This window comes from Nematostella vectensis, chromosome 5 (genome assembly GCF_932526225.1).
Source record: "Nematostella vectensis chromosome 5, jaNemVect1.1, whole genome shotgun sequence".
Taxonomy (NCBI): Eukaryota; Metazoa; Cnidaria; class Anthozoa; order Actiniaria; family Edwardsiidae; genus Nematostella; species Nematostella vectensis.
Window position 1 is genome coordinate 3,360,073 of NC_064038.1, and position 121,059 is coordinate 3,481,131.

General features: G+C 40.9%; 12 protein-coding genes and 2 long non-coding RNA genes across 22 annotated transcripts; 8 read left to right on the top strand and 6 right to left on the bottom strand.

Annotated features, from left to right (window-relative positions):
• Positions 1–288: 288 nt before the first annotated feature.
• LOC5501794 lies at positions 289–3,586 on the top strand. Its single transcript, XM_001623004.3, has 5 exons — positions 289–941; positions 1,368–1,450; positions 1,986–2,294; positions 2,386–2,544; positions 2,909–3,586. Exons 1-5 carry the CDS (start codon positions 641–643, stop codon positions 3,164–3,166), a joined length of 1,110 nt encoding a protein of 369 aa, XP_001623054.1. The 5' UTR covers positions 289–640; the 3' UTR covers positions 3,167–3,586.
• Positions 3,587–3,872: 286 nt separating this feature from the next.
• LOC116608994 lies at positions 3,873–6,627 on the bottom strand. 2 transcript variants are annotated; one of them, XM_032370085.2, is made up of 3 exons: positions 6,425–6,627; positions 5,409–5,553; positions 3,873–4,216 (listed from the first exon to the last, which is right to left on the bottom strand). In XM_032370085.2, the coding sequence occupies exons 1-3, from the start codon at positions 6,511–6,513 to the stop codon at positions 3,977–3,979; spliced, it is 474 nt and encodes a 157-aa protein (XP_032225976.1). In that variant the 5' UTR covers positions 6,514–6,627; the 3' UTR covers positions 3,873–3,976. The 2 variants fall into 2 exon arrangements, with proteins under 2 accessions (XP_032225976.1, XP_032225975.1); XM_032370084.2 differs by having other exon boundaries at positions 3,873–4,327; positions 6,425–6,623.
• A 54-nt stretch (positions 6,628–6,681) lies between these two features.
• Positions 6,682–18,681, top strand: LOC116608993. The gene is made up of 11 exons (XM_032370083.2): positions 6,682–6,813; positions 7,085–7,156; positions 8,080–9,803; positions 10,579–10,890; positions 11,180–11,837; positions 16,602–16,670; positions 16,995–17,057; positions 17,141–17,215; positions 17,299–17,361; positions 17,620–17,694; positions 17,981–18,681. The coding sequence occupies exons 3-11, from the start codon at positions 8,097–8,099 to the stop codon at positions 18,040–18,042; spliced, it is 3,084 nt and encodes a 1,027-aa protein (XP_032225974.2). The 5' UTR covers positions 6,682–6,813; positions 7,085–7,156; positions 8,080–8,096; the 3' UTR covers positions 18,043–18,681.
• On the bottom strand, positions 11,833–17,347 carry LOC5501793 (two pore potassium channel protein sup-9). Of its 2 annotated transcripts, XM_001622999.3 has the most exons (5): positions 15,641–17,347; positions 14,705–14,766; positions 13,966–14,322; positions 13,232–13,580; positions 11,833–13,047 (listed from the first exon to the last, which is right to left on the bottom strand). In XM_001622999.3, exons 3-5 carry the CDS (start codon positions 14,258–14,260, stop codon positions 12,756–12,758), a joined length of 936 nt encoding a protein of 311 aa, XP_001623049.1. In that variant the 5' UTR covers positions 14,261–14,322; positions 14,705–14,766; positions 15,641–17,347; the 3' UTR covers positions 11,833–12,755. The 2 variants fall into 2 exon arrangements, with proteins under 2 accessions (XP_001623049.1, XP_048583403.1); XM_048727446.1 differs by having other exon boundaries at positions 14,705–17,347.
• A 537-nt stretch (positions 18,682–19,218) lies between the features above and the next one.
• On the bottom strand, positions 19,219–25,289 carry LOC5501792. Its single transcript, XM_001622998.3, has 7 exons — positions 24,951–25,289; positions 24,613–24,763; positions 22,389–22,493; positions 21,514–21,575; positions 21,376–21,445; positions 20,666–21,065; positions 19,219–20,218 (listed from the first exon to the last, which is right to left on the bottom strand). Exons 1-7 carry the CDS (start codon positions 25,110–25,112, stop codon positions 20,008–20,010), a joined length of 1,161 nt encoding a protein of 386 aa, XP_001623048.1. The 5' UTR covers positions 25,113–25,289; the 3' UTR covers positions 19,219–20,007.
• Positions 25,290–30,551: 5,262 nt separating this feature from the next.
• LOC5501787 lies at positions 30,552–32,502 on the top strand. The gene is made up of 5 exons (XM_032370095.2): positions 30,552–30,789; positions 30,864–30,940; positions 31,011–31,216; positions 31,307–31,654; positions 31,786–32,502. The coding sequence occupies exons 1-4, from the start codon at positions 30,578–30,580 to the stop codon at positions 31,652–31,654; spliced, it is 843 nt and encodes a 280-aa protein (XP_032225986.2). The 5' UTR covers positions 30,552–30,577; the 3' UTR covers positions 31,786–32,502.
• On the bottom strand, positions 31,275–32,764 carry LOC116609001. The gene is made up of 2 exons (XR_004292822.2): positions 32,588–32,764; positions 31,275–31,932 (listed from the first exon to the last, which is right to left on the bottom strand). It is a non-coding gene; the product is annotated as an uncharacterized LOC116609001 (long non-coding RNA).
• Positions 32,765–33,043: 279 nt separating this feature from the next.
• LOC116608999 lies at positions 33,044–38,876 on the top strand. 2 transcript variants are annotated; one of them, XM_032370093.2, is made up of 3 exons: positions 33,044–33,464; positions 34,566–36,194; positions 37,068–38,876. In XM_032370093.2, exons 1-3 carry the CDS (start codon positions 33,191–33,193, stop codon positions 37,640–37,642), a joined length of 2,478 nt encoding a protein of 825 aa, XP_032225984.2. In that variant the 5' UTR covers positions 33,044–33,190; the 3' UTR covers positions 37,643–38,876. The 2 variants fall into 2 exon arrangements, with proteins under 2 accessions (XP_032225984.2, XP_048583925.1); XM_048727968.1 differs by lacking the exon at positions 33,044–33,464 and adding an exon at positions 34,068–34,189.
• Positions 38,877–44,434: 5,558 nt separating this feature from the next.
• On the bottom strand, positions 44,435–76,018 carry LOC5501789 (importin-11). Of its 2 annotated transcripts, none has more exons than XM_048727967.1 (36): positions 75,454–76,018; positions 74,832–74,932; positions 74,316–74,388; positions 74,030–74,116; positions 73,468–73,581; positions 73,125–73,205; positions 72,995–73,043; positions 72,498–72,556; positions 72,245–72,293; positions 71,573–71,643; positions 69,914–70,013; positions 69,539–69,631; positions 68,282–68,316; positions 67,863–67,946; positions 67,252–67,288; positions 67,116–67,156; positions 66,272–66,362; positions 65,381–65,428; positions 64,773–64,878; positions 63,727–63,856; positions 63,286–63,319; positions 62,859–62,899; positions 62,328–62,393; positions 61,783–61,833; positions 61,338–61,526; positions 60,819–60,859; positions 60,049–60,125; positions 59,417–59,496; positions 57,952–58,032; positions 55,906–56,001; positions 55,434–55,547; positions 55,014–55,058; positions 54,860–54,936; positions 47,657–47,746; positions 46,469–46,544; positions 44,435–45,282 (listed from the first exon to the last, which is right to left on the bottom strand). In XM_048727967.1, the coding sequence occupies exons 1-36, from the start codon at positions 75,595–75,597 to the stop codon at positions 45,118–45,120; spliced, it is 2,916 nt and encodes a 971-aa protein (XP_048583924.1). In that variant the 5' UTR covers positions 75,598–76,018; the 3' UTR covers positions 44,435–45,117. The 2 variants fall into 2 exon arrangements, with proteins under 2 accessions (XP_048583924.1, XP_048583922.1); XM_048727965.1 differs by having other exon boundaries at positions 46,460–46,544.
• LOC116608996 lies at positions 48,238–54,542 on the top strand. Its single transcript, XM_032370086.2, has 2 exons — positions 48,238–51,842; positions 52,591–54,542. The coding sequence occupies exons 1-2, from the start codon at positions 49,030–49,032 to the stop codon at positions 53,996–53,998; spliced, it is 4,221 nt and encodes a 1,406-aa protein (XP_032225977.2). The 5' UTR covers positions 48,238–49,029; the 3' UTR covers positions 53,999–54,542.
• A 225-nt stretch (positions 76,019–76,243) lies between the features above and the next one.
• LOC116608997 (stimulated by retinoic acid gene 6 protein-like) lies at positions 76,244–84,344 on the top strand. Its single transcript, XM_048727972.1, has 11 exons — positions 76,244–76,555; positions 77,128–77,188; positions 78,045–78,136; positions 78,501–78,670; positions 79,298–79,418; positions 79,597–79,651; positions 80,207–80,347; positions 80,687–80,760; positions 82,511–82,575; positions 83,866–84,007; positions 84,322–84,344. Exons 1-10 carry the CDS (start codon positions 76,284–76,286, stop codon positions 83,925–83,927), a joined length of 1,113 nt encoding a protein of 370 aa, XP_048583929.1. The 5' UTR covers positions 76,244–76,283; the 3' UTR covers positions 83,928–84,007; positions 84,322–84,344.
• A 55-nt stretch (positions 84,345–84,399) lies between these two features.
• LOC5501788 (stimulated by retinoic acid gene 6 protein-like) lies at positions 84,400–104,467 on the top strand. Of its 4 annotated transcripts, XM_048727969.1 has the most exons (24): positions 84,400–84,448; positions 84,520–84,640; positions 85,051–85,152; positions 85,725–85,888; positions 86,496–86,624; positions 91,263–91,402; positions 92,125–92,185; positions 92,381–92,472; positions 93,361–93,530; positions 94,028–94,148; positions 94,782–94,836; positions 96,733–96,873; positions 97,554–97,559; positions 97,706–97,785; positions 98,189–98,292; positions 98,717–98,778; positions 99,320–99,461; positions 99,773–99,933; positions 100,029–100,077; positions 100,594–100,714; positions 100,958–101,059; positions 101,635–101,798; positions 102,194–102,334; positions 103,530–104,467. In XM_048727969.1, exons 8-24 carry the CDS (start codon positions 92,444–92,446, stop codon positions 103,796–103,798), a joined length of 1,917 nt encoding a protein of 638 aa, XP_048583926.1. In that variant the 5' UTR covers positions 84,400–84,448; positions 84,520–84,640; positions 85,051–85,152; positions 85,725–85,888; positions 86,496–86,624; positions 91,263–91,402; positions 92,125–92,185; positions 92,381–92,443; the 3' UTR covers positions 103,799–104,467. The 4 variants fall into 4 exon arrangements, with proteins under 4 accessions (XP_048583926.1, XP_032225978.1, XP_032225979.1 ...); XM_032370087.1 differs by lacking the exons at positions 84,400–84,448; positions 84,520–84,640; positions 85,051–85,152; positions 85,725–85,888; positions 86,496–86,624 and having other exon boundaries at positions 91,105–91,402; XM_032370088.1 differs by lacking the exons at positions 84,400–84,448; positions 84,520–84,640; positions 85,051–85,152; positions 85,725–85,888; positions 86,496–86,624 and having other exon boundaries at positions 91,105–91,402; positions 97,557–97,559.
• On the bottom strand, positions 88,515–90,052 carry LOC116608998. The gene is made up of 2 exons (XR_004292820.2): positions 89,308–90,052; positions 88,515–89,142 (listed from the first exon to the last, which is right to left on the bottom strand). It is a non-coding gene; the product is annotated as an uncharacterized LOC116608998 (long non-coding RNA).
• A 1,802-nt stretch (positions 104,468–106,269) lies between the features above and the next one.
• On the top strand, positions 106,270–118,612 carry LOC5517745 (stimulated by retinoic acid gene 6 protein-like). Of its 2 annotated transcripts, none has more exons than XM_048727970.1 (18): positions 106,270–106,590; positions 108,259–108,319; positions 108,772–108,863; positions 109,245–109,414; positions 109,655–109,775; positions 110,052–110,106; positions 111,059–111,199; positions 112,316–112,395; positions 112,838–112,905; positions 113,201–113,262; positions 113,684–113,825; positions 113,983–114,140; positions 114,604–114,652; positions 114,910–115,030; positions 115,119–115,220; positions 115,454–115,617; positions 115,958–116,092; positions 118,216–118,612. In XM_048727970.1, the coding sequence occupies exons 1-18, from the start codon at positions 106,331–106,333 to the stop codon at positions 118,488–118,490; spliced, it is 2,256 nt and encodes a 751-aa protein (XP_048583927.1). In that variant the 5' UTR covers positions 106,270–106,330; the 3' UTR covers positions 118,491–118,612. The 2 variants fall into 2 exon arrangements, with proteins under 2 accessions (XP_048583927.1, XP_048583928.1); XM_048727971.1 differs by lacking the exon at positions 118,216–118,612 and adding an exon at positions 116,538–117,474.
• Positions 118,613–121,059: the final 2,447 nt, after the last annotated feature.

Consider the following 121,059-nt stretch of genomic DNA (forward strand, 5'->3'; position numbering starts at 1 on the left):
GATCTGAACTTTGCCATGAAAACAGTAATCGAGTTATAAATGTGACCGTTTCGAAAAGTAAACTTTAAAGGTGATTAACAGCGCAACCTTGATTGACATTTGCACCCGTGCAAGGCGCTAAAGTAATCCCCCAGGCCCACGAAACTCGCCTGACGAATATAAATAAAACTACAGATAGAAAATGAATGCAGTATCTGCTCATCTATCTAATCCGAAATGTGTAGCACTTTGACTGTAATGTTTGTCCTGTTTACGTAAGTATTTGTCAGTCCCGTGTTGAATACTAATGTCATTTGTCAATAGAATGTGGACTTCACTACGTCAAAAGATTATAGTCCATTTTCGCTTTTCTTCGTACGCGCAAGACGCGCATGAACTTTGCCCGCATTACATCATCGACGGTACAATTTTCACATGCAACAAGACATTTGATTGGCTTATCGTACGACGGAAACTACCGAAATTCTTTCAAGTCTTATGATTGGTTGACAAAAGTACTGCCTCGGTACAAAGTTCGAGAGAAGCATAAAAATAAATACGTTTCGCGACTACCATCAGACTTCAAGAAGTCCCTTGCCTGCTAGTGTAACGCATCACTCTAAAGCGATTTTAAGTCAACAGCAACATTAAGATTACCGAAATGGCCGCAGCCGATGTTCAGATGCCCCAAAAAGTTGAAAATGGCGTTGAGACGCCAGCTGAAGACGCGAAGTCTTTCACGTCTCGGCTTTATGAGCTGCCCGTAGTAATGGCGGCGATGGAACAACTTTCACAGATTTACGGCAACGTGAAAGAGCGAAACGCTGTTACCAAGAAAGTGTGCGAGGCTGGAGAGTCGACTCTTTCTGTAGCGACGGCAGCGTCAAAACCATTGATCCAGAAGGCTACCAACACAGCCTTTACTTTGGCCAAACCAGTCATTGGAGAAGTGAACGACCCAGGTATGACGAAATGGTCTCACTTTTTACGACGACGTGAAATTATGATGGTGTTTGCCTGAACAACACAACTATCGAATGTTGTTTGTTATCCATCCATTTGCTTGATATTTTATTTTCACTTTTTTACACAGTTATCACTATTTTCACCTTTTTTTTACACTATTACCAGTCTTTCGATAAATAGCTCGAAAGATTTCTTCACAGTTTCTGTCAAATTTTCTTGTTTCGTAGCTGATTTCTTGAATATTAATGATGTCTTCTAAAATGACACTAAATATAAGTAAACGTAAAATATTGAAATCGAAAGTGATTGTTTAAAACGCAGGTTAAGACCACTATATAAAAACCAACCAAGTAAATCAACAAATGATTATCTTCCCTCCTAATGTCTCCCCATTGTCTCATGCATGTATCTTTTGTTTTCAGTTTCAACAATTGACAATGTTGCAAGTGAGACTTTGGCCAAGGTTGAGGAGAAATTCCCCGTCATCACCAAGACCCCTACTGAGGTAAGCCACTGACTAAACAAAGAATAATCTGTAGAATTGGGGGCAGGGTAGACTGTTATCAGCAAAGAAGCCAGAAAGACCAACTTTCACACTTATGAACACAAAACCTTCTCTTTCTAGCATCAACAATACCATGAAACAACAAGCTAGTGTTAATTTGTATTATCATTTTACCAGTGCATTATTATTTTGTATTTTTAACCTTGGAACTTAGAGTTCATGTCTCCTCCCCTTGGAATCAATTGTTGGTTAAGTGTTGACTTCTTTTGATTGGCATATAAATAGGCATAGATCTTTTTGAAAAATACACAAGCTTGTATTGGAATTTTTCCAGTCTTCATTAAAAGCTGCAAATTATTTGGACTTTATCAGATAACACTAGTCAATGAGGATTTGTCAGCAATCAATCATTTCATTATAAATGAAGCTGATGAGTTTGTCTTTAGTTGCCTTCTCAGGGTTGATAATGAATTAAAAAAAAAATGTTGTGCAAGTGAGTTTTAAATTGTTTTTGTGTTCACATTTTAAATGACAGATTGCAGAGATGACTAAGATGGCCGTCACTGGCCGTGCCTACAGTGCTTACGATAACATCCAGAACATGTCTGTGACCAAGATGCTGACAAGCAAGGCCAGCGATGTTGTCTCATTCACCGAGCTGATGGCTGAGATTGCTCTGCCTACCGATGGGAATTGTGAAGAGGATATCAAAGAGTTGGAGACTGCAGATAAGGATAGTGACAAGGGTGTTGTTGTCAGGGCGACCCACCTGGGCAAGAGGGTGACAAGACGTGGCAAGCGCACGCTGATGCAGTACAAACCTGTTCAGATGACAATTGATGCCGTAAGTTATGTTGTGTTAAAAGGGGGTGCTCATTATTGTTTGAATTAGATAGTGGTGTGGTGATATTAATTTTATAATTATTATACTTAAGGTAAACTGTGCCCAGGAACGCCTGACCGGAATTGTAGAAAAATCAACTGAGACGTCAAAGAAAGTCTACGAGGCCTACCTGTATTTCCCTGAGACTGCTACGAAGATCTCTGGAGAAGTTGTTGTCTCTGCCAAGGAATTTGTCTTTGCTTTTGCAAATGTAAGTTTTGGTAAAACACCAATGTAACTGAAGGAATACTGTAGCAGAGTATAACTTTAACTTGGATAACCCTGATACAGTAAATCAAACTGAATTCAACTTTCTTGGATACTAATTTTGGGTGATAATACAGACCCAGATAACCTGAATAGTTTTTCTTTCCCTGAAGGGTCAAAATTACCAGGATTTCACTGTATTTATAAAAAAAATTACATTTCTGACAATGCTAAGGTTTGATAAAACCTATTGGTTTCGATCAAAAGTATAATACTTAGTAGACCATTAAAGGATCTATTATCAAATATATTAACAGTGTTGATCACAATTTCTGTGTGCTGATTACACCTTGCTGTGTTCTCTTCAGGCCCATCCAGTGAAAGACCTCCCAGCAGCTGTCCTCAACCTTACCAAGACCACCATGGAACCCATCGCCAGTGTCAAGGACAAGGCTCTTGCCTATGTGTTCGTCCCTAGCAACGTGATCGCTGAGTATGTCCTATCTTCTCGCCCTGTTCAGTGGATCATCCCCCATATCGTCTCCGAGGAAGATCTCAGCAAACTTGAGATCAGTATGGAGGAAATTGAGGATGAGCCAGCCTCTGAGGAGGAGGTCAAGCAGTAAATGCATCCATATTAATATTTTGTAAAATATTGATTAACTTCAGATAAAATCTCATATTGTTTATCAGTAAATTTAATACATTACAATGCATTGATTACATGTTGATCTTGAAAAGTGTGTGATGCAGGTTGAAATGATTTTGATACAGCTACTGTGTGCCAATGTTAACTGAAACTAAACCAGAAATAAAGTGAATATCTAGAATGAGTTGTAGTGGGCCTAAGAAAAAGACATTGTACAAATAATGATACAAAGACTAACAAGTTAACAAGTTTCTAGCCTGCAGTGATGAACATTCATGAATGAAAAAAAAATCTGTTTAATTGTACTTTTATTTAATTATTGTTTAAATGATAGGGTGTTGTTCTCATAATATTTCATTGGATTTGCTTCTCAACAATAAAAACAATGTGAACCAGACTGTTACAGAAACTGTGCTTTGGGGGAGCTGCGCAACTGTTTTGATCCTTACTGGGTGTTAGCATTGTCTTTATTCACTATCAAACCACTGAAAGGGCGTGCCTTTGTTCTCCTGTCAGGGGATCCTAGGGAAATAAATTTTTACACTGGATGCAAACTCACACACCAAGCACTTGCTGCTGTGTTGAGTGTTCACTACAGTGAACAGTCTAATGTGACATCAACCCCTTTCCTCAAAAAAAACAAAATTTCCAAATTAAGTCTCCCTGCACACAAACAAGAGGAATTGAATCATGAGTATGGCTTTACTTAGTTCAAATAAAACAAATTATTTTATAATATTTTTTTCTCTTATAATAAATAGAGATATCTGCATTAATTTTTTCAAAACTAAGCAGCTTTTCTTCCATACTTGATCTCGGCAGTTCTATCCAAAGCTTTTTTAAGTTCCACATCTGATCTCCACTGTAGAACTGGCAGCAATCCTACTCTCATAAAAAGAAGTAAGCCGAAGTGAAATTCGCAAAAGAAGAACTCATTACCCATGTCAAGGACTTGAAACACCAGCCCATCACCTTTAGGGGGTTTCTGAGGTGGCAGATTCCCTTCAAAAATCAAATGACTTCCAATCTGAATCACAAAGGAGAGGGCTATCAACATAGCAGAGCCAAACAGTGTCCCAGACGATTGGACATACAGTGCAAAGTAGCAGACCACAGAGTACATGATAGAGTAGCCAAACTGTAAAGAGAAAAAAGCTCTTTGAGGCTTAATGATGCAGTACGTGTGCCCTGTGTAGGGGCGGATATGAGATTTAATGATGCAGTATGTGTGCCCTGTGTAGGGGCGGATATGAGACTTTATGATGCAGTTCGTGTGCCCTGTGTAGGGGTGGATATGAGACTTAATGATGCAGTATGTGTGCCCTGTGTAGCGACGAAATATGAGACTTTATGATGCAGTACGTGTGCCCTGTGTAGGGGCAGATCCTGGAGTTCTGAAGCAAGGGTTTCAGGAAAGGGGAGGAGGGCCGGATTCATTATTCTTTCATGGATTTCCTTATATTTCTTGTTATTTTTAAGCCAAATGTATTAAGATAGGGGGTCATGCTTGGCCCACCCTAGATCTGCTGTGTTCACTAGAACATGGTTAGAATAACACTGCTTCTGAGCTAGTGGCGAGAAGGCCTTCAAACAATATTATTAGAAGGGGCCAGGGCCTTTCTCCTGTTGTTCATGTGTTGATTCACAAACACAACCAATAATTTTTGGGGGTTAAGAGGACAGTTTCCCAGAAAGCAGAGGCCTCTTTTCTCTTTATTTTGCTGGGAGCCCAGCGAAATACAGAGAAAAGAGGCCTCTGCTAGCAGGGAAGAGGACAGTGGAATGGAATTTCTTTTTTAAATATGAAAATGTACTTACTACTAGTAACAAATTCTGGTGGAAAGGACCTTATGACACTGTTTTCTATTTAGGTTTTAACAATAATTAGCAATAATTAGGCAAAGGCTGTAATTTGCAATATCTTTGACACCCTCCTAATTTTCCAAGGAATAGCCTACATATCCTTATGAATACATAAGCTCACCAGTAGATAGCTAGGCAGTACATAGCTCTCAACCCAACTTGAACAGAAATCTTGTGAAATCGGTTGAAATACGTGCAGGTGAATACAGAGCATGTTTAAACATTCTCACAAAAATAAGGCTTGTGATGAGGTCCAAAATCTTGTGACACCCGCCAAATGAAGGTGAGTTGACAGCTATGATTATGCACTAGGCCTGTCACCTTGACCAGCATCCCCCTTTCCATTTAATACTTACACCGACAGGTGGCTCTGTTACTATGACAATAGCAAGTTTACAAAGGATCATCAGTAGTTGGATCCAAAATGGTAAAAAGAGTTGACCAATCACAAGCGTGCCCCAGGCTGTCCCCCAAGAGACAACAGCATGCACAGCCACATTCCTTTATTAACAGCAAAACAGTAATTGGTTAGAAACCACTGAGGATGGGGTGGGTGTGTGTTTGGGGGAGGGAGGGGGAAACACAACCCAAAATTTAAATACCCCACTCAATAACACAAATAATACAACCTAAACTCTTCAAACCAATGAAAATTTACGGTGGAGGCTTTAGTAAATAATAGCTTACATCTGCTAATTTAATGTATCATGACAATCATCTAATAAGCTGCCCCCCCCCCCCCCCCATCCAATGTATAAGGCTTAGTTAACCAAATTTCTTATAAGAAATCCCCCTTGTATGGGTAAGCTAAGGGCGAACAGAAAAAAAATACGATAAAGGGGGCCCATAAAGTTTTAAAAGGTGTCCTGAGTCAAAATCTTCCCCTCCCCCCACATCTCAGGAAATGTAGACCCCCTTCTAAATGGATAGACCCTGATAATGACAGTCTGATGTCTGTCTCAATAACTGCCTGCCCTTCCAGATCATACATTTGAGTCAATTTTCTAAAGGGCAAAATAAAAAGTTCCATAGCTCGTTGAACTTTAAAATACTGCTTCAAAACCTCTTCTTCTTCTTCTAGTTGTGTGACTTTACAAGTCGATCCTTGTCATAAACAAACTAGGACAAAGCCCTCCACTTTAATGCCTTCCATATCAAATACGTATATGAATGTTTTCACAGCGAAAACAGAAGTTAACTTAATTAATTGTTCACATTTTTTGCTCGATAGAATTTCACAAAACAAAATTTTATAAGCAACACACAAAATCAAGAATAAAAAAACCTACAGAAAGGGTCGAAGGAACGACACGGCTACTTTAAATTACACAAAATATGTGCACGTTGCTTGATCCGTATTTTAGGAACTTACCAGAATTTTTTATGTCCCAATCTTTTGGTGGCTGTCTGTTTTGGACTGTCAATAAAATAATCCAATCCATAACCAAATGTCCCCGTCATCTTTGGAACTGTCGCGAAATATCCACACGCCTGTCTATATAAAAGGTTCTTGTTCAGTATATTTCCAAAGTCATGTGACGTGTTCGTTTGTCATCACACAAAGTTTCGTTGTTTTATTGGATTTTTGTCGTATTTCACTCCGGATGTAGATTTTTACTTCCGGTTGATCGCTCGTTCCATTCCCCAGCCTGGCTCGCACCTTTCGGAGCAGACGATGCATGAAGACAAAGAAAAGATGGCTTCTTTTGTTCGATTGAATGAGAAAATCATGCTCAACATCGTAACTCACACAGCGTGAAGGTCAGTATTTACTGCTTATTAAATAAGTTGTAAATCTGTGAATGTGGCTATTACTTCAAAATGAAATATGAATTGGACTTTTCATACAGCGATTGGTTTTAATTTTTAGCAGGAAATTTTTATCCTTTACTGCTTGATTGTTTGCCTAAAAACATGTAATATTAACCTATGTGAGGAGTGTGGACCGCTAATTTGAGTATCCGTGTCATTTCTAATAAGAGACTTGGCTATCCTATGTATCAGTAATTTGTGTGTATTTCAAATCGAATAGTAAACTAGAGATCAAAGAGGAACAAATAGCAAAGGATTTGACCCAAACATTACGCGACAAGAGAGCAAATATGTAAGTACAAATAAAATGTTACCAGAATATCATTAGCAGTGTTTGTATAAATTGTATAGTTGCATGACTAGAATAATTTTGTTTATATTTTTTTATGGGATAGATATTTAAATGAATGAAGGATTTTTGTTTATTTTTTTTATGAAAAATAAATGAAAGGAGAAAATGGAAAAAAAATATTTTGTGTTCAAAGTGAAAAGACGAAAGAACAACCTTATAGCACATCCTATTCTTAAAGCATATGGTTGTTTATGAGTTCCATGGATAAGGGCAGCCTTGTCTTTGGCATTCATTTTTTCCTGTGCTGTTTTGGGTTTCCTGTAGTCCATGATGGTGAAGTTGTGTAAATGCCCTTCTCTGGACTGTCTCTCCCAAGTCAATCCTGCCTCATGGCTCATCCTGACCAGAATATCAGGGATCAGCCTGGGATAAGGATAATTTCACCTATGCTCTATATTAAACTATGACCAAAAGTAGCAGATCTTTGGGGAGGGTTCAGAAGGCTTAAACCTCCTATTGGGCATTACACATTCCTATAGGGAATGTGTAATGTGTTTAAAAAATGCCCATACAGAATTTAACACTGTGTTTATTTGAGCAATTACAGCATGGAACTGAGTGAACGAAACAAAAGTTGAAACAAGCCATTGAAATTCACCTTGATTCACTGTTTAATCCATGCATCATGCTAATTTGATCTTTGTCTTTAAACCCTTGCTAACTCAAAGTAAGTTATGTTTCCCTTCAGAGTTTGAGTAGTTCTATTATATTTTTCGAAAAGCAGGATATTATTATCAAAAAAAGACTGATTCTTCAAAACCTGGAGATTTCCCTTGCAAAACTTGGGAGGGTTTCTGGCCTTCAATTTTGATGTTTTTCTTGTTGTTTCGTTAGGTGATTTTTTTTATCATTATTTTTTTTAGATTGTCGCTCATTCCGCATGATGTCAGATCGCCATGACAATAAGGCGAAGTCACTATTTAGCGACTCTTTACCAAAAAGCCTGGACTCAAATGATGAGATAAGCACCTGGTTCAGTGATGTTGACACAATGTGTGAAGCAAGCTCGACAACACTAAGTGGCAGTGGCTTTGAGTTCCCAGAGTGTAAGATGTCAACAGCTGATATCACAAGTGTTGATGATGTTGGATATGTTGATAAAGATAATGATAGCGACAATGGCGATATTGACCAAGTTCTACCAAGCAGTTTTCCAGAAAAGCTCAGCAAAAATGATGACAAACAGAAAACGGATAAAGTCAAGGAAAGCTTGGCCCTAGGAGTGCTCTCTTGTGATTCAACTCTCTCCCCATTGAACCCAGAACAAGCTGTTGAACCAGGCATAGCTAACAATCAGAAATATGCCATAGCAACTTATAACCTAGACGGCCGATTGATAGTAACTCTTCCTGATATCTACAAGGTATTGCGAGAGAGTTGTGGCACCTGCTCGGCTCTACGGGGCTTGATCAACAAGTTGGCAATAGTGACATCTAGATTTCAGCCACTGCACATGACCCGGATGAAGCACTTGGGAGCTGTGAGCCTTGAGGCCAAGTGCTGCTCATTCATGTCTGTTGCCGATTTCAAGCGTATTCTTGAAAAATACAAAGAAGAAAACTTGATATCAAATCCTGAAAGTATAGTATTTCTCCCTCATGTAAATGTTAATGTGCCTTCAGTGTCTGTGGGATCTCTTGGAGAAGATAAGTTTCTTGACGATGCACTGCCTCTTCCTAACTCCTCCCCAGTTGCTATGGCAACAGATGACTTACACACATTTACTATCAAGGATCAAGTTGTTGTCTGCACAGTTGAACTTCAGAAGATATTTGAAGCCCTGTTTGGACAATCGGTTTCTATGTCATTAGTAAAACTAGGTGTTATCCAAAAAAAGTTCACTCCCTTGCAGCTGGACCAGGTGATGGACTTCGTTGATGTTGATGAGTCGGATGTTCAAAGTGCCTCCTTTTACATCTCTAAGAAGGATGCAGAGAGGGTTTTTCAGTATGCTGAGGCACTAGCTGGGGTGGAGATTATGGTGCGATGGATGGAGCCACTGAAGCTTTCAGAAGATAACTCACTACATGAATTTCACCAGCAGATAATGGAAAGGGCTACAACACTTGAGAGAACAACAAATAGTGAAGAGAAACATAAAATAAATGTGCCAGTTGATGATGATGATGACGATGATGATGTCTTTGGCAGGTCAGACAAGGATGATGACAATGATGGGGATGGGGATGGTGATTGTGATGTGGATGGCATTGAAGAAAGTGAAGTAGAACCTGGTTCAACTTCCTCAATAACAGGGTCCTCTAAATATCCTCCAGTCTCACCTAATCCTGCAAAACCTAGCAATATTTTGTTTGAAGGACCTTCATCTTCAACTGTCTTTAAGTCTCTATCACCTACTGATCAAATGTCTAATTCTCCCAGCCAGAGCAGCCCGGGATCTAGTGTGAGCGACTTATCGTGCTCCTCAGACCCTAATGTAATTCGCACATATGTTATAGAGGGACAGGAAGTTGTGTGTATTCCTGATATCCATAAAATAGTCATACACCTGTACGGACAAAGTGTGCAGGTTGGCTACTATCTTCAGAGACTGCAGATCTTCACTCAAAGGTTCTCAACCATGCAGGTATCTAAAGCTGTTGATAAATATTTGATCATGTTAAAAATGCAGGAAAACTTTTTAAAAAGAACTTAGTATTCAACAATATGTAAGTTTTCACGTGACTTTTTGTTGTAATTCAAGCCCAAATAAACACAGAAATGACCACACCCGTCATGCCAGAGAACAATGAAAAAATAAAATATTTAAAAGAAAATAAAATCTGCCTTTAAAAAAATATATACAGATGATGTTTTTTCTACGTTATTCGTAAGCGATAATAAAGTTTTTAAATAAGCTTGTTGATTTTATTTTGCTGCTGACAGCCTGAGGCCGCAATAGTTTACCACCCAAGAAGTCACGTGATCTCTTAGCGCAAGTCCCGTATTGGATAGGTTATTAGGTGAACGGGTTATAGTTCTGCGCAAAATAGCGTTGCCACAAAAAAAGTTTTATAAAAGTTAGCCAATTTGTATACGAGGATCACAATTTAGCTTGACACAAACGCCATTACCTGGATCATTTTAACATCCCCTAATCGGCTAATGTTCACTGAAGCAATTCTTTGCCTCACTCTTTGGCGAGTTAGTTTTACATCAATCAGATAGCAATGGTTTTAATTGGTTCGCTTCACAAATCTCTCAAAGTGGCTATGATAGCGTATGCCACACTGTAAAGTCCCTCTGATTGTACGAGACGACCCCTCATGTTCAGGTGTCGAACTCTGAGGGCCATCTGCCCGTGTCGCCTTACGATGTTTTTTATAGCCAGTATACAGATGATGTTTTTTCTACGTTATCAGGTGAAAAGGCTTAAGGCTCTCAATGCGCTCAACTCCAAGGCAACACTCTGCACCTACATTACCAAGTCTGATGCCATCAGACTCCTTAAGATGTACGACGTGTTTAACACTGATAGTAGGCTTCAGCTCATTCAGTGGGCGGACGCTGTGGGACTGGAGGGGTATGAGAGCAACGCCCTACCTTCTAGGGAGGAGGCAGTCGCCCCGCCTGACCCTGCCACACCCCCTCAGGAGGAGAACATCGAACCGGTGAAAATCTCCACCTTTTTGATCAATGGTGAGGTTGTGGTATCTGTTCCCGACGCACACAAGGTAAATGAATTATAAACAATAACTAATAGTACTTTTTGCACATAATACTTCCCTTGGTTACCTAAGAGGATAAAAGAGACACACACGCACGGAACCTTCCTAGATTCGACCCCTAGACTTTAAGAAGACTAAAGAGGGTCAAGGCTTTTTTATTTGGTTTCTGTTAATGTGAAAACCAGTAGCTTTCTCTACTTCAATTTTCATAGATCGAGGTACGATCTATGAGGTACTTTTTTTTTTATATGATTGCTTAACTTAATTAGTATTCAAACTATAATTTCTTTCTCAGGTGGTACAAGTCCTGAATGGACAGAGCGTCCAAGTCCGCTACAACATGGATAAACTCGGCATTGTCAAGCGCAAGTACTCCTATTCCCAAGTCTACCAGCTGCGTGCAATAAGCGACCTGAAGAGGCCGAGTATGTGTACATTTATAACCAAGGCGGACGCCGATAAACTCCTTATGCATTACCTCACACCGGAGAACGCGTCAAGACTCGGGTACATTGAGTGGCTTCCGCCTCTGAAGCTGAACGACCTGAATGTCCCTGAACCAAGCACAGGGAACCCACACGAGGATCAGCTCAAAAGCGACGGAGGAGCAAAATGCGCGGAGAATATATCATCTGATCAGCAGGAGTCAATGGCTTTGCATACAAAGCCGAAAAGTTTGAGCTCTAGTGATTTACCAACCATGGTGGTAACACATTCTGCAACGCGTGACAGCGTGACGGTCTCAACGCCAATCCTTGCGAATGTATCAAAAGTTGGTACCGGGACCCACAACAAACCAAAGTCGTGTGAGACTGGGGAGAGCATGACGGCAATGTCCCCTGGGATACATATGCCTATGGATACGAGGAGGGTGAACAGCTCGTCGCATGGTTCCCAGATCACCCCGACCCTAATTACACAGGGTTGCCGAAATATTGGCACCGAAGATCAAGGTAAGAAGTTTGCTTTTTACTTTCATCCCAAACAAACGCATTTATAATAAATAAATTTTATAGTGCCTATTCATTTCTGTTCTAGTGACAACAGTCTACGGTCCAAATATTAAATAAGCACTCTTTCAAATATTTTTAATATTGTTCGTGTGTTCTCGGTCCTTGGATATCACGCATCTTACACGTGATCGTATTTTTTATAGTTAATGCGTTCACGCTGGCGTTCACGGAACATGGAGATCACGCGTCTCGCACGTGATCTTACTGTATAGCTCATGTGTTCTTGGTCCATTGAAATCTTACATCTTGCGCATGATCATATCTGTTTAGTTAATGCGTTCTCCGTCCATGTACGTCACGCGTCTTGCACGTGATGATATTTTTATAGTTCATGTGTTCTCGGTCCATGTAGGTCACGCATCTTGCACGTGATCTTATCTGTCTAGTTCATGCGTTCTCGGTCCATGTAGGTCACGCGTCTTGCACGTGATCATATCTGTTTAGTTAATGCGTTCTCCGTCCATGTACGTCACGCGTCTTGCACGTGATGATATTTTTATAGTTCATGTGTTCTCGGTCCATGTAGGTCACGCATCTTGCACGTGATCTTATCTGTCTAGTTCATGCGTTCTCGGTCCATTTAGGTCACGCGTCTTGCACGTGATCATATCTGTTTAGTTAATGCGTTTTCGGTCCATGTAGTTCACGCGTCTTGCACGTGGTCATATCTGTTAAGCTAATGCGTTCACGCTGGCGTTCACGGACCATGGAGATCACGCGTCTTGCACGTGATCATATCCGTATAGCTCATGTGTTCTTGGTCCATTGAAATCTCACATCTTCCACGTGACCATATCTGCTTAGCTCATGTGTTCTCGGGCCATAGAGATCACATGTCTTGCACGTGATCATATCTGTTTAGTTCACGTCACTTCTTGCGTTCTCGTTCCATGGAGACCCACATGCCCGGCACGTCTTCACGGCGCTTATGTTCTCTATAACCTCGCTCTTATCTTGAAAACATCTTTCCCCAATACTCAACGAGTGCGAGAGCTCAATCGCAACGCTAAACGCGCTAGTCATGATTGACAGCCCTACGAGCATGTAGATTACCACCGCTATCGACATCACGCGATAAGTTAGGTCCCAGTCTCCCTGGTCTCTCTCTATGATGTAGTCCCCAAAGCCGATTGTGGTAAACGTTATGAACCTGAAAAAAAATTCTTGTGTTATGAAACTCGCCTTAAAGTATGTCAATCATGACATTGACTTCTTTATTATTGTCTACAATAAAAAAATTACAAGAGAACATTGAATTATCAAGGAAAAGTATGATAATGCAGAAATAGAACGCAAGGTTTATGGACCTACTGATACTCCAGTATTATTCTTACCAGTAATAAAAGCTCTCCTCGTATGACCAAGGAGTCAGCGTCTTCGTGATAAGAATTCCAATCTGAATAAACATGACCAAAACAAGCAATATTCCCGTCATCCTCTTCAGGGGCGCCGCCCACTTCGAGTTCTCACCTCCCCCCTCAGGGCTTGTCTCCCCTCCCCCCTCAGGGCTTGTTGCTCTGGGGAGCATCGTCTTGTCTAGGAATATAATGAACTTATCCATCGCTGTAGTGAAAAGCTCTCCAAATGAGCTCAATGTCATAAGCATCAGCGGTATTCCAAACAAGGCTATGAGCATTGTCAATGCGCGGCTGAGAGTTGATGTTGGGGTGAGGTCGCCGTAACCTGAAAGATAACAAGATGTTACCTAAGTACTTTTAAGAAGGCTCTGTATCATTTTTGTCAATTAATCTATGCTTGTTACCTATATTGAATACACCTACATAAAAAACTTCAGTTGCAAACGGCTATTGGCTCACAGCTAATGGCAGTTCCAAGACCGGAAGATGCTTTTGTGTGCTAATTATTCGCAAACGAAAAGGTTATAAATGGGCCAGAGCCTTTAATTGGTTATCGCCTGACATTGTCATATTCCCCTGCATACGGACTTGCTAAAATAAGAACAAAATAGAATGCCACTTGATCATAATGTCTTAATACTAAAATAGACTGTCCCAGAGCAAGCTAAATTCTAGCCCTACTTGACTTAGCTCGCGTTGAACTAGCTTACCAACAGTCGTGCACAAGGCCACCATAAACCTTATCGCATTTCGAAAGTATGACCACTTGGCCTTGTTGTTAGGCGACAGTGTCGCATGTGCAATGCTGGTGAAATTCTCAAATTCTTGTGACGTCATGTTGTACTTCGCCCTCATGTGGTCAAACAGGTTTGACAGGTTTTGCTGCTTCTCTTGCTTGATGTCCTGATGAGGGCGCTCCACTAGATACATGACTGTGCCGAATAGGAACATGTAGGCCAGGCACAGGAGGAGTCGAATTAACACTCGCTTGACCAGAGAAAACATCCCGCATCCACTGGATATCAGCACATGTTTAAACTGTCTTGGTCTGCCGCCATTTTGTCATCCTAGCAAAATACCAAATAAGTGTGAGAAGGCATCCATTCCCATCGCCTGTTATAGGGAAGCTATTGCGGTATTTTCAACTTATTTCGTAAATGAAGCATTAAATTTTGTTTTAAGATGGTAATTTCGAGATATGTTCTTAGACTTTGTCTATAAGTATTGAGAGACAGTAATATGGTATGGCTGAATATAGCTCTTTGAAAACACTTTTGGAGGGGGTGGTGGTGGTTTACGTCATCAATGTCTTATCCTGTTTTTTTTTAATTCAAGTTGTACTTTCAAAGCGATTGTTTATAGGCGCCTTTCCCATCAATATAAGTTACGCGTGTATTCCGTACAAAATAAACCACAGCTTATAAAACTGTTCTTCTTCATGGTACTTACTCTGGTACTTACTGCACAGTCCAATAGCAGAATACAACACACTTCAGTTATTGAGTTTCCTCCTAGACTCATGCAAACAATAAAAACGAGTGTATATTAATATAATATGTCATTTCTTGTAATCTGTCTAGCGATTTCTTCGTGTGATGGTTTCTCTTACGAGCTCGGCAAATAGTTCTCTTCCTAATTTTCTTGATTTTCTTATATTTACAAAAACGTTTATAGGTTTTTTCCCACTTACCTTGACTGCTGTTTGATTTCCTGTTACAAAACTATTTTTCAAGAACCTCTAAATTACTTGTTTCATTTAGTGTATGTTCGCTTTGTAAACTCGAAGAGTTTCCTAGCGCAAAAATAGGCAAACAATTTTTTTAGTTTAGTGCGAAATAGAACATAAAATAACGACATCAAGTCTGAATAGCATTCCTGCTTTCAGAAACTTTTATTTTCTATTTTCCATGCGTCCCTTGTACATGTTACCAAAACACATCACAAGTTGAAATTACCTGCTATGAGTTTTAGTGTTATGTTACCAATCTTGTTTTGTGAACTTTTTCCTCACAAAAAGGGTTTCCAATATTTTTTTAATGGAACCTAGTAAAAGGTTACCGAAATGCATTCGCTGTGTCATTTTAATCATATAAAGATAAATAAAGATTAAAAGAAGTTCAATGATTTAAGATGAAGTTCAATGATTAAAATCGAAAAATATGCTGCACACAAACTGAAATCCTGCAAGAACACTACATGTTCATCGCCATTCCTTGCAGGTTTTTCAGCTTATCGTTGTTATAAGTTATAATTAAACCAAAGCGTGAAATTAAGCGCGCTGCACAATATTTTTCACAGGGGATGTCAATATTCTTGTCACATTTGTCAGAGACATGTACATAATAAACCACAGCTTATAAAACTGTTCTTCTTCATGGTACTTACTCTTTTTAATATCTATTGCTCCACGAAGTGTTACTGAACTTGTTTTATGCGTTTATATATTTAACCTGGGCCCTGTTCTGGCAGCAAACTCGTTCAGCCCATAAGGCAGGTGTTATTATGAATTGCCTGCGTTGTTTAAATTACCTGTATTTTAGAATCAATCACCTTATAAAAAAATAACAATTTTCAATCTCGTGTAGAGCGCGTGAGAATGCGTCCTTATATCATTTAAAAAGGATACCATAATAAAATACATAGGTAATGTTTCTGTGTTTCCTTTGTTTGGCAACAAACAATCATAAAAAGTGAAAACATTAAATTTGATGGATTGCCTAATATGACGACGTGAGTTATTTTTTAATTACGCTAAAGCCTGATTTGTTGTTTTATTTTTAAAATTGGATTTGTGATGTTGAGGAAAATTTGTAACACCACACACGTTCACCCAATCACAATGTTTTACTCACTGGCATTAGTCATTAGACACACTGTATTTCATTTTATATGAAAGTAGGAAGTATATTTAATTGGGCTTTTTCCAACTTTTTTAACATTGTACAAATTTGTCATTTGTTTGGCTAGACCTAGACCTAGACCTTTTTTGTCATTTGGTCACCTTTTGAGTGCATATTGGAAAAATATATCTTAATTGTTCTAAAAGCAGGAAGGGCACCCTTTTTCTGCCACATGATTCACATTTGAGCGAGCTATTAGCGAGCTAGCTAGTTAGAAACGGTATTATATTCAAGCAATGCTGTACTTGGCAAGGTATCCAGAACGTCTGTCAACTCACGTCGGTCCGTGCCATTCACTTGAGCATGGTTTTCACCGAGGTTGATAACACCTTTGTTTCGTTCCATCCGCTCAACCTTTTTATTTTGCAAGAAGTACTAGTGAAACCACAAAGGTCTATAACAAAGTATCCGCTATATAGAAGTCTTATCTTCCGACCTTCTTTCAGATTCACCCCGAGGACAAAAAAGAGCAAGCGATGACGACTTGGCGGACCCGGAGAGGAAACGGCTTAAAGGTAAATACCTTCTGCAGTTCGACGCGCGCTACCGTGGCCAACTTGGCAATTTTGTGAAGTTAAACATGAGGATGCGACAAATGCGCTATCTGATGCGACGCGCGCTACCGTGGCCACCTTAGGCAGTTATTATGCAAGAAACGTGTAATCCGAATGACATCAACGTCACTAGTTAGAGAAGTTTGTGTGGGAATACCAATATTCAAGTCAAGGAATTTTTATTGAAGCAAAAGACGACAAAGATGTTTTATTCTCTTCTCAAGAGCACCTTGGTAATGAATTGACTATTTTATTTTATTTTTTTCCTTTTGTCTTTTTCCTCAGCCGAGAAAGACGAGATTGCAGCAACGTTGCAGCGAAAGGAGACGGAGATGAAAATACTACACGGTAATTGTGATTGGACAGTTTGTTAGACTTCGATTGTTATTGGCTGCTCATGTATGATTGGCATGTGTTTTGCACTTACGCAGATGCGTACCAGCAGCAAGTGGCGCATGAGCGACAGGAACGACGCAAAGTAGAACAAGAATCCGCCGAGCTCAGAGGTGATCTGTCTGTCTGTCCTTCCGGCCGATTGTCTGTTTATTCTGTTCATCCGTCTTTACATTTCGTTTTTTATTTGCTGCAGCTTCAAATGAAGAACTTTTGAAGAATCTTCAGAGAAAAGAATCTGAAATGAAAATATTACACGGTAAGCTAAAACCTTTGTCTGTAATGGCAATCAGGCCAAATCATATCATATCCTTAAGGGTACCATATTCACAATCTTCATTTCCCTATTTTATGTTGTTTCAAGCGATATTTTTTACCACCATGAAAATGTGACGGGCTACTATTTTTAATTTATAACTGAGAGGGGGAGGGGGGTTTGGCTGTTGGGCGAAGAAAAATGAAATTTCAAACCATCGAAGGCCCACAATAATCCTTGGCGTACTTTTCTACCGCTTAGATTCATACCAGTATCAAATACGCAAAGAGAGGGAGACGCGCGAGGCGCTCGAGAGCGAGATCACTGAACTCAAAGGTGAGGGGCAGTGTCACGTGGGTTTGTCATGCTTGAAAAGCCAGCGTACTTTGCGGGCGCTCCAAAAGGTCACCCCGCGGGTTTGTCAGCATTATTGTCATAATAGGTCATAAATTAGTTGGGAGAGTGACCATTTGCATCCAAGTTTCCTGTTCCATCATTATTCTGAATGGTAGTTGGTAATTGGTTAACACCAAATGAAACCTGGTTATTCGCTTTCTTGAAATTTCATCGTAATGATTAAAAAATGAGTAATGATTTAAAATTTATGTTTATCTGTTAACAGGCTCTGCAGCGTTCGCGAGTGGAGTGTGTTACACCTCGAACATTAAGCAGGAAAAACCTTAAAGGCAAATGGATTATTAGATATGCATACTCTTATGATGAAGAACATCCAACAGGAAATGATCGCCTACCGAGGGCTATCAGTAAAGGGACGTAGTGTAATTGTTGATTAGTGTTCGTTGAATATCACGAGAAGGATGTTACTGTTACTGTTACTATTCATCTCAACACTTCCTTCAGACCCAGCTTTCGAATACTTAAAAAGTTGTGAGAACTAGCTATGGCGGACAGAAGGGGGAAAACATTAAGATTCAGAGAGAGATATTTAGGATCTCAGATCTTGAGAAGATAGAAGATGATCACTGCCGATTATAGCTGTTCCGCAGTGGGGGTGAAGAGGGACTCATTTTCAGAGAGACTTCGTAGCCTTATAATAATAGCGTGGGAGACTATAGGAGAATTTTTAGAAGGTGTTGTTGTTTTCAGGCGTTTCAGTAACGAATCTGGGAGAAAGGTGGGGGAGAGTAAGAATAAAAGAATCGATTTTTTTCGATTAAGACTGTATATTATAAATTAAGAATATTTTATATATATTCAAAGAAAACATTGATGTATTTTACTTCTTTCTGATAAAAACTATTTTAAACAACTATGTAAAACATAATATATACATCTCGTAATAATAAAGATGGTTTAATGCTATTAATGTTGACTTGTCCTGTTGATTTGCCTATCTATACATCTCGTGGTAATAAAGATGGTTTAATGCCATTAATGTTGATTTTCCTTACTCCTATCTATGCATCTAAACAGCAACTGTGAGGGGGAGGGTGGAGTTAAATTTTATGAATTGCCTTACTCCAATTTATGGGGGGTGCGTCTTGTTTTAGTCTTCATCAATCCTTTACTTCTGTGTGTGTCTCCAGGTCTTGATTAGTTTAAATGCCTTATTTACCATAAATTATTATTTATTATTCAAGCCGTATTCATGCAAATTAACCAAGAAGGTCGATTCTTTTATCTTTATCTGCAGGCATTTGCGAATACGGCACATGGATGATACGACGAGCCTTACTGTCTCAATATAAGAAGGGCCTGCGGAAAGGGAGGGACCAACTAATAATAATCATGGCGTCTTTGGCCCCTTTGAGTTTTGTAGTCCTGCCCATAACACCACCCCTAACCCCCTCTTTCTTCTTTTCTAATAACGAAGAAAAGAAACGTAATACATGACACAAGTTAGAGTGTAGGGAAATATTTATTTTAAACAGTTTTTGTGAATATATTATCATGACATTACTTTTTACAGTAGATTCTACCAAACAAATATGGAAAAAGGAAATATTTTCACTTTTTGTAGATAATCTGATAAATAACACGTAAAGTTACCTCATGCGTTTTGTACAAATCTTTCAAAAGAGTTCACATCGAACAGTTATATCAACCTGATACATAAGCTTCACAGTCGACCAACAACGATAATGAACATATAGTCTATCAAACCAATCTCAGTGGTTTGCGAATTGATATAAAACATGGCATTTAGTATGTGAACTGATTTTAACCCCATAACGCAAGTAAGCGCACTTTTTTCAGAGGCAAAAACAAATGCTACTTCCAAATTGTTGATCTCATTGCTGTTACGATGAAGGCGCACTAAAGCCTGAGGGCAGCCAATGTTAGGATAATAGATCGAGTGTGGCCATGCGACGCGCGCTACCGTGGCCAGTTTGACAGTTAAAGGAAATAAGCCAACAAGGATGTGAGAAACGTGTTATCTGATAAGACACGCGCTTGGTGGACAACCTCCTAGTTATGATGTTCGTGTCAATTGTTTTGGTGGCCACTTTAGCGCACGTCACAATCTAAGCTAAGCCATAGCATTCACTTGTTCTCCGCGCATTCAGGTATTTTGTGGCACGAGAACCTTTGGCGCAGGGACATACATCATCGCATTTGTCTCCAGCAAACAAAACTAAAGTAACACAAGGCGAGAACCCAATGCGAGTGATGAGACTCGTACCTAGGCTACGCGCGGTACTTGACAGGCTGAATGCCCTTGCGCTCTGAGACCCAGTCCGGCGCGATGATAAAGTACCCACGATCCCTTGCGCTCGTGTTTGTAAAGAAGGAATTCTCGTGGATGTAGTCGTAGTCGTAGGCGGGATGCTCATGCGGGGGGTCCACACGCGGTCGCAGGAGGTGACGCAAAGTGGCCTCTCCCAGGCCAGGCTCTTGCCTAGGGAGAATGTAAACGAGGTACAAAATTAGAATGGAACGAGAGCAAGAGGGTGGGGGGGGGGGGGGGGGCAAGAGGGTGGGGGGGAGGGCAAGAGGGTGGGGGGGAGGGCAAGAGGAAGTGTGCCCTTTTCTAGCTTCGTTGGGGAACAGAAAAAAATGTGGAAATACTAGGGATAGGGGACAATAAAAACCTGGCTCATGCCCTCAATGGTAAATCTAAAAACGAAACACACCCCGCAATGTGCTGAGATAAGAGGATAAATGATAAAAGACTGAGAAATCAATGGACTTCGGGAAGTCTATACATTAAGACTCATATCAGTTAAAGAGTATTGTTTGGTTTTTAAGACTGGAGAGTCCGATCAAAGCAATTACTTATGTTATGTTAAGTACTTTTGAGTGAATAATTAAAAAAGGTCAAGCCTGCTGGTGAAACCTGTCTTACCGGTTGAGGTACTCCAAAAGCATCTTTACTCTGTAGTAATCACAGCGGTCACATGTGCCATCAGTGTGGTGCACGTGATCAAAGTGACCTCGATCATGCGCATTTCGATGATCCTCAGTCTTTGGTGCCCAGGTCTGCTCGGCTGACTCATTCGCAAAGTCTTCTGGTCTGAATGAAGCCACCGTCTTGGGCCGTGGTGGTAGATGGAGTTTATCGGTGGGTCTTTGCGAGTGCGCGCTCTTTGCTCTCTGCTTGTAAAACAGCTCGTTAACGAACTTAGGTTGGCTGGATTGCTGTGTGCTGCCGCGCCGACCATGCTGCGGAGTGCTGGGGCGAGGTGGAGAGCTTTTGTCGGTTGCCTTGGTTACATGTTTCATAAAGTTGTAGACCACCGCTTTTTCTATGAACATAAATGTCAAATTTTAGGGTTGTGTTGTCCAGTAAGTTAGGCACAATTAAATCGCGCTATGTCATGGCGGGTGTTGGTGAGTGCTGCTACTTGAAGAGAACAGAGACTGCTGGAAAATAAGGAATGACATCCAATCACCTGAAAAGTTTTAAAAATTTAATCGTTTTTTCCATATTTGTTTGACTGGGTTTTTTTATCATACCCGTTTGACTTGTTTCCTTATCATAATTGTTTGACTGGTTTATTTGTTATACTCGTTTGACTGGTCGATTTATCATACTCGTTTGACTGGTTTACCTACCATACTCGTTTGACTGATTTAGCCAATGGGACATCCCAGGTAAAACACGGGATGGCGTCTTTTTTGTTTTCTAAAATGCAAGAAAAATCTTGATTATTCTAAGAAGGTGACAACAAAAACAACAAAAAATATGTTTACCTCTGTCTGTGGAGGTCTTGGTACGATCTCAACTTTCTTGCTAGACATTCCGAACGTTCGGTCTGTTTGAAATTACCAATAATCACAATCATCCTGTTATCATTACCATTCATCATCGCCATCTTTATTGTAATCCTAATCATCATCATCACCATTGTCATCAGCATCACCAGCAACATCATCTTTACAATTGACCCTACTGTCATTACAGCGCTACCAAGAAAACCGTGAACACCGACAAATATATATGGAATGCTTCTTTCTACCAATCACTCGCGAGATATTCAAACAGTCAACTAGAAACACGTCTCAAGCCTCAGTGTCTGAATTCTCGCGTCTGGGTCTGATTCATTAGAAGACAATTTTAATTGTTAAAACATTCCACACATAATTTAGGTGTTCACGGTTTTACTGGTTTTACTGGTTGCGCTGTAACACCATTTTTCATCGCCACTTAACTATTCGCATGCGTCATCAGTGCTCCTCAAAATATTGGGAGGAGGGGGGGGGGGGCAGAACAGAAACCTTAGGAAAATACTGGGGGGGGCAATGCTACGCCCCTACTGGTCATTTCTTTATAATTTTTGAAAATATTTGCATCACTCACGCTGAGATCATCGCCAACAATAAACGCCAACAACCAATATGCCATCCAGGGCACGATCAGGCACCTAGCCGGGGTTTGCCATGTGTGGATGCGCAGGTATCAATAGAATATGCAAAAAGCCTAAAATTTGACGATTCCTATGGAAAAGACCGACACTTTTTAGGGGCCGCGGGGCAAGGGGTGCGCGCGATCACACCCAGCAAAACATCATTCAACAAGATAAAGGCATAAACGTCTTTGTTTTTCATCAGTGTGGGCAGCATCATACCTCGGTCTCTTTTAGTAGCTGAGGTCTCTCCCTTCCAGGCCTTCTCGACCATCTCCAGACTCGGTTTCATGTATTGTGATAACACCTCCCTGTACACAGCAGAACCTACAAGAAAAATACAAGAAAAATACAAGAAAAATACAAGAAAAATACAAGAAAAATAAAAACTCCGCTGTCAATAGAGTCAAATACCGGCGCGCGTCGAATTGCATTGCACTGCATCTGAGAGATCAAATAAAATGATACGCGTCATGGCCTAATGCAGGCCCGAGGGGGGTGCAGGGGGTGCGAACAACCCCCCCCCCCCCCCCCCCCATCCACACACACAACGGCCGAAGGTCCACTTTCGGTTCTCAATAGATGTGCTATTTGTAGACAAAACTATAAAGCATCAGCTAGATCAGTCTGGTATGTAGCCAATACGGCAATAAACATGCCCTGACAATACTGCAAAGGCATAAAAAATCCTTCTTTTTCGGGGGTGTTCAGATTTTTATCAAAGAACTCCCCACCTCCGGGAAGAATTAGTTCGGATTCCCCCCACCCCCCCCCCCCCCCCAAAAAAAAAAGATCCATAATTTCCAATAATTACGGCGTTTATTTGACGTTTTTTCCATACTTACTACATACATACTTACTTGTTAGTGGCATTAATGCCGCTAACGAGTAAGTTGTTCAAACCATTTTCAATGAAGGAATTTCTAGCGACAGACAGGAAAGATCGAGACATTAGGGTCGGATCTGGGTTTTCTTCCGCTAAAGAAGTTTGCCCAAATGGCAATTGATGGGAGGGGTTGGGGGAGGGGTTGGGGGAGGGGTTGGGGGAGGGGTTGGGAAAGGGGTGTTGTTGTTTTCGATTTATTTATTTAGCTTTCTGACTCCCACAGACACGAATTCCTATCGTCCAAAAGGCAGTTTCGATTATAAAATGAGCATTCGTGTAAACAAGGGGACTTTTTGTTATACCAAAATTGATGTCTAAAGTAAAGTGAAATAAAAAAATCATTATCCTCCTTGAAGAATTCAGATATACACGCAGTGAGAACGGAACTTAAAATTTGCGTGATATTTTTTAGGAATCTTACTGTTTGTTAGTTTCCCTTTGTGACTGACACAAAGGACGGCTTCACGGGAGACTATCTGTTTGCGTGAGAATAATATTCTCGACTGCGTTGCAAAGGCGTCACTAGGCAACAACGGACTAAATGGTTATTGTGAGTCAATAAGACATTTTTTTCAAGAGTATTATTAGCATTAATTCATCTTGCTGTACTTATTGTGTCATTTACAGTTCGCTTTTGTAACGAGTACACAATGCAGTATTATCCCAGAGAAAAATATGAAAATTAGTGCAAGAATAGATTTCCTAGATTAGCGAGTTGTTGAAAAGTATTAGATGTAAGCATTTTGCCTATATCACAAAGGCAGGGGATTAAACGTTCATAAACAGACGCCTGAATGTCGAAAAATGAAAAAGCGATATTTTTCTTCTTCGCATTTCGTCAAGCGTTCTGATTAAAAATATCTGTCTTGGGTTTATCTTTTTTATCAAATTAGTTCCCGGATCTTATTTAGTTTATAAAAGAATCTTTCAAGTTATTTAAACAATTACCTAACATAAAGGGAAGCGTCAATTCTAGTATGTTTTGAGCTTGGAAAAAACATCCGAACTCGTGTCCGTTCTATCTGTCTGAGCTGAGCTGATGTCTTTTTTTCATAATAAAAGATGTATTTCGCCTTTCTATAGTAAAGAAAACAGTGGTAGGATAAAGATAACACCATTGTGTTGGACAATCAAATTAGGTTTTAGTCTAGCAACCGAAGTATATCAAGTGAGTTGTTTAGCGATTCATTAACCTACGCTCAAGTCACTGCAATTATGCATAATCTGTAGTTTTGAGTCAAATTCTGAGTTTTTCTACCAAACTAATAAATAAAGGAAACTAGTCATTTTTCAAATCAAAGAACAAGAAAAAAAAATCATTTAAGAGTAATTAACTTTGATAAGAAAAAAAAAAGATGTCACTTTTTTTCTTACTCTGACACAATTGTTCCTATTGTATCTGATCAATTTGCGATAACGGATGCCCTGTTACAGTCAATTAGCGCTTCAAACTGACCCGATAAATAATAAATTTAAATCCTTTACTCATTAAAAATTGATGTGTGAGCTATTTTAAATTAACTTGACTTCAGCGCATTTAGAATTCAGTTAGATTTATACCTGTTGTAGAGGAAGAGGCACTTTGGGGCATTTTGTAGTGTAACTCGGATATCTTTTTCCCTGTTGCTGCGGCCAGTGACCTCTCGTATTCTTCTTTGAAGTTCATGTAATCACCAGTTTGCGATGCGCGCATAGAAGAACGACTTGGCTCCTATGGAAACATTTCAATCAACTCAGATTAATAAAGTTTTAGCACAAAGATTTTACGCTCTTAGCCCAAAGTGTTGACGCGCTAACTTTTACACAACAGTTGAGAGCAGTACTAGATACCAAAACACACACGTAACAACAGAGGAGTAGCTTATGTCTAGCTATTGAGGAATAAAATAGTTACAGACCTTTGGTAGTCGAGGGTGATGTGAGCTTCCCGTACCCCGAGCCTTCATCAGGTGTACCTGAAATCCCGGCCTTTTGCTGGAAAAGTCTGTTTGATAGATAGATTTTCCCTTGGTGTTCTTGCAGGGAACTAAATTCGGAGGAAGTTCGACCCACTGAGGCATTTTGGAAACGTTGGAATTCAAGCCCTTGGTTAATAAATCAAGCGAATTGTAAAGTCAATTCGTAAGACATGAATCAATGCATTTGTTATCTTAGATTGTAACAGCCGTGTTATAGTTACTTCTCGATTTGATGCCCGATATTCACTCGTGCAACCCGTCCAAGCTGTAAACGAAATAGTCGTCAGGGCAATGTGAAGAGGTAACGTGATTGGCTGATGGCACAATGCGTGACAGGTATTATTGATTAGCACTTGAGTGGGCTCCTGAAAAGTGAACAATAAATACTTTTGAGCTCTGGTAAACCTTTTGTTTATATTATAATGCTTTTTTGGTTGAAGGCAGCTAAACAAGAGACCATGATTCTCTTAATCCTAAAGAATAGGCTACTCGCATCGGACGCTTGACCGGCTTCCCATAAAGTAACCTGAGTATCAGGCCCTCCTATGTTTCTATCGCGCCGGCGAGAAACAAGACAAGGGCCTGATAAAAGTACTGTTAAAATCGCATGTTCTCATGCCGAATTCCGGCATGGCTCCTGATTGGTAAAAACTATATCAGCTATATATAGTACCCTAACCCGTCGACTGCTCGTTCTGAGTATTCTGCTTTTGACCCTGCGTTAGAATCAAAGAAATCGTTTTCTATAACATCAAAAATATATATTTTTCCTCTCCTCATTTTTTCGGAAAAATTAAAATTCCTCCTGATACTCAGGTTAGATGTTCAAATGTCTTGCCAAGGCTGATCATTGCGTGTGTTTATTTCTCATTGGTATCATTTTTTGAAGCGAAGTCCTACTAGTTATACCTAAGGCGCTGAAAATATTGATTTCGTAGAAGCTACTTAATACTACGGACATCTTTAGTAGTAGTTATCAAATTTTTAGACAGACCAGGCGCCGAATATTCAAGAAATTTGTCTGTAAGAGCACGACGAATGCTTGGGATTGTTTGCGGCACTTCCCGCGGGTTGTTGATCGAGTGAGCTTAGACGAAAAAGCCTGTAGTAAATTGATGATGTGAATATCCTGTAGTAATTTAGTGAATCTCCTGAGCTGTGAACTATCTTTGCGTTTCAAATCATTTAGCATAATGTTACCCTAACCGGGGTTCGTCGTTACTAAATTATTACCCTTGCATATAACACCAATGTAGTTTTGATTTACATAAATGCTGTTTATAATTTGATTTGGGTATTTAATTGTGCCACCACGCGAGTCATTGGAAAATTGACAGCCGACGTATCTTGACAGTGGCCTGAAAAGGGGCGGCAGGCGTCGCGTCTAGTGTGTCAGGCGTACTTTTATTTTTCCTCTCCAACTTTTGAAAATAAAATCGCCTGATACACAGGCTACCCATAAAGATGAATTTTGTTTTCTTACTATAAAATACCTTGATCTCTCTCATTGAATGACATCATTTTTGTCGATTTCAATAAAGAACAGCATAGGCCCGGGGGGGGGGGGGGGTGTCTTCAAAGTAAAAGTGATAGAGATCCTCGTAGGAAAATTCGAAAAATACCCCCAAAAAATACCTGCACGACCAAAAATTGCTACCCTAAACAATACCTCAGGAGCCTTAAAAATACCAGTTCTAATAGGAAAGTTTTTTTTCCTCGGATACCCCCTAAAAAATACCTGAGGCCCGATTTTGACCCCTAAAAATACAATGAGCATCCCTATCAAGTTGACATGGTAAGAACCCCCCCCCCCCCCCCCCCCCCCGGAGCATAGGTGTAACTCAAATTGAGACAATATTGTATTCATTGTTCTGGTACGAGATCGCGACAGTTTGGGCTTTTTGATTCTATTCAAATTGAGACAAGTTACATTAGAATATCGAGCAGTTTTCATCAATGTAAATGTATTTTGGTGCTTCCTTTAGATAAGTCTATTTCCCTAAAAAACCTTTATACCATCATTGTCATTTTATTTTTATTTTTACATTTTCAATAAAATTTAGAGAATTGTTTGAACTTTGTGTGTGTTGTTGATCTTGAAAATATGTATACGCTCAAATTTCAATAGTCTGGATATTCTATAGCCCTCTCATTTGAATTCGAAAAAAAATGTTGTTGTTTACTTGGCACTTACGTAAATGAAATAATACATTTCAATAAAATTATATTGTTAATATGACTCACTTTGGGTGTTAAAATAGATTAACCCCTTAGTGATCAGCCCCATCTACTTTCATGGAGCACACCTTGAATCCCCCCCCCCCCCCTCCCCGACCTCAATATATGATGTTTTGTACCTTTCTTGCCCCAATCAGTGTTGTGATGTGGCATTAACAATAAAAACCAAGAGTCTTTATATATTTTATTATTATATCCAAAGTGGGCAGTAGAATCTTTGTCAAACATGTCACAACACAGTGCCCAAACAAAGTTGCAGATCTCAGGTATCCCAGTCAACCCTGCGCGCAGGGTTTAGTTTAATAAATGTGAACTTTAAAAGCACACTAGCATACACACATTGGCACCAGTCGGGCCAAGACGGGATGCTAGCACAGTCTATTACCCGTGCAGTTCGGCAACCATGGACAGCTGTTTCGTCCTTATTAGGACTCGTCAGCATGGCATAGCCGGTTTGCCTCAGTTAAACTTCATCGGCAAAAAAACTGCAGGGCGACTTCGACTCGAACGAAGTGCTTTAAACCACAGCTTAGATCCATGTGGGATCTAGAGCTGCGACCGGGCTAGCGTGATGCCAATTGTGCGGATCACGCATGCGACCTTTGCTAGTCTAAAACTCCGTCGGATAGCCAAACTATCCTTGCGAGTATGTATACATAAATGTGGACTTTAAAAGCACACTAGCATACGCACACATTGGCACCAGTCGGGCCAAGACGGGACGCTAGCACAGTCTATTACCCGTGCAGTTCGGCAACCATGGACAGCTGTTTCGTCCTTATTTTTGGGAAAAACACACTGACGCTTGAAGTACTTGCGAAAAAGAAGAGTTTGCAAGAAAAGGAGGGAGACCAAAAAAGTTAAAGCGAGGTGGTGGAAACACAAGAAAAGCGCAGCGACGGACCTCCTTTGTAGACTCTGTTGCGGCGTTACAAGATCAAATAGCCGATGTGACAAAAGAGATTGCAAGTCGACGGATTGACAATTTTTCAGAACGGTTTGAGTTGAACGAAGTCCGAAAAGACAACTTCTATTGTCCAATTTGCGGCAAGCTATTGGACAAACCGGTCGAGACAATCTGTACGCATAATGCTTGTGGCGCGTGCCTTACGCAAGCCCTTGCCGTAAACTCTTCGTGCCTGGTTTGTAGAACAAGCCTCAGTTCCGGGGACGACATCAAAAAGTTGGTCTGATAGAAAGTCAAAGTGCAAAGGATGCGGAAAGGAAGTACAATATCAGCATTGTGGGGAACATGAATGTCGACCAAGCGAAGGCAGCGCCCCCCAAACGTCGCCCAACAGCAGCCATCCCAGACAATCAGCGAGGCCCTAAAAGACCTGAGAGATGAGAAAATGAATAGGGAGGTCGCCGAACTGGGGACTGCAGTGGTGCGAGAACTTTTGAAGCGCTCATCTGATCAAACCGTCTCACTACCATGCCGCGGAAAGGTAAATACCCCCCCCCCCCCCCAAAAAAAAAACACATTAAATTTGACCATTTCTTCTTGTCAAAATAAGATTATTAGTGTTTTTGATCCACAGTCATTGGTGTTAAAACACACGCCAAATTCCCAAAAGCCAAATGACGAGGTTTCTGCCCGGCATTTGAGAAGAAGGGTCTCTCATTTACAGAAGGTCGGTGGGAGGCTAAGCGCGGGTGGGGAGAGGGACATCCATCACCTGCGACAAAAGGAGAAGAATGAGGGCGAGGTAGTTCTAAAGAAAGCCCTTGGCAAGGAACTCATCTTGCAGATTCCAGAGGGAGAGGCCTTGGCCATGAAAGCTGACCTCCGCCTACCTTGGTTTGCCCTTGGAAAGCTTAGGCGGTAGGTTTTTATTTATAAAAATCCTAATTAATCCTTTGTTAGTAACGAAATAATTGGTCGATATAGCAACAGATCCTAAAGTATTTGTTTCGCTACGACAGGTGGTTTAGTAACTGGGGCATTAAAATGGACAGCGAAAAAAAACAAAGATCACAAAAAGAAGAGCTAATTGGTGATGACGTTGTAGCCGAGTTTCTACCACTTAAGCACACTAAGCAGGGAAACAGGAATGCTCCACGAGTTTCTACCACTTGAGCACACTAAGAAGGGAAACAGGAATGCTCCACGAGTTTCTACCACTTGAGCACACTAAGAAGGGAAACAGGAATGCTCCACGAGTTTCTACCACTTGAGCACACTAAGAAGGGAAACAGGAATGCTCCACGAGTTTCTACCACTTGAGCACACTAAGAAGGAAACAGGAATGCTACACGAGTTTCTACCACTTGAGCACACTAAGAAGGGAAACAGGAATGCTCCACGAGTTTCTACCACTTGAGCACACTAATAAGGGAAACAGGAATGCTCCACGAGTTTCTACCACTTGAGCACACTAAGAAGGGAAACAGGAATGCTCCACGAGTTTCTACCACTTGAGCAAACTAAGAAGGGAAACAGGAATGCTCCACGAGTTTCTACCACTTGAGCACACTAATAAGGGAAACAGGAATGCTCCACGAGTTTCTACCACTTGAGCACACTAATAAGGGAAACAGGAATGCCCCACGAGTTTCTACCACTTGAGCACACTAAGAAGGGAAACAGGAATGCTCCACGAGTTTCTACCACTTGAGCACACTAAGAAGGGAAACAGGAATGCTCCACGAGTTTCTACCACTTGAGCACACTAATAAGGGAAACAGGAATGCTCCACGAGTTTCTACCACTTGAGCACACTAAGAAGGGAAACAGGAATGCTCCACGAGTTTCTACCACTTGAGCAAACTAAGAAGGGAAACAGGAATGCTCCACGAGTTTCTACCACTTGAGCACACTAATAAGGGAAACAGGAATGCTCCACGAGTTTCTACCACTTGAGCACACTAATAAGGGAAACAGGAATGCCCCACGAGTTTCTACCACTTGAGCACACTAAGAAGGGAAACAGGAATGCTCCACGAGTTTCTACCACTTGAGCACACTAAGAAGGGAAACAGGAATGCTCCACGAGTTTCTAACACTTGAGCACACTAAGAAGGAAAACAGGGATGTTACAGTGGTGAAGCAAACGGCATGTGCCTACGTGGAGGATCTTGGGAAAAAAATAACATCATATCTGGATGAAAGTGAAAAGTAAGATATATCTCTAAAATAAACATATTCCATTATCTTCCTATATGACCAAAATGTTTTAATTTATAAAAAAAAATTGAAAAAGTTACATTCATTATTAAAAACAGGGCCGGAGTGCTGACATGGCAGACTCGTAACCAGTCGCTATTTGCTGTTGCGCGGACATCCACAGGAATCCTGAAGCGAAGAAGGAAAAAATAACGACTGGCAGATGACAGATCAAAGATGGCGGACGAAATCGGCGAGCAAATGTTACGAATTTTCACAGACAAAGAAGGACCTATCCATACTGCATTTCTTGCCTGTAAAATTCCATGTGCACATGACAACTGCAGAAATAGCCTACTACAAGGATACAAGAAACAACCTCTGTGTGGTTTCTTCCGACTACAAAGAGCAGCTGAATTTGTTGGAAAAGTGGCAGTAAGTCATTAACTATGCAAAAATGGATTTCAATCAAAACAAATACAATAACATTACCCTGTTTTTAACTCTAGGGACAAAAATGTCGTCTTGTTTGCTTTTGGTGACTATGAGTATATCTGCCGTATGCTTGGAATATCTGGTGCAAGCGGTAAGAAAAGCCAATAAGCTGATTTATGATAGATAAACTAGTTTAGTGACCTGTGTTATTTATTAAAAAGGACGATACCCATGTGTCTGGTGCTTGATACACAACCAAGACATGCGGAAACCACCCGAGGAGCGTGACCCCATACAGCCCAGAACACCCGAGCACATGGAAGAACAGCTGCAGAATTTCCTTAACGAAGGAAATGGGGACCTGAAAAAGGCTAAAGACTACTTCAATGTCATCCACGAGCCTTTGTTGGACATCCCAAGTGATAGGGTGCAGATAACATTATTTGTCCAATCTCATTGTTCAAAGTAGAAAAATTGCATTTTGCTCACACCCTATACTTTTTTTATTTATTCACAGATATGTGTGCCTGGCCTACACATAAGCATTGGACTCTTTCTGAAGTTTTATAACCTTTTCATGACTGAATGCGAGAGCCTTGACATATTGATTGCTAAGCATAAGGCCAAGACATCTGGTAAGCCAACAGGTGACACAGATTTTGATCAATATGTTAAGACTCTGCATTCAGCTGAAAGACACCGTGAAAAGGCCAGGAAACTGAGGGAGCAGGCCAAGCAAGCACAGGAGCACATCACGTTCAAAATCACCAATGATGGCTTACAGTGTGACGAGGAATATGTTCACCCCTACCTCACTGGCCTGGTAAAGTTAGTAGGGAATCTCTCAAAAAGGGCAGAAAATTAGGTAGGTTTGAATATAATTTTTAGCTTGATTTATCCAAAATGAATTTGACGAGGCTATGCAGACAAAGGGAGTATGCATTCCTAAACACATGACTCCTGTTCATTCAATCAGATTAAATATTTTTCTTCCAGGAAAAGCTGGCAAATGCAACAGGAAAGATCCACCATGAGCTTCAGGCACTGCACCGTACGCACAGCCAAACAAAGCCGGCTACGAATCGCCTCAAAGCCATCATCCAAGATCACTACGTGATCGTTGCACCGGCAGGAACGCTATTCCTGAGAAGAAAAGCAATGAAGTTAGATAGAATTAAAGGCCGATATCATTGTAATATATTTGTATAAGTACTTATAGCTCTCGGTTGAATCAGGCAGACTCCATTATTTTAGCAAACGAAATACGAAAACATAATATTCATACTAATTATTGTAGAAGCTTGCAAATTATATAAGTTACTTAATCTTATATCGTTGAGGTTTATCCGAAACCATAGCATATGATAGTAAGCGACTAACTTTATGTAGATAGATAGATAGATAGATAGATAGATAGATAGATAGATAGATAGATAATGTGATTAACCCTATTGCAGCGAAAGCTGAATTACAGGGCAGCCAGTATATATATAATACATCCTTACATTTACATAACTTGTTGATAACGATAAGTACAGAAATTGTTGAGCCTATTCGTACGGCCGCAGATGGGGACAACAGACGCCGTACCGGACCGTAAACCATACCCATGGTGCGTTGCTACAGGAATAGGAATTAAGCGTTTAAGGGGGCCTCCGCGTTTGTAAAACCAATTTTAAAGCCACAATCAATAAAAACAGCTGAAGCCTCTAATGGCGGTGCGATACACAACCAACAAAACATGCCAAGACGGAAAAGATCGTAGAATGTTTAATAATCATTCGCGGCACGAACTTACCTCGTGATTCCATTCATGAGAGCTAATACTTCGACCAGTTACCCTCACATTTCCTTGGAAAACTCCGACAAGACAGCAAAATGAAGCCATTCCTAGCTAAATGGGTAATATTTTTTATCGAGGGGGAATTCGATTGCCATCATTATAGGTCTATTTTCTCGAGAATTTTAGCAAAAGACCGCTTACGTACTGTTCGCGGGCGACTAAATGTCCTCACCGACGATGGCGTGGGGGTTGGGGGGGGGGGGGTGGTTGTACCGAGAACCCAGCCCGTGCCCCCGCCCAACCTTAGACGCACACGCACCCTTTCACTTTGTGAACTCTATCAACTTTCAGACTATTTAGCCTGTGTGGCGGCACTCAAGGGGAGAAGAAAGGTGTTAGTGGGCGAGAGAAAAAAAATCGGAGCGTTCCTCCCTGGCCTCTTCGATTTTTTTCTCTCTCGTCCACGGACCCCTTCCTCCCCTCTAGCGCCGCTATATTGCTCTGACGTCACGTGCTTCTAAGAATTGAGGGGGGGCGGCCTCTCGAGCGCGAAGCCGATCATCTCTTCCACGGAAGAAACCAAAACATGGAGTAAAATACAGTTTGATTTCGTATGTAATGGAGGAAAAACACCGACAAATACTTAAGAAGAACTTTGTAGTGTTAAGACGTGAATTGCCGACAAAGCAAGTTGCAGCTTGTTTGTTTTCTCGGTCAATTTTGGACGAAGAAGATATAAATCTCATTTCAGCATGCAGAACTCCCGAAGAGAAAGCAGAAACTTTGCTAGATGTCCTACCTCGCAAAGGACCTAAAGCTTTTCAGGAATTCTATGAAGCCCTCAACAAGTGCTGCTCACATTTGGCTGATCTCATTTCACCCATGCTTTCCGGTAAGTTTGTATATAAAGAAACGTGTAAGTATACAAAGCTCCCCGCTTGATTGCCTAGGCGGTCATTGTTGTTCTTTCTATGCCTGAGGTTTTACCGATTTTTCGTTGCTCTTTTATGTGTTAGTTTTATCAGTAACTGACAGTAAAACTCTATTGCATTAATCTTTAGCTGAGTTTACCTCGGGGAATCGACGTGTGAATATAATTTTCTTTTCGTACACAAAACAAAGTTGTAAGTACGACTGAATCCACCATGTTGATAAGAATGAAGTCGTTGAATTAATGCGTCGCGTTTTAATGTCATTAATGTCTTGCACAGTTTATGATTTTCGTTTGATAAAACCTGACGTGATATTTCTACGTTGATATAGAAGTAATTAATAATAAAGCAAATCGCATGCTTCAGACTTTGCCATCACACGACTTCTAACTGGGGCTTTCCCTAATTCCGAACTAAGTTAGTCCCTGGGGTTGTAGTATTATTCCCATATCCGGCTGTTCTTATAAGAGAAAATTGAATTAAAATTACTTTAGGGGTTTAAAATAGATTATTTTGTAATGGACTTTTGAATAAACGTTCTCGCAAAAATTACGAATTGGCATTCTGAGCAATTACTATTTCACACCACTTTTTATCTTAGTCAAACAAATCCCTAATTAATCAATGCTCTCAGTTAATGTGGCCTAGATCATATGTCAAATTGAGTTGTGATTTCAATCCACAGGTGATTGGTTATTTCAATAAGTTGGGTATTTTTCAAGATGTTTTTGGGTGGTCAATTGTTGCTGGAAAATACATGCTATTATTTTTGGCTTTTCTGGCGGTTACTACTACCCCGGCACTACAGACCTTATACACCATATTGGGAGCAAATATAATTATAAATCACATTTAAATAGGTGTCATGACATCATTTTGTCAATTAACTGCAGATAAGTAAACAAACAGGCAGACATTTTGTACTTTAAATGTGAATCGATAGGTGATAGTAATTATATTTCCTCCCAAAATATTTATTTATTGCATTTTGTGAACAGGAAATTGTTGAGTATCTGTGACATATCTAATAACAGAAACCTTTTGTTCATCTTAATTTTCAGATGGGTCATTGCTTGGAAAAGGCAACTACCAAGCTGCCTCTCTTCCAGAGGAAATCCCTAATTTTGTTGGCCGTGATGATCTAGTTAAAAAGATTGTCAAGCTCAAGGAAGAAAAATGGAAGTTAATACTTCTAGTGGCCCCGCCCTTCAATGGCAAGTCAAGCACGGTAATCATGAGCGGGCACATGCTTCAGAAGAAAGGTTATCCTGTCCTTTACTTTCATCTCAATGCTGCATCCTGTCTTTATGAAGCTGCTATTATGATTCTGTCCTCTCTTGGTCAAACCATCACTGACAAACCAGTACATCAAGTAAAACAGTTATTGAAATCCCTTGATGAAGGGACCACTGTTATTTTTGACAATACAGAGGAGCTACAAGGAGAAATAGAAGAGAAAGCATTCTTAGGATTTCTGAAATATCTTGGACAGTATACTAAAGTTTGTACTATAGTAGCAACTAGAAAACCTGTCCACAATATGCCGGTCTTATTCCCATTTAAAGCTATATCAAAACCACTAAAGCCGCTCGAGAAGCATGATGCAGTTCAACTACTACATGCACTAGAACCCAGGCTTGATCCCTTACAAGCTGACAGCCTTTATAAATGCTGTCAGGGGGTTCCCTGGCTTCTGAAATTCATTGCATCTCTTCTGAAGAATAGTGATTTAGCAGCTGTAGAGCCTTTGATAAGAGAGTTGAGGACAAATCCAGAAGTTCTACAAGAAGATAATAGTCCAGATTTGAAGCAGTACTTCTCATACTTGAAGATCTTTATGAATCACTTACCAAGAGATCTGAAAGAGGCCTTGATCAGGTTTGCAGTATTTCCTAGTAGTTTTACATCACAGAATGCTCGATTCCTTTTCAAAGAAAATACAACAGACTTGGGCTACACTGCCCTTCTTTCAAGACTTGTGGACTACTCTCTGTTGAGTCTTGACACACAGAGATCAGTCTACGAATTGCACCCACAGGTACAGGCTTACTGCAGGACTCATAACGGTGATGCAGATGTATCTTATTGCTACTCTATGGCAAATACCTTGTTCATACAACATTTCCTGAGGCTTCTTCAAGATCTCCACATTCAGTTCATCAGTGAAGAGAGCAAACTAGCCATGGACTGTTACTCAGAGAATAAACTAAACATCGACTATGCCCTGAAGCTCTCAGCCACTCACCAATACCTGCGCCACTTTGGGATCGATATATCTACCGAGGTGGTGAACTTTCTTGCAAAGGTCCTTAATATTAAGGAGTTTGAGAAAATTTATTGGGCTTTTGAAAACACTGCATGCTCTTTGAAGGATTTCCAGAGGCAAAGTGATTGCCTTACTTCGATTGGATTCAAACTTGTTTGTTATCATGGTAAGAGGAACTGCAGAGAGGCTCTAAAAGAATTGTCTAAAGCTGAGGCACTGCAGGCATTGCTTTGTGAGAGGGTCGGCAGGGAAGAGGTAGCACATTGCAAGAGCAAACTTGGCCTGTGTCTGGCATGGAGTGGTGATGTGGAAAAAGGGATCAGAATGATTGCACATGGGATCCAGATGCGGAAGAGAGTTTATCAAGCACAACCCGGAAACATCCAACAAATGCTGATAGGAGGTGGCTTCTGTGACCTTGCTAGTGAGTGTTCCTCGGGAGCGTATCTTATTTATTTATTATATTTTTTTCTTGGGGGGGGGGGGGGGTGGGGTAATTAAAACCTCATACTTGACATCCCAGCATAGCTAAGGGAGGGTTCTAAGGAGGGACATTTTCATTTACTTTTTATTGGGGGTGGGGGGTGGGGTAAGCAATGAACACTAATGTTCCAAAGAAGGAAAGAAAATCAGGGATAACAACCTAATGTACTAACTTCCACCAGCTATACTGATGCGGAAGGCACAACAGAGCTAGGGTCCACAACAAGTGCCCCCTTGTGTGTGTTGTTAGTAAGCACTGTCACTAAAGGTGGTCACTGCCACAGGGTTTAATGCGTCCCAGGTGGTTCTTTTATATCCCTTTGATATTCAAGTTAGTGTAGTGCAGCTTGAACGGATGGGGTGTCCAGTTTAGTGTCCTTATTCAAGATGGCTGGAAACACAGGAGAAATAAGTCCCTAGTGACACAAATCAAGGAATGAACAGGGAACAATGTCCAGTCAGTGCCAGGATTAGCCTGTGTACAGCCGCTAAACTATTCCATTGCTGAGTAAGTTTAGCGGCTGTACACAGGCTTAGCCAGGATTCAAACCTGGGCAACAGCAGAGCCAATGCTGTGCTACTGGTACTTTCAAATCAGTAATGCATACCGTACCATCATACCTCATACTTCTCAGCCCAAAATCAGATGGGGACAGGTTACATCCCTGCACCTCTGAACTTTGGATTGCGTTTATTGAATTGAATGTTTGGTTTAGTGGAAATGTAATGATCAATATTATTATTTGTTTCCATTCTTTTACCCCCTCCCTTCCCTCATTGTTTCAAGATGTGAAACTCTATGTTTATCTCTCAGTGGCCCTGAGCAGTGCTGGTCGCCACAAGTCTGCTGCAACAATCTGGTCCAGCAAATGCCTTCCAATATACAGCAGCATTATGGGTGAACACCCATTCACAGCGACATTACTCCAATACATCGGTGATGCATACCATCAACTTAAAGAGGGTGACCTGGCTATTGACTACAAGCGCAAGTCCCTGGCAATGAGAAGAAAGCTATTGGGTGTTAATCACCCGGACACTGCTCGCTCACATGCCTGCCTGGCACTGACACTCAGCGCCATCCAGCAGGATAAAGAGGCCCTGGATCATCTTCGCGCCTCGATGCAGATACAGATTAAAGTATTAGCATCCCCCGAGGACATCTCCTTATCGCAGCAGGAAATATGGAAAGTCAGTCAAAACATGAGACAGGAGCTATGTGTCGGGTTTCAGGAGTGCAGCCTTGGCAACTGTGATGGTTCTAGCAACCGTAACACACTCCATGTGAAGCATGCCAATCAGAGGCTTGGCAGCCATGGCAACCATTCTTGTAACTGTTGCCATGGTGACCATTGTCATACTTCTTATGAAAGGACTCCATCTTTATAGATATTTTATGGTTATTGGTACTGAACACCTTGTGCTTTATATGTTACTCTTAAGTGCTTATGGTTATGATACAAGTTTGTTTGCCAGGGGCGGATTTAGGGATGAGCCAAACGGGCCCCACCCTCCTATTTTCAGATATTTGGTTTAAAAATAACAAAAAATATAAGGAAATACAAAGAAGAACATTGAACCCTGCTCCCCTTTCCTGAAACCTTGCTTGCCCCCCACCCCCCCCCCCCCCCCCTTTTGAACTCCTGGACCCGCCCCTGTTCAAAGTACACAGAATAGTATGCTCATACATAATGTTCCTGCTGTGCCAAATCGAATTTTTTTAATTGAGCTACACCAGTCATGCTGCATGGCAAAAGCACAACATAAATTCGAATGTCGAGCTGTTGATGTGCCGAAGCAAAATACCATTTGTTTTATTTTGCGCAATGGAAACTTCACATCGAGTCAACCTATTGAGCGTGACTCATTCAACTCCTACATATAGACATATTTGGCATGGCAGGAGCGCAACATATGAATTGGGTCTTATATATAAGCAAAATATATATTATCAAAAAAATTTTATCTTATTTTTTGTATTGCAAATGACAAGACCCTAACCGCTACGAAAATTATTTGCACCCAAATGTTTGTATGTCAAGCAGTGGAAACATAAAAGTCATTTATTGGTTTAGACAGTTGAAAGACTGTGCTATCCCCAAAGCACAAATAGATTATAGTTTCTTGACAATTGCAATACAAGTGATTTGACGGTAAATTTTCCAGTTTTTTTTATGAACTGATGTTACTTACATAATTTTAAAAAAATGTATTGTGTCGAGCTTTTTCCAAGCTTTGCTCATAGAGCTACAATATTGTTTAAATAAGTAATTTTAAAAGTAGTTAGATTGCATATTTTAGTTGCAGGACAGTTAGAGAAAGAAAGGAAAAAACACGTCGAAACATGTATCATCAGAGCTGTGTCTACCGCACCTATTGCAAAGTGCTAAGGCAAAGTCCAAGTGGAGATGTGGATCCTGCTTTTTTAGGCTGATATTCAGAGTATAAAAACTTTACTTCGTAAAGATTTTGGAATGAACAGACACAATGAAAGCAATAAAAAACCCATATCCCTACCCCCGTAGATCCGCTACTGCACACTTGTGTGTGAGACGCGCCATCCGTTCCCTTTCTTAACATATAAGCTGTTTTTAAAAAGTCATTAAACTGCTCGTTGATCGAGTTTGCAGATTCTTAGCTAGCTATGGACATACGAGGTTTCAGTTCTGTTTTGTGGAATTGGCATCTAGAACAGAGAGGTGTCATCAATAAGTATATTTTGCTTCTACCCAAACTGCCTTTCATTGTGGGCGCGTAGGGTTCAGCGACCGACAACCCATATTGAAATAGTAGTTGATTCCTCTACAACATACCAAAAATCCTAAAACATCCCGAGTTTTTTTTTAAAACGTGATGTATTCCGGTAAAGTCACGACACAGTCATTTTTAAGAAAACAAATGGGGACACCGGACTCCACACGTTTGATTCCGCGAGCGCTCTTTTTTGCCGTGGTCGGGTTCAAACGCGACGTGAAAAGCATGAAATAACAACGTTGAACGCCGAATACGTGGGTCACATCACTTTGCAATCGAAAGTCAACTTCGACTTACATAGACCCCATAGAACGCCCGTGGGAAGTCGATCCCATAGAACGCCCGTGGGGAGTTGACCCCATAGAACGCCCGTGGGCAGTCGATCCCAAAGAATGCCCGTGTGTAGTTGGCCCATAGAACGCCCGTGGGTAGTTGACCCCATAGAATGCCCGTGGGAAGTCGATCCCAAACAATGCCCGTGGGAAGTCGATCCCATAGAATGCCCGTGGGTAGTTGACCGCGTTGCATAGAACGCCCGTGAGAAGTTGAGCCCATAAAACGCCCGTGGGAAGTCGATCCCATAGAACGCCCGTGGGTAGTTGACCCCATAGAACGCCCGTGGGCAGTCGATCCCAAAGAATGCCCGTGTGTATTTGGCCCATAGAACGCCCGTGGGTAGTTGACCCCATAGAATGCCCGTGGGAAGTCGATCCCAAACAATGCCCGTGGGAAGTCGATCCCATAGAATGCCCGTGGGTAGTTGACCGCGTTGCATAGAACGCCCGTGAGAAGTTGAGCCCATAAAACGCCCGTGGGAAGTCGATCCCATAGAACGCCCGTGGGTAGTTGACCCCATAGAACGCCCGTGGGCAGTCGATCCCAAAGAATGCCCGTGTGTATTTGGCCCATAGAACGCCCGTGGGTAGTAGGCCCCATAGAATGCCCGTGAGTAGTAGGCCCCATAGAACGCCCGTGAGTAGTAGGCCAGATAGAATGCCCACTTTATTTGAAAAAAAATTTTTTCGCGCCATAAACAACCGCGCGCCTCTGAATTGGCGTACGCAAATCACGCATAATTATCTCAGTTACGATTTGTACAGTCACAAATAAACTTCCCTTGCGTAAAGACAATAAATACTTCCGTGATTTCTCGCATTTTGACAATGACTTGTTTAAAAGCGATCTTGGGTTAATTGGTTTTCAACAATTTGTAACTGACGATGTTAATGATAGTATTAATAAAGTAATCAGTGCGCTGCAATCTCTAACGGATAAACATGCACCGTTACGTAAACGAACCAATAAACAAATTAAACAGCAAGCAAAACCATGGCTTACTAAGGCAGTACTTAATTCGATAAAACAAAGGCAAAAACTTTTCATAACGCACTTTCTCAGTAACGATTCGAGTAAAGTTAGATTTTATAAAAACTACAACAACAAATTAAATCGTGTAAAAGAGGCTGCCAAAAAAGTGTACTTTGAGAATCAATTTAAATTGAATAGTGGCAACCTCAAAACAACTTGGAAATTAATAGGTTTACTGATAAACCGGAAAAATAGTACCAGTCTACCGCCAATTGCGAAATTAATCTATAACAACAAGTGTTATACTGACAAAGCCAGTATTGCACACCACTTAAATACGCATTTAATTAATGTAGGTCAAGACCTCGCGAACAAGATTCCACATAGTACCCAACAGCCAAAACAGTACATAAAACGTACTTTTCGTGATAGCTTTAGTTTTCGCGCCATTCTTGTCCACGAAGTGTACGACTTGCTATATGGATTGGACCTTAAAGTATCGTCAATTGGCGTACCAAGGCGCTGTATTAAACTTGCGTCTAGTCACATTAGTGACAGTTTAACCACCATACTTAATCAATTATTGCAGCAGGGTGTGGTACCTGATATACTCAAAATATCTAAAATCACCCCTGTGGACAAGGGTGGTGAAATCACGGATCCGTTTAATTTTCGACCAATTTCAACTCTGTCAACTTTCACTCAAGTACTTGAGAAGCTTGTTTATCAACAAATCATTAACTATGTAGAAAAACAGAACATACTTTACGAATGTCAATTGGGATTTCGGAAAGGTTACTCAACTTCATTGGCTATAACCGAAATAATAAACACTCTTAGAAAAGCGATCGACAATAATATGTATACCTGTGGTGTATTTTTAGATTTCTCGAAGGCTTTCGATACAGTTAACCATGGCATTTTACTAGATAAATTAGAGGCCTATGGGATAAGGGGATTGACACTCAAGTGGTTTACTAATTACCTTACAGACAGAAAACAATATGTTGACTTGGGTGGGGCCAGGTCTTCTGAGCTGACAATGCTTTGTGGTATTCCTCAAGGAAGTACACTAGGTCCGCTTCTATTCCTAATCTACATAAACGATCTGCCACATTCCTCTGACAAGCTAAGTTTCAAAATATTCGCAGATGACACCAATGTTTTCGCCTCTTCCAGCGATCTTATAGCACTAGAGAATTTGATGAATACGGAGCTTGCCAAGGTGGAAAACAGGTGCCACGTTAATAAGGTTTCTATAAATATGACAAAAACAAATTACATGATAATCAAATCATCGAGAAAAAAAAGATACTCCTATTAATATTCGATTTAGAAATTCAGATGGATCTGATCAATTGTTGGAACGTAAGAAGTACATTAAATACCTAGGAGTAATGATAGACGAGCATCTTACATGGAAAAATCACATTTCTTTTATTCGCTCCCGCATTTCCAGAAACATAGGAATAATATCTAAATTAAGGCACTATCTTTCTATCCAACAATTGAAGCAAATCTATTATAATCTGGTCTATCCACATATTTCATATGGCATATTAGCATGGGGTAGCACTTTCAAAACGAACTTGAAAAGTTTGCAAACAAAACAAAATCATTTTGTCAGATTAATTTTTTTGCCCGCACTTATGGGAAAGACACTGCAAGTGCCAAACCATTGCTAAACTTACTAGATATTCTGACTGTAGATAATGTTTTCAAATTACATGCCCTAAAATTCATACACTCGTGGCACAAAAGTCTTCTTCCTGATATTTTTTATTACACTTTTCAATATGCCAGCAGCTTACATAGTTACAACACTAGGTACGCAGCAAATCAAAATCTATACAAACCCAAAATACAAACAAATATAGGTAAGCAATCAATTTCTTTTGTCGGTTCTGATATTTGGAGAGATCTTCCATTTTCTCTCAAGGACTCAGGCACCTTTTCTTTTCCAAAACTCGCCAAACATCATCTACTGTCTGTGCAATGTCAATCTAGCCTATAAACTTTGTAAATATCGTTTTTTTCTCTAATAATTTCCATAGTAACTTGATGATAAGATTAGCTTCCTTCCTAGGGTGGGTGGGGATTGGTGGGGGGGGGGGGGGGGCAGTAATTTATTCTTTTTTTTTCTCTCTCTCTCTTTTTTCTGCTCAAAACTGATTTTTTATGGATAAGGGAAGCTGACTCGATAACTGACTAGTTTATTTAGCTTCCCTGCTCGAACTTGTTCTTATTTATTTTACTTGCAACAAATTATAGATCTCTATCCTTTAGTATATACCTATGTAAAAAAACAGAATTATGACCAAAAAAAAAATAAAGATGATGATGATGATGTGACGTCACGGACATGGTGCCTCGACCGTGCGCCCAGCCGTCAGTGAAGGAGCAGAGCGCGACGAAACCACGGCTGGAAACCGAGACTAATAGACCGCAGTGCCCCACAGACCACAATTCTGATTAAGTATATGAGGATCTAAGCTAGTGTTCCACAGGTAGCAACTTGAACTTCAGCAGGTCTGTCAGAGTCTAGAGTTAGTGTCCCCCAGATAGTACTTGAGCCTCAGTGGGTCTATGAGAGTCTAGTTAGTGTCCCCCAGATAGTACTTGAACCTCAGTGGGTCTATGAGAGTCTAGTTAGTGTCCCCCAGATAGTACTTGAACCTCAGTGGGTCAATGACAGTCTAGTTAGTGTCCCCCATATAGTACTTGAACCTCAGTGGGTCTATGAGAGTTTAGTTAGTGTCCCCCAGTCTAGTTAAACTAAACTAAGTTAGTGTCCCCCAGGTAGTACTTGAACCTCAGTGGGTCTATGAGAGTCTAGTTAGTGTCCCCCAAATAGTACTTGAACCTCAGTGGGTCTATGAGAGTTTAGTTAATGTCCCCCAGATAGTACTTGCACCTCAGTGGGTCTATGAGAGTCTAGTTAGTTAATGTCCCCCATATAGTACTTGAACCTCAGTGGGTCTATGAGAATCTAGTTAGTGTCCCCCATATAGTACTTGAACCTCAGTGGGTCTATGACAGTCTAGTTAGTGCCCCCCATATAGTACTTGCACCTCAGTGGGTCTATGAGAGTCTAGTTAGTGTCCTCCAGGTAGTACTTGAACCTCAGTGGGTCTATGAGAGTCTAGTTAGTGTCCCCCAAATAGTACTTGAACCTCAGTGGGTCTATGAGAGTTTAGTTAGTGTCCCCCAGGTAGTACTTGCACCTCAGTGGGTCTATGAGAGTCTAGTTAGTGTCCCCCAGGTAGTACTTGCACCTCAGTGGGTCTATGAGAGTCTAGTTAGTGTCCCCCATATAGTACTTGCACCTCAGTGGGTCTATGAGAGTCTAGAGCACGGTATGGAGTTTAGTGCATCTAAGTGCAAAGTGGTGCACATGTCAAAGAAGCGTTCTACCAAGCGTCCTCCGTACCCTTACCAACTATGCGGTCGCACCCTGGATCCAGTAGCGCAGGTGACTGACCTCGGCGTTACAATTACTAACGATCTGTCTTGGGGTCCTCACATCGAGCCTATGTGCGCAAAAGCAAACAGGGTGCTTGGACTAGTGAAGCGGGTCTGTTCTGACATCCTCGACCCAACTACAAGACAGCTGCTGTACTGCACCCTTGTTAGGCCCCACCTGGAGTATGCTTCTTGCATTTGGTCGCCTTCGACAGGCAAGCACAAAGCTCTGATTGAGAACGTCCAGCGTCGAGCATCCAAGTTTATTTTGAACTATCCCGCCGATGTTTCATACACAGAAAGGCTGAAAACTCTTAAGCTCCTCCCATTAGAATATCGAAGAGACATAACCGATCTAGTTCTGTTATTTAAAATAAAAAATGGTGACGTGAGCATTAGTTTAGCTAGCCTTCTCTCTCCAGCCACGTCCGGATACAATACTTGAAATTACCATCCTAACAATTACCGCCTTTTTTTCCACTCACAACCAAAATTATTACAGGAATTCGTATTTCCCTAGAACTGTCAAACTTTGGAATAGCCTTCCTTCACTTATGAAATCTTGCACTACGCTTTCGTCTTTCAGGTATCAGCTGACAACTCACTATTTAGAGAAACTTGCCTTTTACCAACCTCCATAATTTCATAGATCTTAAATTTATGTAATTCAAATTTTATTTTCGTTTTAGAATTCTTATTGTTCGTAATTTGTTGGGAAAGAATTTCAATTGGGGCTTACGCCCTGTTTTCTTCTCCCGTCACATTGTTTCTTATTTTCTTTATATTTTTTATTTCCTATTGTAAACCGTAGTATTTTTGTGTGTGTGACAAAGCCAATAAACTAAACTAAGTTAGTGTCCCCCAGGTAGTACTTGAACCTCAGTGGGTCTATGAGAGTCTAGTTAGTGTCCCCCAAATAGTACTTGAACCTCAGTGGGTCTATGAGAGTTTAGTTAATGTCCCCCAGATAGTACTTGCACCTCAGTGGGTCTATGAGAGTCTAGTTAGTGTCCCCCAGATAGTACTTGAACCTCAGTGGGTCTATGAGAGTCTAGTTAGTGTCCCCCAGGTAGTACTTGCACCTCAGTGGGTCTATGCGAGTCTAGTTAGTGTCCCCCAAATAGTACTTGCACCTCAGTGGGTCTATGAGAGTCTAGTTAGTGTCCCCCATATAGTACTTGCACCTCAGTGGGTCTATGAGAGTCTAGTTAGTGTCCCCCATATAGTACTTGCACCTCAGCAGGTTTGTGGGGGTCTAGAGTTAGTGTTCCACAGTTAGCCAATTGCACCTCAGTAAATCCATAAATGTTAAGCGTTCATGTTCGGCAGCTGCTTCTTCTTCAGTGGTTGATGAATGAAAAGAGTTGCTGTGCGACGCCAGAGTCCATGCATTCCATCAGGGCGTGGAAATGAGCCTCACCATGCACCGCCTGGCTCTCATGCACCTTGTCACGCACAAACTGCCACATGGGAATGCGGTGAACTGGATCGCACATGCTCAGTTGCTAGAAAAGAGGAAATAAGTTATATAAATGTCCTTAACATTTAAAATAAAAAAATTTAAAACGTATAGTTTTAAATTCCACTGTGACTGCCTAACAAACACACAAAAAGACGCATAAATACATTGTCATTGCATATAACAAATGTCGATTGGCAAATGGAAGTTCTACGAGCGAAAGGTATCATACGTCTCATTTTATTATTGGTGCGCTGGTGCACTAGATACCGGCTCAAACACGCTAAAAAAAGTTACCGCCCTACAGTCTATTTCTCAAGAGGCATTACAACTTAACAGAGGAACAGTCACGTAAGCGAAATGTGGGCAATAGTTTCGTTGTAAGCAAACCTATATACCCCGCTGTGTTATTAGAGATCAAATTCAGGTGTAAATGTCACTTCAAAATTCGAAAAACAAAACACTAAAAATAATGATATTTCCTTTTTTTATATATGTTTGTTTGAATCGAACAAATGATTGTCAAATCACATTCATAAATGTCACATTGATGAACAGTATTGTCTGAAAAGGCTTGTTGATTGTCGCTGTTTATGTAATAGCACTAATGAATTTTCTATTTCGCATAACTGATTGTCATTAAACGATACTGATTGTCCAAACGTGCAATTGAATATTCATTGCGCGCAAAAGAATGTTCTTTCCAATCGAATTGAATTTCCAAGTGCGTTATTGTTTCTCCGTTGATGCTAATGAATGTTCACGAACATTCAATTATTGTTATTGAAAGTTGAGTTACGCTAAATGATGTTTCGTGCGATGTTGATGAACGTACAATACACGCTATCGATGTAACTTTTGGCACAAAAGAATGTCCCTTTCCCGTTAATGAACAGCAAAAAGTGTAATTAGTAGCCATAAACACCTTTCGGTATTTGAACTGCCATTGGCCTTTTTCCGTTTACACTGAAAAGGAGTTTGGACTAGGTGTATATGCGTCCTTAGTTCGTCTGTCGAGTGAGCACTGTGGAATCCGAGCATAGACTATTTGTAATATACAGTAGCTGCTGAAATTATACTTCTTTCCACCATTGTTCACCACAACAATAAGGAACATAGAAAAACACCGAGTAATTTAAAAACTTTTTATCTAATTTGATGACTGAGCATGAATATGTGTCTGTTGGCGACCTACCATAGCCAATGAGACTTTTTATACGTACTGTATTTACCAGGCGTTTGACAGAAAAGCTGTCTCCCTCAGCATTTTCATCTGTGAGTTCATCACTGGCGAACAATACGAGGCAACTGAAAACATAGGGGTCTTTGTCAGCAGAATTTACAACCCTAGAACCAATCGCATGGGCAGTTTAAATCTGCACCTATTTCAGTAAACGTTGACTATAAAATGGAAAAAAACAAAACGAATACCTAACAACACTAGTTATATAAAACAAGATTTGAATCTTTTTATAACATTCCGTGAACCTAAAAAGCGTTTCCATTAAGGCTAATGTAATAAATAAACACCTTTTCAATACAAGAAAACAACATTATAAGTCAAACTTTTCCCCATTTTCCATATTCTTAAAGTCAAATTTTTAATTGAAATAGGCGTATTCACATACTTTTGAGGCTTCAACAAATCACCTACAATCATCAAATTGGAAATACTTTGTCTGTTTCGGGTTTGAGTTGAATTTCATTGGCCTAACTGACTTTAGTTTGACTCAAAACGAAACAGAAGTGCAAATCATTACAGCACCGAGCATACTTCAGATGGATTACAATTTCAAAATCTTCAGGCGCTCGATAGACAATGAAAACCACTTCTTGATGAAATACAACAAAAACGTATTCTCTTGTGCCACCGTTGCATACACACTCACTCCTGGCAATTTCTTAAAGTTCACTACTGTAGTGGCAGTCTTAGGCCCTGTAAGAAAGTCCCCCTGCCCAGGGGTACCAGAGGCTCGTCGCCTCGCTCCTCGTAGCCAAGACCGGCGTGACAGTAAACGCGTGAAGCTCGAGCCTCTGGTACCCAGGGTAAAGTCCCCACACCCCTCCACATTAGGGTGATTTAGATCCACGACGCCGGCAAGAAGACGACGCCTCGCGCACGTTCGATTGCGCGCGCGAGCTAATTTTTGCCGGCGTCCCGGCCTGAAGAGGACGTGAAAAAGCATGAAATGCCGTCCTGAACTATTTTGGGCGTTCCATGGACAGTGGACAGTGTATACAATCGTTATGCGAACAATGGTTGCCGTGTACAATGCTCAACAATTATGTGAGTGCTAAAAGTAAAGGTCTCGCAAATAACTGCACAATGACAACTGGGAGCTATAGTGTTGCAGTGGTAAGCAAGGCACACAATATTGATTGGAGTGATTGTCTGGACGGAGTTTTATCCTAACACTCACTCGGTGTAGACCCCATCTTCACATCGGTGAATCTCATGGAGAACATCTACTGCAGCGTCCAGAATAACGGCAAACCGGTCCGTGACAGACCTGAGCAGAGGAAGAAGAAAGAAGAGGATAATGATGACGATAGTGGTGGTGGTGGTGACATTAACAACGGTTTTGGTGATAATGGTAACACTGATAATAAATGATGGTGGTCATGAAATGGTGGTGATGATGATGGTGGTAATGATTGTAACAAAGTTGTGAAAATGATCATGGAAATGGTGATAAACATGATTGTGGTAGTGATACAATGCAATGCAATTATAATTGTTTATCGTGGGTAGCATATTAACCGTATTAACAGTTTTCTAACATATGACCCTCGTAAGTATTGTAAGCACTGTCACTGGGGGTGGTCACTGCCAGAGGGTTAATTGCGTTCCCAGTGGTTCTTTTACGTCCCTTCGGTTCAGGTTAGTGTAGTGCAGCTTGAAAAGACGGGACCTCCGGTTTAGTGTCCTTATCCGAGAAGACTGGAAACACGGGAGAATAACTTCAACTCACTTGTGACACAAATTCGGATCAAGGCAGGAACACAGAAAAATCCCCATGTAACGGCATCCGCATGCCATGGATAACCCCTTAGTTATTTTTAGTCATCTCATTACGTCACCAATCAATGTAACGCTAGCGATCACGTGACCTTAGCTTTATAAACGCAGCAAACTTGTAAAGCCCCTAAGGCTCACAGAAATTCGACGGGTTCACACGGATTTAAATTAGCGCCGCCCTAGGCCAAACTTGCTGTAAAGCTTACCAAGTTCTTACACGCAATAAAACCCTAGCCTTGTGGAATTTGTGAGTACTTCATCAAAAGTTTCCCGGATCTCTCCGCCACGCGGAGCTGACGCCGCTACAGTCGAATTTCTGTTGGAAAGCTGAATCCCTGCCGATTCAAGCAAGTCCTCAGTCAAGTCAAGTCCAAGTCAAGCTTCCCTGAAGCTCTAAGCCCATCAAAGGAGAAAAGGCCAGTCAAGTCCGCCGACCCCTAGACCCGAACCGCCCATCCGAAAACCGTAAGTCCGTTCCACTTTTTCTACTAATTTCGAAAATTTGGTTCAACTACAACCGGATACGCAGAGATTTCACAACAAAGGAATGCTCTCTGCATTACACAAAAGTCAAAAGTTTCAAACCACATGAAGACAGAAAATATTGAAGTCATTCTCAATTAGAATTCACAAACTGATTAATCATCTACTGGTTTCTTCAGTATATTGCCATTATTCTACGTCGTCTTTTCGTTAATACAAAAAAAATAAAAAAACTTTGTGTGACTTATCATCTTGCCGCTCGCCGCGACCATCTACAATAAGAATTTAAGAATGGCCGAACGCCCCAATGCGCCCGCCCCAATCAGCGAAAATATCCCCGAGAACATTGAGAGTTTTCCAGAAAATATAATTCCCCATCAGTCGGTAGAGCCCGAAACTACAACGTTAAGATCACGTACCATGGCCGAAAAGGGTTTAGAGTACGCAAAGGAACTTAAAGCAAAAACCGCAAAAGCCGCGACCGACCATTTCCGGCAAGTCACATCCGATTTCCTGGCACATTTAAGCTCATCAAATAATAAAGACCAAATATTGAAAGAACTTAGTCATTGCAATGCCCTAGCAGAAAGCGCAACAACGAAATTAAATGATTTCTACGATCTCATAAAAGAAACGCCAGATTCACAAGAAGTGGCCGATTCACAGTTAGATATCCATCAGTCGATTAATGAGGCTAAGAAAATAGCACATGAGAAGATAACAACTCTCGAGTACCAAGCTGACAAAATGTCAGTAATTTCCTCTGCGTCACACTCTTCACGGAAATCATCAAAAAGCCCGAAATCCGCAAGAGATACTTTAATCGACGTGCGAGCAAAGCGTGCTGCCTTAGAAGAAAAGATCAAATTTAATAATTCAATCTTGGAACAGGAACAAAAACTAGCAAATCTTAAACTGCAACAAGAATTAAATGCAACAAAAGCCGAAGAGGCCGTTTATAAAGAAGCGATCTCGCTAGAAGAGTTTGGACTGCCCATCGAGAAAGAGAATTTAATAAGCCGTTTCCTGTCCGAGGCACAAACAACCAAACCTGTTATCACAGATCCGATCCAAAGTTGCTTATCTTCCTTTAACTTTCCTAACACCGAAAGTTCTCTCGTATACACTAAACCGCAGCGACCCCTTACCGCCAACACGTTCGTGACCTTTCAGACCACTCAAGTACCTGAGAATCGTCCCTTCATCAGCCAATCCCAAACAAACCCGCCATCAACACTTACCGCTTGGCACAACGCACAAGAGTTTACGCCGAAAAGCTCCACTGTCTATCAGGAAATTCAAAATGCCCAGCCAATGTCACACAACCAAAATGTGCAGTCATCTGACCCGTCACGCCATTACAATGGGATACCGAATCAAAGCGTCACACAGTCCTACCAACAGCCCTTGCAGACAGATAGCGTCAAACAAATAGCCGAAGCCCTTGCTAAAGTCACACAACTCCAGCGCTTGCCGCAAGCTAAGCCAGACATCTTCACCGGGGAAGGGCCCCACACGAAATTCTTTATCTGGGAAACAGCGTTTGATGCATTAATAGACACTGCCCCGGTGAGCGCGCAGCAAAAGCTTTATTTATTGTATCAACATCTCGGCGGAAAGGCTAAACTAGTAGTAGAGCAATTACAGTACATGGTTGGCGCAGATCCCGACACTGCCTACCGTGAAGCTAGAAATAAGCTGAGAAACCGCTTCGGACGCCCAGATATAATAGCGACAGAATTTGAAACAAAACTAACAAATTGGCCAAAGATAGCGCCTAACGATGGAAAGGGGCTACGCGAATTTAGTTACTTTCTGTATCAAGTGCAAGTTGCAAGCGCGCACATGTCAGCCCTTAAGATTTATGAGTTCCCTTCAAAAATACAGTCCCTAGTAGAAAAACTCCCGGGATGGTTCGCGACAAAATGGTCAATCAAAGTGCAAGCACTACAACAGGAAAGGGGGTACAGCGCGTTTCCTAGCTTTAGTGATCTCGTCACAGAAGTATGTTTTCACGCCGAGCGAATGAACATTCCTCAACTCACACCGACCAAGCACTCTAGCACTCCAACTCCCATACAAACGCACCGCAAGCCACAAGAGCGCATTCACAATGTACTCCTAACTAAAACCGAGGCCCAAAAGAAGGAAGCATTGGTTAAACACACAGAAAAAAAGGTCTGCCCGTACCATAACAACGCAGCGTCGCACAACCTAACTGAATGTAAAAGGTTCAAAGAACTCCCATATGAAGAAAGGCTAGAGTTCCTAAAATCAAATGGGCTATGTTTTAAATGCACAGGAAAACACTTTCGTAAAGACTGTGAAGAAACTCCTCCCCGATGCGAGGCCTGCAACAAGAACCACCTAACTTTGCTTCACGAAGACAGAAGCGCCCCCGCTAAACCTGCACCCCCTAGCCCCCCAGAAGCATCAGCAACATGCACACAAGTCTGCGGAGGGGAGGGGACCGGTAGGTCGTGCGCCCGAATAGTCCTTGTCAACCTCACACATGAGTCACAGCCACACAAAAAACAGCTCACATACGCCGTCCTCGATGATCAATCGACAGACGTATTCATCACGGATAGTCTATCAAGATTGCTAGGAATAACAGCACCGGAGCTCGACCTAAAGGTCAATACTATAGTCGGCTTCAACACAATTCGTACAAAAAAGATAACTGGTCTACGAATTCAAGATATCAAAAACGAACACGCGCACGTCAGGATTCCGTATGCATACACACGCGAGTACATCCCCGCCGCACAAACCGATATCGCTAGTCCCGAAGTAGCGAAGCAGTGGACCCACCTCGCACCCATCGCAGACCAGATCGCATACAGACCGGACATAGAAATCGGACTACTCATCGGTCGAAACGTCCCGGCGGCCTTCCAACCAACTGAAGTGATAGCAGGAAGCCCTGAAGAGCCCTGGGCCGAGAAGTACAAGTTTGGTTGGACGGTAATCGGTCGAGTGTGCAAAGACAGAGATGATGACGTGACAGCTCGTGTGAATTGTGTGACGGTAGAGAGAGAAGTCCTACTCGAGCACAACGCTTCAAGCCATACTACCGTACAGCCGCCCTTCGTCCGCACGACACCATCCAAAGAAACTTCTTGGTAATGACAAGCTTAGAAACGATTACATCGCCTTCATGAAAAAGGTTATTGACCGTGGTCACGCAAGCCGAGTCCCCGTTGACCAGTTGCGTACCTCCCCTGGCAAAGTGTGGTTTCTCCACCACTTCAATGTACAGCACCCTCGCAAGAAAGACCTCCGCGTGGTGTTCGACTGCAGTTCAGTATACGAGAACGAGTCCCTAAACAAGAACTTATTACAAGGACCCGACCAGCTGGACTCACTCATCGGCGTCCTCATGCGCTTCCGAAAAGAAGAAGTAGCCTTTACCTGTGACATCGAGCAAATGTTCCACAGTTTCTATGTTAATCCGGAGCACAGAGATTTCCTGCGCTTCCTGTGGTTCGAAGACAGCGACTTAACCAAGCCAATAGTAGAGTTCCGCATGGACGTGCACCTGTTCGGCGCAGCATCGTCGCCCGCGGTCGCAAACTACTGTCTTCACCAGACTGCAGAAACAGGCAGAGAAAAGCACGGAGATGACGCAGCAGAGTTCGTACGCCGAAACTTCTACGTGGACGATGGTCTCAAGTCCCTTCCCACAACAGAACAGGCCGTGCGCACTATCAAAGCCACACAAGCAATGTGCGCGGACGCGAACCTGCGACTCCATAAATTTGCCAGCAACAGTAAGGAAGTTTTAGAAGCACTACACCCTGAGGACCGAGCCAAAGACCTCAAAGACCTAGACCTTAACCACGACAGCCTACCAGTCCAAAGATCGCTCGGTACTTACTGGTGTATAGAGTCGGATACACTAGGATTTCGTATCGAGCTAAGAGACAAGCCTCTTACAAGACGCGGTATACTCTCCACCGTCAGTTCAGTGTACGACCCCTTAGGAGCCGTGTCCCCCGTCATCCTTACCGGGAAACAGATTCTACAGGAGCTCTGCAGTACCCATACAGACTGGGACGAGCCCCTCCCCGAAGACATCCGGCCACGCTGGGAAAAATGGCGCACAGAGTTACCGCTTCTCGAGAACCTCAAGTTCCCCCGATGTCTCAAGCCTTCTAACTTTGGTACTCTGACTTCTACTCAAGTCTGCAACTTCTCAGATGCTTGCCACAACGGAATCGGACAAGTCTCATACCTACGCATGGTTAACGAGAAAGGAGAAGTCCACGTAAGCTTTCTAATGGCAAAGTCTCGAGTGGCACCCCTCAAACAAATCACAATACCCCGGCTGGAACTCACGGCAGCAGTAATATCCGTGAACGTTTCAAGCATGGTCGAGCTTGAGCTAGACCTACAACCCACACCACAGCGCCTCTATTACACCGACTCGGAAATAGTCCTAGGCTACCTTAACAACGACGCTCGCCGTTTCCATGTGTATGTCGGCAATCGTGTGCAGCACATCAGAGATCAAAGCGAGCCAGAACAATGGTACCACGTGCCAGGAAAAGAAAACCCAGCAGATGAAGCATCTAGAGGAATGACAGCCGCACAACTTATCGAAAATAAGCGTTGGTTCAGCGGACCACAGTTCCTTTACGAGAACCCCACACCAAGCAACCAGAAGCCGTCATCTCAGCTAGATCCAGACGATGCTGAGTTACGCAAAGAAGTCTCTGTCCTCTCAACTAGTACTACTATGCATACACAGTACTTAGATACGAAGCACTTCTCACACTCGTCTTCCCTACTGCGCCTCAAGCACGCAATCGTTCGCATCCAACGGATGATAGAGAGACTACGCCCAAACAAGACACACAACTGGCGACCGACAAATGGAGCGTCTACAGTAAAGGAGCTATGGGAAGCAGAGAAGTGTCTATTCAAGACTGCACAAGCCACCACTTTTGAGAACGAAATAGATACACTGCAAAGAATGAAAGGAAACAATAGTAAGTTCGAAGATCGCAAAAGCGCGCGCGATCGCAACAACATCATCAAAGCCACCAGCAATATCTACAAGCTAGACCCGTTCATAGACGACGAAGGTCTACTACGAGTTGGTGGTCGTCTGAGAAATGCTGAAGAAGAATACCAACTAAAGCACCCTCTTATCCTACCAAAAGATCATCACGTGACTACTGCTATGGACGGACAACACAAGTGCTTCGAGCGTCCCGTCCACAAGCTTATCATGCTATTAGCAAGGGAAGATTAGTCAGCTTAGTCCAAGACACAATGAACACTTTCCAAATTTCAAGATATAAAGGACATTCTCAGTAATTCTTATATAGCTAAAATATACCAGCTTAATTTATAACAAGCAAACAACCATAAATCAAATTTAGGCTATCAATTAGTAATTTTCAATCAACAAATCATAATTTCCTTATCATGATTAATTAAACAAAAATAAGCAATCAGCTATCATCGCAATTCAATGCTTAGAATATAAACATCTTTTATGCAATTTATACTCTATTTTCTTAATAAATGTAGGCACATTTAGGGAAGCAGTGTAACGGCATCCGCATGCCATGGATAACCCCTTAGTTATTTTTAGTCATCTCATTACGTCACCAATCAATGTAACGCTAGCGATCACGTGACCTTAGCTTTATAAACGCAGCAAACTTGTAAAGCCCCTAAGGCTCACAGAAATTCGACGGGTTCACACGGGTTTAAATTAGCGCCGCCCTAGGCCAAACTTGCTGTAAAGCTTACCAAGTTCTTACACGCAATAAAACCCTAGCCTTGTGGAATTTGTGAGTACTTCATCAAAAGTTTCCCGGATCTCTCCGCCACGCGGAGCTGACGCCGCTACACCCCAGTTTGAGTCAGGATTCGAACCTGGGCCACAGCGGTGAGAGGCCGACGCGCTAACACACTAGGCCACCCGTGCTTGCATGATGATGGTAATGATTGTAACAAAGATAATGGTTATGATGATGATGGAATTGGTGATAAAGATAATGGTAGTGATGATGATAGTGGTAGTGATCCTGATTGTGGTAGTGATGAGAGGAAGATAGTGAGGATAATGGTGAGGGTAGAGGTGGTTGTTAAATCGATGACATACTTTGTGTTGACTGGTAAAAGAGAGGCGAGCCCCATGGCTGTCAGCTTCCTTCTTTCCAGTCTTGTCATGGCGTCAAGCTGAAGTAAGAATACGATTGTATTAAGCAGCCATGATACCAGTAGTTTTATCAACAAGCGAGTGTTTGTTAGCTCACCTTTTCAAGCCAAATATCCAGAAATTTACCCAAGAGTTCGTCACTCTGGAAATTTTATATGCAAAACATCAGTGTACTGTCACCACAAACACGGGCTAAGTATAAGTTAGGAGGAATATCTGTACAACGTTGTTTTTGTCATTATTACACCAACACAAGAATCACTGCAGCAGCAGCAAAAATAGCAGCAACTTCATCGTCGTCGTTGTCGCCGCCGTCGTCGTCAATAATGACCGTAAGTTTCACGACGGCGCACACGCAAGATTTTAGCGCCCGCTACCAAATTTTTCTTTTACCGTGTGCGCCTGTACGCCGTTGTCGTAAATCTTAATCTTAATGTCACCATTAACAAATCTATCATTGTAATCTTCACCACCAACAAAAAAACAGCAATAAAAATGTAATGAAAAGTGTCTTTACCTGTTTTCCCGTAGCAGTCGCCATGGAGTTGATAAAGCTTGAGAAGTAGCTAGAGTTGCGCAGAATGATCTCGCCAAAGATGCACAAATAGACAACAAGTAGAGGCGTGTACTCCTAAAGGAGAAACATTCAAATTAAGATTCCTTATGCACATGAAAATATGACCTTAAAGACTGGGAAAGTGGGTAATAGGTCTGTATAGCCAGGTGCTTCCCGTTATTAGATATTCACCTTTCCTGCTCATGCGGTCAGCATAGTCAGGTGCCTCCAAGAATTATTTATATATTTCAAGGTCATGTGGTCAGTGAAACTAGGTGTCTACAATAACTAATAATCTTCTTCTGGCCATGCAGTTCCCATCTTTAGGTGGCACCGAGAGCCTTCACCGCTACTGCTCCAAGTATAACCAGGTACCTCTCATTACTTCTTTTTCCCCCTTCTGATAATGTGGTCGGTATAATTAGGTGCCTACCTCATCCTTAAACACCTCATTGAACACCTTGACAAGGACGGGTTCCATCAGCTGCACACCACCAGATGGATACGACTTGACTATCGTCTCCACAACCTGGATAAACAGAACAGAATATCACAACACCCAAACGATGATAATATACATTAAGGCATCACAACCTGGATAAACAGAACAGAATATAACAACACCCAAACGATGATAATATACATTAAGGCATCACAACCTGGATAAACAGAACAGAATATCACAACACCCAAACGATGATAATATACATTAAGGCATCACGACCTGGATAAACAAAACAGAATATAACAACACCCAAACGATGATAATATACATTAAGGCATCACAACCTGGATAAACAGAACAGAATATCACAACACCCAAACGATGATAATATACATTAAGGCATCACAACCTGGATAAACAGAACAGAATATCACAACACCCAAACGATGATAATATACATTAAGGCATCACAACCTGGATAAACAAAACAGAATACAACAACACCCAAACGATTATAATATACATTAAGGCATCAGAACCTGGATAAACAAAACAGAATATAACAACACCCAAACGATGATAATATACATTAAGGCATCACAACCTGGATAAACAAAACAGAATATCACAACACCCAAACGATGATAATATACATTAAGGCATCACAACCTGGATAAACAGAACAGGATATCACAACACCCAAACGATGATAATATACATTAAGGCATCACAACCTGGATAAACAGAACAGAATATCACAACACCCAAACGATGATAATATACATTAAGGCATCACAACCTGGATAAACAAAACAGAATATCACAACACCCAAACGATTATAATATACATTAAGGCATCACAACCTGGATAAACAGAACAGGATATCACAACACCCAAACGGTGATAATATACATTAAGGCATCACAACCTGGATAAACAAAACAAAACAGAATACAACAACACCCAAACGATTATAATATACATTAAGGCATCACAACCTGGATAAACAGAACAGAATATCACAACACCCAAACGATGATAATATACATTAAGGCATCACAACCTGGATAAACAGAACAGAATATAATAACACCCAAACGATGATAATATACATTAAGGCATCACAACATGGATAAACAAAACAGAATACAACAACACCCAAACGATTATAATATACATTAAGGCATCACAACCTGGATAAACAAAACAGAATATAATAACACCAAAACGATGATAATATACATTAAGGCATCACAACCTGGATAAACAAAACAGAATACAACAACACCCAAGCGATTATAATATACATTAAGGCATCACAACCTGGATAAACAAAACAGAATATAATAACACCCAAACGATGATAATATACATTAAGGCATCACAAACTGGATAAACAGAACAGAATATCACAACACCCAAACGATGATAATATACATTAAGGCATCACAACCTGGATAAACAAAACAGAATACAACAACACCCAAACGATTATAATATACATTAAGGCATCAGAACCTGGATAAACAAAACAGAATATAACAACACCCAAACGATGATAATATACATTAAGGCATCACAACCTGGATAAACAGAACAGAATATCACAACACCCAAACGATGATAATATACATTAAGGCATCACAACCTGGATAAACAAAACAGAATACAACACTCAAACGATGAGAATACACATTAAGTCATCACAACCTGGATTAAACAAACAGGAAAGGCATGTATTACTCGACAATCATCAAGACAACCTACATGAACATAGAACATGGTTAAACATCTAAACAATATCTATGAATGAGTGCATCCATAATCTGAATAAACCAAGCATAACTCCAAAAAAAAAAAACATTTGAAATATTCCAGCTCAAGAGGGTCTTTTCGTCTGGTTAGACTCGCTACTGTAATAGCGATGTCTGATTGGTCAGTTCGAATTAGTTCACTGTATTAGTGTCCTTTGTATACATGGAGTAGCTTTTTAAATAGAGCTTGTTCCTTCTACTATGTTATCAAACACTCACCTTTGCCACCACCATACCCCCCTCAGGCTTGATTGCTCCAATCATACTTTCACACGTCCGCGCCACACCAGCACCAAAGGTCTAGTTCAAAGAACGCCTGGTGAATACTTTAATTGAGTTTGCTACAGTTAGCCTGCGTAGAAAGCGCAAAAGGGCTGGGAAAGAAGAGAGATAGACCCCACGCGCCTGGAGAGAAGGATGGAGAGGTGCGCCTCGTCTCAGTCTCTCTTCTTTCCCAACCCTTGGGGCTTTCTTCGCAGGCTAGCCACAGAGCACCCTAGCGTCACCACCTTAACACCCTAGCGTCACAACCTTAACACCCTAGCGTCACCACCTTAACACCCTAGCGTCACCACCTTAACACCCTAGCGTCACCACCTTAACACCCTAGCGTCACCACCTTAACACCCTAGCGTCACCACCTTAACACCCTAGCGTCACCACCTGAACACCCTAGCATCACCACCTAAACATCCTAGCGTCACCACCTTAACACCCTAGCGTCACCACCTTAACACCCTAGCATCACCACCTTAACACCCTAGCGTCACCACCTTAACACCCTAGCGTCACCACCTTAACACCCTAGCATCACCACCTAAACAACCTAGCATCACCACCTAAACAACCTAGCATCACCACCTTAACACCCTAGCGTCACCACCTTAACACCCTAGCGTCACCACCTTCACACCCTAGCGTCACCACCTTAACACCCTAGCGTCACCACCTTAACACCCTAGCATTACCACCTAAACACCCTAGCATCACAACCTTAACACCCTAGCATCACCACCTTAACACCCTAGCGTCACCACCTCAACACCCTAGCGTCACCACCTTAAGAGCTCTGTGAAGTGGCCAGAAACTAACGAGGATATGAGAAGCGCACTATCTGATTAACACGAACCTTCCTAGTCAACCAGCTCGGTAAAGCAATGCTTTAGTGCACGTCAGAGATCAAAACATAATCCTCCTAGTTATGTAGTTCGTGTCAATCAAACTGACTTTCGTATGCTAATTGGGTAACTAACTTGAACTTTTGCGTTAGTGGCCACGGTAGCGCGCGTCGCATAGTAAGCTTTGTATTAGTGGGCACGGTAGCGCGCGTTGTATGGTTAACTTTGTATCGTTAGGACGTTAAACACCCATCAAAACTTTACCGTAATATGCATTACTTCGCATCTTTACGGATATTCCTTTGTGATCTGAAAGGCGTCAATATGTCGTTCAATGGAGGTTTGTTTTATCGAAGATGGCTTGATACTGCAAAATTCACAAATAAACGTTTTGCTCGACCGACGATACACTGTTCGTCAGGGTTCAGAATCAAACGGCTGCTAGTCAATCCTTTTTTATTAAGAATGTGTGCTGTTTGAACATTGCAACTTAGGCTGGAATGGCGGGTAGGATAATTAAACCGCAGTGAATTGCAAGTTGTTGGTGCTAGATAGCTGCAGCATACCTCCAGGAACTCTTTTCCAGAAAGAAGAACGTATCGCTCGATGATACCAAAGCAGGTGCGAAGATTCTCAGTGCCCAGTTCTGAAAAAAAAAAAAAAGACTAAACAGGGGGCACATTTCATTAATAGACTACGTTTTAGTCATTAAATCCCGTTGTTGTATGTTACATCCAGGCGCGTACCAAGGATTGGTAGAAGTATTCGTACTTGAAGATTCGTTAATAAGAAATGACCGCCTTTTGGGCAGCCAAGGGGGGGGGGGGAGCAGGGTTCGCGCCTGACATCATCTTGTAATCTTAGCAGTTTTATATATTTCGCGAACACTTAGACCCTAATATCGATATCCAATAGGTGGTTTTGATACGCGGATGTCAAAATCTTCAAGTTGTGTTATTAGACCCGGCTTCTGTGACGAGCTGTCACAGAGGCCGACTTTCCAGTAACTAAATCCATAAGTACGGCTCCATTTTATTGCTTACAGTGTAGGTTTAAAATTTGTATAGATGATAATATTTTTAAAAATAAAATATAAATGTAAAATATTCAAATAAAATCGAAACAACAGTGTCATACCAGTCGGTGAAGTGTCGTTAATTTTTAAAATTATAAAAATCAGAATAAAATCTGGACATACCGAGCAGAGAAGGCATGTTGTTGTAAAGATGCAAAAGATCACGTGATACAGATGGCACATTTTCCAACGTCTTCTGCCTGTCAATCAACAAAACATAAACCAATCAGAGAAGCGTTATCAGAGGTACGCGACTAAACCATAACTCTAGTCCATCCTCTAGTAAATACACTCACTCACCATAACCTGCAGATACACTCACTCACCATAACTCTAGTCCATCCTCTAGTAAATACACTCACTCACCATAACTCTAGGCCATCCTCTAGTAAATACACTCACTCACCATAACTCTAGTCCATCCTCTAGTAAATACACTCACTCACCATAACTCTAGGCCATCCTCTAGTAAATACACTCACTCACCATAACTCTAGTCCATCCTCTAGTAGATACACTCACTCACCATAACTCTAGTCCATCCTCTATTAGATAAACTCACTCACCATAACTCTAGTCCATCCTCTAGTAAATACACTCACTCACCATAACTCTAGTCCATCCTCTAGTAAATACACTCACTCACCATAACCTGCAGATACACTCACTCACCATAACACTAGTCCATCCTCTAGTAAATACGCTCACTCACCATAACTCTAGGCCATCCTCTAGTAAATACACTCACCATAACTCTAGGCCATCCTCTAGTAAATGCACTCACCATAACTCTAGGCCATCCTCTAGTAAATGCACTCACCATAACTCTAGGCCATCCTCTAGTAAATGCACTCACCATAACTCTAGGCCATCCTCTCGTAAACAACACTCACCATAACTCTAGGCCATCCTCTAGTAGATACACGTGCGGCGGCTGGAAGAAAGTGAACCAAGATAATTTCCATGATTTACACAGTTTTAGGGTATAGCTTTGCATTATGTTCGCATTAAATCAATACTGTATGCACTAAAAACAGTTTTCAAACTTTTAACAATTATATAGGAATACCTATAAAGATGAAATTGACATAGAAGCTGATTCAGAAGAACATTACCTTTTAAAGAATTCAAAATCAATTTTTACAGATTTTTTCATAAAGATATTTCAATGGCGACACCACACATGATTACTACATGTTTACGTTTTTTATAGACACCAAAACCATTGCCAAACCAATTACCATCTTAAATTTCCTAGATTTTTTAACCCCATTAATGGAAATTGTACGATATTCTACTGGATTTATCTTAAAAGCGCTAAAAAAATAGCACAGTTGTGTGTCTCGCGGAGGAAGAAGGGAAAACATTACGTGTGACTACATTTATCTCTGACTAGCTACCAAACCCCTCACCTGTGTGACGTCAGTGGCCAGGTGTATGACGGGTAAAAGGAAGTGCTCCAGGCTTGCGCAGTCGCCTTCCAGTCCCTGTACGAGGTGGGAGAGTGTGGCGAGGATGGCGCAGCGGAGCATGTTGTGCTGCTCAGACTCCTGCCAAAGGTGGGGGAGGTACGAGATGAGGGAGTTCACCTGCAGCCGGACCTACCAATCGATAACGTAACAATTTCCGATGATTTTTAACGGATAACGCGAAAATTTTCAAAATTGTGAAAGCAGTGTGTCTATTGAAATTTCTTTGAGGATGTGATTGATTATTTAGTCTCTTGACGAGATTCCGAATGAAAGTTTTGCGTACCCAGGCAATTTCGCCACTGTATTTTACAACTCAACATGTGACTGTAATATGTAAAAGTTGTATAATCCCCTCCCTCATTCCTTGATTGACTTCTGTACTCACATTAGAACCGACACGCTCAATAAGCAGGGACACCACGTGCAGAATGTGCATCTGGGGAGAGTAAAATGTGGGCATCAAATGGCGGACACAAATGGACCAAGTATAGATCTCTGGGGTTACAGAATCTCAAGAATTAAATAAGCGTATCAAATGGCAGATCCAAATGGACCAAGTATAGATCTATGGGGTTACAGAATCTCAAGAATTAAATAAGCGTATCAAATGGCTCATCCAAATGGACCAAGTATAGATCTCTAGATTCATGTAGAAACACAAGAATTAATAAACGTATCAAATGGCAGATCCAAATGGACCAAGTATAGATCTATGGGGTTACAGAATCTCAAGGATTCATAAACATATCACACGGCTCATCCAAATGTACCAAGTATAGCGCGATGACAAGAATCAATATACGCACCAAATAACTGAACTAAAAGGTTCAAGTATAGATCTCTGGGGTCACAGATTCCCACGGAATGATAGAGGCATCAGATGCTGATCAAAAAGGACCAGGAATAGATCCTTGAGGTTGCAAGGTTTACCTTGGTATCACACTCACTGACATCACGGAGTAAATTGTAAAGAGATGTGAAACTTCCCTCCATGTACTGAAAGATCAGACATATTGGATTACATAAAATAGTCGGGGATTTGAAGTTTGAAGGAGGAACCGCGACAAAGGTGCGAGTTTAGAGAGTTTGAGAGAGGGCCCAATGTAAGACACCAAGGGTAAAACGCGACAAAGGTTGGAGGGCCCAATGTAAGACACCAAGGGTACAACGCGACAAAGGTTGAAGGGAGATGGTAAAAAAAGTTGTGACATCAGATGTGTTAACGTTGCAAATACGCTGGTTTAGATTAGCGCGGCAAGGGATTTTGGCCCAATATGTGACAGAGGAAACTAGACAGAGAGAAGACAGAGAAAGTCAAGACAGAGAAAACAAAACAGAGAAAACAAGGGGTATGACAGAGAAAGGGAAAGCAGGACAGAGGATGGACGGAGGAGGTATGGAAGTGGCAAGGCTTATGTATGACAGAGACAGGAGAAAACAAGACAGAACCTTAGCCCTTACCGGGAGGAAGCTGTCCAACTGGAATTCAACATCATCCACAGTTAATTACGGTTAAAGATTCAAAAACTCTAGCAGTCTATAACCAATGTACTGATACTGCATTTACAGTAGTAAAGCAGTTAGTAGATGCAGTACATGCTTATTAACCCATTGACCCCTCAACCGGCCGAGAGAAGTACATGCCGTAAAATTTATGAATGAAAAGTAAACACAACGAGATCAAGAAACTCAGGTGTAAAGGATAAATGGCCTAAGATATGCATCCCAGCAAGATTATAGCAGTTACTTTAGAAGCGAGACATTAGGCAAGCAACAGTTTTAAAGTTTTAGCTGAGTTAGAATGAAAATGAAAATGGTGTGAATCACTTTGAATGTTATTCTAGATATTTGGGAAGTGCATAAAAATGCTTTTGTCGTCAAAGGATATCAGTCCTCAGCGTGTTTGCGGCAGTCAAGCGGACCTGGAAATAAAACAGGAGTGAACGAGACTCAAAGAGACTGTACTTCCATTCGCACACCAGGTTCCACACAGTGCCAAAATTGCACGACGGTGTGCAACTCTCTACTACAGCAAATCAGCACAAAAAACTCATCACGAGACATGCAATCATTGCGTGCGATTTGCCACACAATGATAATAACGCTACAAACGACGATTTTTTACAGGAAGCTATGCAACATGACTGCTTGAAAGATGTTGTACTTCAACACGAAACAAATACTTGCAAGTGGCTGGTGAATGCCTCTCAAGATGCTGTGCAACATGGATTCAAATCGTGCAAGTGTTTTTGTGTATTACACAATCAACATGTACAACAACAATACACGGACCAAACAGAAGGGCCAAAGATATCGTACGTAAACTTACCACCAAATCTTCGTCTTTCTGCATCAAAAGTAGCAGAGACTCATAAAGAAGCGGACGAACTGATGCCGTGAGCTTAACATTAACCCACTGGCCAACCAACCACGGCACGCGGCGACGCAACAACTTGAACCTACACAAGGCAAATGTAGGGTAGAAAAGGATAGTGATAACTTGAACCTATACAAGACAAATTTAGGGTAGAATAGGATAGTGATAACTTGAACTTATACAAGACGAATGTAGGGTAGAATAGGATAGTGATAACTTTAACCTACACAAGACAAATGTAGGGTAGAATAGGATAGTGAAAACTTTAACCTATACAAGACGAATGTAGGGTAGAATAGGATAGTGATAACTTGAACTTATACAAGACGAATGTAGGGTAGAATAGGATAGTGATAACTTGAACCTATACAAGACGAATGTAGGGTAGAAAAGGATAGTGATAACTTGAACTTATACAAGACGAATGTAGGGTAGAATAAGATAGTGATAACTTGAACCTATACAAGACAAATGTAGGGTAGAATAGGATAGTGATAACTTGAACCTATACAAGACAAATGTAGGGTAGAATAGGATAGTGATAACTTGAACCTATACAAGACAAATGTAGGCTAGAATAGGATAGTGATAACTTTAACCTATGTATACAAGACAAATGTGGGGTTGAAAAGGATAGTGATAACTTGAACCTATACAAGACAAATATAGGCTAGAATAGGATAGTGACAGCTTGAACCTATACAAGACAAATTTAGGGTAGAATAGGACAGTGATAACTTTAACCTATGTATACAAGACAAATGTGGGGTTGAATAGGAAAGTGATACTTGAACCTTACAGGACAAATGTGGGGTTGAATAGGAGAGTGATAACTTGAACCTATACAAGACAAATGTAGGGTAGAATAGGATAGTTATAACTTGAGCCTATAGATGAGGAATGTAGAGTAGAATGACTTAGTGAATGGGATAAATACTACTGATACACAGGAAGGATGTAGGATAGAATAGGGTAGCGACCGTGCGAGCAGGTCTTACCTAGGGGACTTGTTATGCATCTCTCTTCTTAGGTGATAAGTGAACCAGTTGTCAAAGTCTAGCTCTTCAAAAAGATTATAAGACGCGAGGCCAGCTGCAGTATACACTGTAACAGGAACCAAGAGATAGTTACTCAGGCTGGTAGTAATATCACATCTAGTGTAATCAAGAAAATATCCATTATCGTCTTCACACACACACACACACACGTGGGCATAGGGAATTCTAACAGGGAAATGGTTGCTCCCCCTAACAGAATTTCTAGCCTGCCCTAGAAAAAATTGAAAGAATTTAACGCAGTCAAATGTAGAGGTAAATTTGTGAATTATATCTTCACTCATTTCAAAGTTTGATGTTTGGAGGGGGGGCACCCCTGGACCCCTCTGGATTCGTCTCTGTGCGGCAATGTCACGCTGCTCTGTCACACTGTCACGCTGCTCGTCACGCTGCTCTGTCACACTGCTCTGTCACAATGTCACGCTGCTCGTCACACTGCTCTGTCACGCTACACTGTCACACTGTCACGCTGCTATGTCACGCAGTCACGCTGCTCGTCACGCTTCTCTGTCACGCAGTCACGCTGCTCTGTAGTCTTCACGGAATCTCACCGGCATCCTTTTGCAAGAGTACGTTCATGTCCTCTGTATCAGGCGACGCTAAAAACGAAATAGCAGCAAATATTAAACCTTCCATTCTTACATACTTTCTTTCTTGCTAAGACGGTGTCCAGGCGATTGACACTGTGTTTTTATTGCGTCTAAGATGGAGGCAGCTATCGTAAATTCAGGGTTTTCAAGGTGAAAGTTGAAAACGGTGAAAGTTTGAATTGACAAGGGGTGACGTCACTCTTACTTCTTACTGTTTTAATCAAGCTGACGACTACTGACGTGATAGTGGGGCGAATTGCATGACAGGTGGTGACGTCACTCTTACTTTTTAATGCCTTCATCAAGCTGACGACTACTGGCGTGACAGTGGGGTGAATTGCATGACAAGGAGTGACACCACTCTTACGTTGGACTGTCTTTATCAAGCTGACGTCTACTGACGTGACAGTAGGGCGAATTGCATGACAAGGGGTGACACCACTCTTACATTGGACTGTCTTTATCAAGCTGACGACTACTGGCGTGACAGTAGGGTGAATTGCATGACAGTGGGTAACTTCACTCTTACGCTGGAGTGCTTTATCAAGCTGACGACTACTGGCGTGACAGTGGGGCGAATTGCATGACAGGGGGTGACGTCACTCTTACCTTGGACTGTTTTTATCAAGTTGACGACTACTGGCGTGACAGTGGGGCGAATTGCATGACAGGGGGTGACACCACTCTTACCTTGGACTGTTTTTATCAAGTTGACGACTACTGGCGTGACAGTAGGGTGAATTGCATGACAGGTGGTGAAGTCACTCTTACTTTTTAATGCCTTCATCAAGCTGACGACTACTGGCGTGACAGTGGGGCGAATTGCACGACAGGGGGTGACGTCACTCTTACCTTGGACTGTTTTTATCAAGTTGACGACTACTGGCGTGACAATTGAGCGGTATTCGGCGAACAAAGTGAGGTACAAGTTTTCTATGCTTGGCTGCAGGAGAGAGAAGGGAGAGTAAAACAATTGCTATGAGTCGGGCAAATTGGGGAGGAGCCACTCTAAATGATACACTTTTCTAAATGTTCTTTTGATTCAGTCTCCTATCATTGTGATACCTTGTTACCACATGGCGCCACAGGAAAGTAATGATTAGGCTCGATTTTCACCTCGTTTCTGAGCTGCATTACGTGCCTCCGATGAGGCCTAGCGACGGCTGGACATAGAGCCTAGAGAAACTCCTGCGATTTTCTGTTCGATTTCCAAGCACAAAGCCTTGTTTTGCTTTATTTTGCAGGCTTAGAGCCCCTAGTTTTGAGTAAGCTGAAGGATAGGACTTTAGCTCAAGGCCTCCTCTCAGTTCAGATAACATGCGGTTCTACTGAGATTATCTATGCCTTTAGTGCTATTAATCATGAATTATCGTCATTATATCCGTCACGTCTTCAACGTAATTAGGCACATTTATCGCAACAAGAGAGTATTAATAAGAAGGATGTGTAAATATCATAAAGGATATATGGTTTCCCTCTAGTATTTATGCTCTCTTGATTACCCTTATTTCTAAATGAAAACTCAAGTAATATGGTCCCAATTATACTACTGTCACGTACCTGAAGCTGCTAACGCCACGAGTCGTCAACATTTTCACTAACGGCTATCATGACATTTATTGCTTATATTTCTGGTAAAAAATCTGCTCCCTTTAATCACAAGTAATTTGGTTTCCTCTTTACTACTATCACTTACCCGAAGCTGGTACCGCCACGACTCGCCAACTTCTTCATTAACTAAAACAAAACAAGAAAAAATGACTTTAAAACAAAAACAACATAAGACAATATTAAAAAATAAAAAATATTGAGATGAAATATGTATAACTCACTGTAATCCTCCGGGTCAGATTCCCAATTATCCAATTCCTTAATTAGAAAAATACAAAACAAATGTAACGATATCAATATTGCAACGGGATCTTCCTTAAAAGCTCTATTAACCTCCTTTCTTAAGATAGCCCACCTAGAACCTACTGACTGAAAACTATCCAGACCACGGGCTATAGGATAATTTGACTCCGAAATGAAGTCTAATGGCTTGTAAGTGTTGAATACGCAGGTATTCCTACTTTGACTGGATGTTTTTGCCTTGGTTTCGCACCTGCAGCGAGCTCTGTCCCTTCGTGCTTGCGACCTTTTAAACAACGTGCTGTGTAACCGCCGCCACCTGGTAAATAAGTAACTTGACCACCTCGACATCCAGCGGCATGTTTTTTCTCTTCCCCAATATATTTTTTAGTCATAAAATATAGTGGGACATTAGACTTCATTTTGGAGTCAAATTATCCTATAGCCCGTGTCTAGACTAAGACGTTTCCATGCTGAATTATGAGCAAACTATGAGGGTTCAGATAGACATGGGTCAGACGTATTTGAAAGCAGACTTTGTTGTTGCCATACAACTTATGTCAAATACACATTGAAAATAATATTGAATTACATTATGATTTAGAAGAAAATAATGCATGATTATTCTGTTTATGATTTCTGTAAGAACAGATGGTGTGAAGAAGGACATCTTTGTCTGAAACAAAGGAAAAAAAATAGTTATTGTATCACTATCAATTTTAATGCTCCAAACATAGATAGCTAGGGTAAATTATGTTGTCAAAATAGTGTTTTAAGGCATCTGTCCCTTCACCAGTTGAGAGTCTAGCTAACAAAATGTATGCACCTTTCAAAATAAATGTTTAGTTTCTTGATTTCTTAATAAGGATGAATTAAATACAGAAATGATTGGAAGCTGACCTGTGGCCCAAATAATACAGCCCACATAATAGACTAGTCATAAACTTGAGTAACCTTTCTTACTTTGCAATAGGCTTGCATCAAGTGAACATATATAAGTGATATACTGACCTGATGTGCGGCTAAGATGTTCTGAGAAGAATCATCTGAAAAAAAAAAATAATAAACTTCAATCAAAGAAACACATTGTGCACTCTGGTCAAAGGGCCATGTTTGGCCATGTCTTTGTTTTTGTTTTCAATCAATCATGGAATAAGTAAATAACTCCCAGCCATCGCTAAGGATGGGTGTCACTAAGGATGGGTGTCACTAAGGATGGGTGTCACTAAGGATGGGTGTCACTAAGGATGGGTGTCACTAAGGATGGGTGTCACTAAGGATGGGTGTCACTAAGGATGGGTGTCACTAAGGATGGGTGTCACTAAGGATGGGTGTCGCTAAGGATGGGTGTCACTAAGGATGGGTGTTGCTAAGGTTGGGTGTCACTAAGGATGGGTGTCACTAAGGATGGGTGTCACTAAGGATGGGTGTCACTAAGGATGGGTGTCACTAAGGATGGGTGTCACTAAGGATGGGTGTCACTAAGGATGGGTGTCGCTAAGGATGGGTGTCGCTAAGGATGGGTGTCACTAAGGATGGGTGTCACTAAGGATGGGTGTCACTAAGGATGGGTGTCACTAAGGATGGGTGTCACTAAGGATGGGTGTCGCTAAGGATGGGTGTTGCTAAGGATGGGTGTCACTAAGGATGGGTGTTGCTAAGGATGAGTGTTGCTAAGTATGGGTGTCACTAAGGTTGGGTGTCACTAAGGATGGTGTGTTCTTTTAGGGTATTTACCTCTATTTCTTGTAAAAAAAAGAGATATATTCTTCGTAAGAGTGCGATATTTCTAACTGAATTTCTAAAACAAATAAAATGACTAGGCGCGAAGGCCTAGGACTAACAAATAAAATGACTAGCCGCGAAGGCCTAGGACTAACAATAAAATACCTTTTTTAATTAGCTGGTGGCTAGAAGCCAATGAAAACTCGCCTAAAATATTTTCGCACAAAAAAATTAACCTTTTCAAGTTATTTCGTGCTTTCTTTCGGTACAAAATGTAGTTTGGGCGTAACAGTTGATATTCCTTGTAATTTAGCGCGTAATTAAGTAAAGAATCCTGCAAAATTTTGATTTTTTAAGAAACATGTATTGCAAAATCCCGTGTAATTTAGCGCGTAATGATTGATTTTCCGCGTAATGTAGCGCATAATTTAGCCAAGATTCCCGCGTAATTTTGAGGGTTTTTTTCCGCGTAATTCCAGAAGCCCTGTATCAACAAATTCAATAGCTGAATGATATCAAATCTCTTTCAAACTTCTTCTATACCTTTTATTTCCTTGGGAGGCCTGTAGGTCTCACATCGTAAAATCGCTCGCATTATATTACAGCATTGGACAAGCAGGGTCTCAAATGTGAGCACTGGAAAGAACAGGCATAAACATACTGATGTTGCTTTATATGAAAAAATAAACATGCAAGGTATATCTATATAGAAGTGGTGATTGTGATGATAATAGTATGTTTTTAAAATAATAATGATAATAACAACAATTACGAAAAGATCACGAAAAGACACCGCCAAAAAGTGGACATTTTGCTATTGAGGAATTATCAAATATTATCCTTTTTCCATATGACACAGCTATGAATGTGCACCCCCTCACAGCCCTCAGGAAACCCTGGGTGACAATCCCCACATACCTCCAGCTTCCTCACTGAACACATAATTAGCAGCAAACTCCAAACTCTGCTTCAGGAGGGGGACAAATGATGCTGGGTGGTGCTCCTGTGTCTCAAGCAACTAAAAAATCAAGTTGGTTAGATGAGTGAAACTCGATAGTGGGTTAGATGAGTGAAACTCGATAGTGGGTTAGATGAGTGAATCTCGATAGTGGGTTAGATGAGTGAATCTCGATAGTGGGTTAGATTAGTGGAACTCAATAGTGAGTTAGATGAGTGAAACTCGATAGTGGGTTAGATGAGAGAAACTCGATAGTGGGTTAGATGAGTGAATCTCGATAGTGGGTTAGATGAGAGAATCTCGATAGTGGGTTAGATGAGTGAAACTCAATAGTGAGTTAGATGAGTGAAACTCGATAGTGGGTTAGATGAGTGAAACTCAATAGTGGGTTAGATGAGTGAAACTCGATAGTGGGTTAGATGAGTGAATCTCGATAGTGGGTTAGATTAGTGGAACTCAATAGTGAGTTAGATGAGTGAAACTCGATAGTGGGTTAGATGAGTGAATCTCGATAGTGGGTTAGATGAGTGAAACTCAATAGTGAGTTAGATGAGTGAAACTCGATAGTGGGTTAGATGAGAGAAACTCGATAGTGGGTTAGATGAGTGAATCTCGATAGTGGGTTTGATGAGTGAATCTCGATAGTGGGTTAGATGAGTGAATCTCGATAGTGGGTTAGATGAGAGAAACTCGATAGTGGGTTAGATGAGAGAAACTCGATAGTGGGTTAGATGAGTGAATCTTGATAGTGGGTTTGATGAGTGAAACTCGATAGTGGGTTTGATGAGTGAATCTCGATAGTGGGTTTGATGAGTGAATCTCGATAGTGGGTTAGATGAGTGAAACTCGATAGTGGGTTAGATGAGTGAAACTCGATAGTGGGTTAGATAAGTGAAACTCAATAGTGAGTTAGATGAGAGAAACTCGATAGTGGGTTAGATGAGAGAAACTCGATAGTGGGTTAGATAAGTGAATCTCGATAGTGGGTTAGATGAGAGAAACTCGATAGTGGGTTAGATTAGAGGAGCCTGGCTCTTGAACATGCTTGTGATACAGTCGCACGTTTGTTTCAAAGTGAAAATACACAGTGGAACCATCATTTCTTGAAAGCGAAATAGGCAGCTGAAAGAGTAGGTAGATCCGCAAGTATGTGAAATATGTGATGTGGAGTACAGTTTGTGAAATCCGTTTGCATCGCACCGAATTTACTAACAAGAAGACAATCAAACAGCTTTTAGATAGTGTCCAGTAGTTTTTCTCTGGATTGGTGACGGTAGCATTCTTGAAAAAAAAAACGCTACCAGTAAGACTGCCCCTTTAACAACGAGTGCTGATCACAAATGTATTTACTTAACAAATAAAGCCTCTTTTTCATCTTTTTTGGTATTTGGTGTTTGATTGGCCTGGAAGAATTCAAATATTGCGAGCATGACATTGATTGCTGAGTGGTTATCGACCAATTCTTCTTTTAAAATTTCATGTATGTACGATAGTGTATGCATACTATCTATCTATCTCAATTAGCATTTACATCATACATCATAGCAAGGGAACCAAAGATGGCCAAGTTTACCATGGCTGAGAGAGTGATAATCTACATTGCCTTGTTATGCACTTACTGTTTTACTCAAAAGTTTGACAGTCTTCTCAAGCATCTTGACTAGCTTGGTATTATGCTGTATTTGGTTTCCTAGAGAACAAAAATATATATCCCTCTGTGACTTGGTGGCAAGCTGGTTTCTCACATCCCAATTATGGTAAACCAAACTAGCACAAACTGGTCTGTCCCACATCTGGAGAGATTTGGGGATATTACCGTGATTGCACTAGTCAGCCCATAAACTACCAATTAAACCTAGTAGATATAAACATTTTATGTATCTCGCGACTCGAGTGTGCTTTAAAGCCGCATTGTCACCAGTTTACTTCAGGAGGGCCAACGGAAACCTCAAACGTTAAAAGACAAAAGAATCTATTAAAATCTGAGATATTTAACAGGCCACCCGCTCTAAATTATCAATCACATCCTCAAAGAAACTTCCAATAGACACACTGCTTTCAATATTTTTAAATATTTTTCGTGTTTTCCATTAAAATAATCAGATATTGTTACATAATCGACCGGAAGTAAACTGGTGACAATGCAGCTTTAATGGAATGTTATTTTGTTAATGGCTTTAGACAAATGTTTCTAGAAGAACCATTTGTACAGTACTTTCAAGTTGTGAAGCTCAAAAGAGTAATTTTTGTACAATATATTAGGTTTTACAAGCTTGATTGGCCTTACTTACTATATTCTAGGCAGAGCCTTATCTTTTCAAATATTGCATTTAGGAAGACCTGTATAAAGATAAAATACTGTATGTACAGCGACAATCAAATAGCACACACAATCAAATGCATCACAAACATAAATCTTTTCATTCAAGCTTAAAGAATTTTCAAAAAAATTATCAGATTAGTTGTAAAAAAGGTTTTACCATAATAAACTAGCTTGTCTTTTGGAGGGTTAGTGTAGTAGTGTAACCATGACCAATCACTCACCGTCTGTAATGAGTCTGAGCTGAACTCCCTTGTCCCTTGGACGGTAAGTTTACGAAGGACTAAAGATTAAAAAATCAATTTTTCTTGACTTTTATAGAGAATTAAACTTCATTATATTTTATACTGTGTTTATACAGCAAACTGCCATCAAGTGGCCAATTCACCTAAAAATATCCAAGAAACCTATTTCTAACTGCTGTATTCTGCACCCATTATCAATTTTCGCTTTTATGGTCCAAAGGACGGCTGCTTTAAAGAGGTACCACTGTGTGGCTGGTAATTCAAAGGTTAAAAGCACAAGGTCAAGGGGGCAGTCCGACCCTCCCCTGACAAAATTTCCATAGAATTGTAATGGAGCTAAAATCCACAAATCTACCTCATGTCAAATAAGTTATATACTGGTGTCCCCTTTTGGGGTGGCGCCCTTCCCCCCTTTTTTAGGGCGTGGTTACTGTATTCACAGGTAACAACAATGATGAGAGTAACTTAAGAATCACCTTTTGCTGATAGTACACTAAGCTGTAAAGCTTCCTCAAGATGTTCCTCCTAAAGAAAGACAAAGGCATGAATCAGTAAAACAATAATAAAAAATTTAAAAAAAATCATAACAAAAATAATTTTATTTACATGTCTCTGTGCCTTGTCAAAAAATTGGGCAGAGTGAGCCTTCCACAGATCCAAAATATGTCCATAGATACTATTAGAAAGCTGAAATGAGAAATACATACATTAGAGCATCAGTCTTCATTAACATACTGTATGCCTACAGTGCGACATGCACTAGCTGCCACACCTTGACATTTTTGTGAAGTGATTAAAACCAGTGACGATACAAGAAAAATGCCTGCTGATTGCCAATAGGTGCCTTTAATAAGTACATTCCTGAACATCTATTTGTCACAGGTGTCTCAGCATATAATAGGTACCTCTGTTTTTGTCTGTTTGTGCATAGGTGTGTCATAAGAATTACCTCTCTGAACATCTGTCTGTCCATTGCAAGCCTCTTGGATGCTAACATCTTGGTAACATGGTTCAGAATTAACAGAGAATTGTGCTGCACTAGATGTAGAGGACTTCTGACAGACTGCATGAAAAAGAAATACATATTAATAAAGTGTTTTGATTTGTTATATCTACAGTATACCATTTTATTAAGAGGCATGCAATTTAAAATATAGAGGTCTTTTACCTAAGAATTTGTTTTTGTACATAATGACAGAGAACCTCTGAAAAAAGTCTGCCCTGAAGGAGTCTTATTAGAGATGAAAATTTTGAGTCGAATATCAGTTTTTGGTGTATTGAAAAAAAATTGATACAGTTTAGGCATGTCAAATATTTCTCTCATTTTTAACTGCTTTGTCTAATAACTTGATTTTAAGAGAGCACTAAAAGCAGAAACAAAAAAGTGCCAATTAAAAAAGGCTAATAAAATTATCACATCCCTTCATTAGGAAAATGGCTTTTCTAAGCTGTAAAGAATATTGTAGATATTTTCTTTTTGTGCCATAAAGTGCAGAACTGTACACATATACCTCAAATAATGCTGGAAAAAGCTCAGGCCAGCACTTCAGCTCAACTCGAGCAATCTTTGATATGACAACAGCTACCTGTGTGGCAATCTGATAACAGAAAGTAATATATTATAGAAAGAGTATATGTAGCTGTTGAATTTAGCCACCAGAACCTGGATAAATTGGATGAACCAAACATAGCAAAAAAAAAGAGTTAACCATTGAAGATTTACTTTTTAGCATTTCCCTTGATCCACTTTTCTTGGCAAGTGATTCACCCCCCTTATATCATATTCCATTACATTACCTGGTGTACAGGCTCATCAATTGATAGAAGCAGCTGCTGTTTTATTACCAATTTCTCTTCTTCTGGGAGAGCACTGAAGATAAATAAAACATCAGAAAGTGCAGTTAGAAGTCTGAAACTTCTTTGACTTTGGCTACAAAAAGCCTATTAATCCCTATTAATAAAATCATAAAAAAATAAAAACAGTACCATGAATAATTCATGACAGTAAAGCTTGAGAATTTGCTTAGGAATTGGACTGTTAAAAGTGCATACAATTGACTTAATTGAAGGCAGTTGGGTTGAAATTCAATCACGGGTTATTGGGGCATTGGTATAAACATTCTTTTAAAAAATTTATTTAAAAAAATTTCTTTTAAAAAATTAATAAAAAGTCTAGGAAAAATTAAATAGGTACATAGAGCTTTGAGTTTTTTTGTTTTTTTTTTAAATTTCTTTTCATTACCAATAATTTTTATGGTAACTAACAGGATTTTTACTGGATAATTGTACATGGTTTAATATATATTCACTTACTTAGGAGCAGTTTTACGCCAATACCTATCAATGCCATTTTTAATATAAAGCACAGCCAACCAGCGAATGTTGACATCTACAGATCTGTTAGAAAAGATTTGCTGGAAAAACAAAAGGTCCATAAGAAGTGAGAGAGAAAATATGGCAAGGATTAAAAATTTTGTATGTGGAGGACAGATTTTTTTTACACGTTTTTTCAAGAAGAGGGCCCTTGACGCAACTCTATAAACATTCAACAAAAATAGTGATTGAGGATTTAAGACATGGGCGTAACAATGTGGTCATAGCCTTGATTTCAATACATTATTTAGGTGCAATTACAGAATACCAACCTGTGCATTTACATACAGTACCATGAAAAGTCACTAGAGTATCTGGGTGCTGTGCCAGCCGTGATGCACAGCAAAAACACTGATTCAAATACTGGGCTTTTGTTGTGCTGAATTGAATACCAAAACAACTTTGACTGCCCAAAACCTATCAAGCACAACTTGATTTGGGGACTGATAAATCAACGTGGGAACTTACGTATCTGGGTCAATTCAATTAGACAATTGGGTTTGCCATAGCAGAAACGTGATGTATAGACCATGCCTATAAGCTTATATATCATACTCCTCACCATCAACGTCTGGTAAAACCCACAATGTCTTTCCCATTCATGCAGTCTCTGCTCTGCTGGTCTCAGTAACCCAGGAACCTGACTTGATCCCTGCCGTAGCACCTCCAGAACAATATCTACTCCTAACGGTCCATATCCCTCCATAACCGGTCTTAAATCACAGAGTATTGCACTCGTGTTGATATCACTAGTCTTGGTTGTTCAATAAATCATTAACAATGTGCGGAGTTGCCATGTCTTGTAATTATCGAGAGAAGGCGTCGATTTTTTCGAGGTTCCTAGATTTTCCAGGTTTCTGTGGTTAATTGAGTTGCGAAGCCAAAAGTTTCAAGCTGTTGCTGTTTCTCGGCCGCACGTGCCAAACCAAAACCAAAATCGAGAGCTCTTATATCCCTCCAAAAGTAAATGCGGCACCAAAACGCTGCCAAAGCTATCTTTAAAAATTGTTACACTATCTCCAAGAACTCTTGGCCTTTTTCTTGTTCAATTTCAATATCAGATTTTACCAGAAAACTCAAGTCACTCCGCCATTTTGCTTCTGCAAGTACTCCGCTAAGAGTTCGCGGGCGCACGAAAACACAGGAGCCCCATTCAATGAATTATTGTGCTTTTCTCAAAAAAGTCTCACCCTTTTTATCTTTCTCCTATTCTTTGTATTTGTTTTTACACCAAACTTTCACAAGATATAGTGAGAATATGTTTTCTGTGATTTCTGCCCTTTCTTTACGTCGTCGACAAAGTGTGCCCGCGTCACTCCGGTAATCCTGTGTAAATAAAAAATAAATAACTCACGGCGAATTTAGTTCTTCAGTAACTAAACCAAAGGAAAAATGTCTGGCCCTTCCATATCGGGGGAAACCCTCGCCGATATTATCATCAAAACAGCTGTCAATTTTCCTGATTTAGTACGTAACCGAACGGTCTCAGAAATCTTTTCAGTTATCGCTCAAAACGACACTTTGCTGTATGCTGTGGCTAATGTCACCGGTCTTGAACCCGAAGCAATAGAGAGAACTATTGTAGTCTTTCTCAAAGTTATACCCTTTATGAAAGCTTACAGACCCGACAGAGCCGATTCAACAGTTATTCAGAACTTCACTAAGTAAGTTTGGTTTAAAATTAAATTTACTAAATTTTTGTGATTATTTATTCCAGTACGGGATAGTCGCTCTCTTCTAATGTACAAAAAACAAGATGGTCTTCGCGAGTATAATGACTAACTCTCTGTTTAATTCATTGCTATAATTTTAGAGTGCTTCGGGCGCTTTATTAGAAAAGAAATGTAATTTTTCAAAAAATGTGGCAAGTTGGATACCGTATTTCCAATGTTTAGAGTGCGTTGCTATATAACCATGATTTATTTAGTTTTACTAAAGCCTATCATATCCTGTTACTAGACATGGTGAGATTCGCATCTTTCCCTTGCGCGAATCTATTAGGTTTTTGACGATTAAAATTTTCCCAAAATTATAAAATAAACCTGAGAAATTGACATTTCCTTATAATTTTAAGCGTTTTTTTTATCATGCGAATTTGCATATTCAATTACACCAAGTTAATTCACACCATCGTCCTTTATCCCACGTTGTTTTGTTTGTTTCCTACTCAGCCGCTCTGAGCCCTGTCACGGGAAGGACGCACTACTCCCCCTTTAAACTCAATGCTTTTTTTCAGTACTAGCTGTGTCCCTGTGCCGACAAGAGGGGAATTTACAAACTTGTGTCTTGTACCCGCCGTAAGTACAGATGGCTTCGACATATGTACCATACTTGACACCATCAAGGATCTCATATTTGATACCATCATTGGTGTATTCTTTCATGATATTTCGTACGTACCACGTCGCGTAAATTGCTGCTTTTAAAGATGATACTCTTGAAGATGATCTAAGGACATCATGTTGATCATGCTAGCTTTGGTAGTAAGCTGCTTATGGTGGTGTTGTTAACTGATGATGGTGATGCGGTGATGATGATGCTAATGTGTTAGTGACGATGGTGATGGTAATGATGATGGTAATATTTCTGATGATGGTGATGCGGTCGTGATGATGACGGTAATGTGTTAGTAATGATGGTGATGGTAATGATGATGGTAATATTTCTGATGATGGTGATGCGGTCGTGATGATGACGGTAATGTGTTAGTGATGATGGTGATGGTAATGATGATGGTAATATTTCTGATGATGGTGATGCGGTCGTGATGATGATGGTAATGTGTTAGTAATGATGGTGATGGTAATGATGATGGTAATATTTCTGATGATGGTGATGCGGTCGTGATGATGATGGTAATGTGTTAGTAATGATGGTGATGGTAATGATGATGGTAATATTTCTGATGATGGTGATGCGGTCGTGATGATGACGGTAATGTGTTAGTGATGATGGTGATGGTAATGATGATGGTAATATTTCTGATGATGGTGATGTCCAATACACCGACAAATGTATATGCATGGCATTGTCTGACACAATTGAGGCCAATTTAGCGAATTAGAGAACGGAATAAAACAATGGAAGGGAACATGCCATGCATACATTTGTCTGAGTATTGGGCTAAGTGTGACAATCCTCAACCATTTTTAGCTGATGATCATAATCCTTTTGTCTCTGCTCAATCAACGTATTCATCTGGTCAAGAAGTGCGGTCTGACCATCACCCGACCCGGATTGTGCATGTGAGCTCATCACTGATGTGTTGCCTACGCTCTCTTCTTAGGGAGGGAAACATCAATAAGATAAAGTTCAACCCTCCCTTCAAGGGAGACAATAAATAGTTAAAGATAGCGGGGAGTTATTCGAGTAGAAATGATTACAAAGTCTCAGTCTTATCGGGGAGTTCGATTTATCCGAGAAGAAATAACTTTATTCGTATAAGCTGGGCTTTTATATTATCTGTGTTCGATTTAACGCATTTCCAAAAAGAGACCATCAGTCGGCATGGTACGTTGTTGTCAGACTCAACTTTTATCGGGTTTGACAAATTCAAATAGCTTTTTTATGACTTGTAAGATAACGTGTTTATTATTTTTTTCGTTCTAGCCCGGTTAACCTGCTTGACAGCTATGAGAATAGGTTTGGGCACGCATGCGCTTTCGGAGCAACTATCAATCGTTGCCTGGACATCCTGTTCTTTAGTGACTACTCACAAATCTTTGACGCGGAGGTAGTGGCGATGCAGAACGACCCAAGCACACCTTCATGGGCGGGACGTAAGATATTTGAAAGAGATCCTCGTTGTAGCGTATTCTTGCAGAATTGTAAAAAATTTTCTTTGAATGTGGCGTTGCAGCCAGCGTATCCTTACCATGTAGTTGTGTGACGACGTTACGATGCTAAGGCTTTCTCTTGCGGTCTGTACCGTGTCGCGGTGTTCCCTTGTGGCGTTGCAGCCAGCGTATCCTTACCATGTAGTGGCGTGACGTTACGATGCTGCGGCTTTCTCTTGCGGTCTGTACCGTGTCGCGGTGTTCCCTTGTGGCGTTGCAGCCAGCGTATCCTTACCATGTAGTTGTGTGACGACGTTACGATGCTAAGGCTTTCTCTTACGGTCTGTACTGTGTCGCGGTGTTCTCTTGTGGCGTTTAAGCATTCTCTTACGGGTTGCCGCAAACAGAATGGTTGTCAAGAACAATGAGACGGGAACCGCCTTAAAAATACGCCGGGCATTTAGGCCCCTCTAATACTACTACTCAGCTTGTCAACGAGCGGATAAACGATAAGTCATCTGTGTCGTAGTGTTTTGACGTATTCTTGGTACGCTTTTTGTATTTGTATGCCGTGTTTTGGCGTTTTCCTTGCCAAGCTTGTATTTGACTCATTTTTGTGCTTGTTCGCAGTCTTTTGGCGTATCCTAGCCATGCTTGTAATAGGCGTCGCGTATTATCCCTTCTTTGCGTGCCTCGCTACTGATTACAAGATTGTCGGCGGCTTTATCGGACTTTTCTACTCCGCAGCATGGTGAGTCAATCATATTGACGGAATTTATGATTTAATTGCTAGGTATTTCCGATAATAACTATTTATTTTCGAAATATAACAAATGATTCTTTCCCACGGTTTATTATGAGTACAGGAAACTTTGTAAGAGATTCAGGGGCTGGGCTTATAATAAATAAATTTGCTGTTATTTTGGCAGGCTGGCAACGATGGTTTCACAAATGGCTCAGTGCCCCTTGCGATACGAGACATTGGTAAGATAAAAATGTAATATATGACAATGACCTTATAAAAATAATCGCCATCACAAGCACAGTTTCAATATCATCGTCATCATCAACAGTCGCAATGACCTCATCATCATTTTCATTATCAGCGTCTCATTATCATCACCATCATAATAATCATTATAGTCCCCATGATCAGTCACTACTATCAACTTCACCATGACTAAAATAACCACCGCGACCATCATCAATCCGCTTATAATAAAAACCACCACCATTAAGAACAAAATACCATTATCACCACAACCAATATCACCTTTTCCACCATCATTACCAACGCCATCGACATCATTAAACTTTTACCACCGTCACCGATATGCACCACCTTTAACATAACCACAACCAGTCCCACCTCCCTTATCACCGCCACCCTCGTTTAACAAATCCATCATTACTATCATCATGGATTACATGATTATGATGTTGTCGTGCCATTTGAGTACCACCCGTTTTCGTTATTGAGATTACTAGATATCACCCAAATGGCATTGTAAATTGGAGCTTCATCTATAATTTTCCCAGATCTTCCCGGGGGATCTCCTGGCCATCGATCTTCCCACCTACCTCTGCTTGTTCTTTCTTATGCTCAAGTTCTTGTTTTACGTCATCCGTGGCCTCGTGAAGCACTTTCGCAGGAAGCATACTGTCACGTCTGAAGAATGCGTGAGTGTTATACTGCGGTTTTGAAAGAGTCTATGTCCGCCAAACCTTTGTTATTGTTTTCATACAAAATCGGAGCCAGACTATGGGTAGAAATGTCGAAAAAGAAAAACATCTAAAAATGAAAAATTGTGCTTCATCTATCAAATTAAATCGAAAATATCGCAAAGCTTCAATGGCGGCTGACAAAGACTGCGAATATATCTGGCCCAAAAGGCCAATCTACTCACGGATACCCGAGATTTTGCTTTGGATTTTGCTGCGTGTATGTAGGGGTGTAAAGAACTCAAAAGAAAATAAGAAAAGTATTTCCCCCTCTATAATGATGTTATTTTGCCTCAGGAAGAGGAAGATTGGATGGGTTGCTACAAGTCAAAATACGTATTGAAGCTTCTTGAGCCCATACCCAAAGAACTGTAAGTACCACAATACCGTAAATGATATAATTAACGCCACCTATCTAATAAACGCCTCCTATCTAATGAACGCCCTAAGCTTACAAGTTTGTATTGAAGGCCCTTTCTAATAAACGCCCCCCTCTATTTAAAACACTTCCTACCCTACCCTCCCAGCTTACGGCATAGGAATTCCGGTAATATTAAACGAATTTAATTGCCTTCTTGCTTAATCTGAGCTTGGCTTTCACTGGGTGAGACTTGCTCAATGTCAAGAAACGCTTGCCACGCAGGATATAATTTAACGTGATCCTATGAGTGAGTTAAGAAACCCACTGCACTTGGGTTTGTTATATTGTTATAGTTTGTAAAGAACGCCTCCTATCTATTGAAAGCTCCCCATCGGACCATCGAAATGTAATCAACTTCCCCGACGTTTATTAGATCATTTACGGTAAAGAGAGATAGCAGCCCCACCCCTCCCTCCCCTCCTCGGCCGTCAAAAAGCTGCCCTGTCGTTTCTCTCACCCGCTGCTCTGTATCACCGCTTAACAACTGCCGCTTAATGTTACACTAACGCTTAAATGTAACAACTGCCGCTTAATGTTACACTAACGCTTTATGTAACAAAAACCACTGCTTAACGTAACACTAACGCTTAATGTAACAACTGCCGCTTAACGTAACACTAACGCTTAATGTAACAACTGCCGCTTAACGTAACACTAACGCTTAATGTAACCAAAACCGCCGCTTAATGTAACACTAACGCTTAATGTAACAACAAATCGACGCTTAATGTAATAAAATGACGTCATACCAAATACGAATATCAATATCTTGAGCTACGGGAGTTGTGGCACGACCAAACTTAGGCCAAGTTGTTTTGAGGTTAAGGGGGGTCAACAAATAGACAAAAGACATTACGTCATTAATGACGTCATCATAACTAGGAAAAATCATATCCTGAGCTACGAGAGTTGTGACACGACCAAACTTAGGCCAAGTTGTCTTGAGGTCAAGGGAGGTCCAGAAACATGGACACGTGACATGACGTCATTGATTACGGCATCATAACTAGGAAAAATCAATTTTAAAGGAACATTTGACGATCCGGAAAGAACCAAGCACTCGAGAATTAAACTAGCCAAGGATGCCCGACCATTGCGAGTACTTGCGAGCAAGTCGATGAATGATTGCGATTCAAAAACTGCTAACCCTAAAAAATACGACGAAATTAGAGTAAATTTGTCACCGACAAATGTCGCCTTTTTTGTTTTATGTTTGATTACACAGCTCGGGTAGAATTGCTTGATTGTCACTCAAAAACTCATTTATACCTGGGCGGAAACCTAACGATAGTTATCACGAGATATGAGTATTTTCGTTTTAGTGACGTCATCAATGACGTCACACCTCACATGACTATTTATGCACCCCCCTTGACACCTACGTGACATTCTCAAAGTGTGGTTGCCCGACGATGTTTTAATCATGAGATATGAGTATTTTCGTCCTTAGTTAAATTTATGGTTATTACATTTTAATGCTTCGAGTGTTCTTACATGAACCGTTACGTCCGTTATTACATTAAGCGTTGAAAATTTGTTACATTAAGCGTTAACTGTTTTATTACATTAAGCGTTGATTTGTTGTTACATTAAGCGTTAGTGTTACATTAAGCGGCAGTTGGAGTTTTTCCAGACTAAGCCGTGGCGATCCGACAGCAAAGCGAAACTATCCAGCTCATCATGTTTTATTATATCTACAGCCGCAATCCAGACCGCACGACATTCAAAGACAAGTTGAAATCTACTGTGTATAAATGGAAGCCTGGTGAGTATTTTTGTTGTACCTTTTAAAAGGATTACGATGGTCCTAAATGAATAACATATTTCTTGTCTTTCCTTTCAGAGTTTAAGTACTCGACAAGAGTTGTCTGCACTTATACCGTTTCTTTGTTGGGTGTATATGAGGCAAAGCCTTGCTCTCCATCCGAGCTAAGCCGCTATTTGTCCAAAGCATGAAGTCCCTTTAATATATTGTTACATGTCCTCTGATATACGTGGTTGCAACCGCTTTATGAAAGGTTCGACATGGATAGTGTGATGATATCTCTTGTGTGATGATATTTATTGTGTGATAATATGTATTGTTTGATAAAATGTATTGTTTGATAATATGTATTGTGTGATAATATGTATTGTGCGACAATATGTATTGTGTGACAATATGTATTGTGCGACAATATGTATTGTGTGATAATATGTATTGTGTGATAATATGTATTGTGCTATAATATGAATTGTGCGATGATATGTATTGTGTGATAATATGTATTGTGTGATAATATGTATTGTGTGATAATATGTATTGTGTGATAATATGTATTGTGTGATGATATGTATTGTGTGATGATATGTATTGTGCTGTAATATGTATTGTGCTGTAATATGTATTGTGCTGTAATATGTACTGTGTGATAATATGTATTGTGTGATAATATGAATTGTGCGATGATATGTATTGTGTGACAATATGTATTGTGCTGTAATATGTATTGTGCTGTAATATGTATTGTGCTGTAATATGTATTGTGTGACAATATGTATTGTTCGATAATATGCACTGTGCGATGATATGTATTGTGTTACAAGCCAGATGGTAAGCTAACCTCATCTGTTGGAGAAGATATACGCTTCTGTGTGAAGTGCGTTGAGTGGTAAATTAAGCAAAGAGATTATTTCATCTGGTCAGTCTTTATGTCGGTGGCGCGGCGTTTTTTATGTGTTGTGTGACATGTGTTGTGTGACAAGCCAGCTAATGAAACAATTTCCCATCTCTCTCTGATACAGATCGCTGGCTTGTTCGTTACGTAATGTGTGACATGTGTTGTGTGACAAGCCAGCTAATGAAACAGTTTTCCATCTGGTTCTGATACAGATTGCCGGCGGGATCGTCAAGGAATGCGTGACATGTGTTGTGTGACAAGCCAGCTAATGAAAAAGTTTCCCATCTCTCTCTGATACAGATCGCTGGCTTGTTCGTCACTTAATGTGTGTTGTGTGACAATTGTTGTGTGACAAGCCAGCTAATGAAAAAGTTTCCCATCTCTCTCTGCTACAGATCGCCGGCGGGTTCGTCGTCCTTGTAGGCTTCCTGTATTACTACTTCATGCAGCTATTTAAGGACAACCCACAGCTACTACAACAAATCGGCTTGGCCTTTGAAGGAGGAGAGATAAGACAGTATATTATTATAATAGCCAGTGAGTATGTCCAAAATATAACATTTGCAGAGCTATGTGAGAGGTTTAAGCTGTTTTAAGTTTTAAGCCTCCCGTAACCCTTATTGTATTATTTTGATTGATTAATAGTTTAGACCACCTGGAAAGCGGAACTGCAAGAACATATCACCCACCTTGCAGCTTAAGTACTAAATTACAAGATTGCAAATAATCATCATCATTTCCATAAGCATCATCATTATCGTCATCGTCATAATTATTGTCCCATATTTTTTTATAAGATTTAAGACAAACTTTATTAAATAATCATTCTACTTTTAAAAAATGTCGTCCAGGTGGCAGGCTTGAAGTACTCGGGTTTTAAAACAAGCTTTATTTATATAATCATTCTGCTTTTCAAAAATGTCGTCCAGGTGGCAGGCTTGAAGTACTCGGGCTACCAAGTGGCATATTTTGCCTGGGGTAAGATGATGGATGTAACATTTTGCGTTTTCTCAAAATGAGTTATTTGATCTCGCATGTCTCCTCCATAGCCTTGGTTATTTCGCAATTGGTCTTGTTTGCTCTGATGGCTTTGGTGGGAATCCAAATCATCCAGCCAATCGTAGATGGCTCCATGGACTCTTTCCTGTGGAAACAATTATTCAATCTCTGGTAAGCACAGTGTGGTATGTGTGAGCATTGTACTCGTAGTCGACTCAAATTTTCGTCTTTCTTTTAGTTTTTGGTAAACCACATTCTTACTCTGGTTCACGAACACGACTATTTGGGTATTTTACTTGGTGTGTATCTTCCCTGAAGAAGTAATGATAAAAGCGTGTATCACATCCCTGGGCCGTGGTATATAGGGCACGTCACGCCAGAGCGAGGAAAAGAAAAAAATCTTTCAATGGGAATAAGCCTTTTCTGACAAAACTTTCTGGCTGATTCGTGTAAGCGCAGTTTGTTTGTTTGCTGTTGTCATTTTGTCGCTAAAAGCCAGAGAGCACGCGCGAGTTTCTCAACCAAAAAGTCAAGTGATTTCTAAGTGCAATTTGCTTATGTTTCCATATTTTGTCTTCCAGGCCCGCATTTCTTGTATCAGCCGTGTTCTTCCTGGTGCAATATCTTCTCGCTAAGTTTGTGTTTTTGGTGGACAGGGGTTCTGTTCTGGCTCTCGATAACAGGTATGTTCAGGAAAGTTATTAACATTACGGTGCTGCTGTTGGTTGTGATAGTGGTAGTGACCCGTACCGGGATTTTATGGAACCATTATTTCCCCATCGTTTTATGGCCTATGAGAAAATCTCTCGGCGTTAAACAATGGAATAATTCTAAGCATTTAGAGAGAATTTTTCAGCACAAAAAGTTGAGCTGTTTCTGAGTGGGCCGTACGGGGATGTAACGCTAAATCATCTAGATAGCGCGTTGCATTTTTTAAAGCTGTATAAATAAATAATGAGTACGAAAATAAAGAACGAGAATAAGTAGGATAACAACAACAAGATGATGATAGAACAGTCTATGAGAAAATAATAATAGTAATATAAAGATCTTGGTAAAGGACAGCGACGTAGCCAGGATTTTTAACAGGAGGGGGCCCAAAAGGCCTTTTCAACGCTTTTAAGGCATTTTCTCCTGATTTTAGATAATGTCTCATACATTTACTGTATTTTTGGCTGCTAAAAGGATGGGGGTCCCCTTGGGCCACCCCCGGGCTACGCCTCTAAAGGATTTGATAAAGTTCTTGTTCTTCCAGGCGTCTCTTTCACATCTGTACGTACTTCCTGTTTTTCTTCAACATCTTCCTGGGCGTGGTCTCATGTCTCACACGCATTCTGATTGGTGCAGGCATCGGCGTACTTTTTCTCGCGCGTACCCAGAAGAGCCTGGTAGCTAGAGACTATGAGCTGATGGATCCAGGTAGCTTTAATGAATTTTGACGAAATATTGAAGCGTGGACTTTTACGAGATGATGATAAAAGAGATTTGATGGCGATAATGGTGATAATAATAATTTGGGATTAATTAATAATTTGGAATAATTTAAAATTTCTTATTGATATATTCCACCGTTCTCCGCCACATATTATCACGACGTAAAATCTCATATTTTTCATGGTTTAACGAGGACATGACAGTTCATGTATAAACTCGCCTCTTTCTCTTTCTGTCATGAAAATGGAATTTTGCTATGGTAGCTATGATATATAGCTGATATACGATGATGGTATATGATGCTATGACGTTAATATTATTTCGTTTATGATAACGATAGAAGTGATGACGCGTTTTTGGCGAAGATTAAATGAAGCTGGTGTGGTTGTATTGGTAATAAAGTCATAATAAAATGATTTTGATATTATGATCTCAGTTATGTTGATGGCGAGATTGGCGATGATAATGATTATGATTTTGGCGCTGGCGATGATAATGATAATGATTATGATTATGATGATATTTATGTTGATAATTATGATGATGATGATGGTTGTGATGCTAAATGATAGTGGTTTCCTTGTTTTCCCAGGATTCAATGCGTATATCGGCTATCTCTACCTGGAGCACACCCATTCGAACCCAGTCCTCGTCACCTTCTGCAGACTTTTGGTGATGAGTCTCAGACATAGAGACTGGGACGAGACATCAAAGTCACGTGGTCAGTAGTATGTCAAGTAAAAAGAGGCGCGCCCACGCGTCGCGTAGTTTCATCTATATATTCATAAGTAGTAAAAGGTTTTTTTTAATTATAGACAAAAATAAGCAATGTTGTGGTTCGGAGCTCCACTTTGTGGCGGCGAAAAACTGAGATTACGGGAGTAAACTACACACTACCAATAGTAAATCGCGGTGTCCATTATAAAGAATAGGCTCCGAGCGTGTGACGTCATGTCACGCGCGCCTCGATTGCCATTTTGGGACTTCGTTTGAATACCCATTCTGACTACATGGCTTTAAAACTTTTAAAAGGTTTAGATTACGTTTATCACAAGCCGAAATCAACGCGCTAGATCTTTTTTATATATTTTTGTATATTGGGTCCTACTCTCTGTTAATACACACACACAATCTCTGTGGATAAGAAGAACATATCTCTACGCGGATATGCCCTATTTTGCAGATTGTGAGCAATCAATCAAGCTGGACCCGGCAAAATTCAGACATCGTCGAGCGCGCGTTCGCTGGTCTCTTGCTGTCACCTTGCTCAATAATCCTAACTTATGCGAGCCCCGGCGGCGAGAAAAGTTTATAAAAAAAGACACCATTCCAAGCGTTAAGACTCATGGCAAACGACTTTAAGACTTTTAACACATCATCGTATTACACAAACGATATAGCCATGGAAAAGGAGGACCCGGAATCCGGGAAAGAGGATCTGGAGTCATCTACAGTAATGTTATAATCAAATAAAACGACTTGAAGACTTTTACCACAGCATCGTATTAAACAAATGTTGATATAGCCATGGAAAAGGAGGACCCGGAATCCGGGAAAGAGGATCTGCAATCATATACAGTAAGGCTATGATCAAGTAAAACGACTTTAAGACTCATATCATTCAATCTTGTTTTAAAACTGTCGGGTTTTTTTGGTCGCTTGGTCATTTCCTTATTAGGCATTACATACCATATTTGGTAGTCCGTATCAATTTTTTTTCGAGTTTTTATCGCTCTAGAGCCTTGTAAGTCTAGAATTTCCACGAAAACTTGCAGGAATTCGTGTTTACTACGATTTTACTGGCAGCCAACTTATGGATATGGAGCCTAGTCCCTAACGTTTTAGAATATCACAAGTCTCCCGCGCGCTCGCCCCGGGCTCTTTTAGACCTTTTAAAAAACTACAGCCATTGATTGATAGTTTTAACACAGCACTGTTTTACACAAATTATATGGCCATGGAAAAAGGGACCCGTAATCCGTGTCCACCTACCGTGGGTACCTAGTAAGCGCGCTACCGTGACCACCTAGTAAGTCATTACAGTGCGACGCGCGCTACCGTGACCACCTAGTAAGCCATTGCAGTGCGACACGAACTCCGTTATTTCTTTACTATAGCACAGAAAAATAGGGAACTTCAGGCCCGTACCCAGGATTTTTCTTGGGGGGGGGGGGGGGTGTCATTTCTCAAATAAAATTCTGACCACCCCCGAAAGAACAAAGAGGGATCTTTTATGGCTTTTGCAGCATCTCCACGTTTTTATTTTGTCGATTTTTACTACATACCAGAATGATCTAGCAGATGCTTTATAGTTTTGTCTACAAAAAGCACGCCGTCTATTGAGAACCGAAAGTTGACCTTTGGCCGTTGTGGGGGGTGCGTTCGCATCCCCTGCACCCCCCCCCCCCCCCCCTGGGTATGGGCCTGAACTTGGAACTGGGGGCCTAGGATTGCATGCGGACACACAAGAGCGTCCATTTGCGCTTCAGTTATGAAACGAAGCGAGCCTAGTGATCAAACAAAAAGTCTAAAAAGTTTTCTCGGTGCGCTAGTAGTTTCAAAAGTATTTATCGCTTCGGCTTGGAGCGTTTTCCCAAAGATTCACGTAATATAAAACAACTTCTATATTTTATTTTACACTTAAGTCATTTTATCTGCCAAAAGAGTATTATAAAAATCTAAAATTACCGAGCATATCGGTTTTTATATGGTGGACGTTGAAATACGTTCCCTGCTATCAGAGGCCTCTTTGGAAATACGAGGAATAGCCTGGTACCGAGAGACGACAGGGAAGGTCCTAGAAGAGACACAAGTCTAGGACGCGATGGCCTGGGCCCGAGGGTGACGAAAGCATGTGCTTAGGAAAAACGTGACCTACACTGCCCCATGCCCCGATTGAGGCGTCTCGCTATTTTAAGAGCAACAAAAGCAATCTGACTATGATGTGCAGGCTTTTGATTTAAGACAATACACCAAACAGTTGCACAATCTGACTATGATGTGCAGGCTTTTGATTTAAGACAATACACCAAACAGTTGCACAATCTGACTATGATGTACAGGCTTTTGACTATTAAGGCTATTAACATCCTCCCCTTGCACAGTTCTTGGGACACTGTCAGCCAAATCATGCTGTGCAGTGCGGAAGAATCCGCTCATGCCGCAAGTGTCACAAAGGCAATACAGACTGCTACACAGACCATAGCAGTTGCTGCTGTCCTCAACTAGCTGAATCGAGCCTACAAGATAGAGATGCGGAATAAATCAAAACCGAGTAGAAAAATATAATTTGTAGCTACAATTTCTTTCTTTATACTCTTCAAATCCATGGATTTATCTGTCTTATTTATCATCTATAGCGTTATATAGCACGCCACGTGTTCACAAAAAATTGTGGGCTTTACCTTCACATTAGCCACTAGAGATGTGAATCCTTTGAAAAACTCTGCAAGACTTTTCATGAAAACAAGCCGATAGCCTTCTGCTGGTTCTGAAGATCCTACAGAAGCATATTCCTCTCCAAAATCATCATCGTCTGACACTTGAAGCTTCCTCTTAGATGCCGAGGCGACGGGAGGAGTGAGTTGAGCGTCATCGCTCGCTTCCCTTCCACATCGAGATCAGACACGAAAGCTATCTTTGGCTCGCGATCCTCATCCTTTTTCTTCCAAGAAGGCTTCCCTTTAAACCCAGATCGCTTTCTACTTCCTTTGTTTGCTCTAATCCGCCATTTGGAGCCGATCGGATCGCCCTAAGGCATGATTTTCGTAGATATATAATTCGGTGTAGAAAGCGTGTGGCAAGTGATAATGTTCTAGTGATCTTTGAACACAACTGCCAAGCCACCAGGCCTTGCTTCTTTGTAAAATCGGAGTGGAACACTCTCTCTGGAGGACTGTTGGAGTGTACGAATTGGAATGACACCGAATGTTTATTTTGCTTGCGAGAAAACGCCTAAAATTGCATTGTTTTGGCTTTCGTTGCTATGGTAACGGAAAAACAAAGGTCGAGAGCCCTGTAGAAAATCATTCATAACACGGAAAGTAATAAAGATATTGAATTGAAACTTTCTAGGCATGTTACTGAATAGTTTGTGGCTCATTCAAACCCCAAACCCAAAAACAGCAGTAACTTTACAATTTTCGGCAATTGGTGACTGTAATCCCCCCTTAAGACAATACACCAAACAGTTGCACAATCTGACTATGATGTGCAGGCTTTTGATTTAAGACAATACACCAAACAGTTGCACAATCTGACTATGATGTGCAGGCTTTTGATTTAAGACAATACACCAAACAGTTGCACAAGCGGGATAGCATTGATGACAAAACGTTATACTCTAGACGTGCAAATAACTCGAATGAAATCACGCTTCACTGAACATATTGTTAATATGTGTTTCACTTTGAAATCGCTGTTGCGCGACCTTCAGGATCTTGCCTCGGGGGGGTGGGGGGGGCGGTTTTTAAAGTTCGATTTTAATGCTTACGCTATACTATTCCCAGCGCAAAAAAATACTTAGTTTGTTATAAAGCTTTTCTTTTATGATTTCTTTGTCGAGCTTAGTGTTTTGAAACTAGGAAATACTTGAATTAGATTTTGCTTTCATTTCAGCAAAGGTCATCTCATAGATAAATGATAAATACGGAACAGCCCCCGCGCGCTAATCCCAATAATCCTTTTAATCCACTATTTGCTGCACGTCTCTTGCATTACGTCAGAAATAAGACAGGTTGACTGATATCTATCTATCTATTGGTTGACTGATATCTATCTATCTTTTTGAAGTAATGATGCTAGAGAGATGTAGCAAATAGTGGAATAAACAAATTGAGGAGGGTGTAAGGCGGGGGGGGGGGTGGCATAAAGAGTGAGGCATATACATGGTATGTAAAAATACTTACTAGAAAAAGTACCAACTAAGACTTTTATTCAAGTTTCCTGCAAACGTTTCTGCGGCAAGCTTACTAACGAAATAAGGAGAAAGGCTCAGTTATTGTAAATGGGAATGGAAAACGAATATAGATAATCATAAAAATTTTATTGAATCAGCAAGCTTATTGGTGCAAATTATCTAAAATCGAGATACATATAAGAAACACAACCTTCCTTTTATTTATCAAAAAAAGAAAAATAAAGTTTCTCATACTTTCAAGTTGCTGGGCACCCTGTGGCGCATGCTAATCTCATCGGTTAATGTTTGTTTTTACTAAGAAGCTACGATTTATGTTTACGCTTCCTGATCATGGCGGTCTCCGATGATACACTAGCTAAAATCATCGTAGAGACATATAAATCATTTCCAAGCCTTGTCAATAATCGTTCTTTGAGTGAGGTTTTTGATATTATTGCTCAGAATGAAACCGTCCGCAAAGCTGTGGCCGGAGCGACTGGATTAGATTCAGACATCGTGCGAAAAACTACTCAGACTTTCTTCTACATCTTGCCGTATTGGAGAGCTTACCGGGGCATCGATAGAGCGAGCGCATCTAATAGGTATGTACAAGCTGGCGTGATTTAGGGGTGCCAAAATTATATGATTCAAGGCGTTGAAGGTACCCTGGGTACCAGAGGCTCCGAGCTTCGCTTTGCTCAAATCATTGTCGCCGCGAAGAGTACATTAGAGGTGATTATTCATCGTGAATGTATGTCGATAGATTGTACAAGGTGTTCTGTGTAGATTGAACGACATGAGAAGGTGTCTTTATCTTTTGTGATAAACCCGCAATTATCTATATTCAGGTTTATTGAATGCTACTATTTATTGCTATACACTTATTTTTGAATATACCGCATGTTTCGCTTCATACGGCATTCTTATTTGGAGCAAAAGAACAAAAGAAACAAAAGGCCCCGAATTTTAGTTAATATTACTTAGGTCGATGTTAGCGATAACTTTTAAAACACAGATGTATAGGTATACTTCATGTAAGAAGTCTCTGAACCTTCGTTCGTTAAAACGCTAAAAAAGTGATGGCAAGTTCTGCGACAACGGTGTTATCCCATGCGGTCTATCTAGCACTTTCCTAAATCAAAGAATAGCAAAACATTGGAGCTAGTTCAATCTATAGTAAAAAGACCTCTTCTACTCTTTGATACTCCCGTAAAGGTATCTCTTATTTTTAAGAACTCTTTCAAAACATTTTGAATATTTCGTTGTCACTGACTGTGTGAAGTCGTGTCCGTTCAAGAAAGCTAACACCATTTCCTTGTTTTAGTACCCCATGTGTTTCATCGCCAACCAAAGGCGAGTTCACTTACTTATGCGTCGGACCAGCGGTAAGTATCGAGACGTCATCAGTCAAATTAAAATACCGAGGCTGGTTTAGACAGCACGATTGAGTCGTGGTTGCTTCCGTGTTTGAAGACTCCCCTCTATCTCTGATAGAATAATCAATGAGATCATGTAAAAACGCTACATACAAAGACGATAACTTCGATGTTAATGTTTATGATTATTTTTTTTTTTTGCAGATTGCGATTATTCTTCTCTTGTCATTCCTAAAACCACGTGTCAACACAATCAAGAGTTGTGGGATGAAGATCGTCAGGCCTGGCCTGTGCATGTGAGTGTGGCTAAGCTAGCGTAGCTGGCGGTGCATGTGAGTGTGGCTAAGCTAGCGTAGCTGGCGGTGCATGTGGGTGTGGCTAGTTAGCGTAGCTGGCGGTGCATGTGAGTGTGGCTAAGCTAGCGTAGCTGGCGGTGCATGTGAGTGTGGCTAAGCTAGCGTAGCTGGCGGTGCATGTGAGTGTGGCTAAGCTAGCGTAGCTGGCGGTGCATGTGAGTGTGGCGAAGCTAGCGTAGCTGGCGGTGCATGTGAGTGTGGCTAAGCTAGCGTAGCTGGCGGTGCATGTGAGTGTGGCTAAGCTAGCGTAGCTGGCGGTGCATGTGAGTGTGGCTAAGCTAGCGTAGCTGGCGGTGCATGTGGGTGTGGCTAGTTAGCGTAGCTGGCGGTGCATGTGAGTGTGGCTAAGCTAGCGTAGCTGGCGGTGCATGTGAGTGTGGCTAAGCTAGCGTAGCTGGCGGTGCATGTGAGTGTGGCTAAGCTAGCGTAGCTGGCTGTGCATGTGAGTGTGGCTAAGCTAGCGTAGCTGGCGGTGCATGACCTAAGCTAGCGTACCTGGCGGTGTATGTGAGTGTGGCTAAGCTAGGGTAGCTGGCGGTGCATGTGAGTGTGGCTACCTAGCGTAGCTGGCGCAGTTGGCAGAGCGTCGCGCTGAAATGTCTGTGCCTTTCACCACTGGGTACCCGGTTCGATTCCCGGCCCAAACGTGATTTGAGTTCCTTTGCCCTGTGGGCCTTTCTCGGAGTTCTCCGGGTCACGTAAAACCAGCATCTAAAGTGTGTTCCATAGTTAGGTGTGGGTTCGATTTTCAGCGTTTAACTTGGATATTAAACTTTTTCAGACCGCTTTTCCCATCACAATCTTCATATTTTTTTTTGTTATTTGCAGACCGCTAAATCTCCTGGACAGTTACGAGAACCGACTTGGCTACGCATGCGCATTTGGTGCTACTGTCAGCAGGTGTTTGAGGGTGCTGTTCTTCAGCGACTACTCGGAGATCTTTGACGAGAGGGTGATGAAGATACAGAGCGATCCAGCTACACCGGCATGGATGGGAAGTACGTGGAAATAACAGTAAACATCGCCGCGATAGCTCACTGTTATGGGCTTCGCTTGTCAAGCCAGAGGCCCCAGGCTCGACCCCGGGGCAGGGTAGCTTGGCCCCTTTTTTCTGAGTTGTAAAACCTTTTTTTTACTCGTCATCTAAGATAAAAACGTTGAGATGAGTAGTCAGTTATGTGAAGCGCATTTGCTCATGTCCCTCGTTGTTAATTTACGCCATACAAATATTAGACTCATGTTCATCTCAAATTCGCGGTATAGCGCATCTACAAAAAAATTTACAAATAATTAGAAAATAATGGTAATCATAGTCTAAAAGCAACTCTTTTAGATACTTTTATTCCAAAAACATCATCCGGCGCCAACGGCGATTGCTAATAATGTTCAGACCCTTTTTTATGTTGCAGTTTTCTTTTCATGCTTGTTCTTATCTGTCCCCTTCAATTTATTTTACATTCTTGCGATTAAACGAATGTCTTCTGTTTGTTCGCAGTGTTCTGGCGTATTCTGGCCATGTTTGTGATCGGCGTCGCCTACTACCCGTTCTTTGCTTGCCTGTCTACTGATTACAAAATCTTGGGCGGACTTTTAGGATCGGCTTACTCTGCAGTGTGGTAAACGTGGGATTTCTCTATATAATAATAAAAGCAACAGCAGAAATAGTCGCTTTTTTGCTTCCTCGGGTATCCAAGGCGTCGTGGTCAGCGTAACAAGCCTTGCTCTGCCTCGTTCTCGAGCCTTGCTCTGCCTCGTTCTCAAGCCTTGCTCTGCCTCGTTCTCGGGCCTTGCTCTGCCTCGTTTTCAAGCCTGTGTTCTCGACGGCCTGGGTCCCCGAGGATGCTTTTGTTTTGGAATTTACCATCTGCTATCGCTAGTATGGAACCTTTGGGCCCTTTGTTGTGTTCGTGATATGGAGACAGGAGTGTGCCGTTTTTCAGCTTTGAGTTCGCTACCCAAACTAAACTAGTACATGGTTATTTGAGTGTACTTCAACGTATCTTTTATCTGCTTTTTTTGTAAAGAAATTGCCATTCCATTTCTATACATTCAATTTTGGCCGATGATTTACCTCTACTCGTAAAAGCGCGGTGTCACTTCTAGCAGGTTATCGTAGAGCGTTAGTTAACTGTACTTAAGTCCGTCTCTTTCGTAACTGCGCTCTTATGCTTCCCCACTCTGGTCTCCCTTCCACTACTCCTCTTTCCCCAAGCCTCTCACTTTAGCGTGCCTTATCGTATCTTTTTCAGGCTAATAATAACAGCATACCAGGTGACGCAGTGCCAAGAGAGATACCTATCCTACGTAAGTGTGCTCATTACATCACCTACAGGAATGTGGATATACCAGCCTTACCCCTGTCGTTATTTTTGGGTTTCCTGTGCTCACAGAAGAACGTGAGCCAGGGTGGAGTCTGGGAGATGGTATCATGTGACTACTCTTTCGAACCACAGGAAACCCAATTGGAATTTGGGTATTAGTGTCAAGGATTAGGCTGTAGATATATAGGATCTTACACAGAAATAGGAATAGGCGTTTTTAATATTCGGCGATAACAAGCAGATAGGCATGGCGGTGGTTTAGGTAAGGGGGTGTGTTTTCAAGCTTATTCTTTCCTGTTTCCTGTTATGGAGGGATTTGCACTTGATTCGCTATTCGCATGCGTCAAGGATAAGCTTGACCCTAAACAGTTCTCTGTATCAGGGAAGTCTACTGTGCTGGCCCTGGTGTATTTTCTCCATTGCATCCTTGAATCGCTTGAAAGAGGCGAAAATTATGTGCGCATATTTTTTGCCGACTTTTCAAAGGGCTTTGACTTAGTCGACCATAACGTCTTAATGTCTGAGCTCGACCTCCTGGGAGTCAACGAGTATCTCCAAAATTGGATTGCTGCCTTTCTCACAGCCCGACCACAGCGCGTCAAAATCAGTGGCCACACCTCATCGCCTGTGTTCCCTAATGGGGGCATACCACAAGGCACTAAGCTTGCTCCACTATTGTTTGCTATACTTGTAAACAGGCTGGCGAGCACTTGGCCATATCGCATTAAGTATGTTGATGACACCACCATCTTTGAAGTGATTCCCAGGTGCTCGCCAAGTTATCTGCCATTTATTGCTAATGATATTTGCAATTTTGCTACGGAGCGTGGGATGAGGCTCAACCCCAAAAAGTGTCGGGAATTAGTCATTAATTTCCTGCAGTACCAGCCCTCGCCAGTTAATGCCCTGCAACTCATGGGCTCCGTGATTAAAAGGGTTGAAAGCTACAAAATCCTCGGCGTCCACATTAGCTCAGATCTATCGTGGAATAAGCACGTAGACTATGTAGTTAAGAAGGCAAACAAAAGGCTCTACGCTCTCCGGCTCCTTAAGAAATCTGGAGTACCGGTCCAGGATCTTGTTGCCATCTATTGTGTACTCATTAGATCTGTTGTGGAGTACGCAGGTCCAGTATGGGCTAACATAACAGGGTTCCTTGTCGACATTGTTGAGGGCATCCAAAAGAGGGCCCTCCGTATCGTTTTACCCCATCTACGATACAAGGAGGCCTTGGAAACCAGCGGGCTCCAAAGTCTTGCTGACCGCAGGCGCGAGCTTTGTATCAGTCTCATGACCTCCGCTAAAGAGCTAGAACCCCTTCGATCTGTAATTACTGGAGGCGTAATTAATAATGTGCATGGATACTCACTAAGATCCGGCAGTATGAATACCTACAAACATATTTCTGCAACTAAACGCTTTGGTGACTTTGTTACTTATCGATTTCTGTAATAGTATAACGCTATATGTGCTGGCCCTTTGCCTTAATTCAGTCTGTAATACTGCCATGGCAATGGAATAAAACCCCTATCTATATATCTATCTATCTGTTTGGGGCAAACATAAGAACAGGTGGTATGGAGGAGAGGGGCGGGGCGGGTCGGGGCAGGGGAACAAGCTTGTTATTGGTAACTTGGCGAGAACACACAGATGAACATGACGATGGGACTCCTCAAAGCAGGAAACCTTGATAAAAAATGTCTCAGTTACTCGCTTGAATTGGCAAATGGAAATGGATGCTTTGTGTGGCTCGGTTTTGTGCGGATCGCAGATAGCGACGTGGTTCGCCTTCTTTAAAGGTTGCACACTAGTCTAGTAAGTAAATGCCTAGGCGGTACCCAGGACCCATCTCATGATATTATTTTGTATTCCTTCTCAGATCTACCCCGGTGATCTACTAGCGATCGATTTCCCTACCCACATGTGCCTGCTGTTTCTAACGTTCTACTTCTTCTACTACGCCGTCAAAGAGATAGTCAAGCGCTACCAGAAAGCTCACACTGCCAGCTTCAAGGAGGCGGTATGCATGGATTTGTAATGTTCATTTTACCTTGCCACCTTCAAAAGGCATAGTCACACCTAAGGTTTTTGTTATTCACTATTAATTTTTTGTGATAAAATCTAAAAACCATGTAAAAACAATGTTTCATATTTCATTTACCAAATGTAATCGAAATATTGCTATCTAATATTGCCTCTCCAAATCAGTCGATGAAAATAGATTCTTTCGCCTACTCATTTTGTTATGATGACAATATGAGGGCTGACAGAGACACTGCATCGCAACTACCAAAAACCACTATGACAACGTGGACGACGACTGTAGAAAACAAAGGAATTTGATTCAGAGTTAAATAGCGGCACGTGAAAATGCGTTCTGTCTTAGAAATTTCAGCCGAAATTTCTGTGATCCCCGTTGAAGCCTAACGACGCCTGTTCATAGGGCTTAGGGTTTTATAGAGAAAATATTTACATTTTCTGTTGTCTGAAAACACACAGCTAGCAAAGCTATTTGTGTTCACGATTGTTTCATTGTTCGTATGTGCTTTTTTCTGTCGGGTACACATAAGCACGTTTAAGCTTTTCGTTGTATGTTATTTCTTGTTTACTATGCATATGACTTTTTTCTCTCTTCTTTTTCATCGACATCGTCGTCAATCTCATAATTATCATCGTATCATCTTCATCATCACGATCAAGAAGGCGGTATGGCTCATGTGTTATTTTCAAGGTTACCCTCATTCACTGGACTCAGCGCTACCATACGAACATCACCAGCACCAGCACCGTTCTTATTGTCGCTTTTTAGCTAAAGTCTTGGTCTCGCAATAATTCATGATCTGATCTGCTAGGAAGAAGATGATTGGAAAAATTGCTACAAATACAAATACGTCAAAAATCTTATCAAGCCGTTGCCTATTGAAGAAAGGGAGTAAGTATATTAATTCCAAAGTTGTAGAACTCATATGTACTCGCGCCTGAAGGGAGACCCTTCAGCAGCCACATAGGATAAAACATTGGACAAAACGCATCTAGGGAGTCGACTACTCCCTCTTTAAACTATGTAAAAAAATGGTGACATAACCATCTAAAATCAAAGCTGTACACTTCATTTACCGAATTCAATCGCAACTTTTGCAAAAGTTTCCCTGAGCAAGGGGGGGCGTTAGGGGGGCGAATTACCGCAATATAGCACTAAATTGTTTTAAATACCGCAGTACCGCAGAAAAAGTTGGAAATAATGCATGATTGTGTCTCGAGTTTGGGCTTTACACTCCAAGGTATATGCCATTTTTGTTCTTCTGTGAGGAGTTTAACATTGAATCGTATTCCAGGGCCCTCAGTCACGCAAGCCATAGTCACGGTCACGGTCACGGTAGTCACGATGCTCTCAGCTTCAAAGAGAAAGTCAAATCTATGATGTATCACTGGAAACCAGGTGAGATAACCACATGTAAGATAGCAAGTTTAACTTGTATGCGAACATCATTCTGGGTTGTTTGTACATCATCTTGGTAGATACTGCGCCCATATTTTCTTGTGTCTTGTTGTAACTGAAGCAAGTCGGTGTCAAAAATCGACAGCATTTTTATTTCTTCATCCATCATTTTTATTGACTTCTTTGGGGGACATAGAGTAACATATAACCTGTGAGATATTGTCATATTGCTGACTGAGGTAAAAAGCAGGCTAAAAAAAGAAAAATACAATGGAAGATAAGTGAATAGGATAAGATAAGTGATAAGGAAAGTGAGCTGTTTAAAAGAAGACGTTGAAGCCAAGATACGAGTGATCGTTAAAGCATGTAGCGATGTACAGGGGTAGATTATGCTTTTAGCACTCACAAAGTCTTCTTTCTCCAGATTTTAAGTACTCTACGAGGGTAGCGTGTACCTACACTGTGGGATTGCTGGCGGTTTATGAGGTAAGCGAGTTGTTTGCTGCGTTATCTGCGTATGATTTGCCTTGTACAGCCCCCTCCTGATTCCATAATCGACAGTGAACCCCCCTGATTCCGTAATCGCCAGTGCCCCCCGATTCCATAATCGACAGTGGCCCCCTGATTCTATAATCGACAGTGCCCCCCCTGATTCCGTAATCGCCAGTGCTCCCCTTTCCATAATCGCCAAAAATGGCTGCACCCGCCCTGCCAGAGAGCGACGAAAATTCAATGAAAATAAGACAAAGGAACTTTCTGGACGGTTCGATGAATAAGTTGCTCTTTGTTTCTGTTATTTTGCTGCTAAAAGCCGGAACGCGCGCGATTTTGCCACCCAAACAGTCACGTGATCTCTTAGGGCAAGTCGCCTATGGTGTGATTAATTTGCGATTAGCAAACACATTTATCACTGACATGGAAGGCAAAACAGTGTTTTAGTGATGGAATAATCTTTTCACAAGAGTATTTCAATTTTTTTCTGCATTCCCTTCAAAAATTTGAAGCATTTCTTTCTTCTGTTTCTCAGATTGCATGTGGCTTCGTGGTTCTTGGAGGGATATTCTACAAGTACACACTTAACTATCTTGAAGATCATCCGAAACTACTAGATGATATTGGCCTTGGCACCTACATCGACAGCATAGAGAAATACATTGAGATCTGCTTTAGTGAGTATTTTACTGTCACAGCCCATAGTCAGGGAGGCAGCGGGCGATGGGGGGAGGGGGGAGGGTGGTTGGACGCGAGAATAGGGCTCGGGTGGTTCCATTTCGTTCTCTTTGGTCCATAACCAACGCATTAAACAACAACGACGACAAAAACGACGAGGTTACATATCAAGAAATACATTATATACCATTTATGCTTTCTTAAATATTGATTTAAAATTTTATCCATATATACATTTTTTTTCATTTTCAATTTTTTATTTTCCCCTTTCATTTTTTCTTCTGCTTCCCTTTTTTATCTCATATTCCAGTCGCGTGGTACGTGGCGTTAGGCTTGACATGTGTCCAGTGTGTTCTTCTCGTCGCAAACATGCTCACGTGGTATCGTAAGCACGTGATCAGACTTCAGCGAGGAGACAAAGAGTTTCTACCGCCCCATCATGCAGTTGGACACTCCGCTTCCATGGAGACGGTAAGATGTCATTCATCAATCTCCACCGTTGTTTTTACTTTCTTTTCCACGATTTTGTCACTCATAATTTCTTTGTATTGTTTTTCTCAACTTAGCTTGCTTGCCTGAAGTATTCCGGTTATCAAGTGGCCTATTTAGCATGGGGTAAGAAACACTCTTGTCTTCAAAGGTATGTTTGTTTTTCAAAGGAAAAATGAATTTATTTTTGCCAGCAAGTTTTGACATCCTCATATATATTGCAGGGCTCGATGATGTATCTTTTCTTGCTCACCCTTGCTCCAAGAGCATTAACAAATTAAAACAATTCGAATAAAAATAAAAGCTTTTTTCTGACAATCCGTGCGTTTATTGCGGTTTTTCTACCCTACCTATCTACCTTAAATCATTTATGTTACCTAATCAAATCCTTATTATCCTAGTTAGACTTGCAAATGCATACGAAATAGCCTCCTCCTTCGCGGGCTTCTCTGAACGTTAGAAAACCCGAGAGTGAATAGAAATAGCGGGCGGGCTTACTGTGGTGACAGACTCATGAATGGCTTTGTTTTTTCCAGCTAATTTCTGGGCAAAAGCGTTGCCTGCCGATAAGGCAGGGAGATCCCTCATCGTTCTTGCGTTGTTCGTCAACGTTTGTATCTCAGATTACTTGTTACATTTCAGCGTTTGTCATTAACCATTTCGTGATGTTCCTTGTGGCGGCGTTACTCGGGATTGAGTTCATTCAGCCTATTGTTGATGGCTCCATGGATTCATTTGTCTGGACTCAAGTGTTGAAACTTTGGTAAGTGAAACCAGAGAACACAGTGTGCTTTGCGGTCATATAAAAAATGAGACAAACTGATGTTCGATACATTTAACTGTTCTCGGTACCCAAAATGTTGATGTTATGCAGAGGTTTTTGTTGTTTAGCGTTACATTAAGGTTTTATACTGTAATAGGTCTCTGGGCGACAGGCTGTAACTGGAAGTACTATTTCTACTAGTGTCCAGTTGCTAATCACGTTTTACTTTGCCTTGTATTTCAGGCCAGCGATATTTGTGTCGCTTTTGATTTTCCTGATACAATTTCTTCTCGCAAAGTTCGTCTTCTTGATTGACAGAGGTTCCTCGATGTCACTCGATAACAGGTACTTTCGGATCCGTAGACCTGTTTTTTTTTTTTTTTAATATTCAAATCAATTTTGAAAATACAATTTTCCCTGTATTATTTGACACTTTAAAGATAGAATTGAGCTTTTTTGGTTGTAGGATGAATTGAAATTCCACGTGATTTAAGCGGATTCGAACATCTAATTTGCATAGGGTTTCATAGCATAAGAAACCAGTCGACACGCAGGTCGGATCGTCAGGCTTTAGTAGTAGTAGTGGAGCTGCTGCTGATGGCTGTTAATAGTGATGATGATTAATAATAATGTTGACATCTAGAGGCTGAAAGTCCGCTATTCCCACCTCTGTTAGTTCTGTAATGTTGTTGATGACAAAGATGCAAAACTATGTCTTATTTTTCATCTTTTTGTATTTTGATTAAAAGTATCTCAGTTACTTGCTTGAACTAGCTGATGGAAACGGATTCCTTGAGTCACTCGGGATTGGGCGGGAGCGTAAAATGGCAGCGTAACTGTTCTTTGATAATATTGATGATAATATCTGTATTGTTGTTAGTACCGTCGTTGATAATGATTGTGTAATCTTTCTGATGCAGACGCCTTTTCCACATTTGCGCCTATTTCTTGTTCTTCTTTAACACCTTCCTCGGATTGATCTCGTGCTTGCTTCGTATCATCCTCGGCGCGGCGCTCGGGATTGTCTTCCTCGCGCGAACACAGAAAAGTGTCGTGTCCCGAGACTTCGAGGACTACGACCCAGGTAAAGACAATGAAAAAATACAAATTTTAAATCAGTAATATGACACAGTTCAATCACGATCAGTAAGACTTCTCATCTTGGCTAACTCAAGCGATTAGCATTGACTAACTCAAGCAATTAGGTATTTTTCATTTGAGGCAATTTCTGACGGGGAGTTTCTGTTTCGTTTTTGCTCGATGTTATTTCGTTTGTCAGTTGGCTTGGCAGTGCTTTTGCCCACCTTCTTTTGTCCCAATATTTTCACGAGTATGCTGGGGATTTTACAGATTTTACAGACCCTTATCGCAAAGGTAGTCTTTTTACATAACATCTTGACATGGCTGTATGGACGATATAAAGAGGTTTTGGTTAATGCTTTTTGTGCAGTTTCCATGAAGTTTCCATTATTTTCCCAGGATTCCATGCGTACGTCGGCTACCTCCTCCTGGAGCACCACCACTCGAACCCAGTCCTCGTCACTTTTTGTCGAGTGTTGATTATGAGCTTGAGACAGAGGTACTGGGGCGAGACACCAAAGACAGATGACGACCAGCAAGGTATGAGGGCTGTTGGGCTGCTAAGGGTGCTGGGTAGTACCGGGCAGCCAGGCGATCAGGACTTTATGTAAGGTTGGATTAAGATTACCGAGTGCCATTAGGTCTTACATGAAGTACTAATCTTATAGAGAATTGACGTAAATTCGCGTAAGGCGAAACGAGAATCAATGAGAGATTTCATTACCGATGAAGACTCGCTGATTAACCTTGTTTTGTTTATAAGAACAGTAAGGACAGAGTTTAACCACATAACAAACGCAGCGGTATTAAGTTTTTTAAGCTGTTTCTCTGTTTACTTTCTAATGTCGCGTGTTAGCGAATTATGCGTTTTCATGGATGTCGCGTGTTAGCGAATGTTGCGTTTTCATGGATGTAGCGTGTTAGCGAATGTTGCGTTTTCATGGATGTCGCGTGTTAGCGAATTATGCGTTTTCATGGATGTCGCGTGTTAGCGAATGTTGCGTTTTCATGGATGTAGCGTGTTAGCGAATGTTGCGTTTTCATGGATGTCGCGTGTTAGCGAATGTTGCGTTTTCATGGATGTCGCGTGTTAGCGAATGTTGCGTTTTCATGGATGTCGCGTGTTAGCGAATGTTGCGTTTTCATGGATGTCGCGTGTTAGCGAATGTTGCGTTTTCATGGATGTCGCGTGTTAGCGAATGTTGCGTTTTCATGGATGTCGCGTGTTAGCGAATGTTGCGTTTTCATGGATGTCGCGTGTTAGCGAATGTCGCGTTTTCATGGATGTCGCGTGTTAGCGAATGTTGCGTTTTCATGGATGTCGCGTGTTAGCGAATGTTGCGTTTTCATGGATGTCGCGTGTTAGCGAATGTTCCGTTTTTATGGATGTCGCGTGTTAGCGAATGCGTTTTTATGGATGTCGCGTATTAGCGATTGTTGCGTTTTCATGGATGATGCGTTTTAGAGAATGCTACGTTTTCATGGATGTCGCGTTTTAGCGAATGTTGCGTTTTCATGGATGTTGCGGTTTAGAGAATGCTACGTTTTCATGGATGTCATGTATAAGCGATTGTTGCGTTTTCATGGATGATGCGTTTTAGAGAATGCTACATTTAATGGATGTCGCGTTTTAGAAGCCTGTGTTGACAGCCGAGCTTTACCCCGGAAAAAGCCCGGATAATGCCCACAAACAAACTAAGTTTCTTTTTTTTTCTTATTTCTCTGGAACACCAAGACATTGAATTAGACGAAGAAAAGCAGCTAAGTCGTCGCCGTGCCCGTATTCGATGGTCTCTCGCCGTCACTTTGATCAATAACCCAAACCTGTGCGAGCTTCGAAAGCGGGACAAGTCCCCGGAAAAGGCGCCAGTACGCGATTTAAAAGTCAAGGTGAACGGATTTGGAGTTTCAAATGGAGCTGCATATCACAATAAGGCGAACGATGAGTTGGCAAATGGTGAACGGGAATCCGGTACCGTGGGCAAGATCTCGACTCGTTTGTAAATACTGTATGATATTGTCTATTACAGCTAGAAAGTCTTTGTAAACCCGGCAGGTACACATAGGAGAAGTTGGTTTATACACATTCAATAGATAGGCAGACAGGCGTTTTCACTGTCTTGCTTGGTATAGGAGAAGTTGCTGTATACACATTCAACAGATAGGTAGACAGGCGTTTTTCAGTAGCTGATCTAGGGGGAAGGTTTAGGGGGTTTATCACCCCCCCCCCCTCTCTCTCTCTCTTGGGCTGCTAGGAAGCCATATGTAACAAAAATTTACCCCCTCCCCCCTTTGACACTGAGCCAAACCCCCCCTTCAGCGAAAAGCTAGATCCGGCCCTGCATTGTCTTGCCTGCTATAGGAGAAGTCGCTATATACACAACTAGGTACATTTCTACTATCGGGCAAGCTTACCGGCCCGTCGATACCCAATAGTGAGTCCTCTGACGTTTTCTTGTCACCTTTGATTGCTTTCTTTTTATAGAAAAAAAACTAATGCATTTATATTATTTTCATATTGACAGCTATAATATGGCGTGTATTCTTACATTTTTAGAAAATAATATAGTTTTAAAATAATAATGGAGCACATGATTTTTAGCACCTATCTGATTAAATATTTATCATGATTTCAGATATTTGTTTTCGAAAATAAAACTTAAAATTACATCATTTTTGGTATTTTTGTTGTATATTTTTACACCAAGATAGTGGTCTGAACAAGCTGCTACTTCGATATTAAAAACAAGTTTAATGAAATGGATTTAAATGCTTTTCAACTTGAAATGCACGCTTCCGGTTCCCTTTGGCCTGTCATGTGATACCGCTTAATCTCAGATTATTACAAGGATTAACAGAACAGTTGGTACCTTTAAAGGGTAACAATTGGCTCGCCCTTTTTGGTACCTTTTAGGGGTAAAAATGAAATTCCCTACGAGCATCCCCGTCATTATAATATGGGAGTCCCCCGGCATTAATACATCTAGAAAGTGTATAAATCGATTGCTAGTGGTGAATCCCTTCTAACGCAAGGGATATAACCGAGAACAGAAATGAAAGGAAAAAATTATAAAGCCATAAAAAGTACTGATAAGTTATAGAAAAAAAGGTAGAGCCAAATGCCCGAGGATCGAACCCCTCAGATCAAATGAAACGAGAGAAAAAATAGACCATACTTCCAGACATGCGCTGAAACGCCGTATGGCAGCTAAAGCTTTACAGCTAGGCTGGAGATTTCGGCCACAGCACCGCTATCTAGCGAACTGTACAACACAAAGGAACCTGAGGTACCCGCGCATTAATGGGGACGCAATAACCAGGACCCCAGCCCTGTCTTAGTCGGTTACGCACAGCCCGCTGAGACATAGAACGAAAAATGTCGTGGTCTTTTAAACGCTTGTGTCTCTTGGGAATCAGTGGTTGCTATAGTAGTGTGATGATTTTGTCATTATGCACAGCACGCTGTGACTAGAGTATAATACATATTGCCGCATTTAGCATTTGGTTTTGCTTTGCTCTGTTGCGCACGTGCATATCTTTCGTACTTGAAGGGTAGAAAAGTTAGCTGAACTATGTTGAAAAGGTTCCTGTGGCCATTTGAGACAAAATGTAGAATATTTCTTACTTTGCATCGCCAAACATTTGTTTCAATATTTTTTTATAGTGCATCACTTTTTCACAGAAACAGCTGTCCATCGAAACAGCCAGACACGCCATATATACCCAGGCCGAAGGTCCACTTTCGGTTCTCAATAGACGTGCTATTTGTACACAAAACTATAAAGCATAAGCTAGTCATCCATAAGACATCCATACGCATAGTCCTGTGGAGCGTGGAGATACTTTATATATTTTTATTAGAGAACTCCCTCCTTCTCCCCCTCCCCCCCGGAAAAGTAGGTCCACTTTTTCGCATTTTGCCCCCCCCCCCCCCCAAGAAAAATCCTGGGCACGGGCCTGTATACCCCCAGATAAGAGAAAGTGCATGATCTGCAAAATAGGAGAAAGTGAGGAGCACTCTTGTAGTGTGCCCTGCATAGAATTCAATAAGAGAAACATATCTGTATGTATATAAACATATTACTGTTATAAAAAAATAAATTAAATAGTATAACATAGATATTGGTGTAATGACAAACACAAGGGCTTTTTTATCTATAATAAGTGTGGATAAGGAAGATATCAACATGGAAACGACAAAATACATTTTTGAGTGAATAAGGGGAAGAAAGAAATGCCTTCGAAATAATACCTTAGGAAATGACATCTCTCTTTACATGAATGTCTTTCGGACTACACCTATGTACATTTTTTATAAGGTACCGCCAAAAAAATTGTATTGAATTTAAAAAACGATGCGCCCGTTTGTTCGTAAGCGCTCGTCGAATCTTTCCTGTGGCCTTCACTTGTACGTTCACATTTCTTTTCAAAATACACAATAGTCCACTTGGGCACCCTGTGGAGTGTGTATTCTAATTTTGCTGGTTTCGATGTTTATTTCCCGGAGGCTGTAACGGCATCGAGATTTTCGACAAAATGTCGATCACTGAGGACACACTGGCCCAAATAATCTTCAAAACATATTATTCATTTCCTGATTTAGTGATCAACCGATCGGTGACTGAGATATTTGAAATTATTGCTCAAAATGAGACGATTTTAAACGCTGTTTCTAGCGTTGCTGGTTTAGAGCCTGATGTTATACAGAAAACAACACAGACATTCGTTCATGTCCTCCCTTATTGGAAAGCTTATAGAAGAGCTAGGGAAAACGAATCAAAGAATGTCACGAACAGGTAGGCTCTGGTTAATTTTTTTGTGTTGAAAATGAAAAAATTCTGTTGATTATTTGCATGTGTTTACGTCAATAACTAAATATTGGCACTAAGTAATTAAAAATCTTATGATATATTTTGTTCAAAAGAACATACTAGATATATTTAAGCAATGCCTAAAGCGAAGCCCAACATATCACTTATTGTTCGTATCTATAAAGTACAGCCATTGACAGTTAGATATACAAGAGCAGTTATTTATACATATTGCGAAACTACTGTGATTTAATTCAAAATTGTTGCATTGCTTGCAGGAAAAATGCCAAATTGCACAATTTACTTATATCGAGTAAAATTTAATAAAAAAATAGTTAATAATATAATAATATACATGCACAAATTCCTCGATTCTGATTGGCTGAGAGCAATGCAGTGCAGATGTTATTCAGCGCAAAAACGGTGCAATTGCATACTTATGAATCAATTATTCAATGACATTAGAAAATAGAGCGTGTTGGCTGAACAAACGTTTGACGTAAAATCAAATGGTGTCATTAATTCATTTTTTTCACATGATACAGGATTTCCTCTGTTATTTACATAGTAGGCCAAGTTTAAATCTGATTTAATCCAAAATAAAATAAGAAATACTAAGCTTATATAGGAAACAGAAAGGCAAGGCAAATTCTTTAGAATTGTTTTGACAATCTCTACAGCGAACAGAACAAACGAAAGGAAATTTATGCTGAAAAACACTTTTCCACGCCAGATTGAGGCGAGTCCATATTTATTAACGTATGCTACTTCATTGACAAGTCCTTCTAAAGCTAATAAGTTAATAAGTCTTTATGTTCCCCATTCAGCACAACAATTCAAATTTGAAGTTCTGTAAGTTATCATATGCCAGGGTTTTTTGAATGCTTTTGCCTTTTAAGTTCACATTCCTTTCCACAAAATCGCCCCGTTTTCCATGTTCATATTTGTGTATTTCCCTAGTGTTTCCGCAAGTGCTCCGCCATAAAGCAAATCGTTTTTATTCAGTACATGATTTGCAGGTATAATTGTTTGATAATATTAATAATTTTTGTACATTATCATATGTTAAGAGTTATTTGTTCTTTGATTTTATTTTGCTTGAATTATGAATGTTAATTTGATTAAAGATAAAAGATGACAATTATTTACATAGCCTCATCTTTTGGCAGAAGTTATTCTATTTTAGAATTTAATTACAAAGACCTGAAGACAGGTTTTGAACCGAGAGAACACCAACATCCTTTTCTTTGGTATGATCTTGAAGGTTCAATGAATGAAATAAGCAGTTGTGTGTCCCATCAAAAAATGAACATTGAAAGCAGACCTTCCAGGCTAGAGAGGGGAGGAAGTGGTGGGGTTAGTTCTTCTGAATCCTCTTGGCTACTAATAACAGCTTATTTTATTACCCATATATCCATATATGTCTAGTCGAATGATGTTTCTTAATCTATAGTAACAAAGACTTTTTACCAATGCTTGCAGCTCCAATGATTGAATTTATCAACAACCTAAATTTATGATTTTGTATTTTTTCATTAGTCCTGTCTTTCTAGTTTGTCCACCCCCTTTTTATAAAGTGTGTTCAATGATTGCATATGTGGAAAGGCTTGAAAATGCATTTTTGTCACTAGAAAAGTTTGATTATCTATTTAGCACTGCATGTATGCCAGTACCAACCAAGGGAGAGTTTACCTACGTGTGCCTTGGACCAGCAGTAAGTGATGGCGATGATACACAAGGGGGTTGCCCAGGCCCCCCCTCCCAGCAACCAAAAATACAGTAAATGCATGAGACATGCCTCGAAAGGGCCTTTTGGACCCCCTCTTGTTAAAAATCCTGGCTATCCTACTGTACACAATAAATAAACTGAAGCAAATCACATAACAAACAATGAAAGCTCATGAATATCCCCCACAAGACTATTGAACATATGTGACTGGGCACATTACAGCACAAGAACTTATCTATTTGCCATCATGGATTTGGCTACTGTGGGACTCTGTATTACCACAAGGTGGAGATGAATTATGATGACAATAATAAATGCATAGACATAATGATGATTGTTGTAATGATGATTTTGGTGGTGACAGATGATATATGCAGGTTTACAAATGAATAAAAACCTCACAATTTGTTTTTTGTTTCCTTTTCCCCACCTCTTAGCTGACTATCATCCTGCTCCTGTCTTTCTTAAAACCACGAGCACAGACACTAAGAACATGTGGCATGCGGATCATCAGGCCAGGACTATGCATGTTAGTCATGCTTCTTTTAAAAATAATTGATCATTTCCTGTAAAAGCTAAATAGCATCCTCTCAATGAACACCACATCACCCCCCCCCCCCCCCCTTCACCCAAAAAAGAGTGCCCTTCAATCTCATGGATACCTACCACTCCCTACAAAGGGCCGTTGCAGGCCTTGAAATATTTTTTTTTGGGGGGGGGCACAATACAGAAATATTAACAAAATATTGGGGGGCACAACCACGCCCCTACTGGTCATTTCCTTATAATTTTTCAAAATATTGGGGGGGGCATGAAAAAGGTGGGGTTGTACTCTTCTAGTCTTGGGATTTTCAAATTCCCTCGACTTTCTTCTATCATTTGATTTTTTTGAGTTATTACTGTTTTTCAGACCTCTCAATCTACTGGATAGTTACGAGAACCGACTTGGTTACGCATGCGCATTTGGTGCTACGGTCAACAGGTGTCTGCGCATTCTGTTCTTCAGTGATTATTCAGAGATATTTGACGAGAGAGTCATGAACATACAAAGTGACCCGGCCACCCCCCCTTGGACTGGAAGTACGTTTACACAGGGAAACCAGTTATCCAGGGTTTAAAAATATGAAAATGCAAAGTGAGCCTAGCTACGGGCCTCCAGCTAGATTAGATTGTGGGTCCTTTATAGGATGAAAATGGTCCGGATGTAATCAATGGAGATGAGTGATAGAGATGCTTTTTCACACACGCTCATATTTAGCTATTACCCTGTGTACGCGCCTGATTCTTGTAAATAATCATGTTTCTTCTGTTTGTTCGCAGTGTTCTGGCGTATTCTGGCCATGTTTGTGATTGGTCTCTCGTACTATCCGTTCTTCGCGTGTCTCGCCACAGATTACAAGATTCTGGGAGGGGTCATTGGGCTCCTCTACTCGGGGGCCTGGTATGTCACAGAAAGAAAGTTTTTGTAATAATAATAAGAATAAGAAGAAATTAAAAAACTTTTTAGTATTAAAGAGTCTGGAACCGACACGTTCCTCGCACCACGTGGCTCGGAGTGTAAGGAGATCCGAATAAACCGTATGGGTAACACTTTATTGGTTTCTTGATTCAACCAATCAAAATCTCAATAACGTCAACTTGCTGTCTTTTATGAAGATTTCCCTACATTCCCTACAAGTATGTCATCGTGAGTTTGTTTTGTTTCCATTTTTGACAGGCTTGGCGTGAGCGCCTATCAAGTGACGCAGTGTCCAAATCGCTATCTTTCATATGTAAGTCCACTTTTTTAAAAGAAGACCTCCTCCCCATCTCTATAAAAACAAGGGGTGCAGCTTAGACTTAGGCAAAGGGGTCATTTTTACTATGAGAAGGGCATTGATATGGCGACTTAAGCAAAAGCGTTATGGTCATTTTTACTATGAGAAGGGCATTGATATGGCGACTTAGGCAAAGGCGTCATGGTCATTTTTACTATGAGAAGGGCATTGATATGGCGACTTTGAAGTGCGTTTTTCAAGTACAGGCCCGTAGCCAGGATTTTGTGCGGGCGGGGGTTCGTTTTCCCATTTAGCGGACCTTTTCTTTTAGATAGCTCGCCCTAGCGCACAATGGTACTCAGTTTTCCTTCACCAGAGCGGACCTTCAAGTCCAGTGGGGGGTTCCCCCCGAGCCCCCCCTAGCTACGGCCTGAAGTATGTACCATCCTGACGCAAAAAGCATTTGATTTCTTCCTCAGCACGACCTAACGGTTGATGTGTTAACGACCAAGCGCTTAATTCTTAGATAAAGATAAATTGGTTTATTATCGCAACTTGCAGAATCTGATTTGCAGGCGATAGTAAACGATGCAACAGCCTATTGAATCTACATATAACAAATTTGCCCTACCGAGCAATAGCTTTCGTTGCTGAGGTTATAATGGAACAGCAAAAGGCGCAAATCTACTCACGACTGCTCGGCCCATATATACTAGTTTTGCTGCAAGCAGGGTAATGTTTTCCTTGTTTAAAATAACCACCTAACAAAACTGAAAGCAGTGAAAAATTGCGTAGACAATGTGCATCAATAATTAGAGTTGGCTTTACCAAAAGTAGCAGTCATAATCTTTTTAGCCTGCAAGCCGGCCCTCCGGAGATTCGGGACTCCTGTGGAATCCACAGGAATCCCGAAACTCCGGATAGCCGGCTAGCAGGCTATAATCTTTCTTGGTATTTATTTCCTCAGATTTACCCAGGGGACCTTCTGGCGATAGACTTCCCTACACACATTTGTTTGCTGATCCTCACAATTCACTTCCTTTACTATGTGATCCTCGAGCTGGTGAAGCGCTATCGTAAAGCCCGAACTATAACTTCTAATGAGGCGGTAAGACCCTTATGATTTCAGCAACTCATTATGCGCTATCGTAAAGCCCGAACTATAACTTCTAATGAGGCGGTAAGACCCTTATGATTTCAGCAACTCATTATGCGCTATCGTAAAGCCCGAACTATAACTTCTAATGTGGCGGTAAGACCCTTATGATTTCAGCAACTCATTATGCGCTATCGTAAAGCCCGAACTATAACTTCTAATGAGGCGGTAAGACCCTTATGATTTCAGCAACTCATTATGCGCTATCGTAAAGCCCGAACTATAACTTCTAATGAGGCGGTAAGACCCTTATGATTTCAGCAACTCATTATGCGCTATCGTAAAGCCCGAACTATAACTTCTAATGAGGCGGTAAGACCCTTATGATTTCAGCAACTCATTATGCGCTATCGTAAAGCCCGAACTATAACTTCTAATGAGGCGGTAAGACCCTTATGATTTCAGCAACTCATTATGCGCTATCGTAAAGCCCGAACTATAACTTCTAATGAGGCGGTAAGACCCTTATGATTTCAGCAACTCATTATGCGCTATCGTAAAGCCCGAACTATAACTTCTAATGAGGCGGTAAGACCCTTATGATTTCAGCAACTCATTATACGCTATCGTAAAGCCCAGATCCCAGAGTGAGTCTAGTGAGAGCCTTATGACTTAAGCGACTCAATACGAACATTATGAAGATCGCTTTTACTGTTTTCATTTTTAAAACTCTGATTCCCTTGTCTGCTTTTAAGTCTGCCTCCAATAAGTCCCCCTTACCTCAAGGAGTAAAATATTCTTACCTTTCTCAAATAGGATAAAGGGACATCGGTAAATACTAGTTTATGGTATCCGAGTCTTTTGAAGGGGCCAAAAACGGTGCGAAATTAAATTTTGAGAGAAGCCTTTTCTCCAATAAGCACCTCAGTGGCGAATGGACACTACCGACTCCATACACATCTTTGATTAACATTTTAGAAGGTTGAGGGATGAAAGCAACAAATAAACCTCCCGCTATATGTTTTACTTTAAGCGCCTTTTGAAAAAAAGCCCCTGCTCCCCTAGCCTCTGACGAGAATAATATGCCCTTGAGGGCTTGTCGAATCTCTTCTGAATTACTTCCTGTAGGAAGAGGACGATACGACCAGTTGCTACAAATATAAATACGTACAAAGGCTACTGGAGGAGATTCCTACAGAAATAGACAGGTGACGAGTCTGCATGACCCTTCCTATCAATAGATAAATACTTATCTACATAGATTAACATCAGTTCTAAATTGTTACCATCTTTCGTAATTATAATCACCTCAGCGACCGCTACCATAACCAACGTGATAATCACCATCGTCATGGACACGGCTAGAAAATCCCGTCTATGGGTGCAATCTTTAGTGACTCCTCGTACTTGATGGAGATAAGGCGCTATTTTGTTCATAAAACCTTTGCAAAATTTCAACTCTTCCGGGAGGGGGGGGGGGGGGGGGATAAGCATCACACCCTCGCCCCCTAGGTGCGGCCCTGTCGAGTCCATAAACCCGACCGTGCGTTTCCTGCTGCACAGCGGGCCATGATTGCCACACCTCTTGATAGTGGTAAGGCTAGCCTATTTAAAATAAATAAGCTTTCAAATTTCATTCTTGAAAACCAGCTCTGGCGACAAATCAACTGGAAGCCTGAAAGAAACTTTGAAGTCTCACATATACAAGTGGAAACCAGGTCAGTTCTCGCCACAGAAGGTCTACTCTTTTGGCTGTCACCGCTATATTACGTCCCCGAACAAAATTCCGAGTCGCACAGAGAAATTATTAATTCATAAGTGGATGGTTTATGGAGGAGGGGGGGGGGGGGGGGAATAAGGCTGTTCTTCCAGAATCCCCCGGCTAGATCCCAGAATCCCCCTGGCTACGGGCCTGTAAGTAACTAAGGGATGTTAATAAAATTGTTGATTTGTGCGTTCGTTAAAGCTGGAGGGAAGAAGCTGGATGGTACTTACAAAGTCTTCCTTCTCCAGATTTTAAGTACTCTACGAGAATAGCGTGTACCTACACTGTGGGATTGCTGGCGGTTTATGAGGTAAGGTTCAACAGCTTGTAACTAGGGACTAGCCAGTAGATGGGAGGAGGGCAAAAAACATGGTAAAAAATGGGGGGAAAAAGAAAAGAAATCGTGCAGACCGAAGTCTCAAAGCCCTTTAACTGCTCAGTAACTTTGTTTCCCAAAACGCAAGAGTCACTAATGGCCCGAGTGTACTGAGGCAGATTTAAATACCTGTAAAGAGCCAAAGCTCTGATTTGTATTAGATGCGCGCATATGTGCTAAAATATCCTCGTAACATGTGTATGTTGCCGCCCTGTCTTCCATATTGGTGCCGGGTGCTTATGTGGTAAATTTTGCGTAAAATTTCAGAGAGTTCATTCGATCCGATTAATTTACCTACTCGCGCTGCCCGTTGCAATTAACCACCGCTCTATCTTGTGTTATCTGTGGCCTCCAGATTGCCTGCGCGTTCGTTGTTCTTGGAGGTATATTCTACAAATACTCGCTTAACTACCTCGCCGATAATCCGAAAATTCTAGAAGATCTTGGTCTCACCGATTACGCTGCAGATTATGAGAAGTACTTGGAAATCTGCTTTGGTGAGTAACATAATCTTGGATGACTCAATCTTTAAATAGTCGAGTAAGTAGCGAAAGTCATGCTTTGAAAAATGAAAAGTCAGCACTAAGTATAAGAGTTTCAAGGAGAGTCTTTTGAGAATTAACACTTAACATTGTGTCGCCACTGTTTTTTTAGTCGCGTGGTACGTGGCGCTGGGCTTGACGTGCGTCAAGTGTGTCGTCCTCGTCGCCAACATGTTAACGTGGTATCGCACGCACGTCATGTGCCTTCAGAAAGGAGATAAAAGTTTTCTTCCAGCGGATACCTTGAAAAAAACACCCTCGAATATGACGGTAACGTGTGGTGTCACATACCTCTTTTTGTCTCATCCATGTGTTCATCGACATCATCACCATCATTATCTACACATCCTGTCTTATTACCTAACCTTGTGATTATTCGCTATATCTCCCTTTTTTTGTTTTTATTCCATCTTTCTTCTTCTTCTTCTTTTTCTTCTTCTTCTTTTTTCTTCTTCTTCTTCTTCTTCTTCTTCTTCTTCTTCTTCTTCTTCTTCTTCTTCTTTCTCTTCCACTTCTCCCCTCCTTTCTTCTTCTTTCCTTCTTCCCTTTTTTCAAAATTATATTATTGTGACCGTCCTTTTTTAGTCCTATTTTTATATTGTAATCATCTCTTTATGTCATAATTCTCCTCATAATGTTTATCACCAAGCAAAATCAGTACCATCACTGCAACAAACAACAACACCACCACGAACGATATCTTATTCTTCATAATTTCTTGATTTTTTTTTAGCTGGCTGGTTTAAAATATTCAGGATACCAAGTAGCTTACATAGCATGGGGTAAGTACTTTGTATACTAGCTGTAGTGTATCATTAAAAGATAACAGATAACAAAAGATGTCAACACCATACTTTACTTTGCTTAGTTCAGCACATCACGCTCGCTACCAGGCTCTTTATACACAGGCTACCCACAAGAACACAACACTAGCCAAATAAAATTCGAACAAAGGTTTTGTTACCATGTGAAACATAAAATTAGGGTTTGCGCATGGAAAAAAATGAGCCACTACTGATAGCATTTTCTTGTTTCGCAGCGTTCGTTATCGCTCACTTCGTAATATTCCTCGTTTTGGCAATTCTTGGAATTGAATTCATCCAGCCTATCGTCGATGGATCGATGGACTCTCTGGTTTGGGCGCAAGTGCTCAAGATCTGGTATGAAAAAAATATTCCTTCATCAACTTTAGCAGCAGCACGAGCGCTATTAATTTTATCATCGTTTCCATTTTTTTTCTCATTTCAGGCCAGCGATCTTTGTGTCACTAATGATAATTTTGATACAATTTCTACTCGCCAAGTTCGTATTTTTGATAGATAACGGCTCTTATTTGGCTTTGGACAACAGGTATGTTCATTGGAGAAGTTGAGTAACAAAGATGAATGTACTGTTCGCCAATATTTACCCGAATAATCGCCTCGCTGAACCTGAGCAAAAACTTCGATAAGCGCCTGTTTAGAGGGTGTTTGACACATTAATCAATCCATCGTTTTTTAAACTGGTTCTCCAAAATTGGTAAGTCTGCAGAGTCAGCATTCTGTATCATTGTTTTTTATCATTGCTCCTCTTTTTGTTTCCAGGCGTCTTTTCCATATTTGTACGTATTTTTTATTCTTCTTTAACATCTTTCTCGGCCTTGCTTCGTGCCTGCTTCGTATCATCATCGGCTCTGCGCTCGGGATTGTCTTCCTCGCCCGGACACAGAAAAGTGTGATCTCCCGAGACTACGAGGACAGAGATCCCGGTAATAGGACTACGCTTTTTCGCTCCTGGTTTTCGTTTATTATTTAAATTGTGTTCATTGTCAGCAAAGTAGCTAGGGTAGGCCCTAGGGGCGCGCGTTTCTTCCCCCTCTCCACTCTACCCCCAAGAAGTGGTCTTTTCTTAGAAAAGAATCGCCAAATCTGATATTTATTCCATACCATATCAATGCCAAAGCCCCCCCCCCCCCCCCCCCCCCGTGAATCCTGGTTATGCGTCTAATCCTGATCCCCATCCTCCTCAACGTCTATCCAGTTCCTTGTTTTCTCATTGCTGCTTCATCCCTCATGTCAATAGTAAAACAGTTATCTTATTTTTCCCAGGATTCCATGCGTACGTCGGCTATCTCTACTTGGAGCATACCCACTCGAACCCAGTCCTCGTTACTTTCTCTCGGTTGCTTGTAATGAGCCTCAGACAGAAAGACTGGGACGAGAGAGCTGCTCACGAGTCACAAGGTATTAGTTGTAAGGGGGGGAGGGGGGTTTGGGAAAATGGAAATGCTCGTGATATATGTATTTTGCCCTAAAGTTAAACTGTTTCAAAAGAAATGCATGAAAAGAAATGCGTACAAAATTCGATGAGAGTGTTGATGTATAAAGTTTGGCACGCAAAAAGAATACACTTTTACATGACAGGCTTTGTCTCTATTAAAAATGAGCACGTGCCTCCATATACATTTCGTTTCGTTTTTCCTCAAAAAATGTCTTTCTTCGCGTGTTTTTAAGCTCCGCACATGCGCATTTCTCTATGCGTGTAGTTCTTGCATGAATAAAATAAATCTAGGTTGACATAGGCCTGATTCCCCGAAAACCATCATTAGGCCCGTATACAGTGACAAGTAAGGATGTTTCGACCTACGTCAACGTCCCATGATATAATTTGACTGCTGTATTGATACAGGGAAAGCCAACGAGTACCAGAATAACCATCCTCGGGGACCCAGGCCTCGCGCCTCCGCCGCGCCATCCCCGAGGATGCAGAATAACATCGTTACCTGCGGACCACTGACTGAGATTGCATTGCATTGTGGGACATGTAGGCTGCTTTAGCCTCTCCTTTGGCGAACGTCAGCAAAATAAGAGAAGAAATATGTCCGTGTGTTGCGCGCGTTAGGTTAACACCACAGGTAACCCAAGCTCACTGTGTGTATGAATAAATTATAGTGGTTCCCGTTACGTTGTGTGTCTCATGGTTTACAGTAAACATATGGGATTGAAATAAGCTGTTTACTATACTACGAAATAAAATCCTAAAACTCTAAATAAATATATATATATATATTATATATATATATATATTCTGACCTGACAGTGGGTGAAGTTTCAAGCCATTTGGGCCGGTATTTCGGGAGTTACGTTGTTCTGTATACAAGGGGAAACAGTTAGGCCATCGTTTGTTTACGCATAAGATAGTAGCTCTGCCCGCCACAGGGGATGGACGGCATGCCACATTTGGGGCACACCTTTGAGTCATCGCAAGTTACGAAATGCGCATGCGTTTTTCCCCAACGTTTGTGCGTGGGCTTGCTGTGTCTATTTTGATAAGTATTGCAATTTTAGGCAAAAAAGTAAAAATATCACTAGAAAAAAAAACACAAAGGAATTTCCAAAATCAATTGAGTTCGAACGTGACATTCACCAGGCGTACACACGTGCACCACAGGGCACCCAGTATCGCCTGGGGCACTTCCGGTGTCTACTGATAAGGTCGGTTCGCTTCATAGCGGAAGTGTAGGAAGGATGCGATGGAATGATAGTCATGTCTATTGAGTCTCAAATAATGATAATCAACCACTACTTTGTCGTTGTTTGAATGTGGAAATACGACAGTCTATTTGCAAAAAAAGCCTGAAAATAACCATCCAAGAACGAATTCTGATACGAATTCTTGATATTTGAATAGAATAGAATCTCTTAGTTACCCGCTTTTTAATTACCTGACAGATCTGATGGGGATGCTTTAGGTGATTCGGTATTTTGGCAATTGCCACTGTTGGCAATGATACGCGGGTATTTTCACGTACTGGGAAGCGTGACACCATTAGGACACAGTCACATGTTCCTCATCTGACTATATATAATTCCTCTACCTTTTTAGAAGGGAGTGCATTATCTCATATTATATGATCTAATGATAGCACAATAAAACCCTCAAGTATAAATATATATATATATTTTTTTTTCCTCTGGATGTTGTGGAAGATGTTATTTCAAGAAACAAATAAATTAACAATTTTAAACCCTTTTTTCTTTAAGAATGAAATTGTTATTATTCAAAGATTTAAACATAATTATATCGAAACAAATCCGAGTATGTCAAGTCAAGTGTTTTTAGCTTTTGTTATTACCGAGTTCTCAAAAATCTTCTGCTATATATGAAATATCGGTTTTCAAACGAACACGTTATTTTTCCATGTGTTTGGGATATTTCGCCATGTGTCTATAATCGGTTATCTAGTTTCTTGATTTTTTTCGCGGCCAGAGGTTGTTGATGTTTTCTCTGTTCATTCTCTCATCTCCTGTCTAATGTTTAGAAGAGTTTGGATGTGACCACACTGACGTTCAATTTGTTTCTTTAGAACACCAAGACATTGAACTGGACGAAGAAAAGCAGCTAAGTCGACGTCGTGCCCGTATTCGATGGTCTCTCGCCGTCACTTTGATAAACAACCCAAACCTATGCGAGCTTCGAAAGCGGGACAAGTCCCCGGAAAAGGCGCCAGTACGCGATTTAAAAGTCTTGGTTAAAGGCTTTGAGGAAAGGAATGGAGCTGCTTACTACAATAAGACTTTTGACGAGTTGGAAAACGAGGAACATGGATCAACAATGGTTGAAAGTGTTACTCAATTTTGAGTATGAATATGAAATATGAGATGAAATATTATATTAAGTTATTTATTTGAGACGTCTCGATTCCTCTTTTTTGTGTAAATTATCTCCATTCGAATAATTATTAAAAAGGTGGATTGCATTTATTTTTGTATTTTTATTTCTTGTCTTGTCTTGAAATCGCCACTGGGCCAGCTCAAGTCTGAGCATTTTTCATGGTATTATATTGTGGTTGTTGCCATGGCGATGGTGATAATAGTAATGATGCTGTTGATAGTAATAGTCGTGGTGATGATAATTATTCGCATGTCCGGTATCTCGCTTAGACACGAGTGTACTCTATACATTTGTACAAGGAGATGGAGTTAAGCGTCTTGATCCGAAGATAATAATGATAATTATAAGGGCTGTGTTTAGAGATGGCGATGGCGAAGATGATGATGATGAATAGCAAAGGCGGAACCAAACTCTTCACGAGAGGGGGGGACATGTTAAAGAATGAGAAGAAAGGGATAATCCCAAAGCTACCAGGAATTAAAATGGGAGTGAATTGAATAGTCTTGCTTGCATTCGGATGTAATGACTTGTCTGTGGGAATGAGTCTAATATAACAATATAGTTGATGTTCGCGGGCGTAAATATGTTTTGGGCCCGACTCGAGCTCATTTTAGCCCGAGCGCAGCAAGGGCTAAAATGTGCGCTGAGAAGGTCCCAAAACATATTACGCCCAAGAACATCAACTACATTACTATTATTATAACTTTGGCGAGCATTAAGCGCATAAACAAAAACAAAGATAAGATCGGAAAACGCGGATGACTCACGTGATATTTATTCATCGAAAGTTGTTAAAACATAATTAATAAATACAGCTTCAATTCACTTTACAAACGTTGCTAAATATACACGTGTTTAAGGTTCTTTTTGAAAAAGAAACAACTGTTTCAAAATATAGAAAGTTTAATGGGATGTCACTTGAAGGAATTAAAATTTATTGTGCAATTGGAAAAGTGACAATTTGGCATGACAGCCTGTGCAGAAGTATAATTCGGTCGAGGATGAAAAACTTACATTCACTTCCCCGCCTGCGCTAGATAAACCGCCTTGTTTGCAATCATTACTGTTTTCCATCTCAATGGTTTCACTAGAAGCAAAAGGCATCCGGCGAGAGGTCCTTCTTGTCTTTTGTTTTGACTTCGGCATAGAAACGGCGTAAAATGCCTCAAAGACCCGAGGAGCTGATACTGTGAAAATCACATTCAACACTTCGCTTCGTGCACCACTCGGTGAACTTTTTCATCGCCCAGGGTGTTTGTTTTTTAGTATTTCTGGGAACAGAATCTTCTTCCATTTTTTTAAGCTCCTCCTCATCGAGCTAAGAAAATTGTGAGTCGTGTTCAGCCATGTTTTCCTGTTTGTTTTTTGGTAGTTGTCAAAACACAACCAAACACGGCAAGCGATGCGACGAGCGGTTTGAATGAATTGCGGGAATTTCTGTTTCCTTCTGATTGGCGCGCTGCAATTTCCTCGCCCTTTCATTGGCTTAGAGCAGCGGGGCTTTAATATATTAGAGCCCGCCAAAACGTTCATTAGAGCCCGTATAATGCGCCACAATGCTCGCCAAAGTTATAATAATAGGAAATTATTCGCATTTCCTTCCCAACTCGATAAAACGCGTTTTTAAAATTACTAGAAAGCAACAGCATTTATTTTGACAGTGAAAGATACAGAGCATCAATCCGTCATTTCCTTTTTCCAGTCAACCATTCCTGTATTGCAGAAAGCCTCTGCAATACTTAGCAATAATCGTTCAAAAACACGTTTTTCATGATGTAATCGTTGTCTCATAGGATTTCTGCTCAAGCGGAAAGCGTTTTTCCCATTTTTTTTCAATTGGCGAGCACTGTTTATTATGAGGAAGTCAAGCTTTTTTATACGAGCAACGATCAAATTGAATTTCATTACGAGCGTCAAGACGCTATCTTTTTATGTAAAACATAGAGTGTTTAGTAACATCGCACGTGACCCTGGTCATTTTATTTACTATTAAAAACAATTTTAAAAGATAACCCCGGAAGTCAGGACAATTGTCATGTTAGTAGCCAAAACGTCCCTAGGGTAAAACAACCTTGCCTTTTATTTTATTAGGCTATGATCTGTCAATATTCCTATTTTTGACCAAAGACAATTGATCCCTTGATTATGCAATTGAAATCTTGCTCATATTAAAAATCAAATTTTGTGACATTGCCATTTAAATAGCCCTCCTCAAACACCACTTTGAACTTGTAACCATTCAATAGAAGAAAAATCATGGACTAAATGTCGAAATGAACATATAAAAACAAAGTTTTTCATTCACCAAAGTCGATTAAAAAATATCTCAATTGCCTCCCCAAAATCAGCCGATGGTAATGGTGTTTTCTTTCACCTATTTTGCTAGAATGCCAAATTAGTGGCTTTTTACAAACACAAAGATTTTCTTAGATTTCAAATTGGGTATTCCGGCCGAACTATATTGCGTTTATTGTGCAGTGCTTTCGATAAGTGCCAAATAACGCCCCCGTTCTAGAACAATTATCATCCAAATTGG

Excerpts from the sequence above, each read along its gene's own strand:
- LOC116608999 (XM_032370093.2), top strand. The coding sequence starts at position 33,191 with ATGGAGGAAAAACACCGACAAATACTTAAGAAGAACTTTGTAGTGTTA. Across the intron at positions 33,465-34,565 it reads CATTTCACCCATGCTTTCCG|ATGGGTCATTGCTTGGAAAA; the intron begins GTAAGTTTGTAT and ends CTTAATTTTCAG. Across the intron at positions 36,195-37,067 it reads TGGCTTCTGTGACCTTGCTA|TGGCCCTGAGCAGTGCTGGT; the intron begins GTGAGTGTTCCT and ends TTTATCTCTCAG.
- LOC116608993 (XM_032370083.2), top strand. The coding sequence starts at position 8,097 with ATGATGTCAGATCGCCATGACAATAAGGCGAAGTCACTATTTAGCGAC. Across the intron at positions 9,804-10,578 it reads AAAGGTTCTCAACCATGCAG|GTGAAAAGGCTTAAGGCTCT; the intron begins GTATCTAAAGCT and ends CTACGTTATCAG. Across the intron at positions 17,695-17,980 it reads CGAGATCACTGAACTCAAAG|GCTCTGCAGCGTTCGCGAGT; the intron begins GTGAGGGGCAGT and ends ATCTGTTAACAG.
- LOC5517745 (XM_048727970.1), top strand. The coding sequence starts at position 106,331 with ATGTCGATCACTGAGGACACACTGGCCCAAATAATCTTCAAAACATAT. Across the intron at positions 112,396-112,837 it reads ATTCCTACAGAAATAGACAG|CTCTGGCGACAAATCAACTG; the intron begins GTGACGAGTCTG and ends CTTGAAAACCAG. Across the intron at positions 113,826-113,982 it reads GTACTTGGAAATCTGCTTTG|TCGCGTGGTACGTGGCGCTG; the intron begins GTGAGTAACATA and ends CTGTTTTTTTAG.
- LOC5501792 (XM_001622998.3), bottom strand. The coding sequence starts at position 25,112 with ATGCCTCAGTGGGTCGAACTTCCTCCGAATTTAGTTCCCTGCAAGAAC. Across the intron at positions 21,446-21,513 it reads CAAGACCTCCACAGACAGAG|AAAACAAAAAAGACGCCATC; the intron begins GTAAACATATTT and ends CTTGCATTTTAG. Across the intron at positions 20,219-20,665 it reads CTTTTGGAGTACCTCAACCG|GCAAGAGCCTGGCCTGGGAG; the intron begins GTAAGACAGGTT and ends CATTCTCCCTAG.
- LOC5501788 (XM_032370087.1), top strand. The coding sequence starts at position 91,152 with ATGGCGGTCTCCGATGATACACTAGCTAAAATCATCGTAGAGACATAT. Across the intron at positions 92,473-93,360 it reads GTCAGGCCTGGCCTGTGCAT|ACCGCTAAATCTCCTGGACA; the intron begins GTGAGTGTGGCT and ends TGTTATTTGCAG. Across the intron at positions 99,934-100,028 it reads ACTCCGCTTCCATGGAGACG|CTTGCTTGCCTGAAGTATTC; the intron begins GTAAGATGTCAT and ends TTCTCAACTTAG.
- LOC5501793 (XM_001622999.3), bottom strand. The coding sequence starts at position 14,260 with ATGTTTTCTCTGGTCAAGCGAGTGTTAATTCGACTCCTCCTGTGCCTG. Across the intron at positions 13,581-13,965 it reads GGCCTTGTGCACGACTGTTG|GTTACGGCGACCTCACCCCA; the intron begins GTAAGCTAGTTC and ends GTTATCTTTCAG. Across the intron at positions 13,048-13,231 it reads GAGGAGAGCTTTTATTACTG|GTTCATAACGTTTACCACAA; the intron begins GTAAGAATAATA and ends ATTTTTTTTCAG.
- LOC116608997 (XM_048727972.1), top strand. The coding sequence starts at position 76,284 with ATGTCTGGCCCTTCCATATCGGGGGAAACCCTCGCCGATATTATCATC. Across the intron at positions 76,556-77,127 it reads GTTATTCAGAACTTCACTAA|TACTAGCTGTGTCCCTGTGC; the intron begins GTAAGTTTGGTT and ends GCTTTTTTTCAG. Across the intron at positions 78,671-79,297 it reads CACACCTTCATGGGCGGGAC|TCTTTTGGCGTATCCTAGCC; the intron begins GTAAGATATTTG and ends GCTTGTTCGCAG.
- LOC5501794 (XM_001623004.3), top strand. The coding sequence starts at position 641 with ATGGCCGCAGCCGATGTTCAGATGCCCCAAAAAGTTGAAAATGGCGTT. Across the intron at positions 942-1,367 it reads TGGAGAAGTGAACGACCCAG|TTTCAACAATTGACAATGTT; the intron begins GTATGACGAAAT and ends TTTTGTTTTCAG. Across the intron at positions 2,545-2,908 it reads TTGTCTTTGCTTTTGCAAAT|GCCCATCCAGTGAAAGACCT; the intron begins GTAAGTTTTGGT and ends TGTTCTCTTCAG.
- LOC5501789 (XM_048727965.1), bottom strand. The coding sequence starts at position 75,597 with ATGGAGGGATATGGACCGTTAGGAGTAGATATTGTTCTGGAGGTGCTA. Across the intron at positions 62,394-62,858 it reads AGTTGGACAGCTTCCTCCCG|TACATGGAGGGAAGTTTCAC; the intron begins GTAAGGGCTAAG and ends CTGATCTTTCAG. Across the intron at positions 56,002-57,951 it reads GGGGTATGGTGGTGGCAAAG|GTTGTGGAGACGATAGTCAA; the intron begins GTGAGTGTTTGA and ends CTGTTTATCCAG.
- LOC116608996 (XM_032370086.2), top strand. The coding sequence starts at position 49,030 with ATGGCCGAACGCCCCAATGCGCCCGCCCCAATCAGCGAAAATATCCCC. Across the intron at positions 51,843-52,590 it reads CCGCCCTTCGTCCGCACGAC|ACCAGTCCAAAGATCGCTCG; the intron begins ACCATCCAAAGA and ends CCACGACAGCCT.
- LOC116608994 (XM_032370084.2), bottom strand. The coding sequence starts at position 6,513 with ATGACGGGGACATTTGGTTATGGATTGGATTATTTTATTGACAGTCCA. Across the intron at positions 5,554-6,424 it reads TTGGGACATAAAAAATTCTG|GAATGTGGCTGTGCATGCTG; the intron begins GTAAGTTCCTAA and ends CTGTTAATAAAG. Across the intron at positions 4,328-5,408 it reads TAACAGAGCCACCTGTCGGT|TTTGGCTACTCTATCATGTA; the intron begins GTAAGTATTAAA and ends TTCTCTTTACAG.
- LOC5501787 (XM_032370095.2), top strand. The coding sequence starts at position 30,578 with ATGACAGATCAAAGATGGCGGACGAAATCGGCGAGCAAATGTTACGAA. Across the intron at positions 30,941-31,010 it reads TGGAATATCTGGTGCAAGCG|GACGATACCCATGTGTCTGG; the intron begins GTAAGAAAAGCC and ends TTTATTAAAAAG. Across the intron at positions 31,217-31,306 it reads TGGACATCCCAAGTGATAGG|ATATGTGTGCCTGGCCTACA; the intron begins GTGCAGATAACA and ends ATTTATTCACAG.